The sequence below is a fragment of the Saccopteryx leptura genome, chromosome 2 (assembly GCF_036850995.1).
Source record: "Saccopteryx leptura isolate mSacLep1 chromosome 2, mSacLep1_pri_phased_curated, whole genome shotgun sequence".
NCBI lineage: Eukaryota > Metazoa > Chordata > Mammalia > Chiroptera > Emballonuridae > Saccopteryx > Saccopteryx leptura.
The window spans coordinates 79,291,171-79,435,349 of NC_089504.1; the positions used below are offsets into that span (position 1 = coordinate 79,291,171).

General features: G+C 41.9%; 2 protein-coding genes and 1 pseudogene across 2 annotated transcripts; 2 read left to right on the forward strand and 1 right to left on the reverse strand.

Moving 5' to 3' along the window:
* Positions 1-9,892: 9,892 nt before the first annotated feature.
* Positions 9,893-76,404, reverse strand: SAXO1 (stabilizer of axonemal microtubules 1). Its single transcript, XM_066363056.1, has 4 exons — positions 76,253-76,404; positions 48,010-48,189; positions 31,185-31,387; positions 9,893-10,896 (listed from the first exon to the last, which is right to left on the reverse strand). Exons 1-4 carry the CDS (start codon positions 76,402-76,404, stop codon positions 9,893-9,895), a joined length of 1,539 nt encoding a protein of 512 aa, XP_066219153.1.
* A 15,547-nt stretch (positions 76,405-91,951) lies between these two features.
* Positions 91,952-92,039, forward strand: LOC136396074 (small nucleolar RNA SNORA8; annotated as a pseudogene).
* A 46,723-nt stretch (positions 92,040-138,762) lies between these two features.
* On the forward strand, positions 138,763-140,410 carry RRAGA (Ras related GTP binding A). Its single transcript, XM_066368230.1, has one exon. It carries the CDS (start codon positions 139,033-139,035, stop codon positions 139,972-139,974), a length of 942 nt encoding a protein of 313 aa, XP_066224327.1. The 5' UTR covers positions 138,763-139,032; the 3' UTR covers positions 139,975-140,410.
* Positions 140,411-144,179: the final 3,769 nt, after the last annotated feature.

Consider the following 144,179-nt stretch of genomic DNA (forward strand, 5'->3'; position numbering starts at 1 on the left):
TGCTGAACATAAATAACGTTTGTTTAAACAGAACGCTTTGGAGGGCCTGAGAGAGTGAACGGCCATCATTTAAACCAGAGAGCATGCCTGGGAAACTCCCCCCTCTAAGATGACAGAAACAGCCCTGCTCCAGTTCTCCGCGATGCCAGGGTTGACCTTGCTGCAGATCCCATGAAGAATAGTGGACAAGCTGTGAAAACTTAGTTTCCAGGTAAGCAGCCCTAGGAAATATTTAATGATCAAGGCAAGGAGTGTGGTGATGAAGTGTGTCATGGGCTTGGTTTTCTTGCCCCTAATCCACCATCATTTTTTAAATAACAATTAAAGGGCCAGGAAATGACTTAGCTGAGGTCAGCTGAAGAACGATGAAGTTGTTCAGTCATCCAGGTAGCTCTGTCCCAGAGCTGGAGCCGAGCATGTCCCCGTGCCCGGGCACAGAGCAGATGCCAGGCCCACGGGCCAGTCTCTCCTGAGCTGTCTCTGCCTACACAGGCCCTCCCCACTGGGATGAAGATACTCAAAGTCACCATCTGAGAGCAAGCCCTGAGCAAGCCTGTGACGAATTTGCAAGTTTCTTAACCTCGCTAAGCCTCAGTACCCAACCCAATAACAACACAGAGAGGGTGTGTGTGGGTACAGTGAGACGACATGTGCTGCTGCGATCGAAACTTGAGAGAACACTAGACTATATATTTGTTTCTACTGTCCAGTCAGTGAACTCTCCCGGCTCCCTATGCTCTGCACTCTGGCTGGGCCCTAACCTCCCATTTATCAAGAAGCCAATCTCAACCGTCAGTGACCAGGAGGTCTCAACAGAGTTGACCCTGAGGCACTGCGAGACCCACTAAGGTTTCTAAATCATCAAACAAGGTCCAACCGCATGTTTGCATGCATGTGTATTTTATTGTATTCTAAACTTATTTGAAAAAATGTATGACGAGCACTTGGCAGTATTTCTCCATGTGTGTTCCAATAGGTTTTACACAATAAAAGGGCTCTATTGTCAGAGTTGGAAACTGTCGTTTCTGCCTGCTCAGCACTCATCCCTCCCAACCCTGGAAATTACATTTCAGCTTTCCTTTAGGGACCCACCCCACCCCCAGCCCTTCTACATAGTTCTCATAGTTCTCATGGGATTGACCTCACACACACACACACACACACACACACACACACACACACACACACTGCTCTGGCCAGGGGTGGACGCCCATTCAGGCCTGAACAATGTGTACTTCCTATCTCCTTGGCCATGGGGATCAGTCCAGGGATCAGCATAAGACTCAATCCAGGCAAAAGAGACCCAATTTAGAATTTTTATCAGAACCACAAAAAAAGGAGAAGCCCTTTAGCTAAAAGGATGTTGTAAACTTAGAACTGCTAGATACCACCACCTGGAAAAGGCGTGCCGAAGAAGGCAATACAGCAGAAAAGGAAGCCAAAGATCAAGCCCCTATCACAGCATTCAAGTCCCTGGATCCAGCTGTGCCTAAAACCCACAGACAAAGCTCTCGGCTCTTCGATTGCCTAAACCAACAAATGCCCTTTTTTGCTTAAGCACTTGTAGTTCCAAGAATGCTGACTCATACAATGGGTTATACAAAGGTAAACAAAGCTCCTTGACTACTGGGTTTCACAGAGCCTTCGAAATAGTAACGTGTCATGAATCTCTCAACAGGAGGGTAAAACATGCAGCCTTTCCCAAACTTACCCCTCCATTTGAAGACCATTTCACAGGGCAGGTATAGCACAGAAAGCACCTCGAAAAAGGCTGATACAGGTTCGCTTCCTATTAGTACTCCAAATCCCCATTCTCTTATTATTCTAGGTAGAATAAGTGAGAGTTCATTTACCTAACACTGTTGACGCATTTGTCCAGACTTTAAAAATGTGTAATTCTTTATTCTTTTTACTAAATTGAGGCCATAAGCACAAACCATGGTATATATTTTCCAGTCTTAATAAAAAAAATGTATGTATGTGCATGCACACGCATGTGAGTATGTATACATATTCAGACTTCTCCTTATATTGGGGTCATAATACCTGAGCTGCTGTACTTTTAAGTTCTGCATGTGTTTTAATTGTGGGGGCCTCTAATCCCACTGCCAAGCTATCAGCTGTCACTTCTTTCTGTTCCAAATGTGTCTGCCTCTAGCAGCAGCCCCTCCTACTCTGCTCTGGGCTAGTAAACTAGATAATAGAGGTTCATTGGAACTCTGTGTTTTAAAAAAAAAGTGGGGGAAAGGGGCCAATATGCTGGGAGACAGCGCCAGGGTAGGGGGCGTGCACTGAGTAAAGTACCTAAGTTTCTATACATGAAATGCATGTCAATGACTTTGGCAACTAAAAGGCTGCTTATTTCCAGGTTCTTGCCTCGGTTTTGGACAGTTGAAGTTTCCAAATAACTGACCTTCGAAAATGGGAGGTGTTGCAATACTTAGCCAAGAAAGAGCCACTCCAAGTTGATAGTAAACCCCGAGCTCTGCTTAGAAACTCTAAAATGAAAAGCTCTGTTGTTATTTTGTAAGCCCAGAGAGTCTGCAGTCCAAAAAATTCTATTTCTTAGTTTCTAAGTCATTCACTGGCATAGATGTCAAATTGCAGTCATTTTTCAGGCATTTTGTCTGCCTGTAACCCTCAAGTAGCTGCTTGCCTGTTTAAAGGGTATTCGTAGGTCCCGTTTTACGCTCCTATAACATGGAATGGATGGGGAATTAGGACAATGCTTCCCCCTTGTCATTGAAAGAACAGCTTTGGCCCCAAGTAGATAGCCAGGGTGCATGTAGGCAGGCAGACAGCCTGGCTGACTGGTATGGGCAGTAAAATCCCAAAACAATCAGTATTAGATTCAATCACAGGAGGAAAAAGTTCCTGAATGCTTTTGGTTAGCATCAGGCTGGGTTTGTTACCACACTTAAGAGACTTGAGAAGGAAAAGCCATCAGGACTCCTCATGTTGGCGTTCAAGAATCCAAAGGCAGGGACTGGGACACCTGTGGCCCAGAAGTATGGCTTAAAGAGGATCCCAGCCTAGCTTGTCCTGATGCCTTTTCCAGAATCCAGAGCACATGTTTTGAAAGGGTCACAGACTCCTAGCCTCCCACTGCACCCTCAAAGTGAGGAGAAGCCAAGCACCTGCTAAGCCAGCCATGTGGAAATTCTGAGCCCACCCTGCCAAAAAAAAAAAAAACACCCCTGCCTGCCCTCCACCCCAGTGCTTATGCTCAGAAGGGCCTCTGTCTTCCCTCTTTGAGGCCTGCCGACTAGACATGGGCCCAGGTGATGGCAGGGCAGGCCTGAGCAGCAAGGGGGCCATTTAATCTGCAGTTGGGATACCCCCGCTTGCCCCACCCACTTCCTCTTCACAACTGCATAGCTGAAAAGCACTTTTAGAGGAAATGGATCCCTCAGTCCATCTTCAGGCCCTGAATCACAAGATTCCCAAAAAGGTCGATGCCTTTGGAAAGATTTTGCTGTGCTGATCCCACTGCCTTGAGCAGTTTGCTTTTCCCCTGCGTTAGAGGCAGAAGCATGGGGTAGGGAGGACAGTTATTCTAACCATGTATATTATTGCAAACACATTTAGAACAAAGGGACTACAGTGAAAAGGTATTTGGAGGACACTACATGAAAGCAACACCAGGACACAGAGCAAATGCTTGTGCCCCTAGTCACTCAGCACAGGTCCTGGCCAGGTGGCTGCTCTGATGTCAGAACTGGACTGTGGGCTCTGCTCAGTTGACCCTCAGTTGCCTCTCAGCCCACAGAACAGGGGTCAGGAACCTTTTTGGCTGAGATAGCCATGAACGCCATATATTTTAAAATGTAATTCCATGAGAGCCATACAACGACCCGTGTACGTTACACATTATCCAATAAAAATTTGGTGTTGTCCCGGAGGACAGCTGTGATTGGCTCCAGCCACCCGCAACCATGAACATGAGCAGCAGGAAATGAATGGATTGTAATACATGATAACGTTTTATATTTTTAACCTAATTTTTTTTTATTAAAGGTTTGTCTGCGAGCCAGATGCAGCCATCAAAAGAGCCACATGTGGCTAACAAGCCATAGGTTCCCAACCCCTGCCATAGAACCTCCTTCATGAAATCGCAGGTGATGTCTGAGAGGGATAGGAAGGAGGAGGGGTGGGGCAAGGGTGGAGGTGGGAGAGTTCTAGCTGATGCTTTCTTCACAGCCTTGGGGATGGCCTGGGGTTCAGAGGGGAATGGCCCAAATCAGGGACTTCCTCACCTGCACACACTGGTTGGCCTGGTACTTATTCTGCACTGTCCCGGTTTACCTTGCTGTCCAGTCAAAGGAAAAAGTCACCCTGCAGGTGTGCATTCCAGTTGAGAAGATGCTAAGGAAATCCCATTAGCACTGCATCACCTGCAACTGGCTCTATCCCAGGTCAAGAGGCAGGCTGCTTATTGTGCTTCCCACCTTCTTACCTCCTCACCTATACCATTACACTCTACTAAAGCACTAATTAAATAATAAAATGCCATAGTGTGATAGGAGGGTCATCCACGGCCAAGGGTTTTCAAGAAATTTGAAGACGACACGCGGTAGATGGTAGAATGATGACCGACAGGTGGAGAAGGGGAAGCCACAGTCTAGAATAAAACTACAGTAGGCACGCTGGAGCTGGTTGGGAGCAGGTCTGCACAGCAGAGCCCAGCAGGACTTCGGATTAGAAATACAGGTACCACAGAAACAGAGTGACAACAAATTAAAACCAATAAAAAAAAAAGTAACCTAAGGGGAAATGTAAATTTATCATATCCATTACTGTATATTTAAATGTAATTAGCGTCGGCCTGGCGTGCGGGGGACCCGGGTTTGACTCCCGGCCAGGGCACATAGGAGAAGCGCCCATTTGCTTCTCCACCCCCCCCTCCTTCCTCTCTGTCTCTCTCTTCCCCTCCCGCAGCCAAGGCTCCAATGGAGCAAAGATGGCCCGGGCGCTGGGGATGGCTCCTTGGCCTCTGCCCCAGGCGCTAGAGTGGCTCTGGTCGCCGCAGAGCAACGCCCCGGAGGGGCAGAGCATCGCCCCCTGGTGGGCAGAGCGTCGCCCCTGGTGGGCGTGCCGGGTGGATCCCGGTTGGGCGCATGCGGGAGTCTGTCTGACTGTCTCTCCCCGTTTCCAGCTTCAGAAAAATAAATAAATAAATAAATGTAATTATAAAAAAAGAACCAACAAAGTTTTTTGCTTATTCATTGATTTTCTTAATATGCAGAAATAGAAGAAGAAAGATTTAGGATATCTAGCAACCCTACAACAAATACCATCAAACCTGCTTGAGAACAGTGATTCACAGACTATGTTATTGGTTTGAAAAATAAATTGACTCTGATTTGTCTAGCTCACCACAGCCTTTGACTTGGACAAAGTTTAAAAACAAAGATAGAATTAAACTAAGTGATTTTTTAATAACAAAAATTGTAATTGTTCTAACTAAAAATAAGGTAATCAAAACCTATTACTGCAAAGGTCCATTTGTTGTTGGTTACCATGGAATTAGGATCTTCACACTTATTTTAAAACAGTGCTTTCTCTCCATAGCTAGAAACATTGACATACAAACAGGAGAATGGGCTTTAATGAGAGAAGCTCAATTGTGTCCTGAAATATGTATACCAGCTTTGAAAATCAGTATAAAACATTTATGCAGTTCTGCCTCCAAATTTCCACCCTTAAAAAGGATAGAAAATGTAATCTCTGATTCACCAAAAACAGAAACAAAATAAAGGTGTTTTGACTTAAAAAAAAAAAAAAAAAAAAAGGAAAGAAACAGAGTGACAAATGGTGCTAACAGCGGGGATTGCTACAAGAATTACTTACAGTGGGCCTTGCCTTCCCCACACTCCAGCCATTACCTGGCAGAAGATCTTAGAGCCAAGCCAAAATAAGGGATGCTCATCCTGAAAGACAATGACCCTTGTGAAAATACAAGGAATAGAATGGAGAATCCTTTAAACTGTTCTTGATGCTATTAGTTATACCTTCCCTGGCGGGCAAAATTGAGATGGGTTCCTGATCAACAGAAGGAGAATGATATGCAAGGGTCTTCAACCGTGCAGGTGGCCCCTCTGTAAGGGAACCAAGGAATAAGAACCTGCCCTGACCACCTATTCTGCTGACACAGGGGCTGCCCTAAGCATGTCATAGGCAGAGAGACACCATAGGGGGCGGAATCTCATTCCAGAAGATGCCCCTGCACACTGTATCCTAAGCCGCAAACCATGTCCAAGTAGCGCAGAGCTTCCACACCAACTAATCCCGCTATCTCCATCCGGCCCCTTGGCCTCACTTAGAAACCGCCTTCCTCTTACGGGATAGCTTGCCATTTGGGGGCTTTAACAGCCTTGTCTGTTTTCTTCTCCAGAACTTCAGCCACAGAACACACTAGATTCTGCACTGGATCCAGTTCCCTGCTTGGACACAAACCTTTCCCTTTCTAACCTGACCAGGCAGTGGCGCAGTGGATAGAGCGTGGGACTGGGTTGCTGAGGATCCAGGTTCAAGAACCCAAGGTTGCCAGCTTGAGCGTGGGCTCATCTGGTTTGAGCAAAAGCCCACCAGCTTGAACCCAAGGTCGCTGGCTCCAGCAAAGGGTTACTCAGTCTGCTGAAGGCCCGCAGTCAAGGCACATATGAGAAAGCAATCAATGAACAACTAAGTTGTTGCAACGCGCAATGAAAAACTAATGACTGATGCTTCTCATCTCTCTCTGTTCCTCTCCGTCTATCCCTTTCTCTGACTCACTCTCTCTCTGTAAAAAAGAAAAAAATAAAAAAAAAAACTTTCCCTTTCTATCCTGTTTTGGTCTCAAATTTTCTTTTAGAACATGCTTAAAACCTTTGGAACCCTGGTCGGTGATTAAGCTCCCACTTCATTCTCTCAAATGAAAACTATAAGGCATGTGTGCATATTTTTCAAGAGAAGGCAATTCGAAGTCTTTCATCATCAGAGTTTATGGAACAGGATCGTGTCTGATATGACAGCAGTAAGTACATGCATTTTAATACAGTAGACCTTTTTCCAACAAACTTATATCGCAGGCCTGTACACAGAATTGATTAACAAGCTGCTGCTGATGACAGGGCAGGGGAGGGCACCAAAGCCCCATCCACCCAACTCCTCTTTCATGACCCAGTTACCTCCTGCAATGACATTTCCAGGAAGAGCAGTTAGCACCCCAGCTCAGAACAATGAAAAAGTAAGTGAACTATATGAAATAAAAGGTAAATATGTTACTTTGTAAAATATAATAAAATACAAGCAGTTATCCTTGCCTGCATGCTTGTAAATACCAATAAAATCATGAGTAGATTCAACCAGGCAGAACTCAGCAACTACCTTCATCATCATCACCATCATCCTCTCCTACACTTAATGACAGCTAACCATGAGACAAGGCTAAGTATATCTCTACCATTTAGTCAAACCAACAAAACCATGCAGCCAGTATTGCTAGTGTCCATATGTTGAATAACTTGACCTAGATCTCATAGCTACTAGGTAGCAAGGGCCAAGATGCAATGCCCGGTCTGCCAGATGATCTCCTTGTATGCTCTTAGCCACTGTGTTCCATAGTCCCTATAATAATTACTTGTGTTCTTTTCCATATATTTTCTTAATTTTTTTTAACTTCTGTTAACCACTTTTATAATAATAAAGATATTTGGGACCGAAAAAGGAACAGCTCGTAGAGGGGAGAGCTGTTCCTTAAGTCCAGAAGTGGGCAGGCAGGGATGCCCCAGATAGCAAGCTCGTCTAGCCTGGATCACCATGGAGGTAACGCTGTACGTCACAAAAGAAGGGCTCCGAGGATATTCCTCACCGCAAGAGGGCTCAGCGCTCCTTAATCAGGCAGGTTCTCCATCCTTCTTCATCTTCTTGCCCTCCTACTCATCAGAAATGTTAGAAAAGCTTATTAGTCTTGATATAACCAAGTATTGTCATGTAACCATTCTGAAAAGGGAGAAGGAAGGGAGGAGTGTATGAGAACTAAAATTCCTAATTAACCAAAATAGACCATGACTAAATCGACAAGTCAATGGACAGCATTATTTAGGAATATGAAGGAAAATACTAACAGAAATAGATCAAATTAAGATTATTCTTTGGAGGAGTAATAACGGGTGAGACCAAGAGGCTGGGGCATGAGAGATTGCTGAATTTTTCATAAGCCTTTTAGCACTATTTGGCTTTTTAAATTAAGAGCAAATATTTTTTGATTTATAAAAAATGGTGAAACAAAATAATAAAACCTACCCTCCTTAGTGAACTCCTTTAACTCACTGGACTCCAGGAAAGACTTCAGACAGAAAAAACGTGGTTTGATGTGGCTTGTGGAGCCATGAGATCTGAGACACAGCAGACAGGTGGGGCCTGGTTTGTGGGAAGGGCACTGGATCTTGCGTCAGAAGACTTAGGTTTCGATGTTGGCCTTGGGCAATGTGTGTAGGCTCTCTGAGTCTCTCTACCCCAGAAGGGCAGGTATCTAGGCCCCACATAACAAAGAGGATTAAATTATGTAAATCCCAACCTAATGATACAAACTAACCTCATGGTGAGGCTACAGGTGAAGGGACCTGCCCAGTCTTGGCCAGGTAGGTGAGAGCTGTGGGAAGACTGAGCCCTGGATAGGAGATGCTGGTTTCTCACCCGTGAACCAGGCCCTGAGCCTAAGCTCAAGTCTCTAGACTGGAGCTGAAATTTTCCCTTCCCTCCACCATGTTCCCAAGTTCTTTGAGAACATGGAGTATATTTTAAGTTCTGTGGATTCAAGAGAGAGGTGGCATCCTGGTGGCACCTATGAGATACTCACCCAGATCATGAGTCCATCTGACCCGGCCTGGGCCTCTTGAACAAACTCCTTCCTTGATTCTTCTCAACTTAAAATAATCTCCAAATTACTTAGCCTTATAATCAAACTTGGTGAAACCTTAAGCCCCAAAGAGACACTTCTAGCCCTTTCTCCAAGGGAGGGTCCAGTTCACAACTAAGTCAAATTTTGTGACAGGTCTGGCCACAGTTAACATTTTCAGACAACTGGGTCCAGGCTTCCCAGGAACTGGCCCAGCATGGGATTTTTCCCAGGTCCTGAGCATTTAGAACTCACAGCCCAAGAGCAGGTTTCTGAATGCCTGGTTGCTAGGGTCCCTTTTTTCCCTCCCACCCTCTGGAATCAGAGCCTGCACTGGTTTAGGGGTGGAGGAGGTCTGAAGTCCTGGGGGACTGCTATCTCCTGTGGGACTGCTATCTCATCTAATCAGAAAGCACCATTCTAGCTGGTATGAGGTAGAAAGACACCCTGGGAAGCAGCCCTGGGAAGAAAGAACCCAAAACAAGACTCTAGATTGGGCCAAGGCACTCCCACCAGGACTGAGATGCAATAGGAACTTTAATCTGTTATTTCTCCAAAGGAACACAGCCTGTTCTTTGCATAGACAGCATGTGTGTGTGTGTGTGGGGGGGGGGGGGGTGGCGACACAGACCTGCAGATGTACTACCCCCAAAATAAAGTTCATTCTTTGGCACTTCATACTTGGCAAGGGTTAATCACAATGTTGATTCATATAATGATTAAATTAATAAAATACATCTGGTTCAGAGAAAACCTCATAGAGACCAGCTTTGATCTCCACAAGCACAAGGTAAGGGACCCAAGAGGGGAAGACAGCAGAGGCAGGGTCAGAAGAGTAATTAGCCAGTTACTAAACATTATTTTCCTTGAGTCAAGTGATTCTCATTTTATTCAAGTGTCCTGGAAATGATAAAGATTTTTTTTCATTTTGGGAAATTCTTTTCTCTCCAATGAATAACTTTTGTTTGCTTTTAAAAGTATTGTGCAATTTCTAAATAATTTTTTTAAAAATCAGGCTGACACTGCCAACTCTTGCTGGTTGAGTTTTTCCGAATCACCTACAGAAAGAGGGCTGTTCCTCCGAGAGCCTGTCTGGGAAACTGGTCTGTATATCCTGTGCCCCAAAGGATCTGTTTCTTCAAAGATGTAGCCAGGGGGCTCAGGGTATGAAGCCAGGCACCTACCCATTTCTTTGGGAGTAAAGCTGGTGGTATATGTGGTCTGGGCCTCTACAGGAATATTTCTTCGGGGACCAGACCAGGGGGGCTTACAGCTTGTGGTATTAATGAGTGGGTGGGGTACATAGTGGGCCCTGGTGGTGGTCAAGCAGTCCAAAGGCTCGGTGGGACGGGTCAGCTGGGGAATGGGCTTGACTGGCTCCATGCGCATGCTGGTCCACTGCTTGTAATCATCCTTGGTGGTGGTGGAGCTTTCGAAACGGCCACCCTTCTTGACACAAAGCACTGGTCGGCAGGACTGAGCTGGAGCACCCTTAGGGTACGTGTAATGAGACTGCACTGTTGTCAGAAGGTCCATCTTTTCTTCAGGAGGCATGTAGGGGGCAGGAGGTTTGGAGAACACCTGGGGCGTTGGCCAAGCTTGGTACTTATCTCGAAACTCAGTGATGTTAGAGAAAGGTGTGTCTAGCCCGCAGGACCTGCCTGGAGGTTTCAAGCTCTTGGCTGGCTCCCCCATCAGGCCCCGGTAGGACTGTTTGTGAGTGGTAAGGCTTTCAAAGGGGATTTCACAGGGTTTGAACTTCTCCACCTCATACACAAAGCGCTTCTCCACAGGGTGGGCCACATAGCTCATTTTGTAGTTAGTCAGATCCTCCAGGGGGATGTTACAGGCCTTGGTCATGACTGGGGGCTTACAGCTCATGGTGTTCACTAGGCCCTTCATAGTATAGTCATCCTGGTGCGTGGTTCTATTGTCAAACCTAGTCGATTCTGGCCGGTATTTGGGTTCTGGACGAAGTAGCTCTCGTCTTGCTTGGTTCCAGGGTAAATAATCAGCTGAAAATAAAGCAGAAGTGGTGTTTACTAAGAAATCAATTCACTCAACCTACATGTATTCCATGGGGTCTTAAAGCCATAAGCCAGTCTCCAGTGACATGTTCCTTGAGACAAAGGAAGAATAGAGTAGATATCTGCTATCATTTCAATCAAGGGCTTGCTATTTCAACTTTATGATATCTGAGAGTTCCTATGCAGAAGAGAAAATTTTAGAGGAGTCTTATCACACCCTATAATACTGCACACAGGGATATTAGAGGGTCCACAGCTGTGGGAAGGTCCAGGGAAACTATTCCACAGAGTTGCCTCACCACGACTTATCCTAATCCAAGAACAATTCCATTTTTCTGTGGGGAAGGTACCCTCTCTGAATGAGCAAAGAGTGACAGGGAAGGTGCGTGTGGAACAGTGAGACAGGGGGTTGACAACCCACCACTAATGGACTGTCAGCCAGTCCAAACAGGCTGGCCTGGTGTCCATGTGAAGATTTTTATTGTGTTCCTATAACTCTCATATATAATCTACATAAATCAAATATACTGCTACAAGGGAAGAAGGGCATTGTATTGGCTGGTGAGAGAGTAATAGCTGCTTCCTCTTGTATAGAGCTTATTATATGATAGGCGTATTCTAAATGTTTTCTGTGTTAACTCTTTTAATCTTAAAACAGCCCTAATAAGGTGAGTACCATCAATATGCTCATTTTACAAATGCAGAAACAGAGGCACAGAAAAATTAGAGAATTTACTCAAGGCCACATGGCTAGAAGTAGAAAATGGATGCAAATCCACATCCAGAATCCATGTTCTGACACACTCCACTATGTGGTTCTGATAATTAAGGAATACCGACCATGTGCCAACCAACTGTACTCAGGGTTTTTATACACAATTTTGTTTTATCTTTACAATAACCCTTTGTAATGGGTATGACTGTGTCCACTGTACAGATTCCCAAAAGCAAGGCTCAGAAAGACTGAGATACTTGCCCAAAAGTCACATGGCTAGAGAGTTACAAGTTGGAATTTAAACCACATAGTTGATTCAAAGGCCATGTTCTTCTGACAGCCTAAATCACAGAACTACTGCATTTCTAGATAGAATTAAGGTTAAAGAAAAAAAAAAAACACTTCTAACAAATAATCAGGAAAGATTTTCAGGATGAGGAGAATTTCAAAATGTTTGAAGGATAAAAAGAACTGCCCAGTTATATAAATATATATCCAGGGGATATCTGTTTAAAAGGAACTTCTACTATAAGACTACTGTCATTCTTTTCATAATACTTGGCTGAAATACAAGTCTTAAACTGCCTTCACTAAGCCCATCAATTACTAATGTAACCAAAATGAGATTTCTGATCAAGATAGTGATATAGATAAATGCTATGCTCACCTCCTTCCACAACTAATCAAAATTACAACTAAATTATAGAACAATAATCATTGAGATCCACCTGAAGACCAGCTTAACAGAAGTCCTATAAACTCAGACTATAAAGAAGCCACAAAGAGACTACAAGGAGGGGCAGAGACACGAAATAGGTTCCAAACCCACAGTGTGACACTTATTATGGGAGGAATATCTCGGCTTCACAGGTCCTCCCCTGAGTAGTAAGGGGTCCCAGCCCAGGGTTCCAGTGCTAGGGAGAGGAGTCCCCATAACATCTGACTGTAAAAACCAGCAGGATTGCATCCAAGTAAGATGTGAGGCTGTTGGAGACCCTTGAGAAGCCTGAGCACTGGCTCACAAATTTGTACATTCTGGGCTCCGACACAGAGGCAGCAGCTCAAACTGTGCCAGGAACATATGGGAAGTAACTAAATTGCCTCACTTTGAGGTAAGAACTGAAGGGGTAAGGAACTGGACAGCTCTCTCCAGATGGAAAAGCTTGAAGGCACCACTGTTCCTTTGTTGAGCATTCCTCCCATCCAGACAGAAGGCTCAGGAGGGCACCAAATCTGGCTAACAACATTTTCCCCACCCTGGTGATTCCCTGAGACCCTGCCCAACCCAACTATGTGCCCAACTAAACCTCTTCCAGTGGCTTTTGAACATAAGTGGCCTGGCTCAGTTCTTGCAGCTAACTTTCCTAAAATCTCTCAAAGGACCACATACACACAACCAGCAGCTGGCCTCAGCATGCCCTGTACCACTTACTAAATGGCCCCAAGTCCAGCATAATCAGCACCAGTCTCAACTTGCATTGTAACTTCCATCAGGTGGCACCTAGCCTGGCATAAACTGAGGCTGGTTTTGGCTTAGAACATAGCTTCAACTAAGGAGCCAAAAGTCCCACACAAGTGGCAGCTGGCTTCAGTTCACATCATGGTGCTCACCAAAATGTCCATAGCCCAGCACTAGTGGCAGATGGCCTCAGTTCACAGCATAGCCTCTCACAAGTGCCTCCAAGCCCAACCAAAGCAGCAACCAACCACAGATCATTTTGTAGTTCCCACTAAGTGGCACAAGTAGCAGCTATACTTGGCTTGTCCCAGAGTCCTTCCCAAAAAGCTAAAGACCCAACATACCTGGTGACTAGCCTCAGGCCACACCTAAACATCAACCAATAAACACCATAAATGACACTCGAAGGGCAGACTAGCCTGGCCCCAAAGCCCCACTGAAGTGACTCCCACTCTGTGGGATAAGTTCCTGCACAACTTCTCTTCCATATTCATGGTCAACCCTCACAGCTAATCAGCCTGAGGGTCAATCCTACCTACTAATGTGTCAAAAGCAATCAAGGCTCAGCTACAACAGGAGGGCAAACACAACCCACATAAGAAAAATCACCCCTAGACCATCACACTCAGGTGATCAAGGAGACTGAACGATTGAGCCAGTAGGACATCAACTACATAAGGCCACACTGTCAAGACTGGGAGATGTCACAGATCTACCTAACACATAGAAACACATACAGACAGTCAGCCAAAATGAGGTGACAAATAAACATATCCCAAGTGAAAGAATATTAAACTCCACACACGCAAAAAAAAATGAACTTAATGAAATAGAGATAAATAATGTACCAGATGCAGAGTTGAAAATACTGGTTATAAGGATGTGCAATCAACTCAAGGGAAGAGTAGATTAATTTACTGGGAAATTCAACAAAGAAAGAGAAACCATAAAAAAGGAACCAGTTTAAAATGAAGAATACAAGAACTGAAATGAAGAGTACACTAGAGGGAATCAACATCAGATTAGAAAAAGCAAAAGATCAAATCACTGATCTGGAAGACAAGGTAGCAAAAACATCTAATTAGAATAATATTAAAAAAAAGAATTTTTAAAAAAGAATAGTTTAAAGGACATCTGGGACAATATCAAGTGTGCCAATATTAGCATTATAGCAATAACAGAAGGAGAATAGAGCAAGGAATTGAAAACTTACTTGAAGAAATGATGGAAAACTTCCCTAACCTGGCAAAGAAAATAGACATACAAACCCAGGAATCATAGGGAGTCCCAAACAAGAGGAACCCAAAAGGGCCCTACACAAGATACATTATAATTAAAATGTCAAAGATTAAAGTCAAAGAGAGAATTTAAAAGCAGCAAGAGAAAGTCCATTACCTACAAGAAAGCTCCCATAAGACCGTTAGGTAATTTCTCAATGGAAACTGCACAGACTACAAGAAATTGGCACAAAATATTCAAAGTGATGAAAGGCAAAAACCTACAACCAAGATTACTCTACCCAGTAAGGCTATAACTTAGAATTGAAGAAGAGATAAAGAGTTTCCCAACGCTTAGTAAAAGCACTGGTTCAACAAACTATAAAGCTAGTACAAAGCTTAAAAGGCAAAAGTAAGAAGATCAAGTGTAATTATAACAATAAATTAAGGAGTTCACACAAACACAAAAGTAATGTAGAAAATGACAACAAAAACAAACATAAAGGGAGTAAAAATTGTAATGATTTTAGAATGTGTTCAAACTTAAGCAAACATAAACTCCAAATAGACTGCTATAAATATAGCTTGGTATATAGGAAGCACATAGTAACCACCAACCTCTACAAGAAATATATAAGAGATACACAAGGAATCAAAACACAATACTGCAGAAACTTCACAATACTGCAGAAACTTATCAACAAACAAGAGAGAAGAGCAAGAAAAGTAAGAAACAGATAAGAACTACAAAAGCAATCAGAAAAGAATACAATGGCAATAACTACATAGCTAGGAATAATTACTTTTAATGTAAATGAACTAAATGCTCCAATCAAAAAAACATAAGGTGGCTGATTGGATAAAAACACAAGACCCCTACATATGCTGCCTACAAGAAACTCACTTCAGATCAAAAGAAACACACAGACTAAAAATCAAGGAGTGGAAAAAAATATTTCATGAAAATGGAAATGAAAAAATGTTGGAGTAGTAATATATATAGGAGACAAAATAGACTTTAAAGTCAAGGCTATAATAAGAGATAAATAATATTTTATAATGATAAAAGGATCAATCCAACAAGAGGATATAAGTCTTATATACATCTAAGCACCCTACATAGGTGCACCCAAATATATAAAGCAAATATTTATGGACATAAAGGCTGAGATTGACAGTAAAACAATAATAGTAGGGGACTTTAACACCCCATTGACATCAATGGATACATGATCCAGAGAGAAAATTAACAAAGAAAGTGTGGCCTTAAGTGACACATTAGATCAGATGGATTTAATTGATACTTTTACAACATTTCATCCAAAAGTAGAATATGCATTCTTTTCAAGCGCACATAGAACATTTTCCCGGATAGACCACATATTAGGCCACAAAACAAGCCTCAATAATTTTTTCAAATCTAAATAAATCTAAGAAGATAAAAATTATATCAACCATCTTCTCCAATCACAATGGAACAAAACTAGAAATTAATGACAAGAAAAACAAACTGAAAATCACACAAACAGGTGGAGGTTGAATAACATGCTACTTAACAATGAGTGGGTTAAAAATGAGATCAAGGAATAAAGTGAAAGATAACTTGAAACAAATGAAAATGAAAATACAAAGCAACTCTAAGAGGGAAATTTATAGCAATACTAGCCTATTGCAAGTAACAAGAAAAATTTTAAATAAACAATCCAACCTTAGACCTAAAGGAACTAGAAAAGAAAAAAACAAAGCCCCCCAAAATAGAAGGAAATATTAAAGATCAGAGCTGAATTAAACAAAATAGAGTCTATAAAAACAACAAACAAGATCAATGAAACCAAAAGCTCATTCTCTGAAAAGACTTTAAAAATTGATAAAACTTTAGCCAGATTCAAGGAAAAAAGAGCCCAAATAAATCAGAAATTAAAAAGAAGTGACAACTGACACCATAAAAATGCAAAGGATTATGAGAAAATACGACAAACAATTATATGCCAACAAATTGGACAAATCAGAAGAAATGGATAAATTCCTAGAAACATATACTCTTCCAACACTTAATCAGGAAGAAACAAAACATGAACAGCTTGATGACTACTAACAGAAATATAACAGTAATCAAACAAACTCCCAGCAAACAAAAGCCCTGGACCAGATCATTTCACAGGTGAATTTTACCAAACATTCAAGGAAGAATTAATACCTATCCTTCTCAAAATATTACAAAAAAATAAAATAGAAGGGTAGGCTCCCAGACTCATTTTATGAGGCTAGCATTACCTGACAAACACATTAAAAAAAAAAACTTTTAAGGCCAACATCCCTGATAAACATACATGCAAAAATCCTCACCAAATAGTAAACTAAATTCAACAACATATTAAAAACCTCATATACCATGAACAGGTGGGATTTATTCTTGGGAATCAAGGTTAGTTCAATATCTATAAATCAGTTAACAATATACCACATAAAAAATGAAGGATAAAAACAATATATTAAATTAAAATTAAAATTAAAATAATAAAGTAGCCTGACCAGTGGTATAGTGCAGTGGATAGAGTGTTACCTGGGATGATGAGGTCCCAGGTTCAAAACTCAAGGTTGCAGGCTTGAGTGTGGGATCATGATCCCATGGTTTCTGGCTTGAGCAAGGAATCACTGGCTCAGCTGGATCCTTCTCTCTCTCTCTCTCTCTCTCTCTCTCTCTCTCTTTCTCTATCTCTCTCTGTCTCTCTCTCTCTGTCTCTCTCTGTCTCTGTCCACCTCCTACAGCCATGGCTCGAATGTTTTGAGCAAGTTGGCCCTGGGTGCTGAGGATGGCTCCACGGCCTCACCTGAGGTGCAAAAATAGTTCTGTTGCCAAGCAACAAGCAACAGAGCAGTGGCCCCAGATGGGCAGAGCATCACCCAGTAGGGGACTTGCCAGGTGGATCACAGTCAGGGCGCATGTAGAAGTCTGTCTCTCTGCCTCCCCACCTCTCACTTTAATAGAAAAAAAAAAAAGAAATTTTTCATTTGTGGACAAGTCCTGTGTGGATATATGTCTTCATTTCTTTTAGGTAGATACTGAGAAGTAGAATTGCTAGATTATATGGTAAAACTATGTTTAACTTTTATAGATACTGCAAACTTTTCCAAGGTCGGTATGACATTTTACATTCCCACCAGCAATATATGAAGATTCTCATTTCTCAACATCCTCACCAACACTTATAGGGTTTTTTTTAATACAGACCTTCTAGTGCAGGGGTCCCCAAACTACGGCCCGCAGGCCACATGTGGCCCCCTGAGGCCATTTATCTGGCCCCCGCTGCACTTCCGGAAGGGGCACCTCTTTCATTGGTGGTCAGTGAGAGGAGCACATTGACCATCTCATTAGCCAAAAGCAGGCCCATAGTTCCCATTGAAATACTGGTCAGTTTGTTGATTTAAATTTACTTGTTCTTTATTTTAAATATTGTATTTGTTCCTGTTTTGTTTTTTTACTTTAAAATAAGATATGTGCAGTGTGCATAGGGATTTGTTCATAGTTTTTTTTATAGTCCAGCCCTCCAATGGTCTGACAGTGAACTGGCCCCTGTGTAAAAAGTTTGGGGACCCCTGTTCTAGTGGGTATTTAATGGTATCTCATTGTAGCTTAATTTACATTTTCTTATAACTAATAATGTTGAGTATCTCTGGATGTGTTTATTAACCACTCACATTTCTTTTTTATAACATATTAAAATTATTTGCCCATTTCTTAATTAAGTTGTTTGTCTTATTGAGTTATAATAGTTAATTGCATATTCTGGATACAATTCCTATACCAGGTATGTGCTTTTCTTCCCTCCAGTCTGTCTCTTATCTTCTCATTTTCTTACTGGTGTCTTAGTACACCAAGCTTCCAAATTTTTATGAAGTCCAATGTTTCCCTTTTTAAACAAAAAGGTTTATAGTTTTCGTTCTTAAATTTATTCTTTTTGAGTTAATTTTTAGTATGATGTAAGGTAAAATTCTAACTTCATCATTTTGCAATGTGGATAGCCAATTGTCCCAGCATCATTTGTCAAAAAGATAATTTTTTATCTATTCTCATTCATTTTAATTTAATATATAAAATTTAGGATCACCTTGCCAACTTAGGCAAAAAAAGGCTAATGAGATTTTGATAGGAATAGCAAATCTATAGATGAATTTGGAGAAACACCATCTTAACTATATTGACTCTTTTCAATTCATGAGCATGAAATGTCTCACAGTCTGCTTAGATATTAATTTCTCTCAGCATTCTTCTATAGTTTTCAGTATACAAGTCTTGCACTTGAAAAAATGATCCCAACTACTTTTTTCATTTTGAAGTTATTGTGGAGAGATCTGTTTTCTTAACTTCATTTTCCGATGGTCAATGGTAATATATAGAAATGCAATTTTTTTTACATATTTTTCTTCAATACTGATACTTTACTGAATTCATGTATTATAGCTCTCGTGGTTTGAATGTGTGTGTGTACTCCTTAGTTCTCTCTGCATACAGGATTATGTTGTCTGAAGATAAAGACAGTTTTGCTTCTTCCTTTCTAATCTAGATGCATTTGTTTGTTTCCTTGCTTGTTCTTTTTGCACCATTGTACTGGAAGTTCTAGCCAGTACAATGCTGAATGGAAGTAGTAACAGGGGACATGCTGCTCTTATTCCCAATCTCAGAGAAGAAGGTATTTAGTCTTTCCACATTAAGTATGATATTAGCTACAGGGTTTTTTGTGGGTACCCTTTATCAAGCTAAGTTTCCTCCTACTTCTAGCTTGTTGAGAGCTTTTATACATATCAGACCTTGTCAAATGCTTTCTGTGTCTATCAGTCATGCAGTTTTATCTTTTCCTTTCTTAATGTGGCATATTCTATTAATTGATTTTCTAATGTTAAACCAACTTTACATTCCTGATATAAATCTCAGTTTTATAAATATTGGTTCTTTAATTATCTTGTAAGTTAATTAAGAGAAAAAATATACACGTTCCTACATAATTACCTTTACCAGTATTCTTTATTTCTTTGTGCAGATTTGTGTCACCATTTAATATGATTTTATTTCAGCCTGAAGGATTTCCTTTAGATTTTTTTTTTTTTTCGTTTTTTTGTTTTTGTTTTTTTCAAGGTAAGTTGGCTCGCTAGAATTTCTCCCACTCTTTATCTGGGAATATTTTTCCCCCATCACTTTTGAAGCATAATCTTTTACAAGATCTATAATTCTTGGTGGACAGTTCTTTTCCTCTGAGTACTTTGAATATTATTCCTTCAGTCCTTCATTTTCTCTGATAAGAACTTAGTTATTGTTGTTTCCCTGTATTTGATAAACTTTCTCTTTTGTTTCATTCTAAAACTTTGGTTTTCTACAGTTTGACTATTATGTGACTAGGTTTGGACCTCTTTGTGTTTATTCTATTTCTACTGTGCTTATTGGATATGTAGATTAGTATTATTCATGAAATTTGGATAGTTTTAGTAATTAAATATCTTACTGTCCTTTCTTTCTCCTGGGGTTTTTTAGTACATTGGTACTGGTAATGGTTTCCCACAAGTCTCTAAGTTTGTGTTCATTTTAATGTTTTCCTGTTCTTCAGATTAGATATTTTTTTAATTTTTTAAGTTTTTTTTTTTTTCAGAGAGAAGGAAGAGAGAGAGAAGGAGGAAGAGTGAGAAAGAGGGGGGAGAAGTGGGAAGCATCGATTCATAGTAGTTGCTTTCTGTATGTGCCTTGACCGGGCAAGTCCAGGGATTCAAAATGGCAACCTCAGTGTTCCAGGTCAACGTTTTATCCACTGTGCCCCACAGGTCAGGCCCAGATTGAATAATATTTATTGATCTAGTTCCATTTTCACTGATTCTTTCTTCCACCAACTCAAATCTGGTGTTAAGCCCCTCTAATTAATTTTATTTTGCTTATTGTCCATTTTACCCCAGAGTATTCATTTGATTTTTTTATGATTCCCCTTTTGCAGTATTCTCTGTTTTACAGATAATGTTATCTCTCTTTTATTTCTTTAAACATGGTTTCCTATTGTTCTTTGAACATATTTATAATAGCTACTTGAAATGTTTCCCTGCTAGGTTTAACATCTTGGTCCTTTCAGGGATAGTTTCAATTAACTGCCTTTATTTCCATCCCATTCACAGATTACACTTCCCTGTTTTTTCATGCCTCATAACTTTTTGTTAAAAACTTAATGCTTTTGATAATTAGCTGCAGCAACTCTGGATTCTGATCTCCCACTAGGAGTAGTTTTTGCTCTTTGTTTAGTGATTTGCCTGCACTAATTCTAGAGTTTTATCTCCCCTGCAATACATGGCAACTGATATTTTTGCTGTTTGCTTTTTTTTTTATTGTTTTTATTATTAAGCCTAAATTTCTACAAGTCACCCTGTGTTAGCATAGTTTAGTTTATCACAAGTTATGCTTAAGCACCTTAAACCAGTAAGACATTCACCCTTTGCTAATGGACCTGTGTGTGGGTTGGGGAACATAGTCAAAGATTGGGCAACTTTACAAGTCTGTCCTGGCTTTTATTTTCTACTGGGCTTTCTCATGTCTCCTCTGCACCTGCACTTCGTACTATATTCGGCCAGGGAAGATAACGACACAACTAGGCTCTGTCTCTGATATCTCTTCAGCCTGTACACTGTACCTTGCCCATATGCACAGTCTTCTACCACCAGGAATATGTATGAGTTTATTAAGATCCACTGTGACTTTCTTGTTCTCTGGATCTTCTTGTTAAATTTCTGGCTGGTCTGTTGGTCTGTTGCTTGCCCCAATTAGAACTGCAACCTCAGACAAGCTGCCGAAGTTGTCTTCCCTAATATTTTACCATTGAGATTGCTACTGATTTTATTAAACCACCTTAGTATGCACTCCAAATCCAGTCAGCCTCCACTGGCAGCAGAGTCGCTGGTTTCCACAGCCTGGCCTGCCCAGATGGAACCGGCAGGGGGAGGGGGGTGATGGAAGCCCCCCAATAAAACAGCACAAATTCCCGCTGTCCATAACCATGGTTTAGTAGTGTTTCTTGAATAAAGGCTTCTCAGTTTTACTGTATGCCTTTGATTTCCTGAGCCCTAAAACGGTTGATTTTTACTATTTTGTCCAGTTTTATTGTTGCTTTTGGGACAGAAGATTTGCCAAGCTCCTCACGCCACCACTCTGAAAGTCCTGACATCCCCATCCCCCCAGACACACTCTTGAGTTTATTTTAGGCTAATAATACTACCAACTATTTATTTTAAATTGGCTTCATTTTAATTGAAAATCTAATCTTTCTCCAAGAGCCATTAATGGCTCTATCAGCATCTTGAAAGCATTAAGGGGCCTGAGAGGGAACCATCTTACTGAATATAAACCACATGTTTCCCGTCAGAACTCAGGCCTCCCTGAAATGGGGATGTCTACCTGTAGATGCCTACACTGCCTCGAGGTCCATGGGGGCGGGAGGACAGGGCTTTTCTGGCCTCCTATGATGGATGAAGTGATAAGAAAACAGGTTCCTGAGCTGAACGTTGCCTCATGTGATTTCTGATACTCAACAATACAGTTGAAACCACATTATTATCCAACCTTCTAACTTCCTCCACCCAGCATATATTATTTAAAAAGAAAAAGAAAAGAAAAGGCCTCCACAAGACCCTGAAAACCTCAGAATTCCACACAACAAACTATTCTTAAGAATGAAAACCATCAGTAAAGCCCTTCAGGGCCAGGGTGTCATGTGGGTAATTGGCAAGAACTTCTTTAAAAGGATTCCATTCAATAATGTGTCTTTAAAAAAAAAAAAAAAAAAAAAACTTAGCTAAACCTAAAGCTGAGCATCAAGTAATTACACTCTCAATCTTTCCAATTGCACAGTGTTTTGAAAATGTCAAAATTACAACCAAATGCTGCTGGGAGCATATTTTACTGGTGGTTTTCTGGACCCTAGAAGAGGTGCTGCCATAAGTGTGGAAAGGGAAAAGTTTGCATGTTTTTTTCTGTAGAACCATAGTGTTGGTCAAATAAGTTTTTAAATATAAAATATATGTTTGCTCGCTTTGGGGGACAGGCTGTAAGCAGACAGGGTTGTTATAGCCTAAGGCTTAGTTTTAAGACTAAGCCTTTCCCACCCTAAGTGACTTTGTATCAGAGATTTCCTTTTTTGTATATTGGTTTGGATTTCTACACTATAAAATGGGGCAGACTGGGAGCTTGCTCTCTCTTGGTTCCTGAGATTAGCATTCGAGAGGAGAGCAGAGAAAGGCCACATGGAGGAGAGGAGAAGCAGCCATAATGGTGGAGTGTTGAAGGAGAAGCCAGTTTGTGCAGCGTTTGTGCAGAGAGAAGGAGATGGAGAACAGAGGTGAATAAGGCTGGTGAGGTAGAAACCTTTGATTCTAGGAAACTCGGATAAGTCAGTGGCTTTGTAGCCCTGAATGGAAAGGGAAGTGTTTTCCGACTGTGTGCATTTTTGCCCACAGGGTGCAAGCTAGGATTAAAGCTAATGGGCCACCAGTTCTTGGCTTCATTGTTTCATTACCGTCTGTCCGAATCAAATGCGAACCTGCATGGGCCAGGCGGCTGTGATGGTGGCCGAAGCTACTGGCTTTACACATAGTAAGTGGAGTATTTAGCTATAATATAGATAGCACCCATTGAAATATACATATTTAATGAGCTTGGTCTTGGGTTGTTTCTCCCCCTTTGAAGGAGAAACGATGTATGGCCATAAAACCATAAAGTTGCTCTGGAAAAAACATACTAAAGTAGCAAATTTCCACAAGAAACAAACAAGTCATCAAAAGATGATACTCCCAAGAGATAAGGCAAGGGTGTGGCCCTTCACACATACAAAAGGTTGTGCAGAACTCACATAAGGGTAGAGTAAAGGTTATGTCTTCCCCAAGCTTCACTCCAGCTCTTGGTCAGGCCCCACAGAGTAACAGGCTGGGTGAAGATTTGTGAAAATCCAATGCCAAACTGTGTCAGCTGGAGCCCTTGTAAACAATGGTCCAAAACCACTCATTCATATACTCCCTCATTAACACACCTTTGTGATGTCATCCCCTGTGCTAAATGCTAGGAATACATATACTGGCCATTCAAGGCCCAGTTTTGGAAGCCATTATACATCATAGGGGACTAATGCAACAAAGAAACTATTTAAATTGATAGATTATGGTAAGTATATATTAAAAAACTATTAAGACACATAGGTTACAAACTGGCACCCATGGGCCGAATCTAACTATAAATATATATTTCTTTCGCTATGTACTGATTTGTTTGTTTTTAAATCTGAATTTTAGAGGGAACTATGAAATCCAACCCAATGTGCATGTGACCAGAATAAACCCTCTCCCTTCATCTAAGTATGCCTGTTTCTGAATAGTCCTATTGGTACTTAACTAGTACTTGCTCATTAATTCTGTGTAAGTAGGTAAACAGATGCCAGAATTTTAAGAAAAATGGAGAAGAAAATAGGGTTTTCTCAATTTTAAGTTTGTCAGTAGAGAAAAAGGAGTCATGATTTTATTTTAGCAGTGGAATACTATTCTCTGGTTTGCAGAGGGAAATTTTCAATGTAACTGTTTGGGAAAGAGGAATATTGGAGAGCTGAGGTGGGAGACAATAAAGCATAAGTATTAGATTGTATTTTTCTGTGTGTTTATTTTGAATATTTTGCTGGAAGAAAGAGAGAGGACTGTCTTCAAATGACAATGGGCTACTATATTGTTGGGCAGATAAAATGTATTATGCTCACTTTGTTAAAGATGCCGTCGCCCAGGTGATATTAATGGGTGTTGAGAATCCTTGTAGCCTGGGGCTTGGTTTTGGGATTAAGCCTTTCCTACCCTTTTTGATGTAGGGTGGTACAATCCAATCATGCCTCAGAGGTGACTTTGTATTAGAGACTTCCCTACTTTGTATATTGGATTAGAGGTTGTGAAGCTACAGTATAAAGTGGGGGCAAAACGGGAGTTTGTGCGCTTGGTTCCTGAGGTTAGTTAGCATGAGAGAGCAGAGAGAGTAGAGCCAGCAGCGGAAGGAGGCCACGTGGAGGAGGCCAGGAAAAGCAGCCAAGATGGCAGAGTGCTGAGTGAGATGCCAGTTTGTGCAGAGTTTGTATCTGGGATAAGGAGGGAGATAGGGAACTGAGGAGAATAAGGCTGGTGAGCTAGAAACCTTGATTCTAGGAAACTCGGATAAATCAGTAGCTTTGTGAGCACTGAATGTGACTGGGTTTTGGAGCCCAGTGTGTATTTTTACTTGCCCGCCGGGTGCAAGCTAGAATTAAAGATGACAGCCCATCAGTTTTTGGCTCCGTTGTTTCTTTGCCGACTGTCCGAATCCAATGCGAACCTGCATAGGCCAGAAGGCTGCTGTGATAGTGGCCCTGGCCGTGCCACCTGGCTTTACATATATCCTCATCAACCTCTACAGTAAGCAAAGAGCATTTCTCACTCCAGACCTCTGCTTTCACCTAGAAATAGTGGAGGGAAACTAAGCTGAACATTTAGTTGTTCTAAAGAGCCTCTAACTATGCCAGGATTCATAAATCTAGAAGGGCCATAGAAAGAGTGTGGAGAAAAGGAGAATTTGCAGCTACAGGTACCTGCTCCTTCCCCCATTTGAGGTGAAGGTTCACTCTAGCTTTGTGTCCATTTTTTGCCTTCCAATAAATACTGCATGAAAATAGAGAATGAGCCCTGTGGTGGTAACAGTGTCATGACCATGTACCTGGTACTACTGCCTCCTTTGTAAAGCATCTACTGCAGTTCCTAGTTTTGTTGGGTGTACTTGGCAAAGAGAAAGATATATCTTTGCCCTCTTGGAGCTTACAGTCCAGTGAAGGAGACAAATGTTAAGCAAAAGGAAGGAAGGGAAGGGAAGGGAAGGGAAGGGAAGGGAAGGGAAGGGAAGGGAAGGGAAAGGAAAGGAAAGGAAAGGAAAGGAAAGGAAAGGAAAGGAAAGGAAAGGAAAGGAAAGGAAAGGAAAGGAAAGGAAAGGAAAGGAAAGGAAAGGAAAGGAAAGGAAAGGAAAGGAAAGGAAAGGAAAGGAAAGGAAAGGAAAGGAAAGGAGGAGGGAAGGAGGGAGGGAGGGAGGGAGAGAGGGGAGTGGGAGGAGAAGAGGGGAGGGGGAGGAGGGAGGGAGGGAGGATAAGGGAAGGAAAGGGAAGGGAAGGGAAGGGAAGGGAAGAGAAGAGAAGAGAAGAGAAGAGAAGAGAAGAGAAGAGAAGAGAAGAGAAGAGAAGAGAAGAGAAGAGAAGAAAAAGAAAATTATGTAATGAACTAAGAAATGGAAGTACAAGGCACTCTTAGAGCATCTCACAGGATGTATCTAGTCTGGCACAGGGAGCAGGGTAGGTCAGTGTTGGTCAAATAGGTTTGTAAATATGATATATATGTTTGCTCGCTTATAGTTTGCATTGGGTGTGGGGGACAGGCTGTAAGCAGGCAGGGTTGTTATAGCCTAAGGCTTAGTTTTAAGACTAAGCCTTTCCCACCCTTTTGAGAAATCCCATTATGCCTCAGATAAGTGACTTTGTATCAGAGACTTCTTTGTTTATATACTGGATTAATGGTTTTGATTTCTACACTATAAAATGAGGCAGAAGAGCGCATGCTGGAGGAGAGCAGAGAGAGGAGAGCAGAGAAAGGCCACGTGGAAGAGGAGAAGCAGCCAAGATGGCAGAGTGCTAAAGAAGAAGCCAGTTTGTGCAGAGTTTGTACAGAAAGAAGGAGATGGGGAACAGGAGATGAACAGAAGTGAATAAGGTTGGTGAGCTAGAAACCTTTGATTCTAGGAAACTTGGATAAGTCAGTGGCTTTGGGAGCCCTGAATGGAGAAGGAAGTGTTTTCCCACTGTGTGTATTTCTTACCCGCCGGGTGCAAGCTAGGATTAAAGCTAATGGCCCACCAGTTCTTGGCTCCCTTGTTTCATTACCATCTGTCTGAACCAAGTGTGAACCTGCATGGGCCAAGCAGCTGTGATGGTGGCTGTGGCTACTGGCTTTACAACTGGCGTAGTCTGTGGCAGGATTCGGAGATCGGTATGCAGCTGCCACCGTTGAGGTGCATGGTAGGGGACTGGTTACTGTTATGGTTCCCCATGACTGTCCTTTTGGGGACCATAGGTTGGCTGACTTTTATAGCCATGCGTGAGGAAACTGAGAGCTCTGTGGAAGAGGCTGCCAGGACCTGCAAACCAAGCAGTGGAAGGAGCTGGAGCAAACGTGGGAGAAAGAGATGCCGGGCCTGGAGCTGAAGCAAGCACCGGAGGAAGCCGACCGGGTTCATGAGATTCACTTGGAAATGGAGCAGCCGCTGGAGAAGGAATCACAGGTTCATGAGCTTCAGATTGCCCTGGAGATTACCCAGAGCCAGCTGTGGCAGGAGACCAGGGCTGAGGCCGGGGCCAGGGCAGCAAGGCCCGTGGACGCAAGGCCTATGGAGCAGAAGGCGGTGGCAGCCCAGAGCTGAAGTCCAGCAGCAGGAGCTGGTGTTTCCAGTTCCTCTTTGGAGGATGAGAAGAATCAGGCTGGAGTTGTAATCCATGGTCTCCAGAAGGTGAGGGCCCAGCAGCAAGGGGTAGCTACTACGCCCTTGGTAGGTCTGCGATTTTGGGACAAAGGGGTGAATGCCATCATGCTCTCTGGAGCAGAGATGAAAATGCTGACTGCCATTGCCATGTGCTCCTCTTTTGGACAGTGTAAGACCTGCCAGGACAGAAGGGATGAGGGAGGGAGCTGAGGCCCCATGTACATGGACTGATTTCCTGGACTAGGACCGAAGTAGGCATTGGCTCCTTTGTTGGATGGACTTACAAATTTTGGACAATGTGAAATACCCTGTTGGGGGCGAGAGGCGGCTTTGCTGGAGTCCCTTCCTTTGTCCTGGGAAACTTTCCCCATGAATAGAAAGAAGTGTGAGGACATTTTGTGCTTTTGGCAAAGCACTCAGAGACTGGTGAAGTGTATCTTTGTAATTGTTGAAATTGTATGATTTGTCATATTGTTGTAATTTGTGTAATGTGCCTAATTTCCTTGTGCAGGAATACCTGTGCTTTAGATTGTGAAGCGAGCAAAAGGGGTGGAATACTGGTCAAATAAGTTATATATGTTTGCTCACAGGCCCAGAAGGGGCTGGTGATGAGAAGAAGGTCAAAGCATCAGTGTAGTTCCTAATGAGGCCAAGGACTGTTGTGGTGGGAGTAGGTACGAGAGCAAGCAGAAGGACTGGCTGTGAAGGTACACAAAGGTGGAACCATTTCAGGGTATGACAATGTCCAGAAGGTGGCTCAGCAGAAGGTGGCTATGGAAGAATGGAAGAGGACAACAGCAGTGATAAGAAGGCAAAAGAACAGACCACCAGATTCCTGAAGAGGCCCCGCGTCCCATTCCTAGGAGAAGCAGAGCTCAGCCACATATGAAGTCTTCCAGAATATAGATTTAGAGCTTCTGGGAGGGCTTCAAGGAGATGCTACCCCACCCCACCCCCCACCAAGCTTCCCTACCTCCCCTTGCCTAAGTGTTTGGCTTGACCACATAAAAGCAGCCATTATTACCACAGTCATTTAGAGGTCCACAAACATGTTACCTGAATGGTTAGGCATCTAGTCCTAGGGAAACTCTGTCCATCATAAGCAGAAAAGTGACTGATAAACCTGGCCTCCATTCCCACAGTCTCAGCCTATGGCTTGTGCTCCATAGAGTGACTGCTACATTTCTTGCACCAAACTCATGACTTCATATCCTGTGTCTCCTACTAGACTAAAATGTCACAGAAGGTCACTCTGCTTCCATTACAGTTCTTAATGCCATGCCTGAGATGCATGTAGTAGATGTTCAATGTGGAATAAAACAATCCCATTTATATAAAATTCAAAACTCTTAAAACTAATTTATGGTGTTAAAAGTCAGCATAATGATTCTATCGAGGTGAGGAAGGTGACTAGATGGGCGCTGTTTACATGGATGTATTGAGTCAAAATTCATTGGTCTGTGCACAACAAAGAAAACCACCAAAGAAACAAAAAGACAACCTACTGAATGGAAGAAGATATTTGTAAGTGATACATCTAATAAGAAGTTAACATTCAAAATTTATAAACTCACACAACTCAACATCAAAAACAAACAAACAATCCAATTATCAAATGAGCAGAGAACCTGAATAGCCACCTCTCCAAAGAGGACATACATATGGCCAATAGGCATGTAAAAAGATGGGCAATGTCACTAATCATCAGAGAAAAGCAAATTAAAACCACAATGAGATATCTCCTCACGCCTGTCAGAATGGCTATCATCCATAAATCAACAAACAACAAGTATTGGTGAAGATGTGGAGAAAAGGAATCCTCATGTACTGTTCGTGGGAACACAGATTGGTGCAGCCACTGTGGAAAACAGTATGGAGTTTCCTCAAAAAATTAATAATCGAACTGTGGCCATGGTCAGTTGGCTCAGAGGTAGAGCATCAGCCCAGCGTGTGGAAGTCCCAGGTTCAATTCCTGGTCGGGGCACACAGGAGAAGCGACCATCTGCTTCTCTACCCTTCCCCCTCTCCTTTCCCTCTATCTCTCTCTTCTCCTCCTGCAGCCAAGGCTCCATTGGAGCAAAGTTGGCCCAGGCACTGAGGACGGCTCCATGGCCTCCACCTCAGGCGCTAGAATGGCTCTGGTTGCAGTAGAGTACCGCCCCAGATGGGCCAAGAATCGCCCCCTGGTGGGCATGCTGGGTGGATCCTGGTCAGGTACATGCAGGAGTCTGTCTGCCTGCCTCACCCCTGCTTTTCACTTTGGAAAAATACTCCCCAAAATTAAAATAAAATAAATTAAGTAAAATAAAATAAAAATGAAACTGCCTTCCACTTTAGATATATACCCAGTATTTTCATTTCTGGGTATATATTCAAAGAAACCCAAAACAATATATAGACGCCTATGTTCACTGCAGCATTATTTACAATAGCCAAGATATGGAAGCAGCCCAAGAATCAGTCAAAAGACAAGTGGATAAAAATATTGTGGAATGTATATACAATGTAGTATTATTCATCCATAAAAAAGAACAAAATCTTACTATTTACAACAGAATGGATGGACCTAGAGAGTATCATGCTAAGTGAAAGAAGTCAATCAGAGAAAGACAAATACCACATAATTTCACTTATATGTGGAATCAAAAGAACAAAATAAATGAAAAGACAGAACAGACACAGACACATAGACACAGAGAACAGACTTATGATTGCCAGAGGGGAAAAATGTTGGGAGGTTGGGTGAAAAAGGTGAAGGAATTAAAAAGTACAAATTGGTAGTTACAGAATAGTCACAGGGATATAAAATACAGTGTAGGGAATATAGTCAATAATATTGTAACAACTATGTATGGTGCCAAGTGTGTACTAAAAATAACAGCAGGAGTATTTTGTAAAGTATGAGGTTGTCTCACCAATATGGTGTACACCTGAAACTACCCATATTTCCCCATGTATAAGATACACCCTTTCTTGAAAAATTTGGGATCTAAAAACTGGGTGCATCTTATATAGTAGTTGTAGATTTTTTACTTGCATTTCCCACTTTTTCGCACTTGTTTTTGCGCTCATTCTATGTAGATATATAAAAGACAGTGATTCGTCATCAGACACAGATGGGGACAAGCTAATGGATGGGAGTTGTGACAGTGATGAGGAGTTGTATGAATTTTATGATGAATAAAACTTGGGTTCAATGACTTTATGTAATACATTTTTTTCTCAAATTTCAGGCCCCAAAATTAAGGTGTGTCTTATACATGGGAGCATCTTATACATGAGGAAATATGGTAATACAAAATTTAATGTAAACTATAATTGAAAAATAAAATTTTAAAAATTAATTGTAACTAAGAAAACAAAAAATAAATTTTTGTTATACAGTTTTTAAAAATTCATTGATCTGTATAATTATGATTTGTGCATTTTTCTATCTGTATGTTATGTTTCCATAATTTTTTTAACTGATGAACACATCAGTCACTCATTTGAAATGCTTCCCCAATGTAAGATTTCAACAGCAAGCTAAAGTAGGCACTGGCAAATATTTTCTATAAAAGGAAAGATATTAAAGTCTTAGGCCTTGCAAGCCATATGATCTCTGTCACAACTATTCACCTCTGCTGCAGTAGCACAAGGCAGCTAGATAAACATATTATTTACTTGGAACACATTATTTGTTGAAACACAGTGGCTGTGTGCCAATAAAACATGCTTATGAACACCAAACTTCAAATTTTGTCTAATTTTCACATGTCCTGAAATAGTCTTTTGATTTTTTTTTAATCATTCAAAATGTAAAAACCATTCCTGGTTCTCTAGCTATACAATGGGCTGCAGACCCAATCAGCCCACTGCAAGTAGTCTGCCCAACCCTTGAACTAAGGTGGGGGTGGCATATAAAACACACCTCCTGGGCCCTGGACAGTTGGCTCAGTACTAGAATATCGGCCTAGTGTGTAGATGTCCCAGGTTCAATTCTCAGTCAGGGCACACAGAAGAAGTGATCATCTACTTCTCTACCCCTCCCCACTTCTCTCTCTCTCTTTCCCCATCCTGCAGCCATTGCTCAATTGGGTTGAGCACATTGGCCCCGGGCACTGAGGATGGCTCCATGGAGCCTCTGCCTCAGGTGCTAAAAATAGCTCGGTGGCCCCAGATGTGCAGAGCATCGGCTCCAGACAGGGTTTTTTGGGTGGATCCTGGTTGGGGCGCATGTGGGAGTATGTCTATCTCCTCTACTCTCACTTGGAAAAGAAGAAGAAGAAAAAACCACACATCCTGGCCTAGGTACCAGCTCTGCCTATCCTTCCCCCAAGCTGCCCCCCAACACTCACTCACCTTTATAAGTAGGCAGATACTCCATCTTGTCCCCACATGGATATTTACTCTCCCGAGGTTTGATGGGGTCCACTCGACAGACAGAATAGGGGTTGTAATCTTGTTTATACGTTGTGAGCAGATCCATATTCTCTTCACTTGGGATGAACTGGTCAGGCTGGTGGATTTTCACTGGTAACATTTTGTGAGGCCCAAAATCTCTCCTGTTACAAAAATAAGCCCATGCTATTGAGGCCATTGTCTCAGAGTAAGGCTACAAACATTTGCTAAGAGGTTCTCTTCTACTCTATTCCCTTAACTGCTCTTCCTCCTCTGCTTCCCACCTTCAAGAGAGACACCACCGTGCCCCTCTCACCCCAGTCAGGCACCGGGACACCATCCTGGACTCACCCCCTCCAGCAGCAGAGTCATTCACCAGGTCAGGCCCCTCCACCCCATCAGCCTATCTTCCCTCCATGGTTCAGATCCTGACCGTTTCTCACTTGGATCATGTGACAGCTTACCACCTGGGTTCCTGCTTCTCTCCTGTCACTTCAGCCTCAATCCTTTTACGTGGCCATAATTAGCCCTCTAAAATGAAAATCAGATCATTTCACTCTCCAGCTTAAAACTCTTCCAGATAAAGCCCAACTCTCTGGCATAGTTTATAAGCTTTGCTGGACCTGCCCCTGCCTTACTCCCCAGCCACACCTCCCTTCCCCCCCACCCCTGCCCACATTCCATGACAAACACCTGGAGAGGCCTCTCCTCTGTGCCTGCACTTTCCACCTTCCTGCCCCCACAACCCCTTCACTGTGGAGCTACTTCTATCATACAACTACCACCACTTCCTCCTCTGTGCTCCTCCAGCTTCTCCTACTAATAAGTATCTCCTTCTCTACCTGACCTTACAGAAAACCCAGAAGGGCAGAACAGTACAATAAATGGGGACACTGAGACTTTTGTTTCTCTGCTCTCTGGCATCAGTGCCCCCATTATTTCAGAGAGCATGAAAATACAGGGATAGGAAAGGGCATGGGGGCTTCACTACATAGGAAGCACTCCCTTCCCTAAGCATCCCACAGTTACAGATAGGCCAAGAAGCTGATTGTACCACCACCAGGATTCACCCTGGCAACACCAGGGTGACTTGGGCTTACGGTCTCCGGGTCTCCAAAGGGCCATCCCGGCTTCTCAGTTCTTAAGCAAACATTTCCCCCCAAGGGTGTCTGCTTTACACAGCAGCCTGGTTTTGCATGGAACCCGTTTATTAAACTGGACAAGGGGAAGGTCCATTTTCCCTGATGGTGCTTGCCAAAACAGCCTCACCAAGGGAGTGAGGAGGTTTCCGGACAGGAAAACATCAGGCCCAAACACCAATAAAACCTACTTTCCGGCCAAAATCTGGAACAGCATTACTGGGCCATGCATGACCAGCAAAGGTAACACGCTCCACTGTAACCTGTCTTGCATGAATTATATACATGGTTGTCAATACAGCCAAACCGCGTCCTGAAAATGCTGGGTGGAATGTAGGGTGGGAGCTCAGAAGCAGGAGAATTAGTCTCCCTAAGGCTCTACAGAGGAAATGAGAGATGCTTCAGATGAATTCCTAGTAACACCCTCTGGGTAGCTTTAAAGATACATGTCAGGGTCTTCAGCCCGGGCTCCCTTCCCAGGGGCCTCATGTTGGCCAGCAGCAAGAGGAAGCTGAGTGACTCGCGGCCTCTGGAAGCCGACTGTGTATAAACTGGGGCTATGGAATGAGCAAGCTAAATGAGAACCCAAGGGTCAGTTCCACACATGTACCCTCCTTAGAAGGCCTCACACCAGTGCCTGCTTAATACTAAACTAACTGCAGCAGCAAGCTAGGAGTGAGGGCCCTAGGTGGCAGAGAGAAATAAAAAGTTCCAGAAAAACCTGTCTGAAAATTGATTAACTACAAAGCAGCTTTTGTCAGAAAGTCTGTGTTCTCAGAAGAGTGCTCCCAAGGGCAGGTGAGCTCTCCTCATTCCCAAAAAGGGTGGGAGGGGTTTGGAGGCAGCTGAGACCATATATCCCCACATCAGCCCACATTCACTGGTGGCTACCCAAGGGTTCAGCCCTCTTCTAAAGAGGAGGATCAGGATACTGATAGATATATAAATTTACTGCCCTTTGGTTGTTCCACCTGGCTGCCTGACCTCACCCTTACTTACTGGATAATCACCCCTGAGGCAGAAGAGTTCCAAGAAGCTGGTCAACCGCCCTAAGGAGGAGCGTTCCAGAAAGCCGTAAATCCGCAGGAGGGAACATACCAGAACTTCGGACTCGGTATCCCCTCAGGCTCTCCCAAGCCCTATAAAATTCACCTCTTAGTCTGTACGGGTGCCCTTCTCCCCAGAGAAGTGCCCGGCAGGGTTCCTTTCTTCCTTTCAATAAAGTCTGCTACACTGGTCTTTTCGGACTCCCATGGATTCCAACAGATACCAAGAGCAAGGGATAAGAAACAAGGCCAAACAATCCAATAAAAAAATGGGAAGAAGACATGAATAGACACTTCTCCCAGGAAGAGATACAAATGGCCAACAGATATATGAAAAGATGCTCAGCTTCATTAGTTATTAGGGAAATGCAAATCAAAACTACAATGAGATACCATCTCACCCCTGTTAGATTAGCTATTATCAACAAGACGGGTAATAGCAAATGTTGGAGAGGCTGTGGAGAAAAAGGAACCCTCATTCACTGTTGGTGGGACTGTAAAGTAGTACAACCATTATGGAGGAAAGTATGGTGGTTCCTCAAAAAACTGCAAATAGAACTACCTTATGACCCAGCAATCCCTCTACTGGGTATATACCCCAAAACCTCAGAAACATTGATACGTAAAGACACATGTAGCCCCATGTTCATTGCAGCACTGTTCACAGTGGCCAAGACATGGAAACAACCAAAAAGCCCTTCAATAGAAGACTGGATAAAGAAGATGTGGCACATATACACTATGGAATACTACTCAGCCATAAGAAATGATGACATCAGATCATTTACAGCAAAATGGTGGGATCTTGATAACATTATAAGGAGTGAAATAAGTAAATCAGAAAAAAAACAAGAACTACATGATTCCATACATTGGTGGAACATAAAAATGAGACTGAGACATGGACAAGTGTGTGGTGGTTACCAGGGGTGGGGGGAGGGAGGACAGGGGGAGAGTTAGGGGGAGGGGGAGGGGCACAGAGAACTAGATAGAGGGTGGCGAAGGACAATCTGACTTTGGGCGAGGGGTATGCAACATAATTTAATGACAAGGTAACCTAGACATGTTCTCTTTGAATATATGTACCCTGATTTATTAATGTCATCCCATTACCATTAATAAAAATTTATTTAAAAAAAAAAAAAAAAAAGAAACAAGGCCAAATGCCCAAGCTGTGCCCACCTAAAGTCCCCCCAACCCCAGAGCAGCCAGGAGTACTTTCCAGTCATGAGCCTGCCACCCTCTGAGGCCCTGCACACAGGTCATGACATCCTCCTCTGCTGTCACTGCTCCTGAGGGAGCCAAGCTCTCCTGAGGGACGGCGAGAGCCTTCCTTTGAGGGCTGCCAGGCTCTACAACAATTTCAGTGGGCTTAATGCCTCTACTTCCGCTGTTTCTACAGGAAAAGAGCAAAAGAATGTCCACACCGAACTCTCCAGCTCACAGACTATCCTGGAGCTGGTTACTCAGACAAAAGCTGATGCAGCAAAATCTTTGCTATGTTTAAGGAGAAATATTGCTCACTGATTCTCCTTCTCTAGAACAAAATGTAAGTTCCTTGTGAAAGTACATCTATGATTGAATATACTAATCAGCAGTAACTAAGAAAAACAATCTTGAGGGGGGGAAAATGATCTATTTCTGAAGAGAGGAAAAGTTTTAAACTTAACTTATGTATGCCCCACCCAAAAATATTTACTGTGGCTTAAGAGTGAATTTAATCAGAATTTATGTTTCCTCATTATATTTTTATATTGAGAACATTCACTGAAACCTACCATTAACCACAACGCCAATGCATGTCCCCAATCTCACATAATCTTACAGCCTTTAAGTTCACATAAAAGAAGTCTACTTTATCCTTCCCAGAAATTGCTCAAATTTAGCAGCTTATTTTTTAAGAACACTCCCCTCTCTTCCTGTGTTACATTTCCTAGTCCCTGTGCCCATTGTGACTATGAACCAAGAAAAAAAATTGGTCAAAGATGTTAAATTTCTTTTAGGTGTGGAGCCATAAAATTATATAGTATGGAAGGCCAAGAGCTAAACTCTGAGTTAAGTAAAGGTTAAAGTAGCCCTGCTGGGAAAGTCTAACAACTTGACTCCCAATCATCAGGCAAAGCTAAAGAAAGGTATTTGACAAGAGTATGACAAAAGGCAAGAAGAAATACTGTAACATAGCCAGCTAGCTTCAGAGCTGAGAAGGAGGGAAAGATTTTCACAATGATAAAGAGGCCATGAAATAGATTTCTAAAACAACAATATATTATTAATGTTTATCTATGAAAACTTTAGAACTTGTTAGTGTGACCAGCTAATCAATCATATTAAATATTAAATGGAATCCATTTTAAGAAGAGTTTTCCTCTTGCCCAAAGCTAATCTCTTCATTCCTACCCTCAATCCCTTCCCTCTTTCTCAGAAACCTCATCTGTGGACCATCTCCTGGTCTGTGGTTTAACCTTTTCCTCTTAGTGGCTTCTTTCTGTCAGTATTTAAACATGCTCCGTCTTTCCAAACTTCAAAGGAAAAATTATATATATATTATACACACACACACACACACACACACACACACACACATATAACAAAAGCCTTGCTGGAGCCCACTGCCCTGCACTGCTCTCTCCTCCCCTGCTCTCTTCTAGAAAGGGCTGTCAACAGGAATAGACTTGCCTTCCTTACCTCCACTCATGCCCCACCCATCAACTCGGATTCTATTCCATCCTTGCGCTAGGCAAGGCTCAAAAAAATTCCACCTTGTTTCCAAATCCAGTCACTGCTCTGCAGGCCTTTATCACCCTCCACCTTCTTAATACTATCCATCTTCTCTTTCATTTTTTAAATACTCTTTCTCTTGACTTCTGAGATACTCCTCATAATTTGTCCTTTCTTAATCACCTCTATGGGGCTCTGCTGTTAGTCAATTATTTGATTTTATTACTTCCACACATAATTCTAAAATTCCCCAGGGTTAAAGGGCACCATCTACGAAAACCATTATGCCATTGCAGGCAGGTTGGGAAGCCCAGCCCAGCACCCTGAAAAGGTCCCTAGGCTGATCCAAAGGGCTTGATTCATCTCACTGATCCTGTTCAAAACAGACTGAGCCCTCCTCATCTTCACTATGAAAGACAGGATTTCAAGTACCTGACTCCAAGATTCAGCTTACATAGTACCTGTCTCCTACCCTACTCTCTCATCTCCTTGACCCCTACTAAAGCGAAGGCTACCATCTATCACTGTGTTGGGCAGATAAAATGTATTATGCTCACTTTGTTAAAGATGGCGCTGCCCACATGTAAGCCCATCGCCCAGGTGATGGTATTGGTTGCCCTTCTTGCTTGGAATGGGCGTGATTATATTAATGTGTGTTGTGGGTGGGCTGTAGGCAGGCAGGATCCTTGTAGCCTGGGACTTGGTTTTGGGACTAAGCCTTTCCCAACCTTTTTGATGTGGGGTGGTGCACTCTCATGAGGAATCTCATTATGCCTCAGATAAGTGACTTTGTATCAGAGACTTCCTTGTTTGTATATTGGATTAAAGCTTTTGATTTCTACATTATAAAGTGGGGCAAACTGGGAGCTTGCTCTCTCTCTCTCAGTTCCTGAGATTAGCATTAGAGAAGAGAGCAGAGAAAGGCCACATGGAGGAGGCCAAGAGAAGCAGCCAAGACAGTGGAGTGCTGAGTGAGAAGCCAGTTTGTGCAGTGTTTGTGCAGAGAGGAGATGGGGAACAGAGGTGAATGAGACTGGTGAGGTTAGAAACCTTTGATTCTAGGAAAACTCAGATAAGTCAGTAGCTTTGTGAGCACTGAATGAGTGGGTTTTGGAGCCCAGTGTTTTTACTTGCCTGCTGGGTACAAACTACAATTAAAGCTAATGGCCCACCAGTTTTTGTCTCCGTTGTTTCTTTACCAACTGTCCGAATCCGATGCGAACCTGCATGGGCCAGGCAGCTGTGATGGTGGCCGTGGCAACTGGCCTCACATACTGCTTTATATAAACTCTGGACAAAATATAAAAACAACCACCTTTAAGCACTAAAGAGCAACCAAGATAGGCAGATTCTGGAGTAGAACCAATGGGGAGAAGAAGGGAATGGCACTGGTTGAGCCTCTGTGTAAGTTTCCACTTGGTTTCAAGGCTTCTGGTCTAAAGGCAGGCTCAAGTCTGTGTTCGGTAAGGCAGCTAATGTGAATGGAACACCTTCCATCTTTTCTTTTTCTGTTGTTGTTCTTGGGGGCAGGGACAGACAAGAGAGGAGAGAGATGAGAACCATCAGCTTGTAGTTGCTTCATTTTAGTTGTTTATTGATGGCTTTCTCATATGTGTCTTGCCAGGGGGGCTCCAGCCAAACCAGTGACTAACCCCTTGCTCAAGCCTATGACCTTTGGCTTAAGCCAGTGACCATGGGGTCATGTCTCTGATTCCATGCTCAAGCTGGCAACCTCGAAGTTTTAAGCCTGGGTCCTCAGCATCCCAGGCCAATACTCTATCCATTGTACCACCACCTGGTCAAGTACTTTCCATCTTTCTTGATTGAATAACCAGAGGATCAAATTTCAAGGCAACCACAGGTACCAGAAAGTGAAGAAAGGATCCCAGAAAAGAGAGAACCAGAGACAAAAAGTATCAAAGTCTGTCTGTCTACTAGGCCCAAATTTCTGGTCAACCTCACATCCATATCAACCTTCAAGCAACCACACTAAAGGTAAAGAACTGAACTGAGATTGGAGCTGCCACCCAAGATGTAAAGCCAGTAGCCATGACCACCATCATGGCTGCCTGGCCCATGCAGGTTCGCATTTGATTCAGACAGTCAGTAATGAAACAACAGATCCAATAACTTGTGGGCCATTAGCTTTAAACCTAGCTTGCACCAGGTGGGCAAGTAAAAACACACACTGGGCTCCAAAACCCACTCATTCAATGCTCACAAAGCTACTGACTTTCTGAGTTTCCTAGAATCAAAGGTTTCTAGCTCACCAGACTTACTCACCTCTGTTCCCCATCTCCTTCTCTCTGCACAAACACTGCACAAACTAGCTTCTCCCTCAGCACTCCACCGTCTTGGCTGCTTTTCCTGGCCTCCTCCACGTGGCCTCTGCTCTCCTCTCTGCTCTCTCTTCTAATGTTAATATCAGGAACTGAGAGAGCAAGCTCCTAGTCTGCCCCACTTTATAGTGTAGAAATCAAAAGCTTTAATCCAATATACAAGCAAGGAAGTCTCTGATACAAAGTCACTTATCTGAGGCATAATGGGATTCCTCATGAGCAGGGGTCCCCAAATTACGGCCTGCAGGCCACATGCGGCCCCCTGAAGCCATTCATCTGGCCCCCACCGCACTTCCAGAAGGGGCACCTCTTTCATTGGTGGTCAGTGAGAGGAGCATAGTTCCCATTGAAATACTGGTCAGAGTGTTGATTTAACTTTACTTGTTCTTTATTTTAAATATTGTACTTGTTCCCGTTTTGGTTTTTTTTACGTTAAAATAAGATATGTGCAGTGTGCATAGGGATTTGTTCATAGTTTTTTTTATAGTCCGGCCCTCCAACGGTCTGAGGGACAGTGAACTGGTCCCCTGTGTAAAAAAGGTTTGGGGACCCCTGCTCATGAGAGTGCACCACCCCACATCAAAAAGGGTGGGAAAGGCTTAGTCTTAAAACTAAGCCTTAGGCTATTACCACCCTGCCTGCTTACAGCCTGTCCCTGTCTCTGAGCACTTTGCCAAAAGTGCAAAATGTCCTTGGCCTTCTTTCTAGCCATGGGAAAAGCTTCCTGGGGCAGGGGAGTGCTTCCAGCAGGGCCGCCCCCCCCAACCCCCATCAGGGTATTTCACATTGTTCAAAATCCGTAAGTCCACCCAACAAAGAAGCCAGTGTCCACTCCGGTCATAGTCCAGGAAATCAGTCCATGCACATGAGGCGTCAGCCAACCCCCTCGTTCCTGCTGTCCTGGCAGGTCTTACACATCCAATGCAAACTATAAGCAAGTAAACATATATATCATATTTACAAACTTATTTGACCAACACAAGACACAGTCACAAAGTTTACATCTTTAATCCAGTTGTAAAGCCAGTATACACGGCCACCATCACAGCCGCCCAGCCCATGCAGGTTTGTACTGGACTCGGGCAGATGGTAATGAAACAATGGAGCCACGAAATGGTGAGCCATTAGCTTTAATCCTAGCTTGCACCTGGCAGGCAAGTAAAAACACACACTAGGCTCCAAAACCCACTCATTCAGTGCTCACAAAGCTACTGACTTACCCGAGTTTCCTAGAATCAAAGGTTTCTAGCTCACTAGCCTCATTCTCCTCTGTTCCCCATCTCCTTCTCTCTGCACAAACTCTGTACTAACTGGCTTCTCTTTCAGCACTCCGCCATCTTGGCTGTCTCTCCTCTCCTCCACGTGGCCTTTCTCTGCTATCCTTTCTCTGCTCTCTACTCTAATACTAATCTCAGGAACCGAGAGAGCAAGCTCCCGGTCTGCCCCACTTTATAGAGCAGAAATCAAAACCTTTAATCCAATATACAAAATAGGGAAGTTTCTAATACAAAGTCACTTATCTGAGGCATGATGGGATTGCACCGCCCCACATCTAAAAGGGTGGGAAAGGCTTAGTCCTAAAACCAAGCCCCAGGCTCCAAGGATCCTGCCTGCCCACAGCCTGCCCCCAACACACATTAATATAATTACACCCTTTCCAAGCATAAGGGCAATTAATATCATCACCTGGGAGACGGGCTTCCATGTGGGCAGCGCCATCTTTAACAAAGTGAGCATAATATATTTTATCTGCCCAACAATCCACCCCTATGCTCACTTTACTACCCACAATCTACACCACTGGCATCCCTGTGCAAAGAAATTAGGCACATTACACAAATTACAACAATATGACAAATCATACAATTTCAACAATTACAAAGATACATTTCACCAGTCTCTGAGCACTTTGCCAAAAGTGCAAAATGTCCTTGGCCTTCTTCCTAGCCATGGGAAAAGCTTCCTGGGGCAGGGGAGTGCTTCCAGCAAAGCCACCCCCCACCCCCATCAGGGTATTTCACATTGTCCAAAATCCGTAAGTCCATCCAACAAAGGAGCCAGTGTCCACTCCGGTCATAGTCTAGGAAATCAGTCCATGCACAAGAGGCGTCAGCCAACCCCCTCATTCCTGCCATCCTGGCAGGTCTTACACTGTCCCAAAGAGGAGCACATGGCAATGGCAGTCAGCATTTCCATCTCTGCTCCAGAAAGCATGGCATCCACCTCTATGTCCCAAAATCGCAAACCTACCAAGGGCCATAACAGGTGCTCCTTCCAGCTAGGCTCTCACCTTCTGGAGACTGCGGATCGCAACTCCAGCCTGATTCTCCTCATCCTCCAAAGAGGAACTGAAAACACCAGCTCCCGCTGCCGGGCTCGAGTCCTGGGCTGCTGCCGCCTTCTGCTCTGCAGACCTTGCAACTCCAGCTCCAGCCTCAACCTCAGCCTCAGCCTCAGCCTCAGCCTCCTGCTGCTGCTGGCTGTCCACAATGTCCAGGGCAAGCTGCAACTCACGAACCTGTGATTCCTCCTCCAGCAGCTGCTCCATTTCCAGGCGAATCTCATGAACCTGGTTGGCCTCCTCCTCCAGTGCTTCCTCCAGTTCCAGGGTCGGCATCTCTTTCTCCCACATTTGCTCCAGCTCCTTCCACTGCTCAGTTTGCAGGTCCCAGGCAGCCTCTTCCATATAGCTCTCGGTTTCCTCACACATGGCTGTAAAGTCAGCCACCCTACAGTCCCCCAAAAGGACAGCAATGGGGATCCATAACAGCAGCCAGTCCTCTACTCCACCACTCAAAGGTGGTGGTGGCTCCATACTCATCTGTATTGAATCCTGCCACAGACTAGGCCAAATGTAAAGCCAGCTGCCGGCCACCATCACAGCCTCCCGGCCCATGCAGGTTCACATTGGATTCAGACAAATGGTAATGAAACAGTGGAGCCACGAACTGGTGGGCTATTAGCTTTAATCCTAGCTTGCACCTGGCGGGCAAGTAAAAACACACACTAGGCTCCAAAACCCACTCATTCAGTGCTCACAAAGCTACTGACTTACCCGAGTTTCCTAGAATCAAAGGTTTCTAGCTCACTAGCCTCATTCTCCTCTGTTCCCCATCTCCTTCTCTCTGCACAAACTCTGTACTAACTGGCTTCTCTTTCAGCACTCCGCCATCTTGGCTGTCTCTCCTCTCCTCCATGTGGCCTTTCTCAGCTCTCTCCTCTAATGCTAATCTCAGGAACCGAGAGAGCAAGCTCCCAGTCTGCTCCACTTTATAGTGCAGAAATCAAAACCTTTAATCCAATATACAAAATAGGGAAGTTTCTAATACAAAGTCACTTATCTGAGGCATGATGGGATTGCACCGCTCCACATCTAAAAGGGTGGGAAAGGCTTAGTCCTAAAACCAAGCCCCAGGCTCCAAGGATCCTGCCTGCCCACAGCCTGCCCCCAACACACATTAATATAATTACACCCATTCCAAGCATAAGGGCAACTAATAGCATCACCTGGGAGACAGGCTTCCATGTGGGCAGCGCCATCTTTAACAAAATGAGCATAATATATTTTATCTGCCCAACACCAGTCAAGTTACCACCTATCTCAGACATGGCCAACATATGGCCCATGGGCCAGATCCAGCCCGCGTAACAAGTTTATGCAGCCCTTGATTAAATTTTTAATATTCTCCACTACTTTAAAATCTCAGCTACTCAGAAGCGGAAGTGTCTTTGATTATTGGAAATCGAGATATTTAAGAAGATAGTGATATGCGGAAGAGAATTCCACATGAGACTAATCTAGGGGTAACTTCCAATTGGTAGAATTGATTCACAATACTTCTTTATTTTTAAAAAAATTCTATTATAAAGATTTACAACTTTTGTACTTGTCTGTACTCGATATGAACTGTTTGACGTTTAGCAGCGAATGAAACCCACATTCTTTTAGGCGGAGTTTGCCAGTGCACACCCAAGGTCAAACAATTCGTTATTTTTGTGGTCAAGTGTGCTGAATCAAATGGCACTGTAGCATAGATAATAGCTGTGGTTGATAACTGAAAACGTGTCCAGGCTGTTCATAAAACGAAATAATTGTTTAATATCCGATAGAACCCCTTCAAGTTCATTCTATTAATTAAATATTGTTTTGGTTGATTGAGATATAGTTTGGATATTTATATGGTATGTAATTGTATTTTTATTAAAATATATTTTTTAATATATTTTTATTAAAATGTCATATATTAAAAATATTTTCCACTCACATCTATTCATAAACAAATTACATAATAAAATTTTGTTTACTTAAACGAATCATTTTTGTATTTAACATTTTTTAATTTTAATATTTCGTCTGGCTTGTGAAAAAAGTTTTCTTTCTAATCTGGCCCAGGGGCAAAAACTGTTGGCCACGCCTGACCTATCTGATCTTGGAAAAAAAAAAAAAGTCTTCAAAGGAATGTAGAAAAATCTAGTTTTCACTATATAACATTCACAATGTACATGATCAACCCAAAATTACTCAGCATACATACAATGCGACCCACTCTCAAGAAAGAAAAAGATAATCATGAAGACCAACCCCAAACAGATGTTAGAATTAAAGCAGCTATTTAACTATACTCAATTACAAAAAGCAAAATAAGATCATAATGAATTAAAAGGAAACCACAGAATACAAACAGTAACTAAATAAAAGGAACCAAATGTATATCCAAACACTGAAAAATACAAGATCTGAAATAAAACATTCACTAGACAGGCTTAATATCAGAATGGAGATAGAGGAAAGAGTCCGTGAACTTGAAAGTAGATGAATAGAAACTATCCATTCTGAAGAACAAAGAGAAAAAAGACTGGGGGGAAGAAATGAACAGAAACTGAAAAAATAAATAAATACTAGAAGAAATAGTGGCCAAATTGTCCCCCAATTTAATCAAAGACTCACAGCATCAAAGACTCTGAAATTGCTCAGGCAAGTCTAAAGCTGAGACGAAACCTATTTCTGCACGGCGTCCTTAATTCTCAGGCCCAGTACACAGAAGGGAATAAGTATATCCCCTGGGGTATCGCTCTGAGTAGAAAGCCAAGTTATGTATTTGAACAGAAATTGTGTAAAGAAACAGTGGGTAGGTGGCCCTGGCTGGTTGGCTCAGTGGTAGAGCGTCGGCCTGGCGTGCAGAAGTCCCAGGTTCGATTCCCGACCAGGGAAAACAGGAGAAGCGCCCATCTGCTTCTCCACCCCTCCCCCTCTCCTTCCTCTCTGTCTCTCTCTTCCCCTCCCGCAGCCAAGGCTCCATCAGAGCAAAGATGGCCCGGGCGCTGGGGATGGCTCCTTGGCCTCTGCCCCAGGCGCTAGAGTGGCTCTGCAACAGAGCGTCGCCCCCTGGTGGGCGTGCCAGGTGGATCCCGGTCGGGCGCATGCAGGAGTCTGTCTGACTGTCTCTCCCCGTTTCTAGCTTCAGAAAAATACAAAAAAAGAAAGAAAGAAACAGTGGGTAGGGAAAGACTCAAGCCCACTACTAACCTTTTTGCTTCTTTCCTGGCTTTTGAAGAGGATACTAAATGCCCTTTCTCTTTTAGCTCTTGCCTCCATTACTTTCCTCAGTTTACCCAAAAGTCTTCTCAATAAATGAAGAAATCTGTGCTACCAACTTCCTTCCCTCTGCCCTTCAGCCAAACCCGTCAAGTCTAAACCTGATTCAATCTTCCCACGTACATGCGCATCTCCAATTCACCGGAGCCATGGTCTTACCCCGTGAGAACAAAGGCCTAACACCATTCTGAGTACTCACCTCTTTCCCGTGAGGGTATCCACTTTGTCCATCCTATAGCATCTGGCTTAGCTAACAGAAATAATGTCACAAAATGGGGCCCAAGTATTTCACAGAATGACATGCCTAAGGGGAAATGGGGCTTGAAGTATGAACCTCTTATTCATAAATTGATTGCAGGTCTATTCAAACCAAAGGCAGATTCTATGAGAAGGAATTACCAAAAACTGCAGGAAAACTTCATACTAAGAGAGCTGAAAATCACAAGCATTCTCTTTACGGCACCTGCTGTAAATCCCTGAGATTTATAGTCAGGAAGAGTTGTGCGCAGCTGTAATCACACCTCATGCTGGGATGATAACCTTTCCAGAAACCAGGTGTTTTTTGTGTCTGGTCTTAATCACCAAAGCCAGCCAAGTCCTGGGCCACATGACTTTATCATGCAGCAGGTGGCAGCCCCACAGCCCGTCTCAGAAACCAAGCCAGGTCGGACATTAGATACAGAAGTGGGTGGGACATTCTGGTACTAAGGTTCCTAAGGGCAGGGTGGTGACAATCCATGCAGACACTGGGGTGTACAGACACCAGGCTGACCCATCTCTTCTCCCAGAAGCCTCTGGTGGGGCACCCAGATGACAGCTCTGCATTTCTTGATAAGCAACAGTTTTGTTGTATGTACACATATATGAATCAGCCTCTGCTGATTTCATAAGGTTCAGAAAAAAATGGTTGGTAAAATCCTGATTTGTTCACTTATCTTTCAGAAAAGATGGTTGGCAAAATCCTGATTTCTGTTCATTTATCTCAATAACAACTCACTAGAACTTAAAAAAGCAAAGCCTGACAGGGACACTGTTTTGTTCTTGGTCTGTGAACACGAGTGCCCAGCATGGAAGGCACGGGGCTGACGTACAGGGCAGAGAAAAGATGTCATCTGCTCATTTCTCCCTTAGTTCTCTTTCTGGGGAAGAAAATAAAGGACAGGAGAGAAATATTTCTGCTCTTTTTCCTTCCCATGAGTAACCTTGATCCTCCCCCGTTTTCTTCTTAAAGCCCTTATGATCATTAACTTGTTTTGGAAATTCTGTCAGTTTCTGCATTCCTCCACTCAGGCCACATCTTGACATGAATGATATTATTACTCTGACTCTGGCAAGGGCAGAGAGGCCTTCGGATGATATGTTTATTGTTGTAAGTGACATGAGACACGGATAATTTAGGACAGGTCAGAGGGGAAGTTTTTGTTTTGCAAAGTGCTATGGGGAGGCGGGAGGGCCTGTGAGGCTCCCTGTGAGGGCTCAGAGCCAGGTGACGGAGCAGGGCTCCTGCCCCAGAGAGAAGGCTTATCCTCCTTCTCCTGAGCTTGTGGACAATAAACAGAAAGCATTCAACACACAGCCCTAAAACACCCTTTTCTGTATTTCCAGGACATGAAACAGATCCCTAATACAACATCTGAAGTTGTTCTGTATTTTACATTCACAATTCCTGCAAATTGGGTATAAAGAGACTGAGAAGACCAGCACCTAGCGGCTGAAGGTGGTGTCTGCAAGCCATTCCTCAACACAGCTCTCATCCTTTACTACCAGTCACACGTCTCTTAAGCACGTGCCAGGACTTTTCCAAGGTTTCTTAAAAGGGAAAGCAATGCTCTAGAAGACTTCACATCTCTTGCTGTCGTCTTTAAACTCTTAGAAACTAAGAATGCTTTTTTTTCCCTTGGTAAAATGAAGCCCAGACTTTAAGGTTCATGTTGTTGAATAAGTCATGGGATAAAACACAGGGTATGCAAATTACAGTTTTTTCAAGAAGGACCTGGAAATCTCACGGTTAAACCAAATTATTTACGAGAACTACTTAGCATAAAAGTGACCTGATTGAAGTCAAGCATCAGACAAGGACTTAGCTCCCTCCCATCATCTGACTGCCCCATCCGGAGTTTCCCACCAAGCTCAGGAATCCTTTGACTTCATTTCTCCCCTTGTCTCCCCTTGTGGGTCTTTTCTGTCCCATAACCCAGATGTGGACTTCCTTTGAATTTAAAAGATAGCAACTTTCAGTAGGAACACTATTCCTCCAACCCATCATCTTAACAGAGGAAGTTTCCAGGCCTATCCTGGGGGTACCTGGGGGCAGAACGAATGAGAGCTGTTCTGCTCAGCCTCAGGTCATCTGAGGCCTTTACCACAAAAGCACAAAGTTAGAGGCACAGGGAAAAATCGTATCAGGACTTCAGCACCTATAACGTGCAAGCACTGTGCTGCAGCCCTGCAACAAGGGGAGGTGGCACAGGCAGAGGATGTGTCCATCCTCAATCTCAGCTGGGGAGTGAGCCACGCAGTCTGAAATGCTTCCTGGCTGCATGCAGAGATATTTCTACTCCACTGAGTTACCAGTCGCAAGTTACCACCTGGTGGTAACCAGGCCGTCAATGGCAGATTCTGTTAGAATCATGGCAACATGTAGCACAATCCTGAACTTGATCATTTATCCCACCCTCTCAAGACAGATATCTGCAACCCAAATACATTAAGCCAGTGGTGAGATTCAGCCATTTCGCACCAGTTCGGCAAAACCGATACCTAATTTTTGTTGAGTTCGGCAAACCAGTTGGTAAAATGGCACTTGTAATCAGGGTTCTCTCTAAGGTGGGCGCCTGGGCAGCTAGCTGCCCAATGTAGATCACAAATTTATATTCCTTACTCTTTTTTAACATTCATCTGCACAACAGTGTATTTGAAGCACCCATAGTAATGTTCATTCTGTCCACAGGTGAAAAAAATTTGAAGGAACTATGCTTGTAATATTTATTTATTCATTTCATAAGACTCATTATACCTTTAGTGAAATACTACATTTTAATCCCCTCACCTTTGTTACTTCAGTAAACAAACATATAACGTAAAGAGAAAAAGTGCCAAACAACCAGGGGGAGACAAGCTGTCATTGGAAATATCTTAAATAATAGTTTTATTGTTTTTTGTCAGATATTATTTAATATTTTTTCATTAATATTCTAAAACTCATAATATAATCTAGTTTTGTGTACCTCCTTTGTTGTTCTTATTTAAGTGTTAAATGCATGAAATAATAAACTACCTTTAAGGTATATCAGTTTTTTATACTTAAAACGGTCATTAAGGCAGAGAACCGGTTGTTAAATTATTCGAATCCCACCTCTGCACTGAGCCCTGTGGTTCAGTCTCTGCACAGAACTGGATTTAAAGAATCAGAGTTTATAAGGCAAGAGTTATTTAAAAGGAAATATTCTTCTTTCATATTCTTGAAGAACACTCAAGGGAAACACAATTCAAAACCTATAGCATAATTTCAAAAAAGGCCACTCTTTCTCCATTGCTGAGTTCTCTTCCCACAACCAACACCACTACTACCACCCAAGGTGACCTGGAGCTGAGCTGCCAAAGCCCAAAGCTGCTCTTTCAGCAGTCCCCCTCTTTCTACTCCTTTATTACTTTGCTTAACTTCCATCTCTTTTTATATAGATTGATTTAGTCTTTCCCCTCCCCTCCTTTCCCACCTCCACACAAGAATCCTTTCTCTTTAGGAGGAGATTGGGAAAAACTGAACAGATGAATACATGCAAGATTTTCTTTCAGAAATAGTAAATGACCAATAAGACATTAATAGCATATGTTGACAGCGCACATTAACGCAATATTGAACATTTTTTGTACATTAATTTTGTGCGTTAGTATTGTACATTACCCCATTACTGTTATCTGTTCATTTATTCATACCACTGCCCTTACCTGAATGTAGTCAGGCCTTCCATTGGTATGGACCCTTTCTGGTACTCCATCTTGGGCTTGAAGGACTCTCTGGGCAGGTATGAGTAATAGAGAGGGTAGTTCTCGGTGTATTCGGAGAGAAGACATGGTTTCTCTGTTCTATCGTAAATCTTGGTAGGGAGATGTGGACAATGATGCCGCCTATAAAACCAATGAAGTTAGGCCGGTTACCTTCCTGAGAAGATTATATCGTTTGATGATGTTACCTTCTCAAAATGTGACCCAGACTATAAAGTCATGACTGCTGTCATCGAAAACAGAAATTTCACCCTTCCTTTTCTCTATTGAACTATGTAAAATTTGCACAACTTTTTAAATGATCTATAACTACAATTAATTAATTGTCAAAATTCTTTGGATCATAAAGCTACACATAAGCATGGCTGATGTTCAGCTGTGCCATAGTACTTGTTTAAATACTTCCCTACATAATAGTTAAATGGGTGTTGACCACGAGCCCTCTGAGTAGCAACTCAGCTGCCCCAAGCCCTCCCCTGACACCCCTCTGTCACCTAACAGTTAAGGGCTAAACATCTGGCCTAACCTAGTGCTCCAAGGCTGTGCTTTGGGGTCAGGCTGTCTTTCCTCACTGGTTCCAGGTCAGTTCAGAATATCATCCTTGCATACAAGAAGCATGCTATACACCACTGACCATATCAAACCATTGCTCAGTTGAAATCCTGGTTGTTTTATTCTTTCTGTTCTCACCTCAATTGCTGCCTCCTTAGAAAGACCTCCACTGATCATCTTATACCTAAAATACGCCCCCCTACCCACAGCCCTCTCACAGGTACTCTCACCACCCTGCACCTTTCTAATCACTTACTGTTCTCTGTGATGGGCACATCTGTTGGTGAGTGTATTGTCTGTCTCGTCTATCAAGTTCAGGACCTTCTCTATCTTGCTCACTGCCACACCCCTACTAATTCATATCCTGCCTGGCACACAGTAGGCATTCAGTAAACATTAATTAAATGAATGACTATATAAAAGAATGATTAAATAAACTCTATGCGTCATTATGCAGGTAGTAAATAAATAATTTGCAGTTATACTTTATAGTGAGCTTTTCCTTCTACATGCTAGTAATAAACAAACCTTATTATTCTACTAACTGCTGGACAAAGGGCAGCTATTTGAGCTCTCAACAACTAAGGAGTGTATCAATCATTTGTGTGCCACATAGAATCCTTACAAACCAGTTGGGGTACCTCTAATCATCAGGCACCAGCACATCCACAAAACCCTATTAGTGATTTCCAACTCGGTTATATCAAAGAATGACATGGAATTATCATAGAATTTTTTACACTGAGCTGATTTTAATTACAGAAACTGAAACACACAGCACTCTGGGGTAATGCACAGGGGAGGAGAGAAGGGAAGAAACAGGGCGTCGCTCTGTTGGTGGTCGCAACAGAGCGACGCCCCGGAGGGGCAGAACATCACCCCCTGGTGGGCAAATATACTGAGAATTCATCCCTCTCTACTCTAAAGCTATTTTCCAGACAACAATTAATGAGCTGTTTCTGTTAATAAGTTAGACCCTCCATGTAAATGTTGCTGCCACCAGTACTATTACTGGGCACCTCTCTTCAACTCTCCAAGCCCCAGAAAAAAGGACTGACTACTGTATTGTTCTATGAACACAACTGCATATAAACAACAGCCTTTACAGAGATCTCTTATTTTCTTCTCATTCGGAGATTTCTGTCTTGAATAGCCATAAGATGATATAAACTTGTCATATTTACTTTTTATTTTTGTTATTATAAAGTGTTATTGATTCATGAGGAATATTTTAGGTTTTCCTAATTATTTACAAGGAGATCTTCTGTAAATATTCTGTCCTTATACTATGAATATCTGAATTTCACAATATTACATATGCTCAATAAGGCCCTGGTCAGTTGGTTCAGTGGTAGAGCATCGGCCCAGCATGTGGATGTCCCAGGTTCCATTCCCATCAGGACACACAAGAGAAGCAACCATCTGCTTCTCCATCCCTCCCCCTCCTCCCCTTCTCCCTTCCCTACCTCCTTCAGCCATGGCTTGATTGGTTTAAGCACATCAGCCCCAGGAACTGAGGATGGCTCCTGTGGAGCCTCCACCTCAGGTGCTAAAAACCACTTGGTGTGAGAGCATGGCCTCAGATGGGCAGAGCTTTGGCCCCAGACAAGGGTTGCCCAGTGGATCCCGGTTGGGGCACATGAGGGAGTCTATCTATCTCTCCTCCTCTCACTTGGAAAAAGAAGAAAAATAAATACGCTCAATAAAAGTTTCATTTTCTGCCTGACCTGTGGTGGCGCAGTGGATAAAGCATCAACCTGGAACCCTGAGATTGCCAGTTTGAAACCCTGGGCTTGCCCGGTCAAGGCACATATGGGAGTTGATGCTTTCTGCTCCTCCCCCCCTTCTCTCCCTCTCTCTCTCCCCCCCTCTCTAAAATAAATAAATAAAATTAAAAAAAAGTTTAATTTTCCTTTCTCAAAATGCACATCATTGGCCTTAATACAGAATGATCAACATGTATTTATATCATATATATATGTGATATAAAGTATCTCTTAATGATAGGAACGTAAGTTGGGTGATTCAATCTTCTGTTCATTCAAGATAAATGGTTGTTTTATATTAAAAATTACCATCTCCTACAGTATAAAAACATTAGCTTCTACTACCATTCCGTGTTCATGATCCATCAATTATCTGAGATTTCAATCTGAGCCAATTAGTACCTTAGTATCCTATTTTTTAGAATTCCTACAAACCTCAAATCAAAAGCCAAGAAGTGTGTTGACTACCAAAAATATCACCCACATTCTTTGACAGAAAAGTCAAGATTTTATTAAGGATAACAGATTCAGGCACTGGCAATAAAACAACTCCACAGACATAGCAATATTTTCCCTCTCCAGTGCCCTTGTTTTTTAAAACCAGTAAAACTTTGCTTTTATATGACCCACTTTCTATATTGTTACTTTTTAAAACTGTAACATACTATAAAGGCTTATTCCAAAAGAAAAATAAATTTAATGGCAAAATACTACATCGTGATTGGTATCATGAGAGGGGATTTTAGTATAGAAAACACTTGTATCCAGACGTTGATGTTCCATTAAATGGAATTATATCTAATATATATTTATAGGGCAGATTTTATTTATTTGACTTGTTGCTAGTTAACTAAAACCTTGTCTTACTTTGAAATAGCAAAACTCTTATTTCAAAGTAAGTATTTCATTGCCTGCGTTCGCTCAACAGTTTGCCTCCTTTCCTTACCTGCACCCACACACCCTGAATATCCCTCTCAAGCCACCAAGCACCATGACTTCTTGTTAGTCTTTATCAAGGAGTTCCTCAAGGATAAAGACCAAGTCTGACATCTCTATGTTCTGGAAGCTAGCCCAATGCCTGACATATATATTTAGTTAACAAATGGATGAGCAGCTGTGTATTGTATAGGGAGATGAACTACTGAACAAGAGATATTATAAAGAAAATGAATTGTTCTAACATTAGTAGAGTGAAAAGAAAAAAGACGGATTCTCAATTTTTATGAATCTGGATGGTACCTAAACAAGGTTTATGAAATCAGCATATTTGGGGTATTTAATAATAGTCTTTCTTGACAGTCATGAACCAAAAAAATGAGACCTCTTCAAGCACCCTGTTCTGTGTATCATTTTAGGAGCTGCCTTGGTCACCATGCTCAGGAGGACACTCAAAGAAGCCAAGATGGCACCAATGGACAGCAAAGAGAAAAGGGAGGGAGAAGGTGTTTTAATCTATCAGCACTCTCTAAAGTCTTTCCACTCCAAGCTTTTCTAAAGAACCAGAAGGAAAGGGAAATAATATTGCTGTTTTCTGATATAAAAATGATAAAGGAAGTAGGAGAGACCTTTCAATGGAACCCAGAAAGAATAAAGCATTAGTTGACTCCAAGCTAGAATCATAAAATTTTAAAATTAAGAGGCCAGGAGAATATCAGATCCAATGTCCCCACTCTGTAGATAAAACTCTGAAGCTCAGAGAGCAAGCTACATGCCCTGCTGTAGGCGGAACCTAGCTCTCTAGTGCATCTCAGTGACGAGGTAGGTTTCCTGACACGCACCTAGTTCAAAGCTATCTATAACTCAGGTAACCTTCAAATGGATGACAACTTTAAGGATATAACAGGTACCTCTAGACTAGCACCACCCAATAGAAAGAGAACACAAGCTATAAATGAGAGCCACATATGTCATTTTAAATTTCCTAGTAACCACACTGAAAAAGGTAAAAAGAAGCAGGCAAAATTAATTTTTATATTTTAATTTTAACCTAATATATTAAAATATTAGCATTTCAACATGTAATCAAATATAAAAATATAGAGATTTTATTTTCTTGCTACATCTTCAAATTCCAGTATGTGTTTCACATTAACAGCATATATCAGTCAGGACTACCTCATTTCAAGTGCTCGACAGCCACCAGTGGACAGCTGTCCTATTGGAAAGTGTGGGTTAGGATTTGAAGACACAAACAAAAGGAACACAAGCACTCAAGTGCTGGAAGTTTTCCCTGCAAGTGGAGGAAAGGCAAAGGTGCTTAGAAATATTTTTGTTGACTAATATGGTATTTGTCTTATTCTTGAACTCTCTGACCTGCTTTAGTGTGACATAATCAAAGGCATTAAAAGACATGAAAAATTAACTGGAGTTTTCTGTAATCCCCTCACCCCACAGAGCTGAGCGTCAGTTTTCTGCACCTGTAACACTCCCTAGATTTTCTCTCTTTCCTGCCTCTTTTCCAAAATGCTTCTCTTTCTTCAAGGGAAGTGCTTAAATGGCCTGTCTTGAATGCCACCACCAGCACCACCATCCCATGAAGCTAACTGATGACCCTACTGTTACTGGCTGTGAATCTCCTTTTTCTCCAAGTGTGCATGGTGTTTTGCCCTTTCTCCTTTAGGACACTTTACTTTTTGTACTACCTTACAGTACTCTACTCACAAACTTTCAGGGTTAAGAATTTTCATAGTTGCAAAAAAGCTGGTTATCAAAACAAAAGCATGGCAACTCTTCCTGCCACCAACATGAGCAACATGAATAGCAGTAGCCAGCAGTAGAAACTCTGGACTTTCCCAACAAATGAACTTCCAACAGTCTTTTAGAGCCTAACCTGTTTGTAAAGAGAACGGCATCTGTGGAAATCCATGACTTGTTCTGCCTCTGCCACAGTCTCTTGGGCCACCCTGCTGAGCCTAGCCTGGCGGGGGCAATGAAGAGGGCCCTCCTTCACTCCAGGAAGTAGAGTGCATGGCGGAAAGGGACATGAGGCAGGAAGATCTGGTTTCCAATCCTACCTCGGCCACTGACTGCCTAGGCAATGTTGAGAAAATTAGTTACTTTACTCCCCTGAACTTCAATTTTCTGCCCTATAATAATACTTTGGTTCTTGGTAAAAACTCCTACTTTAGTATTCTTATATGGATTAAATCAGATATCAAAGATTAAAATGCCTAGCCCAGTCAAAGGCAAGCACTCTGTAATTTAACAGGCTATGTTATTGACATATTACTATACACCACATGGGTGAAGATGTTTACATATGACCAATCTAATCCTCACAGCAATGCTATGAAAGACACAACATTATTAGCCCATTTATAAACATGAAAACTGCAGTCTAGGAGAGGTTACCTTGCTCGAGGTCACATAGTCAGAGGATGATGAAATCGGCACTAGGGCCCCAGGTCTTCTGCCCAATTCCAACGCCTGTGCTCTTTAGCATGGCCATCTACTCTGTGACTTGATGGGATGCTGCTCTGTAACATACACCTCTGTTTCCTGGCTGCTTGGATAAACCTAAGGGCAGTCCATTAATTGGCAGTTCTTGGGCCCTCCCCTTCACCATCCCCTTAAGTACACAGAGTCTTCCAAGGTAAGGCACTCTCCCCTTTCCTGCAGACCCTCAAACTATTCTAATATAGACCAACAAATATATACAATTCCAAAAACTTTTTAATATCTGATCTTTCTACAGAACTCTGTTCACTGCCTAAACAAGAGAGTCTCACTAGATAAATTAGTAATAGCAACAACCAGGACACCAAAGACTATGCAATGCTGAATCCAGAAGGACCCTAGAGGTCAGTCAGCCCGACAGCTTCATCATACAGATGTGGACACTGAGGTCCAGAGGTGAGAGGTGCTGCCCAAAGCCACACAGCTGGTCAGCAGCAGCGTTCATCCCAGGTCCCATAACACCTCCCACTTCCATTAACAGTCCAATTGAAAACTCAAAGTTCAGACTCTTAAAGGATTTGCAGCCTGCTTTTCCTGTTTCCTAGTAATTGGAAGCCTGTGACCTGTTGTAGCAGCTGTGTGAGGGAGGAAAATACTTGGAGCAGAAAATGCATTCGTGGTCTAGAAGAGGGAAAGGTGCCAAGGATCACCGAACCTCAAGTCCTAAAGGTCATCATTCCAAGCCAATAGTTTCAAACCCTTTGAGGGTGTCCAGAGCAACACAGATCCTAGAGACAGGGTCTACCCAGAAGAGGACTCATGTCTCTGGAATGTCCTTCTTCCTGAACAGCTTACCAAGTGGATCCAATTAGCCTCTGGGGGTGGGTAAAGCCGATGCTTTTCCTGAAGTGCATGTGTATCCAGCAGAGGTTTATAAAAGTTTTAAATATTTACTAAAATTTGTTCTCGCATATTTATAGTATACCCAGAGGCAAAGAGACAAGTGAAAATGCTTTTATGAACTGCAAATTAAGACCTTTTTTGAACATACACAGATACATTTAATGCCAAGCTTAAGACAAGACAACTCATACTTCCTATCTCTTTTATATAGAGCTTTTAAAAAAATTGGTAAGAGGCCCTAGCCGGTTGGCTCAGCGGTAGAGCATCGGCCTGGCGTGCAGGGGTCCGGGGGTTCGATTCCCGGCCGGGGCACACAGGAGAAGCGCCCATCTGCTTCTTCACCCCTCCCCCTCTCCTTCCTCTCTGTCTCTCTCTTCCCCTCCCGCAGCCGAGACTCCATTGGAGCAAAGATGGCCCGGGTGCTGGGGATGGCTCTGTGGCCTCTGCCTCAGGCACTAGAATGGTTCTGGATGCAACAGAGCGACGCCCCAGATGGGCAGAACATCGCCCCCTGGTGGGCATGCCGGGTGGATCCTGGTCGGGCGCATGCGGGAGTCTGTCTGACTGCCTCCCCGTTTCCAGCTTCGGAAAAATGAAGAAAAAAAAATTGGTAAGAAATCTGAGTAACTCCAGTTTATATTCTGCCCATGGTGCTAGGGAACTGAGCAGGGATTATAAACTAGAACTTTGGTGGTGACTAATCTTTCAGGGGACCAAATTCTGGGTGACAGAAAGCAGGGGCACACCTTTCAATATGTGAGGAGAACAAGCAACCTTACAGACTATCTGGTACTAATGTGGCAAATAGATGCAACTGATGGACCAACCCTCAGTGGCTGCCTGAGGGGGTCACATGGAAAAAACTCATAGGTCCAACCAAGTTTGCTAAGAAAGACCGTCTTGATTGATCAGCATGTCTGTCAAGGGTGCCAGGTTAGAGAAGTAAGGATGGGTGATAAATGTATGAATGAATCAACCAACAAAAGGGAAGCAAAGGAAGGAGGGAATTCTGGGAAATGTCCACACACTATTGAAAATGGTAACTTGTAGGTAACACACATTTGGAAAACATTTAGAATAACACAAAGCCATAAAAAATATGAATACAGTTGCTGAGCAGAGAAAGGAATAAGAACATGGCCAAAACCTGAAAGAACATCATATTTTAGAAGCAAGGCGCCTGGCCCATGGTGGCACAGTGGATAAACCTTCAGCCTGGAATGTCAAGGTTGCTGGTTCGAAACCCTGGGCTTCCCTGGTCAAGGCACATACAGGAAGCAAGCAATGAACAACTCACATGAAGCAACTATGAGTTGTTACTTCCCATTCCATGCTCCCCTTTCTCTCCTGTCTCTATAAAATCAATAAAGTATTTTAAAAAAGAAGAAGCAAGGCAAAGAAGTTTCAGAGGGTGGGAAACTTATAAAAAGAAAAAAATTCAGTGGGAGAGAGGCCAAATGTAGAAAAGAGTTTAAGGGTTCAACAATTAAATGCCACAGAAAAATCCAAGGCAGGAAGACTGAGACAAGGTCTTGTCTGGTGACTCGGAAGCAGCTCCGGTGGCGGCTGGGCTGGCACGAAGGACCGGGCGCTGCTGAAGCAGCCGAGGGTGGGGGAGGCTGCCATGCTGAGAAATCTAACGGCAAAGGCAACAGAAAACTCAAACAGGAGCTCATGAAGTATTACATGAATTGTTAACGATGTGATTATCATTGTGAGGTAGTAGATAAAAGAAGTGACCTGTCACCTTTGTGGGAGAGATCAGTCACCTCTGTGGGGAGAGAAACAGATTAGCAGACAGGGATTCTATGATAAGCAAAAATAACCGATGGAGCCAGAGTCTGTACTACAAAGATGTGACTAAGGAGGGAAGATGGATGGAGTTACAGAGACAAATTGAGAGGCGAGATGGGCATCTGAGCAGCAGCAATCTGAGGGCCGCCACCCAGGGCATAGGGCATCCTGAGAGAGAAAGCAGAATGCTGGGAAGGGCAGCCAGAGGAGACCCAAAGTGCACACTGAGCACTCCGGCGAGCGTGCCAAAGGGGCAATGAGAAGAGTGCAGCTTTCTTCAGGCAGCAGTGACGCTGAGAAGGGCCCACTAGGACCGTCTGGCCCAATGTCAGGCCTCTCCACAATGCTCAGCTCTGAGGAATGATACTCTGTTTCAGCAGAACTAGGGGCTAAGAGGCTGGCAGGGTGGCAGGCAATGGACACTACGAACAGCAACCCTGCTCAGCTCTGAGGAATGATACTCTGTTTCAGCAGAACTAGAGGCCAAGAGGCTGGCAGGGTGGCAGGCAATGCACACTACACACAGCAGCCCTGCTGGGACTGCGCTATCCGGCAGTGGGACAAAGGGAGCTCAGCAGAGCCCATGGTCCTTGGACAAATTGTGGACCTGAAGAGAGCAGCAAAGAATATGTTCAGGGCTTTTGCAGAGCTCCTCATGGGCACCTCCTTGGCAGTCAAAAAAAGAAGTGTTTCCTCAGTGGGGGAAAAAAAAATTTTTTTTTTTAATTAATTGGAGAAACTGCTTCAAGAAGGTGCACTGGCGAAGGAGGTATGGGGTAGGCATTTGGCAATGGCGCGAGCGCGCCTTGAGAGACACTCAGATCGAAATGCACCAGTCACCACGGCACCTTGTCTTTCCAGCCTTTAGAGAACCAATCCTGTGCGGGGAAACAGGTACCACTCTAAGCTGTTCGAATTCTGTGTGTCTCTCCCTCTCTCCCCAAGGCCCCAACAACATGCCCCCCAGAACCTTATTCCTACCCCAGTCTCTGTCACTTCCTGCAAGGAGGCCTTCCTGGACCCCCAGATCAGGTCATGTTCACTCTGCTCTTCCCCTTTCACATGCCACACCTGTAGCCCCCGTCAGTCTGACTTCCTGCAGACAGGTCCTGGATACCATGGCCTCATGCATGGCGTATGATGGGCACTCACTACAGGATAGCTGAATGTGTGCAAGAACAGGGGCCAGAAGCACACATGGGCAAGCTCTGTCCATTGTGCCTATTCCAACAGCACACTTACACACTGTTTTAAAAAGAAAACCCAGCAGCTAGACCCATATTTGTTTACCCTTGCTGTGTAGAGCTTCCTATGTAAATATAGCCTAGAAATTGGTTTTAAAAAACAAATCCTTGGATCTGATATCAAATCACACACATATTGATACATAATTAGAGGAAAACGGGAAGGCAAAGATTTATTAGGTCACAGAAAGTAACCATAAAAGAAGCAGTGAGTAAGTTAAACGTCATAAAAACCCAAATCTCCTACTCAAAGATGCCATTAAGAAAATAAATAAACAGCCCTGGCTGGTTGGCTCAGCAGTAGAGCACCAACCTAGCATGTGGAAGCCCTGGGTTCAATTCCCAGTCAGGGCACACAGGAGAGGTGACCATCTGCTCCTCCTCTTCCCCTCCCCCTTTCTCTCTGTCTCTCTCTGTCTCTGTCTCTCTCTTTCTCTCTCTCTCTCTCTTTTCCCCACCCGCAGCCATGGCTTGATTAGTTCTAGCACATCAACCCCAGGCACTGAGGATGGCTCCAGTGAGCCTTTGCCTCAGGTGCTAAAAATTGCTTAGTTACCAGTGGCCCCAGATGGACAGAGCATCGGGAGTCACAGGGTGGATCCTGGTTGGGGTGCATGTAGGAGTCTGTCTCTGTATCTCCCCTACTCTCACTTAAAAAAATTAAAAATAAATAGAAAGAAAATAAATAAGCAAGACATACACTTAGAAACAAAACTGAAGAACAGATATCTAGCAAAGGACTAGTATCACTATATATAAAGATCATCCGTGACTCAAAAATGAAATGACATAAAGAAAAAAAGAAAAAGATTTCAACAGACACATCACAAAAAGATATTCAAATGGACAACATGCATAAAAGTGCTTGCTTAACATCATGAGTCATCAGGAAAATGCAAGTTTCAGTGTAGAGTTAGATTGTTTGAGATTATTCTTGTTTCCTGAAATAGGCCTATAATGTTATGAATTTCCCTCCTAGGCCTGCTTTCACTATGTCCCCTAGATTTTGAGCTGTTGTGTTCACATTTTCATTTGTTTCAAGGTATCTTTTGCTTTTTTTCCTTGATTTCATTGTTATCCCATTCATTAGCCTCCACATCTTTGTGTGTTTTTCAGTTTTTTTATTATGATTGATTTCTAGTTCCATACTATTATAGTCAAAGAAGGTGTTTTATATCATTTCAATCTTCTTATTGGGACTTGTTTTGCATCCTAACATGTGGTCTATCCTAGAAAATGTTCCATGTGCACTTGAAAAGAAAGTATATTCTGCTGCTTTGGGATGAAATACTTGGAAGATGTCAATTAAATCCAGTTGATCTAATGTGTCATTTAAGGCCGAAGTTTGTTGATTTCTGCTTGGAAGATGGAAATGCACATTTAAACCACAATAAGATACCACTACACACACAACATAATAGCTAAAATTTAAAAGACTGACAAAAAGCTACTGTTGGCAAAGTGGAACAACTAGAATTGTCATTTTACTATTGGTATAAACGTAAAATGTTCCAAAATACTGGGGTGAACAAAAGTAAGTTTATAGTTGTGAGTATGTAAAAACAGTTACTAAAACTATTGTAATAATCATAATCTGCATATCTTTTTCCATACAAACAGTTGTAAATCTACTTTTGCCACCACCACCACCACCCCCACCCCCCACCCCCACCCCGTATATGGCAGTTTCTATAAGCTGGGCTACTTTGTAGTTCAGCAATTCATTCCTAGGAATTTATCCAAGAGAAATAAAAACCATGCAGTCATGAAAAAGAGTTGAACAAGAATGAGCACTGAAGCTTATTCATACAACCCAAAACTAGAAACAGCCTAAGCATCCATCGATCAGGGAATAAACTGTGGTGTGATTCAAAGGAATACTGCTTGGCAATGAACAGGAACTACTTGGAGCCACACCAGATCAGACACACAGCAGCACGGCTAAATCACAAGAACATTCTGCAGAATGAAAGAAAAATCAAAGACCAATAGTCTGATTGGGAAGGGGTGTGCAGGAACCTTCTGGGGTGCTGGAATGGTTCTCTATCTTGACAGGGACTTGGGTTACACAGGCACAGGAATTTGTCAAAACTCAGCAAACATGCCTCAAGATACGTTCATTTCATTGTAAATTTACCTCAAAAGAAGAAAAAGGTATTCAATATCAAACTGTTCTTAGTGATATGAATGCTGTCCTATGTAGGGGAGAAGTTTACTCATCTCAATGATTTACTTTGAAATACATAAGAAAGATGGGTGGATGGGTGGGTGGGTGAGGGGTGACTGGGTGGAGAGATACATCGATGCGATGTTAATGACAGGACCCAGGCAGCAGATCTACAGACACTCACTTTAAAATTCTTTCAACTTCACTGTATGCTTGAAAATTTCCATAATAAAATATTAACGGAGGAAAAAGAGCAAGAAAAAACATTTCTAAAAATCCCAATCATAGCTTTGTAGTTATGTAAGAAAATGTCCATACTTTTCAAGAAGCATAATGAAGTATGCAGGGATGAAATGACAAGACGTCTAGACTTAATGGATGAACCGAATTTGACAAAATCTTGATAACTACTGATGCTGGAAGATGTACGTATATACACTGGGAATTCACCACTCTATTTTCTCCTTTTTGCAAACTTCAATTTTTTTAATTAGAGAAATATTAAAACAAATCCATAAGAGGTAGAACTGACATGAAACAAGTGTGTATCTGCTTAAGCAACAGTTCCCTCGAGGCTAATACAGCTTTCGTCCAACCACCTGGGACAAAACAGAATTTTGATTTAAGCTGATGATATGTGCAGAGCCAACAACCAGAGGAAGCTCCTCTTCTCACAGGCTGAGGTTTGTGTCAGCTGCACTGGGTTTGTTCCCACATGGCCTTTTAGTGTCCTCCAGCCAAAAAGCAGCAAGCTCCCATACTTAACTGGAGTTCCACTCTCTTCTCAAGAAATCTAGTAAGTATCCTGTGAATTTCAGATGAAACCCAACAGCTGTGCTAAACAAATCCTCCCAAGGTTCTCTTCCAAGCATTGCAAAAAAACCAGCCAAAGCCTCTGTAACCTTTATCTTAAAGCATTAACTGTCCTTGACCCACCCACCTCACCCCTACCCAAGATTAGGTTGCTTGCATAGCACTCTGTGATTACTCTTATCACAGCATTTATCCCACAACAATATATTTTGTGGGTTCTGTTTTATCCCACAGTACTTTTTAAAATTCTTATGAGTTTCCCAGACTAGGTTCCTTGGGAGGTAGAGGAGAAACATCTAGTTCACTACTAGAAAACCAGCTACACATGCCTGCAACACCTACATGCTTACCAAAATGTTTTTGGATGGCTAGATAAACAATTTGTACAACACATACAGTTTACAGAGCTTTCCCATATGGTTTCATGTTATTTTTCCTGCAACCTGAAGCACTAACCAAGGCAAGAATGATGAACTTCCCACCAATATCCCAGAAGAGGAATGCCGGGGGCCGGGGGGCCGGGGAAGGGGGGGCAGTTCAAGACTTGGCTCAATCCCACAGAACAATCAGTGGTAAGACCAGGGCGAGCCCACTTTTGCTGATTCTTCAAGATGCTCTTTCCATCCCATCAAGCTCCTTTCTGAGGAAATTTCAGGCTGATTACTCAGAATATAAGACACTTCTCTTTTCACAATCACAGAGCTTGGAATTGGGGTATGTGGCCTCTGATCTACTACATTTAAGGTAAATAGGACCCAATGAGCATGGATTTTACTTGGAGTAAACAGTTGGATAAATGCCACCACCCATAAAACCCCAGATGTCTGGCTTGATGTTTCAACATGTTAAATATCTCAGATAATTAATTAAGGTAAAAAGACAACAATTATGCTATACACCATGTTAATTTCCACTATCCAGCTGACATCAACCACTCAACATGTATTAATTTTTTCAAAATTTTCCCTCCACACATGCCCTGTTCCTCATTTCACATAAATAAAAGTGAAAGACCATGTTTTCACAAGCCTCTTCCGTGGGAATAATCAGAGACTGACTAGGATTACCCTGAGCTGGCATCTATGAGCTCAGATTACCCCAAGCAGTAGTTCATAAAGACAACTCCTCCTCTCTTCGCTCCAAGTTTGGCAAAAGAACTGTAAGTCCTGGGTGAATCTATAAATAAAGCACTGGCCATCAGCTGAGGTATACTCCCTACCCAAACCTGTCAATGTGTACATCCACCCCAGCCCTGGATTCTGCTTTGAGTTGCAGCAGGTGAATGGCAACAATTTGCACAGGGACAAATGTCCAAAGAGCAGGAAGTACTCCAGGTACAGACGAAGTACTTTGTCTTCTTCAGAAAAGTGTCCCAACATCCTGACATCACATCTCTGGGGTATAGTCATGCTTTCTATGTCCAATATGGAGTTACTAAAATGCCTGGGAGCTGTCAAATGTCTTGTGAATTACTATGAATTATCAGGAACTTCACAGTGTTTCTATATGTCGCGTTGCCTTGAGCCCCAAAACGTGGTGCTGAGGTATTTTAGCCTCTGTGTCATATTTTCAACACCAGGGTCTCTCTATGTCAAAATGTCCTGGGGGCCTTTCCTTCTCTAAACATGGACCTGTCTCATTCTGCAGAAAATAGAGAGGAAATGGTTCCCATTAGCATTCCCCTGGCTCCAGTTTGTTCTGCCCCAGCCCTCCTACCCAATGCCATTTCCCACCTGACTAGTGATAGAAGGAAGTATTTTTGTCTTTCACAGCAATAAGTAGCAGCACAAAGTGTACAGACAGAAAGTTGGGTGTAGCCAATGCCCAGTTCAAACAGCAAGACTTTTCTCCACTGCTCACTCATAAGCTACTGGCTTTGCTGTCATAAACTGAGTACTATTCCCCATGGCCGCTGCTGCTTGCTTCAGTTCCCGAAACCTTTGGAATGTCAACCAATACCAAAATTTCAACAACTGTTATCGTCTCCATCAAAAAAGATTTTCTAGTGCTAATCCTCACTTTTTTCTCTGCCTCTAATGAGCTATTCAAAATTTGAGCCAAATCTCCTATAATGTCATTAAAGTAAAAGAAAAATAATTTATACAATGAGTGGAATGATTTTAGAAAAATAGCCTATTGCACCAAATGTATTCCTTCGTGTACCATAAATGTTTTAAACAAGCAGTTGATTCTTAGGGACTGATGTCACTGTTACAGGACACCCCCTTTCTCTCTCTCAAATAAAGGAGGCTGCATTTCAAGTTTAATTATTACCACAACTGAGCAGCTGAAACAAAATTACTTCATTGTGCTATGTGTTCATAATCCAATATATCAAAGTGGTCTCTGATTTCATTAATAACTTTTTCTCTATTTCTCATCAAATGTTTAGCATACAGGGAAAATTTTTTAATTACCTCTTTCCAACTGTATTTTCAATATAGTCTTATCTCTAGAAATTAAAGTTTACTGATAGTAACCTTATGCTCAATGTAAAACCCAATCATTTAATAAAATATAAAGTATTAAAGGCAACACACTCCCTTATCTCTGAACAAATAGCTTGCTTTATATTGACTGCCTAATAACTACCAACAAAAGATCTAGGTTTTGCTTCTTTACTTGACACACACACAAAGATTTCTGGCATGAAGAACCAAGTTACAGAAAGTGTACTTTTTTTTTCTTTCTTTTTTTCTTTTTTCTTTTTTCTTCTTTTTTTTTTTTTTTTTTTGGTTTATATGTTTTAGCTAAAATCAGAACTTGTTAAACCCCCTGGGCTTCTGAAAGAATGCAGAGGATTTAAAGAGCATTTCTTACTAGACCTCCCAGATGCTGGCAAAGTTCTAGGGAACGAGGAAGTGTTAGGAGAGAATGGGCAGATACACACAAATGGGTGTTAACTCTGCTCTTGACTTCTGGAAGAAGAGAAACCTTCCTCACAAAAGAGAGATCCACAAAAATAAAACTCTTGGCCCTCCATCATCTTGGTACAATAACCCTCTTATTTCTTTCTTCTCAAATCACTAAAGGCACAAACACCACGCATTTCTATTAGACTAGCTGAAAACAGTTCTTTGTGGGTCCTTTGCTTTTTGTTCATAAAGGTATAAAATTTGTACACCAATGATTAGTACACTTTCAAAGATAGCTATACGAATAGTTATTGTTATTGAGTACTGATTATATACCAGGCACAATTAACTTTTTATGTGTATTATCTCACCTAACCTCCACAATAACCAGAAGATATACTGGAGACTCAAAGTACTAGTAGACTACCCATCAATTGTCACATAAGAAAAGTGCATGTTGTGTATGTGTCCACATGCATGTGAAGAGAGAAAGAATGTGCCCATAAATTGAGGTAAAATATTAACAACTGGAAACTCTAATCAAGTTGAGATCTGGGTGATAGAGATACAGAGTTTTTATAGTTTTTACAACTTCTTGGTAAGTTTGAGACCATTACTATTTTTGTAAAAAGCACATAAGAAAGAGGACACTGGCCCAAAAATCACACAGACCTGAGTTTGAATTCTAAACTTAGGAGAGTAATGGTGGCATGAGAGATACTCTTGATCTTTCCCCTTTAAATTTCAACAAACTGAACTATAACACAACAAAAGAACCCCAACTGGGCTCATAGGTATGCCTGAAAGATCTGCACACGCAATCAACTAAAGAACAGAGGTGCCCCATGTCTGGTCCCCTGGTCTATTGAGACATGGGGAGGAGTGCCCAGAGGCCTGAGATTGCCATTGCTAAAGCTATAGAGGCACGCCCCATCCACCAACATGATTGCAGCCCTGCCTACATCATTGTGACAGCAACATCTCAGCAGAGGTCAGCCCAAGAATTTTACAGAGCTAAAACTTGTAACATAGCAACACCTACTGGAATAAAATAGTAACCTCTCAAAACTGAAATCTTTTTTCCTTTTTTCTTTTTCTCTTTTGAATCTCATTTTTTAATGTTTATATTTTTATTCTTATATTCTTTGTGGGTTTTTTGTGGGGATTTTTTGGTTCTTGCTGTTTGCTTTTCATGGTTTCTTTTTATTTGTCATTATTTTTAAAACATTTATATTTTTCACTGTATTTTTTAAACTTTTATTTTTCATTTTTTAGTTGATTTTTATAGACTTATTAACAATACCACTCTCAAATGCCATCAAGGAAGAAGAAATCAAATACCATGGATACACAAGACAGAGAAATAGTTTGGATAATAAAAAATATTTGGAAAAAAATCTCAATTACATGGAATCCTTGGAGTTAAATGACAGAGAATTCAAAATTGAAGTATTAAAAATACTCAATGAGAGCCCTGGCCGGTTGGCTCAGTGGTAGAGCGTCGGCCTGGTGTGCAGAAGTCCTGGGTTTGATTCCCGGCCAGGGCACACAGGAGAAGTGCCCATCTGCTTCTCCACCCCTCCCCCTCTCCTTCCTCTCTGTCTCTCTCTTCCCCTCTCGCAGCGAGGCTCCATTGGAACAAAGATGGCCCGGGTGCTGGGGATGGCTCTTTGGCCTCTGCCCCAGGTGCTAGAGTGGTTCTGGTCACAACAGAGCGACGCCCCGGAGAGGCAGAGCATTGCCCCCTGGTGGGCAGAGCATCGCCCCCTGGCGGGCGTGCCAGGTGGATCCCGGTCGGGCGCATGCGGGACTCTGTCTGACTGTCTCTCTCCATTTCCAGCTTCAGAAAAATACAAAAATAAATAAAAATAAAAATAAATAAAAATACTCAATGAGATGCAAGAAAACACTGATAGGCAATTTAATGAGCTCATAAAACAAATTAGTGAACAAAATGAATACTTCACCAATGAGATTGAAATTTTCAAAACAGAGATGAAGAACTCAATACATAAATTAAAAAATGAGGTAGCAAGTTTAGCTAATAAAAAAGCCAGAGAGAGGAGAGAATCAGTGACATTGAAGACAGGTAACTAGAGATGCCACACAGAGAAGAAAAGAGAGACTCCCAAATTTAAAAAAACGAGAGCTCTACAAGAATTGTCTGACTCCATCAGAAAGTGTAATATAAAAAAATGAGTATATCAGAAGAAGAAGAGAGGGAGAAGGGAATAGAGGCCTATTCAAACAAATAATTGATGAAAAGCCTATGGAAAGAGATCCTCAAATCCAAGAAGCAAACAGAATGCCAAGTTACCTCAGCCCAAATAGACCTTCTCCAAGGCACAGTGTAACAAAATTGTCAAAAGTCAATGACAAAGAAAGCATCCTCAAAAAGCTAAGAAAAAGAAGAACATAACATACAAAGGAAGGCTCATTAAGTTATCATTTTAATTATCAGCAGAAACTCTACAAGCCAGAAGAGAGAGGACCCAAACATTTAAAATACTGAAAGAGAGAAATTACCAGTCAAGCATACTACATTCATCAACCTATCCTTCAAATATGAAGGAGAAATAAAAACTACTGCAAACATACAGAAGCTGAGGGTACTTATCACCACAAAACCCCCACTGCAGGAAATACTCAAGGAGGTTACTCGACAAGATACAAAGAACAAGACAAATCAAAACTACAAGAAAAGCTCCAACAAGGTCATAATAAAAACAAGGATAATCTGTGATAATAATAACATAAAAGGAGAGGGGATAAAGATCTGCAGTAGCAAAGAAGGATGAAGTGCAAAAGCACTCATAAGACAAAGGACTCAAATATATGAAAATTTTTCTCTTAATAATCTAATGGTTACCACCCATGAAAAAAGCCACTACTAAAACACATAGCTTAAAAGAAGAAGAAAAAGGGAAAGAAGTATGGAATACCACCAAACAAAAACAACTGACAGAAACACAAAAGAAAAGAACTAAATGAGACACAGAACTACCAGAAAACAAAATATATATAAAATGGCTATAGGAAATCTTCAAGTGTCAATAATTACCCTAAATATAAATAGACTGAATTCACCAATAAAGAGGCACAGAGTAGCAGATGGATGAAAAAGCAAAACCCAACCATATGCTGCCTTCAAGAGACACATCTAAGCTGCAAGAACAAAAGTAAACTCAAAGTTAAAGACTGGAAAATGATTCTCCAAGTAAACAATACCCAAAGAAAAACAAGTAGCCATACTAATAGCTGACAATGCTGACTTCAAGACAACAAAGGTAATAAGAGACAAAGATGGACATTTCATAATGATAAAGGGGACAATGTATCAAGAAGACATAACACTTCTTAATATACATACACCGAATCAGGGAACACCAAAATAATAAGACATCTACAAACTAATCTAAAAATAGAAACAAACAAAAACACAATCATACTTGAAGATTTCAATACACCATTGATGGCTTTAGATAGATCATCCGAACAGAAAATCAATAAAGAAATATCATCCCTACATGACACACTAGACCAAATAGATATAATAAATATTTACAGAACATTTCATCCCAGAACATCAGATTATACATTCTTTTCCAGTATGCATAGAACATTCGCAAAGATAGACCATATGTTGGGCCACAAAACTAACATTAACAAATTCAGGAAGACTGAAATTATACCAAGTATATTTTCTGACCATAAGGCTTTGAAATTAGAATTCAACTGCAAAAAAAGAAGTAAAGAGACCCATAAAAATGTGGAAATTAAACAACATACTTTTAAAAAATGACTGGTTCAGAGAAGAAATAAAAGCAGAAATCAAAAGATATATACAAACAAATGAAAATGACAACATGACATATCAAAATTTCTAAGATTCAGTGAAAGCAGTAATGAGAGGGAAATTTATATCATTACAGTCTTATATCAAGAAACAAGAGGCCCTGGCCGACTGGCTCACTGGTAGAGCATCGGCCTGGCGTGCAGGAGTCCCAGGTACGATTCCTGGCCAGGGCACACAGGAGAAGCGCCCATCTGCTTCTCCAACCCTCCCCCTCTCCTTCCTCTCTATCTCTCTCTTCCCCTCCTGCAGCCAAGGCTCCATTGGAGCAAAGTTGGCCTGGGTGCTGAGGATGGCTCTATGGCCTCTGCCTCAGGTGCTAGAATGGCTCTGGTTGCAACAGAGCAATGCCCCAGATGGGCGGAGCATTACCCCCTGGTGGGCATGCCGGGTGGATCCCAGTCAGGTGCATGTGGGAATCTGTCTGACTGCCTCCCCATTTCCAACTTCAGAAAAATAAATAAATAAATAAATAAATAAATAAATAAATAAATAAATAAAAATAAATAAAAAAACAAGAGAGATCCCAAGTAAACAACCTAACATCACACCTTAACGAACTAGAAAAAGAACAAAGGCAACCCAAAGTCAGCAGAAGAAAGGAAATAGTAAAACTCAGAGCATAACTAAATGAAACAGAGAACAAAAAAAAACTATAGAAAAAAATTAATACAACAAAGAGCTGGTTCTTTGAAAAGATCAATAAAATTGACAAACCACTGGCTAGATTCACTAAGGAAAAGAGAAAGAACTCATATAAACAAAGTCCAAAATGAAAGAGGAGACATTACCACAGACATCATAGATATACAAAGGATCATTGTAGAACACTGTGAGAGATTATATGCCACCAAATACAACAATCTAGAAGAAATGGATAAATTCATAGAACTATACAATCTTCCTAGACAGAGCCATGAAGAAGTGGAAAACCTAAATAGACTCATAGCAGGGAGGAAATAGAAACAACTACCAAAAACCTCCCGAGGCCCTGGCCGGTTGGCTCAGTGGTAGAGCGTCGGCCTGGCGTGCAGAAGTCCCCGGTTCGATTCCTGGCCAGGGCAAACAGGAGAAGTGCCCATCTGCTTCTCCACCTCTCCCCCTCTCCATCCTCTCTGTCTCTCTCTTCCCCTCCTGCAGCCAAGGCTCCATTGGAGCAAAGATGGCCCGGGCGCTGGGGATGGCTCCTTGGCCTCTGCCCCAGGCGCTGAAGTGGCTCTGGTTGCAACAGAGCGACGGCCCAGAGGGGCAGAGCATCGCCCCCTGGTGGGCAGAGTGTCACCCCCTGGTGGGCGTGCCGGGTGGATCCCGGTCGGGCGCATGCAGGAGTCTGTCTGACTGTCTCTCCCCGTTTCCAGCTTCAGAAAAATACAAAAAAAAAAAAAAAAAAACAAAAAAAAACCTCCCGAAAAACAAAAGTCCAGGACCAGATGGCTACACTAGTGAATTCTACCAAACATTCAAAGATTTGGTACTTATGCTTCTTAAAGCCATCCAAAAATTAGAAGATGTATCCTTAACACATTTTATGAGGCCAAGATAACCCTCATACCAAAACCTGGCAAGGACAGCACACACACAAAAAAACAAAAAACTACACACCAATATCTCTAATGAATACTGATGCAAAAATCCTAAACAAAATACTAGCAAATCAAATACAACAACACATTAAAAAAATAATACATCACAATCAAATGGGATTTATTCCAGGAGCACAAGGATGGTTTAACATACACAAATCTATCAATGTAATATACCATATCAAGAAAAAAAAAGAACAAAAATCATATAAGCTTATCAATAGATGCAGAAAAGGCATTCGATAAGATACAACATCCCTTTATGTTTAAAACACTCAATAAAATGGGTATAGAAGAAAAGTGCCTCAACATAATAAAGGTCATATATGACAAACCATCAGCTAATATCATACTAAATGGTGAAAAAATGACAGCTTTTCCTCTAAAATTAGGAACAAAACAAGGCTGTCCACTCTCTCCACTCTTATTCAACATAGTTCTGGAAGTTTTAGCCAGAGTAATCAGACAAGAGAAAGAAATAAAAGGCATTCATATCAGGAAAGAAGAAGTAAAGGTATCACTTTTTGCAGATTACACAATCCTGTAAATAGAAAACCCAAAAATTCCACTGAAAAACTATTTAAAATAATAAACCAATTCAATAAAGTCACAGGATACAAAATCAATATACAAAAGTCCACTGCTTTCTTATATGACAATGATGAAACTTTAGAAAATGAACTTAAAAAAAAATTCCTTTTACAATTGCAAAAACAAAAAAAATAAATTAAATAAAATACCTAGGAATAAACTCAACAAAGGATGTAAAGGATCTATATACTGAAAACTACAAAGCATTAGTGAAAGAAATTTAAAAAGACACAATGAAATGGAAAAATATTTCATGTCCATCATGGACTAAAAAGATTGACATAGTTGAAATGCCATATTACACAAAGCAATATACAAATTTAATGCAATCCCCATTAAAACACCCATGTTATTTATTAAAGAAATAGAACAAAAAAATCACCAGATTTGTATGGAACCATTAAAAACCTCAAATAGCCAAAGCAATTCTGAGAAAATAGAATAGAGGCAACATAGTATATGACTTCAAATTATACTATAGAGCCACGATAATCAAAACAGTATGGTATAGGCAGAAAAATAGACATACAGATCAATGGAACAGAATCGAGAGCCTAGAAATAATACCACATACATATGGACAAATAACCTTCAATGAAGGACCCAAAAACACAAAATGGAGAAAAGAAAGCCTCTTCAATAAATGGTGCTGGGAAAATTAGAAAGACACATGCAAAAGAATGAAACTTGACTACAGTTTGTCCCTCTGCACAAAAAATAATTCAAAATGGATCAAAGACCTAAATATGAGATCTAAAATAATAAATTACATTGAAGAAACCATAGGTACTAAACTCATGGACCTTAGCTGTGGAGAAAAATTTATAAATTTGACCCCAAAGGCCAGGGAAATAAAGGCAAAAATAAGTGAATGGGACTATATCAAACTACTTAAAAGCTTCTGCACAGCAAAAAATACTGACAACAAAACAAATAGGCAGCCAATCAAATGGGACATGATATTTGCAAACAACAGCTCTGATAACGGGTTAATATCCAAAATATATAAAGAACTCACAAAGCTCAGCAACAAACAAGCAAACAATCTAATTAAAAAATGTGGAGAGGACCTGAACAGACACTTCTCCCAAGAAGACATACAAATGGCCAACAGATATATAAAAAGATGTTCATCTTCACTAGCTAGTAGAGAAATGCAGATCAAAAGTACAAAGAGATACAATCTCACACCTGTTAGATTGGCTATTATCAACAAGACAGGTAATAACAAGTGTTGAAGGCGCTACAGAGAAGAAAACACCCTCACTATTTGTGGGAATGCAAACTAGTAGTACAATCACTAAAAAAGTATGGTAGTTTCTCAAAAAATTTAAAACTACCATATGGCCCTGGCTGGTTGGCTCAGTGGTAGAATGTCGGCCTGGCATGCGAGAGTCCCGGGTTCGATTCCTGGCCAGGGCACACAGGAGAAGTGCCCATCTGCTTCTCCAACCCTCCCCCTCTCCTTCCTCTCTGTCTCTCTCTTCCCCTCCTGCAGCCAAGGCTCCATTGGAGCAAAGTTTGCCTGGGCGCTGAGGATGGCTCTGTGGCCTCTGCCTCAGACGCTAGAATGGCTCTGATTGTGGCAGAGCGATGCCCCAGATGGGCAGAGCATCACCCCCTGGTGGGCATGCCAGGTGGATCCCGGTCGGGCACATGCGGGAGTCTGTCTGACTGCCTCCCTGTTTCCAACCTCAGAAAAATACAAAAAAAAACCAACAAAAACAAACAAACAAAACTACCATATGACTACGCAATCCCTCTCCTGGGTATCTATCCCCAAAATTCAAAAACATTGGTATGTAAAGACACATGCACCCCATGTTCATCACAGTATTTTTCACTGTGGCCAAGACATGGAAACAACCAAAGTGTCCTTTGATAGAAGATTGGGTAAAGCAGTTGTGGTACATACTGTATATGCAATGGAATACTACTCAGCCTAAGGAATGATGACATAGTGCCATTTACAACAACATGGATGGACCTTGAGAACATTATACTGAGTAAAATAAGTAAATCAGAAGGAGCTAAGAACTATATTATTTCACACATAGGAGGGATATAAAACTGAGACTCATGGACAGAGATAAAAGGGAAGTGGTTACCAGAGGGAAGGAGATGTAGGAGGGGAGTGGGGTTTGTGGGGGAAGAAGTGAAGGGAGGGAGTAAAGAGGGACAAATATATAATGGAAAATGATTTGACTTTGGGTGATGGGTATACAACATAATCAACAGTTCAAATGCTATAGAAATGCTTACCTGAAACCTATGTACTCTTATTGATCAATGTCATCCCTTTAAATTTAATTTTCTAAATAAAATTTTTCCAAAAAAAATTCTAACTTGGTAAGTTATTTGATCTATGAACCTAAGGAAATAATTTGGGGCTCAGTTGCAACATTTAAAGACATTGACTCCTATTACAACTCACAGAATTGGTCTAAAGATAAACTAGATAACCAAAATAATACTCACCATTTATTCTATATGCTAACATCTTAGAAATACTATTTCTGAACCATTCAACAACCTGGCATACATATTATGTTTCCCAATTTACAACAGCCTGAGATTTAAAGAAATAACATATCGTCTCCATACCCAGACGGGCAGTACCTCCAGTGTGTTTAAGATGTTGAAGAACTCAATCAATATTGACTTTTCTATCAAGTAGTCTAGTAGGAGAGAAGATACATGATTAAATGATTATAATATAATGATGTGTCAATAATATGTATATAAAGAGTACAGTGCAAAAACAGAGAAAGAAGGGCCTGACCAGGTGGTGATGCAGTGGATAAAGTCAATCAACCTGGGACATTAAGGTCCCAGGTTCAAAATTCTGAGGTCACTGGCTTCAGTGTGGGCTCATCCAGTTTGAGCACAGGCTCAACAGCTAGAGTGTGCTATCACCAGCTTGAGCAAGGTTATCATAGACATGACCCCTGGTCACTGGCATGAGCCCTAAGATCACTGGCTTGAGTAAGGGGTGACTTGCTCAGCTGCAGCCCCCTGCCAAAACATGTATGAGAAGCAATCAATGAACAACTAAAGTGCCACAACTACAAGTTGATGCTTCTCATCTCTCTCCTTTCCTGTTTCTTTCTCTCTCTCTCTCTCTCAGAGAGACAAAAAGAAGAAAATGATTTCGAGATCTGGCTAAAGGGAAAAAAGGTAAGAAAGTTCAAAGGCATTAATACTTGAATCAGGTGTAAAGTATGAGGTGGCAACAGAAAAATAGGAGGCCGGGGATTTCAGGCAGAAGTTCAGATGCAAAGTCACGATGGTGTGACAGCAAGGGTGTTTGGGAAACAGGGCATGGAGGAAGAATGCAGGCTGGGAAGTAATAAATGGCAGAAACCAGAAAGGGTCTTGTGCGCCATGCTTAGAAGTTCACACCTTGTCCTCTTGGCTAAGGATGACGTGGTCCATCTGCTCTCACTGCCTCTCCCCACAAGCCAGACATTACAAATCACAGCCCTTTAGTACACTTCCGACACTCAGGCAGCCACGACCAATCACCTGGAACTGGCACTGAAACAACCATTTGCCATCCCAACTCTAGGCAATGGGAGGCTGCAGGTTTTTTAACAGGTAGCTGGTAAGATAGGCTCTGTGCATAACAAACCTCAAGCAGGGTAACAGTGAGGATTGGTCAAGGGACAGACTGCAGGCCCAGTGAGCAATGAGGAGGCCATGACAGCAGTCCTTTGTGTTGTGCAAATGAGAGGTGCATACCCAGATGAAGTCAGAGCGGGTGAAACTCCAAGATTTGGTCTAATCCTTGTCAGGGGCATGTTATGGTAGAGAAAGCATTGAAAGCGCTCTCTAAACAATAAAATCCAACAGCCAGGACAAACTGATAGTGGAGTTCAGATGACAGTAAGACCCAGGAGAAAGGACTGGAGTGGGAGTAAAGCAGCCAACCAAGAGAGAGAGGTGAATGCGTTCACTGACCTTGAAATTCCATGCAAGCACGGGGCAGACTGGCCACAGCAATACTGTAACACCCTAGGTGCTATCAGGCTTTAGTCATTTCCTGCAACATTTGGGTGCTCATTGAAAGATTATTAAAAGGCAATCAGTCACAGTTTCTACATCATGAAAAACGCATATGATATTTAAGTATGTAAGTTAAAAAACACACAGATATACCCAAGTGTGCACACAGACATATGATACAATTAAGAAGCATTCCAACCCAGAACATGGGGCAAGAAACTGGTTTCTTAAGTTTGAGAGGTAGCTGAATACTGGGTACAGGAAGGCGGGAAAGCACCAGACAGAACTGGGTTTCATCTCTTCTGGGCCTCAGTTTCCTGGACTAAAAAATGAGAGGACCGAAAAAAAGAGTATTTTTTTAAGTGAGAGGAGGGAAGGCAGAGAGACAGACTCCCACATGCGCCCCAACTGGGATCCACCCAGCAAGCCCACTAGGGGGCTATGCTCTGCTCGTGTGGGGCCTTCACTCCATTGCAACCAGAGCCATTTTTTAGCACCTGAGGTGTAGGCCATGGAGCCATCCTCAGTGCCCAGGGCCAACTCACTTCAATCGAGCATGGCTGCAGAAGGGGAAGAGAGAGAGAAGTGAGAAGGGGAAGGGCGGAGAAGCAGATGGCGCTTCTCCTATGTGCCCTGACCAGGAATCAAACCCAGGACATCCACACGCTGGGTCAACACTCTACCACTGAGCTAACTGGCCAGGGCCGACAGACTGTTCTAACATTGTAATGCTGACTCCAAACCCTCATCTCAGAAGAAAACAGCAGTAAGGTTTCGGAGCGAGTTCTTGTAATGAGCTCAAGAAAGGCTAAATCCTTCCTTGTGCAGATCCGGTGAGGGTAGCAACATCAGGTCCAGAAACATGGTAATACGATTGAGAAAACCGAAAACACATTGTAAGTGAAGGCCTGGGGAACATACGCATTTGGCTTTCAGACGCTGACTGTTTTTGAAATAAAACTTTAAAACGTGCCATAAAAAGCAACTATTCCTCCGGGGGAAGAGTGGCCTAAAGTGTCTTTGATTGTAACGATGGGAAAGACTTTCATCTGCGCTCTTTATGAGGTTAATTGTAACTCTCCCCCAAGCTCAGAAACCTTTTCTGCATCTTGTGGTTGTAATCTGACACGCTGCATGATAAACCTTCGTTTTTCAACAGGCACATTCCAAAATGTTAAAACGTAAGGCTCAGAAAGCAGTCAAATGAGTGAAAGCTGATAAGAAGCTGTTTTTACTAGCCAATGTGCTCGTACACACATGTGCATGCACACACACACACACACACACACACACATACTCACACACTCACACACAGCCTGCAGACCTCCAACTACATCTGGTGCAAGTCCTTTATCTTTTAAACTTCTGCTCTTCTGAGTGATCAAGCTTCACCAAAAAGGACACCAAAATACGTACAGGGGTGAGCAAAAGTAGGTTTACAGTGGCAAGTACTTGAAACACAGTTTGCTCTTATATTATTAATTATTAATAATTGTAATAATTTGCTCTTATCTTATTAATTATTATATTTATTATTAACCTACTTTTGCCCACCCCTGTGTAAAGGCCATAGGACAATGCCTGGCACATGGTGCTCCTTCACTAGTTTATAACTGTTATCATTTTATCCTCCTTTTTCTTCGTTACTGCTCATGAGTTATAACTCTGTTAGGACTTAGCAGTCATTGAGAGAGATTTATTTCCTCGGCTGAGGTCATCTTCATGGAATATATAACCACTGAAACCACCAATGGAATGCTGTTGGGTTACCTTCTTTAAGAAACAGGCAAGAGACACCAAAAATTTGTTGTCTACACAGATGGAAAACTTCACCACGTTTTTCACAATTCTTTTACATACCAGGCCTCAAATGAAAACTGTGGTTCATACTTTCTTCCCATATGCTAATAGGAATTCATCGCGTGCTATATGTCTGTGGCTACCTCATAGCAGGCTCACTAACTATAATTATGTGTTACCATTTATTGGTCATTTACCACATGCCAGTGGTATCTTTCTGCTCATTCAGTTCTTACATCTTCCTGACAACCCTGTGAGATGCTGCTACCTTCATCTCCATGAAGTGTCTGAGACTTGGCAAGGTCAATTGTCTAAAATCATTCATTCATTCAGGGAGATATGGAGTTGGTAAGGGCTGGGACATAAACCTGAACCATGTCTTTTTTAATCCAATGTATTAATGTTTTCCACTAGATTGCAACTGCTAAATAAAGAGTCCTTAACTTAGGGTCAACTTCAGGGGATCCTGAGCCCCAGGGAACTGTATATAAAATAATGCATGAACACATTTTCCTTTTACCATATTTTGAAAAAGAGTCCAGGACTCCAAAACAAACAAACATACCAGAACGACTCAGGTGAGACATATCTTACCATCTTTGCACACTGTATCACCCCTTCCATCACTGTCCTCAGCACCCAAAAGCAGCACTCAATACATGACAAGTATTCAACCACCAGTTATGCTATTGATCCAATTCTCTTCCCTGGTCCTTTCTTGCTCACCACCCCTGACCCCTAAATGAAGACGCCATGAGAGTGATGAATCTTTTAAAGTCTGTTTTTTAGACATGCACAAGCGAGAGCTCCATCAGCACAGTTCCAGAGCCCAGCTTTTCACGCTGCTGCACTTCACAGCCTCACACTGTGAATAAGCAAACAAGGCCCCATCCTGCCTCCTCATCCAGAACACCGACATCTGCTTGTGCTGGCCCGAAGAGCTCGCCCACTGAGGAGATGCCCAATGTGGCCTGGCCCAGCACACCTGGCCGTTCCTGCTGGAGCTCCAGCTCCATTTTCAGGGTCAGCCATCAAGTAATCCTTTGCTTTATAAACAATCACACATTTTAATAAAAGCCATTGTGCAAGGTGAGCTTTTACAATATGTGATTTCAGTCTGCAGCTGCACCTACAGATGTCCCACTTTCTAACTGAACCGAGTATAATAGCTATGAAAATAATAACCCATTATAGCACTTTTGGCATGCCTACTATGTGCCAGGTACTATTCTAGATGTTTCCATCCATCATCCTGCAATCAGACATGGTCAACATTTTGCAGATGAAGAACATGAAATTCTATTAGAGGTTTAAATTTACTCAAGAATTGAGATCTGACTACATGTTGGGCCAACATCAAAATCCTTATGCCTACCTCTCTCTCCACACTTCCTCTTTCTCATGCAGCCCAAATTACTCTCTCTTAAAGTCTACTTGAGTTGGAAAATAAGAAACTTTTAGACCTCAGCAACTTAAGTAGCTACAAAATAATATCATTTCACAGCATTCCACTAAAATGGGACAGCACACAATGGATGAAAGAAAAATTAGTGTATTTCTTAAATCTATTCTAGATGCTTCATTAAAGGTCATTTTTAAATCCCTCTATTCAATTACATTTATCAAATTTCAAGGCACTGAGCTAGGCAGTAGAGAGACCCAAAAGATTATGATAATTTTGGCCCCCACCTAATGGATCTTCCAATGAATTGAGCAGATTAATATACAAATTGTTTAATATACTACTAAACAAGAGAGGAAGAATTTCATAGCATGCTAATGGATCTCAGAGAAAGAAAATAAGGACATATTTGTTTTCCTGTGGGGAGAGGGTAAAAAAAAATATGATTCAGACTTCACGATGTGATAGCATCAGAGCTGAGAAAGGGCAGGCTTCTGCATGTCAAGGAGGAGTGGACAGAGGTAAGGGGTGTCTGAAGAGAAGGATGCGAGCACAGGCTGAGGAAGGAGAAGGCACAGGGTACATGACTGGATGGTCTATAGCTTTTGGCTAGAGCTCTTGGCCTGGGGATATGCATGTGGCCAGAAATGGCACTGGGAAGGGCTGACTGAGATAACTAACAACAATACGAGCTCAACTAAGGTTTTGGTTTAGGAGAGTGAGCTAATCAGCTTTACTTTCCAAGAAAATTAACCTGACCGTAGGGTACTGGCTACAGGGAAAAGAGTCTAGAAGTGGGAGACCAATTACAGCTGTCTGTTTATGAGATGAGGACCTAAACTGGGGATGGAAAAAAAGCAAATGAGGACTTAACTCAAGAGATTTTCCACCAGCCTGACCAGGTGGTGATGCAGTGGATAGAGTGTCGGCCTGGGACGCAGAGTACCCAGGTTCAAAACTCCAAGGTCACCAGCTTGAGCATGGGCTTATCTGGTTTTTTTGTTTGTTTGTTTTTTTACAGAGACAGAGAGAGACTCAGAGAGAGGGATAGACAAGGACAGACAGACAGGAATGGAGAGATGAGAAGCATCAATCATTAGTTTTTCGTTGCGCATTGTGACACCTTAGTTGTTCATTGATTGCTTTCTCATATGTGCCTTGACCATGGGCCTTCAGCAAACCGAGTAACCCCTTGCTCGAGCCAGTGACCTTGGGTCCAAGCTGGTGAGCTTTCGCTCAAACCGGTTGAGCCCACGCTCAAGCTGGCAGCCTCAGGGTCTCATACCTGGGTCCTCGGAATCCCAGTCCAACACTCTATCCACTGCGCCACTGCCTGGTCAGGCAACTTATCTGGTAAGCATGGGCTTACCAGCTTGAGCATGGGATCATTGACATTCCCATGGTCACTGGCTTGAGCCCAAAGGTCACTGGCTTAAAGCCCAAGGTCGTTGGCTTGAAACCCAAGGTCATTAGTTTAAGCAAGGGGTCACTGGCTGGATGGAGCCCTCCCAGTCAAGGCACATATGAGAAAGCAATCAATGAACAACTAAGGTGTCACAATGAAGAATTGATGCTTCTCAGCCTGACCTGTGGTGGTGCAGTGCATAAAGCATCGACCTGGAACACTGAGGTCGCCAGTTCAAAACCCTGGGCTTGCCTGGTCAAGGCACATATGGGAGCTGATGCTTCCTGCTCCTCCCCCACTTCTCTCTCTCCTCTCTCTAAAAATTAATAAATAAAGAATTGATGCTTCTCATCTCTCTCAGTTCCTGTCTGTCTGTCTCTCTCTCAAAAAAGGAGGGGGGGGAGATATTTCTCCAGGATTTGGTGATAGACTGTATCAGAGTACAAAAAAAAGGAAGTGCTGTTCCAGAGTCATGCTCCCTGAAATAGGGTGGCTGAAAAGGGATTTTGCTTGGGAAAGAAAAATATTTTTCAGTTATTTGAATTTTTGAATTGGCTCATGTGTTTACACTCTTAGGATTAACAAGTTAGAATAATTACAAGTCTAAATTCATGGGGTGGGCCTGAAAACCAGCTCATTCCAGCATCCTTTCCAGGCTTTGAGTTTGCTGAGCTCGTTCATGCAGCTGCGTCCTGGCATGTTCGGACTGAACTCTCTGCATCCACAGTAGGCACTGAGGCGCTGTGCAGGGGCATGTGTTTAAGTGTGCAAGTCACAAGCGTAGCAGAAGGGGGTGCGCAGCTGTGGGAGGTCATATTTGGAATCTGTAGTTTGAAAGGAAGCTTTGGGAAATGAAGAAGTCAAGTTTAAGCAGCGCATTAAACCCACTGAAACTGGTACATGAGTCACCAGCCCCCAAGTGAGCTTGTAAGGAAGGTCTTGTCAAAAGAGGAGACTTGTCTCCCCTCCCCCAGCCCTGAGCAGCGGAGGGAGAACGAGGCCAGAGCACTGTGCTGGAGCTCAAGGGAGCTCTCACCCTGGCTGGGCCAAACTTACTTTAGGGAAATTTTCCAGATACTTGTAAGCAAACTGAGGACAACTAATGTAACAAGCTTTCAAAATCTGTATTTTTTTTTTTCTAATATCAAATAATGGCACTATATTTGATTTGTGGGAGGAAGTGCATTTTTTTTTTATTTCAAAAACAAAACCCAAGATTGAAAAGTTGGAAAATACAGAAGGGTATTAAGAAAATTTAAAAACTCCCCCAGAATTCTCCTACTGCGTCCATCAGAAGTTTGGTCTATTATTTTCTGGTCTTTTCCACCTGCATTTTTTAACATAGTCAAAAGATTTTCACCTTTAAAATGTAATTATCCTGGAGAGCATTATCTAAGAGCTAAGGAATAAATTGACTCATGGACTTGTGAAATTCAAATCGGACCAGCCGCTAGCCCAACGCCTGGCAGCAGAGCAGGTGTAAGGCATTAAAACTACTTCAAAGACTTTCCTAAGAACCTCTGGAAATAGATATAATTACACCTACAAGAAATCACTTTAACAGAAATGGTTGTTTTCTGGGCTTCTAGGTTATTTCTTTGCAATGGTGTTTTTTGTTGTTGTTTGTGGGGTTGGTTTTTTTTTTTTGGTTTTTTGTGGGTTTTTTGCAATGGTGTTAATTAAATAGCTTGCTAATGGAAAGAAGGGAAAGAGAGAGGAGACGACAACCCCACTCACTCCAGTTCTTCGTCATAAAATGTCTGGTGGTATTTTCATAACAATTTCACATCTATATTATTTGAGGAAAGCAAGGCTGGCCCACACCAACCACAAACAAGTCTGGAAATTGAGGCAAATAGAAGCAAGTGACTCACCTAAGGTCATACAGGTGGGTTGGAGCAAAGCCAGGACTAGACTCGGGTGTTCTGCACCCTTGACCCCCCTCCAAAAGGGTGCTGGAGCAAAGGGGCCAGACTGAAGCTCCTCACTCATTCTGGAGTCCTCCCTGAGTCAGCAGGATCTAGTCATTTCAGCCGTTTCACCAGGCCAGCAGGCAAAAAGAAATACCCACTCTCCCTTTCTGTGCCTCCTTGTGTCTCTCAAGTGCTTTGTCAGAACAGATATTCACAAATGAGAGTGCTGACTCCTGAGCTCTTGGTATGTATCAGGAGCTCTACCAAAATGCTATCACACTTAATCCTCATAGCAACCCACAAGGAGCATGGCCCTATTTTATAAGCATAAAAAAAAATAAGAGGAACTTGGCAATTCAGCCAAGGTTGTACAGTAAATGCCAGCATCAGGATTCAAATTCAGCTCTACACAACTCTGAAAATTTTTCCTCAACATTTTGCCACACTTGAAGCCCAGAGGCATTTGCCTCTAAAGGTTGAATTCACTAGAACTTGTCACCAGGGGAGGAGGAAACCCTATGGCAGGACAGACTCCCTGCTTCACAGGGTCTCAGAACTCATGAGACGGGGCAGGTTAGGACAGAGTGGGGGTCATACCCATGACAGCCCCCTTTCCTGCATCACCCTGTTTCCTCACTGTGGCAGGAAGGCAGGGCTGCATTCTGAGGCATGAGGAACCTCATTCCAAGGGCAGCCCACAGGTTGAGGACACAGAGCTCTCTCCACAGCTAGCCCAAACTGCACACAGGCCACAATATGAAGATGCCTAAGCAATGAAAATAGTGTTTCCCCCAAATGTGAGGAAATGTGAAGCCTGTAGTGTAAGATACCAAGACAAGAAAATATCTCACTACAAAATGGAGCCTGATGGATTTGAGATGCCATATGTCTTGGAATTCCACAACAATTTTTAGTGGGTAATAAAAATGCCCCTCCACAGAGAAGGCACCCAAAAAAACCCGAGTCTGGGGCAGTACCTAGGAAAACCAATGCAAAGTACATTGAAACACACCAGATGGAAGTCCCAAGGTTGAAACAGCATCCTGTGGCCCTGGTGGGCTTCCAGCAGAGTCATCATGGCTGTGGGGGTGACCCACAGCAGAGCCTTGCTCTGGTGACTTTGATTTAACACCAGGATAGGAGAGAAAGCAACAAGCACAGAGGTAGACAAAGCAATTGGCTGAATGGCACTGAGGTATCTGAATGCTTTCACCTAAGCCATTCCATTCTCCTAATTTGAGTTGCTGAATTTGAGATGTCTAAAAGAATAGCCTGTGGAGAAAAAGGAACCCTCATACACTGTTGGTGGGAATGTAAAGTAGTACAACCACTATGGAGGAAAGTATGGTGGTTCATCAAAAAACTGCAAATAGAACTACCTTATGACCCAGCAATCCCTCTACTGGGTATATACCCCAAAACCTCAGAATCATTGATACGTAAAGACACATGTAGCCCCATGTTCATAGCAGCATTGTTCACAGTGGCCAAGACATGGAAACAACCAAAAAGCCCTTCAATAGAAGACTGGATAAAGAAGATGTGGCACATATACACTATGGAATACTACTCAGCCATAAGAAATGATGACATTAGATCATTTATAGCAAAATGGTGGGATCTTGATAACATTATACGGAGTGAAATAAGTAAATCAGAAAAAAACAAGAACTACATGATTCCATACATTGGTGGAACATAAAAACGAGACTAAGAGACATGGACAAGAGTGTGGTGGTTACCAGGGGTGGGGGGAGGGAGGACGCAGGAGGGAGGGAGGGAGAGATTTAGGGGGAGGGGGAGGGGCACAGAGAAAACTAGATAGAGGGTGACGGAGGACAATCTGACTCTGGGCGAGGGGTATGCAACATAATTTAATGACAAGATAACCTAGACATGTTTTTCTTTGAATATATGTACCCTGAATTATTAATGTCATCCCATTAACATTAATAAAAATTTATAAAAAAAAAAAAAAGAATAGCCTTTGAGGACTGACTGAGCAGTAACTGGACAATCTTCCTTTAAATCAGTCATTGAACTTTTTTCTTTTATGTGAGAGGAGGGGAAGATGGTAAGATAGACTTCCACATGCACCCTGACCAGGATCCACCTGGCAACCCCTGTCTCGGCTGATGCTCGAAACAGCAGAGTTATTTTTAGTGCCTAAGGCTGACATGCAGGGACCAATTGAGCTAGCCTCAGTGCCCAGGGTCAATGTTTGAACCAATTGAGCCACTCGCTGTGGGAGGGGAAGAGGGAGAGAAGAGGGAGAGAAGGGGGAGAGAAGGAGGAGAGAAACAGATGGTCACTTCTCTTGTGCACCCTGACCAGAAATCAAACCCAGGACATTCACATGCCGGGCCACACTCTATCCACTGAGCCAACAGTTCAAGGGCTCACTGAAGTTCTATATACCAATTTTGTGATACTTTATGATCCAAATTAAAGGCCACAGTCTTTGACTTCAAGAAGCTCAGAGTCCTGTCAAAACCAACAAGTATTTATGCTACTAAGTAACTGCTTTGATGGCTGTGTTTACATAAAGTTCAGTGAGAACCAGAACGCTGAGCACGTAAATCAGTAGAAGAAATTAGGGAGGGCTTCAATGATGAGGTGGCATTCAGGCAGATGGGCCAATAGCAGGGAAGACATCCAAGGAAGAAAGAAAAATAAAAGCAGAGGTACAGAGTTAAGACAGAGCAGGGTATATTTCCAAAGTTACAAGTGGTCCTATATTTCTGGAAGATAAAATGGCAGGTAAGAGGTGTTGGGCGATTAGACTAGACAAGGAGGTGGTGGCCAGACCTTGAAGGACATTCAACAACATGCCAAGGGTTGTCCTTTTATGCTGTAGGTGACAGGGAACCCCAGATGAGCCCCGAGCAGAGAGGAAAAGAAAAGGCCATGCATCTTTAAAAGCTTGCTCTGGCCGCAATGCAAAGGGAGGATTGGAGAGGGCAGGGAGCCCTGTCAGAAGCCACTGCACCAGTTCAGGCAAGCTTCATGGGATCCTGAAGCAGGCAGGAGTGTCAGGAGTGGAGAGCAGGGACTGAGAGGAGATGTTAGCAAGTAGAATTGTCAGGAATTGGAACGTCTGCACACTCTTCAGTTTTCACTGCTGCTAATGAACCCAGGCAGGCCTTTAGCAAGTATTTCCAATGGCAACCTGGACATTGGAAATTTAATTACATACAGTAGGGCAATTGTAACTGGATTGCACAGAGAGATGAGATTCATTTTGTTACTTGGCTTGTCAGCCAAACAGAACAGCAATGGACTTGGGTTATGGGGATTCCCGACTGCACCTCCTGGCACAGCTGCCTGAATAAGGACCGAAACCCTGCAGCTCAAAATGGAACCCAGAGGCCTCCAAGAAGGAGAGGGGGTGAGAGTATTCGCAGTCACCACTCTGTCTCTCTGTCTCTCTTGCCATTTTTGTTCCGGCAGCTACATTCCAAAGACTAATGAGAACAAGGTGCAACTTGGTTTAACAATTTTGATACATTCCTTACCAAAACATAATTTCTTTAAAAACACATAGGCTGCATTACAGTGACTCCATCAGGCAAGACACATGTCAGGGAAAAAGCATGAGAAAATTTGGCAGGTATGTATAATGTGTCAATAAATTAAACTAAGTTTATTTTCACAAAACCAAATGGTCAGACTTGCTGGTGGTTTCCTACCAAGGACTAAGAATTACTCCCTGGAGAGAGTAATCAAAGTGCAATTAGACCAGTCCTGGAATTTTTTTTAAACATAGTATCCTTTCTTCACACATGATTGCTCCTTCATTTTTAGCAAGGGTCCTTAACTCAAAGAAACAGTAATGGGATTTTCTAAGTTTGGGTCCTTCTATGATAACATGCAGTTATAAAACAAGTTGTTGTTTTTTTTTAAAAAAAGTAATTGTTTACAGTTAAGACTGTCCTTCACAATGTATCTATTCATTTGTTCATTTAACAAATAATAATAGCATTGCCTGTTGGTTTGGTCTATTTCAAATACTGGCAAACAGAAAATCTATTTTCCTAATAATGGCAATAATTTTTAGCCTCTGGGCAGGAATTTATCACTCTGAGGATACTCCGTTAAGGTATTATTTGAGTAAAACGTTTTTGAATAAAGGAACTATTGTACCAGGGTGCCTCCATACTTTCAAAATGTAACAAATGGTCAAAGACTAGAGACACCAACAATGGATGAAGGTGTACATAATTTAAAAAATAAATCAGACTAAATATGAATGATACCTGCCTCAGAAAATGGCATGGAAATTTAATCTAAAGAAAAGAAGTGATACTTTTTTTCCTATCTTATTTACAAAGACTGGAAAGATTTTTACCTGGGACTAACTAGCTGAGGAGCTTCAGAAAGAGACAGAAGTGGGAAGCAAGTGGAACGAAGCTGCTCGTAGAATTGAGCAGGTTGTGCACTGCATGGGGGAGGTAAGGGGATACCTAACTGAGAACTGTCATTTGCATATTTATCTTGACAGTATTTCAGGAGACAGTAATGGAGGAAATTGTTCCCAGAAACTCAGCGTGACAATTTTCCCTCAGACGGCAATGAATCCTCAGAGAAAGCCATGCCCATTTCCATGGGCACAAAGGCTTCACACAGACTAGCAGTGCTCTGATACAGAAGTTATGATTATTGTATGAAACTCATTTTAAGTGATTCTTAGGAATAAACTGCTGCTTTGAATCCAATGCCTTGTACACAAGCACTCTACACATGTTTAATAAACAAACAAAAAGCTACCAATGTGATTGTCAGGTGTGGTCAGGTCAGGTCAGGTGATTAACCGGGATATGACTGAAGACAGTGTCATAATTCTATTGCTGTAGAAGCCAATACTCTCAGCACTGAAAGCAGTTGATCATGAGACCACACACCACACCCCTTAATGCAGGGCCAGACACATGTTTTCCTCCACTCCTGCTCATATCTGGAAACCAACATGGCGGAGTTGCATGATGGCAGCAAACTTCTCCTTAGTCACAAAGATGAGCCTCTGACTATGGCTGGTTGATAAATATTTGTTATAACTAATGGGTCCTTCTATGATAACATGCAGTTATAAAACAAGTATTTTTTTTTAAGTAATTGTTTACAGTTAAGACTGTCCTTCACAATGTATCCATTCATTTGTTCATTTAACAAATAATAATAGCATTGCCTGTTGGTTTGGTCTATTTCAAATACTGGCAAACAGAAAATCTATTTTCCTAATAATGATAAGGATTTTTTTGTTACTGCAGCATTGACTACTAGTATTACCTGACTCATACACTAAGGCAAAGACAGGTGACCCCACTTGCCCTATGTACATGCCTTCCTCAGGTTGTCCAGCCTACCACGACCACCTGTATTCATTAGTGCTAGGGGGTGGGGGTGAAGGAAGAGAAGAGACTCATGGAGAGTCTTTCCTCTTGAACCCTCACAGCTAGAATCTTCTGTGAGGAAGACAAACACTGCTCTAAGTTCCCTGAAATAATTTTGATAGCATCTACTTACTACAGGGGAAAACGTCAGGTTCTTAGGATGCATTTGAAAGAGCAGGGAATGAGTCAGAAATAACAGGCTTTAGTTTGGGTTCTGCAACTTCCTAGTGGTAAAGTGACTCTGAAGATGCCATTTACCTTCTATGAGCATCAGTGTTCTTCCTCTTCTTCCAAATGAAGATAATGCTATCTTCTCTTAAAGGTGACAGTGAGGATTATATATAAACATAAAGAAATATAAACCCCCAGAATAGCATCCATTCAAACTTCACTACATTTCTTAGCTCATGAGTCACCCAATCTTTTAAACTCTAAGGAGAGCAAAAATATTGCTAACTAGACATCTAGGAATGTCTTATTGCACATGTATTATGTTAGGCTATATGCACAAGGCTAATAAAATTTAAACTTATATCTGTAGAGCACTCTATAGTTTATTAAGCTCTTTCAGGTATATTAAATCACAGCAGAGCTGTGCATTTTATGTGCTGAATGTACATTCTATAAAGCACTCAGGCTTTTGGATAATCAATGTGTACATTACATGCAGGCACACTGTATGTCAGTGGGAGTGTAATGCTATTGTTATTACATGATGTATATTGCTGCATCTTTACTTCCCTAACATATTAATGGCCATATTTTTTATTTATATGATGCTGATGCTGAGCACTTTGTCAAGAATAAAATTCCTAATTAAAACTAGACTCCTATGGGGAAATACAATTCGCTTAATGATGATTCACTTCACAGTGTCTCCAGATCATATCGCTACTCAACCAGGGTCCTACCTGAACCTAGTTTCTGAAAATAATTATTAATCAGAGGAGGATATGAAGACCTTGGGAAATTTTCTGTCTTGAACTTGCCCCTTTAGAATTTGTTGTTATCTGTTTATTTTTTTTAATATGATCATGTGGCTTTAAGTACACAAAAAAAGCAGTTACAGAAGGAAATTATATTGATTATAATAAGACATGAATAATCTCTCATCCCATCATCTGTCAGTACTTTCATGAAAAATGACAAATATCCTATCTTCTTTTAATGGAATCATCTCTGAATGGCTTTGAGACTAGAAAATTAATAAAACAAATAAAATTATGCCAGAACATATGCCTCTTTCTTTCCCTACCCCAGTGCTCTTTAAGTGAAACTGGAGCAGACTCCTCATCTAATCCCAAACGACTAATTCAATTAAGCTCAAACTAAAGGCCTGTTTTACATGGATATTAATACAGTCTGAATTGATGTTTATAAAGGGCTTAGAGATTTTCAGGTTATTGATGTTATCTGAACCCTAAGTGCTCAAATAGCCATAGTTATTAATGAAGATTTATCTTAGAGAATTTCAAAAATATACATTTAATTTATAGAGATGACCCATTCATAATTAAAGAACGCTAGCCACAGGAAAATCTACTTTTTTAGCCATCATGCACACACAGGCACACACACACACATCTCATGATACCTCATTCTTCAAATGTTTATTTTTTTAAAAAGTCTGAAAGTACCAAACAACTTCTGAGTTGTATAACTCAGAAGTTATACAATTACCAAAAGAACTATACTTAGAATATTGAATTCACTTCAGACCACGCTGAAACAAAGTTTTAAATCTGAACTATGTCACTCAGAGGTTCTCAGCATGTAGCTGGTGGGCAACTCTCTGCAGAGGACGGCCTGAGGAGCCCTGGCTCTTACCCATCTCAAACCAACCTGCGCACCATGTCTGAGTGGCCAACGCTTGAGCTCTTGACTATAACAGTTGAGGAAGAGAGAGAAGGAAAGGAACTTTTTTCTGAGTATATACCACATAAAGTTGTTTCTCTACCTACATTACGTTACTTAAACCTCAAAACAGCCCTGGCCGGTTGGCTCAGCGGTAGAGCGTCGGCCTAGCATGCGGAGGACCGGTTTCGATTCCCAGCCAGGGCACACAGGAGAAGCGCCCATTTGCTTCTCCACCCCTCTGAAGCGCTTTCCTCTCTGTCTCTCTCTTCCCCTCCCGCAGCCAAGGCTCCATTGGAGCAAAGATGGCCCGGACGCTGGGGATGGCTCCTTGGCCTCTGCCTCAGGCGCTAGAGTGGCTCTAGTCGCAACATGGCGATGCCCAGGATGGGCAGATCATCGCCCCCTGGTGGGCAGAGCGTCGCCCCCCTGGTGGGCGTGCCAGGTGGATCCCGGTCGTGCGCATGCAGGAGTCTGTCTGACTGTCTCTCCCTGTTTCCAGCTTCAGAAAAATGAAAAAAAAAAAAAAAACCCCTCAAAACAGGTACCATCCCCTTCGTTTTTCAGAGGAGAAAGCAGAGACTCAGCAAGATTAATTGGCCCAAGGCTGCATGGCTGCAAGTGTCAGAGTGCAGCCCATATCTGATTCCGGATGCCAGCCACCTCCCACACACCAGGAAGGATGCATAGATTTAAATTCATAGATTTTGTTTTCTACTAACTACCAAGTAAACCAGGCCCTACTTCCTATAGCCTATGATGACAGGCTTTTAAAAGAAAGGAAATCAACGGCTACTTAAAGGGTATCATATGTAACAAAGGCTCCTGGTTAAAATGATTACCTACGAGGGGGGAGGCCTCAGCCTGTTAACACATCCTAACCTGTTAGGATAGATGGTTTTGCAGACTGCGTGTTGCTGCATACTCGGTCAGGAAATGAAACTCCTATTAAACTAGATTCCCCTGGGAAAATAGGATTTGCTCTACACTAAGACTTCTAGATCAAATGGCTACTGAAACTAGAACTTGGCTAACAACTTCTAGAGAAATGCAACAAGGGACTGCTAAAACTAATGGTGGTCCAGGGCTGAGGAGGGCCAGGAGTCTTTGCAATAATAGTAAAGGGACACCATTAATACAGACCTTCCCTAAGGGATCTATAATCCCTTGGCTTGTAGATGTAGTTCTCTCCATCCTTACACATCGTCTTCCCTGTGTACATGTCTGCCTCTGTGTCCACATTTTTCCTCTTAATGAGGACATCAGTCATATTGGATTAGGGCCCATCCTAATGACCTCAGCTGGCCTTGGTGACCTCTCTAAAGACCCTATTGCTGCCTGACCAGGTGGTGGCACAATGGATAGAGCATCAGACTGGGACACAGAGGACCCTGGTTCCAAACCCAAGGTCTCCGGCTTGAGCATGGGCTCACCAGCTTGAGCACGGAGTCACTGGCTTGAGCATGGGATCATAGACATGACCTCATGGTCAATAGCTTGAGCCCAAAGGTCATTGGCTTGAAGAAGCCCAAGGTCGCTGGCTTGAGCAAGGGATCACTGGCTCAGCTGTAGCCTCCCAGTCAAGGCACATGTGAGAAAGCAATCAATGAACAACTATGGTGCCACAATGAAGAATTGATGCTTTTTATCTCTCTCCTTCCTGTCTGTCTGTCCCTATCTGTCTCTCTCTCTCTGTCTTTCTTTAAAAATAAAATAAAGACCCTATTGCCAAATAAGGTCACATTCTAGGAACTAGGTACTAGGGGTTAGGACTTCATTGATTTCTGGGGCCACAATTCTACCTGTAACACACAGCTATTAAACACTCAGGCTGGCTCCAATTAACCAGTACTCTATGAACCTGACTTCCTCAGGGAGTCCCAGCCTTCCCAGGGAACAGAGCAGAGGTCTCCACATGAGAGGGCCTGGTGAGACAACCAGGTTGCTGGAAGCAGTGAAGATGCAGGAGACAGCAACCACCTGTGAGCAGCTACTCTTTGGATTTGTTTTAGAGACCACCCCACACATCTGCAGAGGGCTTGCCTGTGAGCACACCTGCTTTGGGTGCATCGTGCCCTAATGTCCGAAAGAAACGCAGGACCCAGCCAGCCGCAGCCTCTGTCCTCAGACAGCCTCCGTGCAGAGGCTCAGCCAGGAGGGAGGCGATGGGAGCACAGGCAGGACTCCTGTAATCACTTTACTGAACGACATCACACCCTAGGCCATATGGAAGGGGCACGAGACAAGTGCTCTATGAAAAGACAGAGCAGTATGACTTTTATTCCAACTCAGTGTGGCTTCAGGAGAGGACATGCTTTGCTGTGGACACCATTTCAACACAGGGGGGTGCAAGACATAAGTACAGAAGGTGAAGAGAAACAACACTCCTGAGCACTCTATACGGAAAGCTGGTGCTGGGGGCTCTTGTGGAAGCTGCCACTCTCAATCCTTAAAATAACCCTGTGCAACAGTATTATTAATCCCAATTTTCAGGTGAAGAAGCTGATACTTGGGATATTCCAGGGAGGGGAACAAAGCCAAAATCCTAACCCCAACTCAGCTGGATGCCAGAGGTCTTAGACAGCACAGAATTCGGGAACCTGGCTCTCAAGAGGTAAAAAAAAAACTACAAAAAGAGCAAAACCAGCGCATCCTTTATTCATTTTTGACACTAAAACACATGCAAAAGTCTAGTCCAACATGCAAAATCTAAGGGATTTCACTCCAAAAATATCAAATCGCTCAAATTTACCGCAGTATAAAATAAAATAGTTTACTGTAGCCAAGTAGAAGAAGAAAAAGTCAGAAAGATATAAAATGGGTGATTTCTAAAGGCAGAAGTTATCACGCAGCCAGCGGGGTGGCTACACACATGTGGGTGTGTTTGTGTGCTTGTGTTTTTATGTGTACATTTTTCCCCTTAAGCCATTAAAATCCTTAGGAAAATTTTATGACAACAATGTGCCATGTACATAAAAGATGGATGGGTTAAAGTTACTGTTTTCTTAGGATCTGTCTGGCATTTGACAGCCACGCACCAGTGCACTATCTGGAAAGATTTAGGACCTCTGCTGTAAAATTATTTATTAGTTGTTATTTATACTACTTGCTCACTGGCGGACCACCCACTGCTGTAACAACAAAAGCAGTCACACTGCATCTCTCCAAAACAAGCAAAAGACCACAGGGGCCGCCTCTGGGTGTCACTACTGAAAGATGTGGCTTCCGGCAGGGAAGTATGTTCTGTGTTTTGAAGGCACTGCCATCCTCACAGAGCGTGGGCTCAGCATGAGAGGGTTTGGGCTCTGGCTAGGCTGTCCCTTTCAGGGCCTCAGTTCTGTCATCTGTAAAAGAAAGGGCTGCACCAATGGCTCTCAGATCCCATTCCCTCTGAATCCTGGATTTTGAGGAGACTGGAATCTGCTCGCAGTTGCACACTAACCCCTGCATGTGATCTGGGACTAATATCGGCGCCTGGGGCCTCAGGATCCGACAGGCTGCCAGCATCTTTCTGACCTCCCGGTTTGGCTTGGGTAAGCCAGCAAGGCCTCTCTGAACCTCTGAAAGGACTCAAAAGAAAAACTCATTGTGCAATGCTTAATTTTATTAAATATGTCAAAGTTGTGGTTCCACTAGACCATCCAAGAAGAGATTGAGTTTTTCTTTTTGAAATGTAGACAGTAACTATAGAATATCATGTTTCTACTACTTATGCTGATTTCAATAAACAAGTATAAAAATAAACTGATAAAGCAAGCTTCTGATCTCACCCCTATAAAAAGCAACCTTTGGGAATTTATAGTTATTTTCCTTGGGCAATTTGTCTAAAAAACTAATCAGCCTAATACAGATATGCAGATGTCTTCTCCTTTGGTACACAGGATTATTCCACATCAATCCCCTCTCACTTCTAGTGATTGCAATCTCTCTCCCAGGCAGAAGCTGGCATCAGCCAAAAACTCATCACAGAATAATCCATTCGTTCAGGGTGCCCACTGATGGTATCATTTAGTCTGCTACTTTTCCAAGGGTGAAGTTACCTGTTCAACCAAGGTCCTCTAGGTCCACTGACTGGACTAAAACATCTCATTTCAAGTCCTGCTGTACCGCCCCCACACCACCACCAACACTAAGCAGGATGTTCCGCAGGCCGGCAGGAAGGAGCACCAAAGGATGTTGCTCGCATGCTTGTTCTGAAGCCTTCCTCATGTTTAGCGATGCCCAAACCTGGCCACAACCCTATCGCCTCTGGGGCAAAATGCTACCCCAGGCCTGATGAATCTGTCTGCAGTTCTACACTTCTTTCAAAGTCCTCAAGTAATTCAGATTCAGAAACTACTGCACAGTTATACTAAACACACAAGAATTCACAAGGTTCAACTTCACCAACTTCTGGAGGTGAGAAGACCATTTTCGGCAAGAGCAAGACTATCACAAACAGAAAAAAACAGCTTCTTGTTGTAACAGATTCTTCCTCTATCTTGGAAAAAAGTAAAAGCAAAATATAATTGGACACTCAAAAAAAATCATAAAATTCCCTAAAACTAAGAGATAATAGTGAAAGTAATTTGAAAAATAGAGTTTATGCTGTGTGTTCAAAGCACAGTGCAATAGAAATTCGGCATCTGGCCTCGTTGGTTTTCTTGGCTTTGTGCATGCTAAACCTAGTATTTTTATTGATACAGTATTTAAAACAAAATAAAAAATAAAAATAAATTTAAAAAGAAAAATAGTTTAAAATCAGAAAGATATTTTAATAAATAATAATCTAGAAAAGAGACTCAAAAAGTCTGAGGAAACTCTAAGAGAGCTCTGTGACAACATGAAGAGAAATAACATCCGCATCATAGAAGAAGTTCCTGAAGAAGAAGAGAAAGAACAAGGGATAGAGACTTTGTTCAAACATATTATAGCAGAAAACTTCCCCCAATTAAGGCAGGAAAACATTTCACATGTTCAGGAAGCACAGAGAACTCCATTAAGGAGAAATCCAAAGAAACCAACACCAAGACACATCATAATTAAAATACCAAAGCTAAATGATAAAGAGAAAATATTAAAAGCTGCTAGAGAAAAAAAGACTATCACCTACAAAGGAGCCCCCATAAGGATGACTTCTGACTTCTCAACAGAAACACTTGAGGCCAGAAGGGAATGGCAAGAAATATTCAAAGTAATGCAGAACAAGAACCTACAACCAAGACTACTTTATCCAGCAAGGCTATCATTTAAAATTGAAGGAGAAATAAAAAGCTTTACAGAAAAAAAAAAAAATCAAGGAATTCACTGCAAGCAAACCAAGGCTGCAAGAAATGCTAAGGGACCTGTTGTAAACAGATCAAAGGAAAAAAAGAATATAGCAAAAGAGGAATATAGTTTTAAAGAAAAATAAATGGCAATAAACAATTACATATCAGTAATAACCTTAAATGTTAATGGATTAAATGATCCGATCAAGAGATATAGGGTAGCTGCGTGGATAAGAAAAAAGGACCCAGCCCTGGCCGGTTGGCTCAGCGGTAGAGCGTCGGCCTAGCGTGCGGAGGACCCGGGTTCGATTCCCAGCCAGGGCACACAGGAGAAGCGCCCATTTGCTTCTCCACCCCTCCGCCGCGCTTTCCTCTCTGTCTCTCTCTTCCCCTCCCGCAGCCAAGGCTCCATTGGAGCAAAGATGGCCTGGGCGCTGGGGATGGCTCCTTGGCCTCTGCCTCAGGCGCTAGAGTGGCTCTGGTCGCAATATGGCGACGCCCAGGATGGGCAGAGCATCGCCCCTGGTGGGCGTGCCGGGTGGATCCCGGTCGGGCGCATGCGGGAGTCTGTCTGACTGTCTCTCCCCGTTTCCAGCTTCAGAAATGAAAAAAAAAAAAAAAAAAAGAAAAAAGGACCCATACATATGCTGTCTACAAGAGACACACCTTAAATTAAAAGATGCAAACAGACTGAAGATAAAAGGATAGAAAAAAATATTTCACGCAAATGGAAATGAAAAAAAAGCTGGGGTAGCAATACTTATATCATAAAAAATGGACTTTAAAACAAAGACCATAGTTAGAGATAAAGAAGGTCACTACATAATGATAAAGGGAGTAATCCAAAAGGAAGATAAAACCATTATAAATATCTACGCAACTAATATAGGAGCACCTAAATATATAAAGCAGACTTTGATGGACTTAAAGGGCGAGATCAACAGCAATGCTATAATAGTAGGGTATTTCAATACCCCATTAACATCATTAGATAGATCCTCAAGAAAGAAAATTGACAAAGAAACAGCAGACTTAAAGGACATATTAGATCAACTCGATTTAATAGATATCTTCAGAACCTTTCACCCTAAAACAGCAGAATATACATTCTTTTCAAGCGCTCATGGTACATTCTCTAAAATAGACCATATGTTAGGGCACAAAAGCGGTCTCAACAAATTTAAGAAGATTGAAATCATATCGAGCACTTTCTCTGATCACAATGGCATTAAACTAGAAATCAACCACAATAGAAAAATTGAAAACATTCAAACACTTGGAAACTAAATGGCACGTTATTAAATAACGAATGGGTTAACACTGAGATCAAAGAAGAAATTAAAAAATTCCTAGAAACAAACGATAATGAGCATACATCAACTCAAAATTAATGGGACACAGCAAAAGCAGTCTTGAGAGGGAAGTTTATAGCATTACAGGCATACCTCAAGAAGCTAGAAAAAGCTCAAATAAACAACTTAACCCTGCATCTAAAAGAACTAGAAAAAGAACAGCAAGTAAAGCCCTGAGCTAGTAGAAGGAAGGAAATAATAAAGACCAAAGCACAAATAAATGACATAGAGGCTAAAGAAACAATACAGAGGATCAATGAAACCAGGAGCTGGTTCTTTGAAAAGGTAAACAAGATCAATGAACCTTTACCAAGACTCACCAAGAAAAAAAGAGAGAGGACTCAAATAAATAAAATTAGAAACGAGAGTGGAGAAATAACAACTGACACAACAGAAATACAAAATATTGTAAGAAAATACTATGAAGAACTGTACGCCAAAAAACTAGACAACCTAGATGAAATGGACAAATTCCTTGAATATATGATCTTCCAAAAATCAATCTGGAAGAATCAGAAAACCTAAACAGACCAGTTACAACAAATGAGATTGAAACAGCTATCAAAAAACTCCCCAAAAAGAAAAGTCCTGGGCCTGATGGTTTCACAAGTGAATTCTACCAAATATTCAAAGAAGAACTAACTCCTATCCTTCTCAAGTGATTTCAAAAATTTCAAGAGGAAGGAAGACTTCCAAACTCCTTTTATGAGGTGAGCATAATTCTGATTCCAAAGCCAGGCAAAGACAACACAAAAAAAGAAAATTATAGGCCAATATCCCTGATGAACTTAGATGCAAAAATCCTCAACAAAATATTAGCAAACCGGATCCAGCAATATATGAAAAAAATCATACACCATGATCAAGTGGGATTTATTCTGGGGAGGCAAGGATGGTACAATATTCGCAAATCAATCAATGTGATTCATCACATAAACAAAAGAAAGGAGAAAAACCACATGATAATTTCAATAGATGCAGAAAAAGCATTTGATAAAGTCCAGCACCCATTCATGATCAAAACTCTCAGCAAAGTGGGAATACAGGGAACATACCTCAACATGATAAAGGCCATCTATGACAAACCCACAGCCAACATCATACTCAATGGGCAAAAATTAAAAGCAATACCCTTAAGATCAGGAACAAGGCAGGGGTGCCCCCTTTCACCACTCTTATTCAACATATTTCTGGAAGTCCTAGCCACAGCAATCAGACAAGAAAAAGAAATAAAAGGCACCTGAATGGGAAAAGAAGAAGTAAAACTATCATTATTTGCAGATGATATATATTGTATATAGAAAACTCTAAAGTCTCAGTCAAAAAACTACTAGACCTGATAAATGAATTCAGCAAGGTGGCAGGATATAAAATCAATACTCAGAAATCAGAGGCATTTTTATACACTAATAATGAACTGTCAGAAAGAGAAATCAAGGAATCAATCCCATTTACCATTGCAACCAAAAAAATAAAGTATCTAGGAATAAATCTAACCAAGGAGACTAAAGACTTTTACTCGGAAAATTATAAAACATTGATAAAAGAAATCAGGGAAGATACGAATAAGTGGAGGCATATACCGTGCTCATGGTTAGGAAGAATAAACATCATTAAAATGTCTATATTATCCAAAGCAATTTATAAATTCAATGCAATACCAATTAAAATACCAATGACTTACTTCAAAGATATAGAACACATATTCCAAAAATTTATATGGAACCAAAAGAGAACACGAATAGCCTCTGCAATCTTGAAAAGAAAGAATAAAGTGAGAGGTATCACACTTCCAGATATCAAGTTATATTATAAGGCCATTGTACTCAAAACAGCCTGGTACTGGCATAAGAACAGGCACATAGATCAATGGAACAGAACAGGGAACCCAGAAATAAACCCACAGCTCTATGGACAACTGATATTTGACAAAGGAGGTAAGAAAATACAATGGAGGAAGGACAGCCTCTTCAACAAATGGTGTTGGGAAAATTGGACAACTACCTGCAAAAAAATGAAACTAGACCACCATCTTACACCACTCACAAAAATAAACTCAAAATGGATAAAAGACTTAAATGTAAGCCGTGAAACCATAAGCATCTTGGAGGAAAACATAGGCAGTAAGCTCTCTGACATCTCTCGCAGCAATATATTTGCTGATTTGTCTCCACAGGCAAGTGAAATAAAAGACAGGATAAACAAATGGGACTTTATCAAACTAAAAAGTTTCTGCACAGCTAAAGACAATAAGAACAGAATAAAAAGACAAACTACACAATGGGAGAATATATTTGACATTGTGTCTGATAAGGGGTTAATAACCAAAATTTATAAAGAACTTGTAAAACTTAATACCAGGAAGACAAACAATCCAATCCAAATATGGGCAAAAGAAATGAATAGACACTTCTCCAAAGAGGACACACTGATGGCCAATAGGCATATGAAAAAATGTTCAACATCACTAATGATTAGAGAAATGCAAATTAAAACCACAATGAGATATCACCTCACACCAGTCAGAATGGCGCTCATCAATAAAACAACACAGAATAAGTGCTGGAGAGGATGTGGAGAAAAGGGAACCCTCCTGCACTGCTGGTGGGAATGCAGACTGGTGCAGCCACTGTGGAAAACAGTATGGAGATTCCTCAAGAAATTAAAAATCGAACAGCCTTTTGACCCAGCTATACCACTGTTAGGAATATACCCCAAGAACACCATAGCACTGTTTGAAAAGAAGAAATGCACCCCCATGTTTATGGCAGCATTGTTCACAATAGCAAAGATCTGGAAACAGCCCAAGTGTCCATCAGAGGACGAGTGGATTAAAAAGCTTTGGTATATATATATATTATGGAATACTACTCAGCCATAAGAAGTGATGACATAGGATCTTTTACAACAACATGGATGGGCCTTGATAACATTATACTGAGCAAAAGAAGTAAATCAGAAAAAAACTAAGAACTATATGATTCCATACATAGATGAGACATAAAGATGAGACTCAGAGACATGGACAACAGTGTTGGGGTTACACGGTGGGGGGAGGAGAGGGGGGGTTGGGGAGGGGAGGGGCACAAAGATCATGGCTTTTCAGCATTTGCCATATTCCCCCCTTAATCTATAGACAGACAGCAAATATTTACTTATGGTGTTTCCACTATAAAGACTGCTGTCTTAGGGACAAAGCTGATGAACTATTTCAGCAGTTCCTCCTTCTTCAAAGACCTATATGTCAACATAGAGCTCCATGTTTCACAGGACATACTCAAGCTCACTCCATGCTCCCTGGAGCTTTAGCACAAGGGAATGCCCTTTTTTTTCTCTCTTTTCTTTTTTTTGGTTGTATTTTTTCTTTTCTTTATATATGTATTGTATTTTTCTGAAGATGGAAATGGGGAGGTAGTCAGACAGACTCCCGCATGCGCCTGACCCGGGATCCACCTGGCATGCCTACGGGGGGGGGGGGGGGGGGGAGGGATGCTCTGCCCATCTGGGGTGTTGCTCTGTTGCAACCAGAGCCATTCTAGCACCTGAGGCAGAGGACATGGGGCCATCCTTAGTGCCCAGGGTGGCTTTGCTCTGGTGGAGCCTTGGCTGCAGGAGGAGAAGAGAGAGACAGAGACGAAGGAGAGGGGGAGGGGTGGAGAAGTAGATGGGCGCTTCTTCTGTGTGCTCTGACTGGGAATTGACCCCAGGAATCCTGCACACCAGGCCAATCCTCTACCACTGGGCCAACCAGCCAGAACCTAGGAATGCCCTTGTTGAGCAAGCTACCCAAAAGAAAATTATATGGAGCAACCATGACAGACCGAGCAAGTCAGTCTCATACTATTCATCACCAGAACGCTGCAGCCCGGTGTAAACAGTTTCAACTTTCTCGGGAAGCAGCACGGCAGATTGGGAAATCCTGTCCAAGGGGTCCCATACTGCCCCTTCATTTGGAGTTAACCCTCAAGGACCCCTACCAGGACAACTTTGGAAGATGGATGTTACTCATATACCTTCATTTGGCAAACAGTCGTATGTCCACATTACAGCGGATACATATTCCGGATCTATAGTAACCTCTGTCAGAATAAGAGAGGCTGCTAAGCATGTTATAGCTCATTGTCTGTATGCATTGTTCTATTATTGGATTTCCTAAACTGGCTAAACTGAAAATGCTCCTGCAAAGGGAGCAAAAGCATTTACTGTATTTTGTCATGCTTACAATCTTTAAAGTTAAGGTATTATTAAAGTGTACTCAGCAAACATTTTAAGGTCAATTTAAAAAAAAAAAATTTAAAAGGGGGTAGTCATATCCTGGAACTCCTACGGGTCTACCATATCATGCTTCTTACTTAAAAAAAAAAAATTACATTTCTTTTGAATGCTGATGAACAGGAGACACCAAATCTTTTTTGCCTGCAAACTACTACCTTCTTTATTAGATCCAGCTAATAACACTGTTTTGTCTTTTTCCAAATAGCTCCAGATATATGGAAAAGATTTATATAGGCGGATGGGGATCCTCAAACCCCTCAGCGAGATCTTCTGAGCATGGCTTTTAAGATACCTAGAGGCAGAAAAAGCCCAATAGAGATCAGGGGAACTACCAGCTTTTAGGATACACCCTTAAAGGCTCCAATGCCCCAAAGGGGTCTCATAGGATGCCATCTGGGTCCTGCTTCAATAGTGGAAAGGAAGGTCATTGAGCTAAAGCCTGCCAGGCTTACATGCCTCTGCTGTGAGGAAACAGGGGCATTGGAAGGTAGGCTTCCCCCTCGCTCCTCTAAGGGAGGGTTCAGTCTCTTCCAGCCCTGCTCTAGCCACCTATGACCTAACCTTGCCCAGAAAGCTGGGCTTTGCCACTGAAGGCTGAAGGTGCCCAGGGCCGTCGGCCCCATCTACGACACTGTGGACGAGCCTAGGGTATTTCTTCCAAGAAGCAGGTAAACTGATCTCATTTGCACAAGGGCCACTTAACTATGTTTTTCCTGAATAGTCAGGTTTTTTATTCTTCCCTCAAAGATCTCTGTTGTGGGTGTTGATAGTCCTATTTTCTGCTGCTTTGCTTAATATATAGTGTTTCCTTTATCCCTCCTACCTCAATGCCCCACGCATATTTCAGGCCGGGACCTACTCCTAATTTAGAGCTCTCTTTCCCCCTTTTGCCAACTTCTATTATGAATCTACCTTTGCCACCCAGCTTAGTGTATCCCAAGGTTCTCTTTACCATGCCACAGTCGCAGAGCTCCAGGGAAAAGCAACCTGGTCTCATCTCTCCAGGCAGAGGAGAACAGAAGCTCCATATCCACGCATGCTGCAAATGGCCTTTCCAATCTACCTGAATCATTACCAGCTAGAAGCAGCAGTCATTGGTACTTGGAGATGAGCTGCAAAGTATAGAATGGTGACAACAATTCCAGTGCCATGAGGACTTTTCCTGTGTGGACTTTTCCTGGACTCCTGCTCCCTGTGACAGCTCCTAACAGACTGAACTGTGGTTGGGTTGCATTTTTCAGGAATTTGGCATGGTGATGGGGCCAACTTGGACTTGGTGAACTTGTTAAGGACACTACTCTTTTATGGATTCTTGCTGTATTGGCCAAGAGTTTGCTTAAAGGCTTTTAATCACTGTAAAAAAAAAATAGAAGACTGGATAAAGAAGATGGGGCACATATACACCATGGTATACTATTCAGCTAGAAGAAATGATGACATCAGATCACTTACAGCAGAATGGTGGAATCTTGATAACATTATGCGGAGTGAAATAAGTGAATCAGAAAAAAACAAGAACTGCAGGATTCCATACATTGGTGGGACATAAAAACGAGACTAAGAGACATGGACAGGCGTGGGGTGGTTACGGGGGGTGGGGGGGAGGGGAGGAGGGAGAGGGGGAGGGGTACAAAGAAAACTGGATAGAGGGTGACGGAGGACGATCTCTCTTTGGGTGATGGGTATGCAACAGAACTAAATGACAAGATAACCTGGAAATGTTTTCTTTGAATATATGTACCCTGATTTATTGGTGTCACCCCATTAAAATAAAAATTTATTTATAAAAAATAAATAAATAATAGTCTAGCAATAATGTTTGAATAAAATGAGAATATTAATAAAAAGTTTTACTTTAATTTTTATAATGTAAACATCCAAATATACTAAAAGCAGAGATAATAGTTCATCTCCAAAGCATCACCCATTCTCCACAATTATCCAAATTTTGCCACACTGCTTCATCAAATCCCTTTTTATCTTTGCTGAAATACTTTAAAGTAAACCTCAGAAAGCACCATTGTATACTTCAATATACATCTTTACAGAAGAAGCATTAAACAAAAGTCAACATCCTTTCTTGATTAAAAAAAACAAAAACACTCAAGCTAGGAATAAAAGGAAACTTCACAGCATAATGAAGACTATATATAAAAACTCACTGCTCATACTAAATAGCAAAAGAATGAAAGCTTTACCCCTAAAAGCAGGCAAAAGACAACAACGTATACTTTCACCACTTCTATTCAACATAATATTGGAAGTCCTAGTCAGAGAAATTATTAAATAAAAAAATTAATAAATAAAAGGTATCCAAATTGGAAATAAACAAAATGATTTCTGTTTCCAAATGACAATCTCATACGTAGAAATCCTCAAAAAAAAAAAATTTTTTTTTATTGTCATAGCTATGCCTGACCAGGTGGTGGCGCAGTGGATAGAACATCCACCTGAGATGTTAAGGACCCAGGTTCAAAACCCTGAGGTTGCCAGCTTAAGCACAGGCTCACCAGCTTGAGAATGGGATTTCTGGCTTGAGCACAGAATCATAGACACAACCCTATGGTCACTGGCTTGAGCTGAGAGGTCACTGGCTTGAAGCACAAGGTCACTGGCTTGAGCAAGGGGTCACTGGCTCAGCTGTAGCCCCTCCCGCCCGTCAAGGCACATATGAGAATGAACAACTGAAGTGCCGCAACTGAGTTGATTCTTCTCATCTTTCTCCTTTCCTGTCTGTCCCTGTTTGTCTGTCTCTCTCACTTAAGAAAAAAAAATTTAACTGTTAGAGCTAATAAATCCAGCACAATTTCAGGGTACCAAATCAACATGCAAAAATTAGTTGAATTTATATATACAGTGGTACCTTGAGATATGAACAGACCAACATACAAATTTTTTAAGATACAAGCTGCAACTCGGTTTGTATTTTTCAAGATCCGAGAGAAATTCCAAGATACAAGATGTGACTTGGGAAGCTGACGCTAGTTGGCGTGTTGGCGCACAGGTCCAGTATGGGCAGTTTGATATACGAGTTGACTGACTTACGAGCTTGGTTACAGAATGAATTAAATTCATATCTCAAGGTACCACTGCACTAACAATGAATGATCCAAAAGAAAATTTTAAAAACTATTCCACTTATCACAACAGCTTCACAAAAATAAATAAAGTACTTAGAAATAAATTTAACAAAGGTGGCAAAAAACTTGTACACTAAAAACTAAAAATTTTCTGAAAAAAATTAAAGAAGATACAAATAAGTGGAAAGGTATTACATGTTTGTGGATTAAAATACTTAATAATGCCTGACTAGGCAGTGGCGCAGTGGATAGAGCATCGAACTAGGATGCAAAAGACCCAGGTTCAAAACCCTGAGGTCGCTGGCTTGAGCGCGAGCTCATCTGGTTTGAGCAAGGCTCATCAGCTTAAGTCCAAGGTTGCTGGCTTGAGCAAGTGGTCACTCAGTCTGCTGCAGCCCTCCAGTCAAGGTACATGTGAGAAAGCAATCAATGAACAACTAAGGTGCCACAGTGAAGAACTGATGCTTCTCATCTCTCTCCCTTCCTGTCTGTCTGTCCCTATCTATCCCTCTCTTTGTCTCTCTCTGTCTCTGTCACAAAAAATAAACAAAAATGACTTAATAAGATCACAATACTACCCAGAGCAATCTACAGATTCAAAGCAATCCCTATCAAAACCCATGGCATGGTTTTCAGAAATAGAAAAACCCATCCTGATATTCATATGGACTCTTAAGGGACTCCAAACAGCAAAAAATAATCTTGAAATAGGTGAACAAAGTTAGCGGCTCCCACATCCTGATTTCAAATTTTACTGTGAAGCTACAGTAATCAAAACAGTGCTACTGGTATAAGAACAGACATTTAGACCAACTGACTAGAATAGAGAGCTCAGAAATAAACCATCACATACAAAGTAAAATGACTTTTTTAAGGGTATCAAGACCACTGGCATAGTCTTTTCAACAAATGGTGCCAGGAAATCTGGACATCCACATGCAAAAGAATGAAGTTGGACCCTTACCTCACACCATATATAAAAACTACTGTATTTTTCACTCCATAAGATGCACCTGACCATAAGACACACCTAGGGTTTTAAGGAGGAAAATAAGAAAAAAAAAATTCTAAACCAAGTGATGTGTTAAATATATAATAAAATACCATATTTTTTGCTCCATAAGACACATGGGCATTTCCCCCTCCACTTTTGGCAGGGAAAAGGTGTGTCTTCTGGAGCGAAAAATACGGTAACTCAGACTAAAATAAAGACCTGAATGTAAGAACAAAAACAATAAAACTCTTAGGAGAAATCATAGGGAGAAAGTTTTATAACACTGGATTTGCCAATGATTCCTTGGTCATGATACCAGACACAGCAACAACAACAACAAAAATAGATAAACTAGACTTCATAAAAATTGAAACTTTTGTGCATCAAACTATACATACAAAGAAGAGAGTAAAGAGACAACCCATAACATGGGGGGAAATATTTGCAAATCAAATGTCTGATAAAGGACTTAAAAGAATTCCATAACAAATATATGGTGACAGAAAATGATTTGACTTTGGGTGATGGGAACACAGCACAATCAACAGTTCAAATGCTATAAAGATGTTCACCTGAAACCTGTATATTCATATGGGCCAACCTCACCCCATTAAATTTAATTTCTAAATTAAAAAAAAAAATTTAGGCCCTGGCCGGTTGGCTCAATGGTAGAGCGTCGGCCTGGCGTGCAGAAGTCCCGGGTTCAATTCCCGGCCAGGGCACACAGGAGAGGCGCCCATCTGCTTCTCCACCCTTCCCCCTCTCCTTCCTCTCTGTCTCTCTCTTCCCCTCCCGCAGCCGAGGCTCCATTGGAGCAAAGATGGCCCGGGCGCTGGGGATGGCTCCTTGGCCTGTGCCCCAGGCGCTAGAGTGGCTCTGGTCACAACGGAGCAATGCCCCAGAGGGGCAGAGCATCGCCCCCTGATGGGCGTGCCGGGTGGATCCCGGTCGGGCGCATGCGGGAGTCTGTCTGACTGTCTCTCCTCGTTTCAAGCTTCAGAAAAATACAAAAAAATAAAAATAAATAAATAAATAAAATAAAAAATAAAAATTTAAGAATTCCTATAACTCTTAGTCTGATGTAGTCCCATTCATTTATCTTTGCCTTTACTTCCCTTGCCTTTGGAGTCAAATTCATAAAATGTTCTCTACAGCCAAGGTCCATGAGTTTAGTACCTAGGTTTCTTCTATGTAATTTATTGTTTCTGATCTTATATTTAGGTCTTTGATCCATTTTAAATTAATTTTTGTGCAAGGAGACAAACTGAGTCAAGTTTCATTCTTTTGCATATGGCTTTCCAGTAAGCCCGTTAAAATTAATTGTCTAAATAAAATTTTTAAAAAAAGAATTCCTATATCTCAACAATAATTTAAAAGAATTTAAAAATGGGCAAAGGAGTATTCAGATGTTCTGCAAAGGAGATATACAAGTATCCAATAAGCACATGAAGAGATGCTCAACATTACTACTGGTAATTAGGGAAATGCAAACCTAAACCACAGTGAGAGAACATTCACATCCATTAGAATGGTTATTATCAAAAACAATTTTTTTTTCAGAGACAGAGAGAGAGTCAGAGAGAGGGATAGACAGGGACAGACAGACAGGGACAGAGAGATGAGAAGCATCATTAGTTTTTCGTTGCTCTTTGCAACACCTTTGTTGTTCATTGATTGCTTTCTCATATGTAGGCGGGCTTTCAGCAGACTGAGTAACCCCTTGCTCAAGCCAGCGACCTTGGGTCCAAGCTGGTGAGCTTTTGCTCAAACCAGATGAGCCCGCGCTCAAGCTGGCGACCTCGGGGTCTCGAACCTGGGTCCTTCCGCATCCCGGTCTGATGCTCTATCCACTGTGCCACTACCTGGTCAGGCTATCAAAAAAAACTTTTTAAATAACAAGTGATGGTGAGGATATGGAAAATTGGAAACTTTGTGCATTGCTATTAGAAATGTAAAATGTTGCAGCCTCTGTGGTTCCTTAAAAAGTTAAATATAGATTGGAGTGGTGAACACACAGTGAAATGTACAGATGATGTATTGCAGAATTGTACACCTGAACCTGTATAATTTTATTAACCAATGTCACTCCAATAAACTCAATTTTAAAAAAAGTTAAACACAGAATTACCATATGCTTTAGCAAGTCTGTTTTCAGGTATATACACCAAAAAAAAATAAAAAAGGGGACTCAGATTCTTGCACACTAGTGTGCATATCAGCATTGTTCACAATATACAAAAGGTGGGAACAACCCAATGTCCATCAACAGATAAAATGTGGTATATTCCTACAATAGAATGTAATTGTCTTAAAAACGAGTGAAATTTTGGTACATGTTCCAACATGGATGAACCTTGAAGACATTATGCTAAGTAAAATAACCCAGATGAAAAAAGGACAAATATTGTATGGTTTCATTTATATGGTACCTAGAATAGGCAACTTCATATTGATGAAAAATATTATAGAGGCTACCAGGGGCTCAAGAGGAAGGGGTAATGAAGAATTAGTACTTAATGGGTACAGAGTTTCTGTTTGGGATGATGGAAAAGTTCTGGAAAAAGATAGTGATAATGGTGGCATATATTGTAAATGTACATAACATCACTAAATTAGTTAAAATAGTAAATAAATTTTGTTATATTTTATCACCTTAAAAAACAAAAACAATACCACTTTAAAAATATACAAGTACTTTCTTGCCCTGACCGGTTGGCTCAGTGGTAGAGCGTCGGCCTGGCGTGCGGAAGTCCCGGGTTCAATTCCCGGCCGGGGCACACAGGAGAGGCGCCCATCTGCTTCTCCACCCCTCCCCCTCTCCTTCTTCTCTGTCTCTCTTTTCCCCTCCCTCAGCCAAGGCTCCATTGGAGCAAAAGATGGCCCAGGCGCTGGGGATGGCTCCTTGGCCTCTGCCCCAGGCGCTATAGTGGCTCTGGTGGAGACAGAGCCATGCCCCGGATGGGCAGAGCATTGCCCCCTGGTGGGCGTGCCAGGTGGATCCCAGTCAGGCGCATGTGGGAGTCTGTCTGACTGCCTCCCCATTTCCAGCTTCAGAAAAATACAAAAATACAAAAATACAAAAAAAAAAAAATATATATATATATATATATATATATATATATATATATATACACACACACACACACACACATATACATATATATACATACAGGTACTTTCTTAATCTAATAACATATATTTAAGCATTTTAGAATATATGGCCTCAAAACTTAGTCAATTCTTCTAAATATTTTTAGGTCCTCCTGCCCTTCTGTCCCATTCCAGAGTCTTATCCTAATTGCCCAACTTCTTTTTTGTTTATTTATTTTTTTAAGTGAGAGTAGGCGAAATATAGAGACAGACTCCCACATGCACCCTGGCCCCATCTGGGGCCACATTCCCAACCAAGCTATTTTTAGCACCTGAGGTAGAGGCTGCATGGAGCCATTCTCAGCTTCCCGAGCCAATGCGCTCAAAATAATCAAGCCATGGCTGCAGGACGGTGGGGTAGGAGGGGAGAGAGATAAGGGAGAGGGAGGAGAAGCAGGTGGTCATTTTTCCTGTGTTCCCTGACTGGGAATTGAACCCAGGACTTCCACACACCAGGTCAATGCTCTACCACTGAGCCAACCAGCCAGAGCCCCAACTTTTATTTAGAACAAAACATTACTTTTTCTTAGAGCTTATCATTTCTAAATTAGGAGTCAGCAAACTATGGCCCTTGAGCCAAATTTGGCTCAAAAATCAAATCGAGGATTTCAGAAAGGAGCAGAAATTTTGAAGCCAACAGTGAATAAGAATTGGGTGGGGGGAAGGGAGGTTGTCATATTTAAAAAGTTGATTGTAGGAGAAAACACTATCTACCTAAACCAATATATATGTCACCCTTCTTCTGTGGTAGCAGAATCTCTCATTTTCAGCTGGGCCAGCCAGAAAGTCTTGTATGATACTTCTGTGAGGTCTGCCTAAAGGGTTTACAAGATGGTGGGGGTGGAGGATAGAGGACAGACTACTCCTTCCTGCTGCCTATGGATGCAACAAGTGGAGGTTAGAACAGCCATCCTGGACCATAAGGCAAAGCACTAGAAAGGGCAAGACTGAGAGAGCTGGGTCCCTGGCATTGTAAGCTGTCCCATCAGACCTGGACTTCTCTTAAGTGAAGAAGAAAAAACTGTTTATCTTGTGTAAGCCACTGTTATTTTAGATTTTCTGATACGTGCAGTCAAACTTGATCCTAAATACTACAGTAGTGTAAAGAAATAAAAGATAAACTTAATCTAAAGCACACAATTATGAAAGAGATTTCTTTTTAAGACATATATGGCCTATCTGGGGATAGTTAAAGGAAAAGAGACAAGTGGTCCATTTGGTCAGGGCCTTACATTAAAAATGGGTAAGAAAATGGGCATATTATGTCTCATATTATTAAAGTCAGCTCTGATATGTAAATATAGGCAATATATTTATAGAAACTCTCAGAAAAGATATATATATATAAGAAATTTAAAACAGTAGTTGGCTTTGGTAAAGAGAACTGGAGAACTATTTGAAATTTTTAACCATGAACTTTTATTTCCATTAAAAATTTTTTTCATGTTGAAATCAACAGAATAAATTAAGGGTTCAAATGCTACAAACAGGAGCCTAAATTTCCTATAATGCTTTGAAATAGTATTAATAAAAGATTTGAGGAAATCATTTGTATTTTAATGTGGGTTAGTTTAGTCAGATTGCTTTCCATCAATAGACTAAAATAATTGTTAGTTTATGCATTCAAATGCTTGACGATGTTACACATTAAATTTATTTTATAAAAATATTTTTTATTTTATTTTATTTATTCATTTTAGAGAGAGAGAAAGGGAGAGAGAGAGACAGAGAGGGAGAAAGAGAGGAGAGAGAAGGTGGGGAGGAACAGGAAGCATCAACTCCCATATGTGCCTTGACCAGGCAAGCCCAGGATTTCGAACCAGCGACCTCAGCATTTCCAGGTCGACGCTTTATCCACTGCGTCACCACAGGTCAGGCAAAAAAATATTTTTTAAGTTTATTGAGATTCTAATATGTGCCACTGTCCTAGTGATTGGGAATACAATAAAATCAATCATCAAACAATTAAAATACAATTTGCAAATAGCAAAAGGGGCTTTTGAATTCAGAAAGCAAGAAGTGATCATGAAGCCTGGAACGCAAGGGGTGGCCAGACTGGGGTCTCAGTGGGGGCCTGGCCAGCCACAGGACACTGCGCTCTGGAGGGGTGGGGAAGTGGAGAGCCAGCAAGTGGAGAGACACAAGGCACGGGCAGAAACCGCCCCGGCCTCACATCTGACCTCTCAGAGGCCACCGCACTGACCTTTCGCCTCTCTTCTAGACTGTCATTCCAACCTGCTCAGCCTGTCTGCAGTGTCACAGAGTGAAGAGGGGAGAAATCAGAAGGGTGAGGGAAGTGTGCCCCAACCACTGCAGGGGACTTTTTCAAGGACAGGCCAGTTCTTGGGGAGCCTTTTTCAGCACACATACAACCTAGTAATTCAGCTAGACAAATGCCAATCACAGCACCCAAAATGTATCAATCATCCAGTTAACAGATGGATCAATTTAGTCAAAATGTCCAAACTCATTCAAACATGCAGCAAACTGTTGTTTTCCAACAGAAATCCATATTTTTCCTTCACATAATCAGAGATGCTTCATTTTCATCAGTGTCACAAAGCACTGGCAGACAGAACTGAATCCATCTTTATTGACTGTGATTTCCCTTCTCTGTGTTCAGAGAATAAAAGACTGACACTGACAAGTTTATTCTAAAGTGATTTTCTAAATCTATGGGGAAAATAAAATAATCTTTACATGTATGCCTGACCTGTGGTGGCGCAGTGGATAAAGCATCGACCTGGAAATGCTGAGGTCGCCGGTTCGAAACCCTGAGCTTGCCTGGTCAAGGCACATATGGGAGTTGATGCTTCCAGCTCCTCCCCCCTTCTCTCTCCTCTCTCTCTCTCAGTCTCTCTCTCTCCTCTCTAAAAATGAATAAATAAAATAAAAAATAAAAAAAAATAAAAAATAAAAAAAATAATCTTTGCATGTGAAAAAAAAATCTGTCAAATTTAAAAATAAAGAAAATAAATCCCAGAAGACATAAAAAAGGTTAAAAGAGAGTTTCAAAATTAAGTCACCCCAAACCATCACAGCAGAAAACTCTCCAAGATGATGTTGGTTTTCAAGCGTGGGGAGCACCGCCACTTCTGAGATTACAGTTTCGGTTGAAACTAAAAACTCAACTAGGAATATCCAGAAATATAGTGATGATGACATAAACAGATCAAAAAGAAGCCCCCAGCTAAGATGTGGCAAAGGGGGGTGGGGGCCTGCGATGTTTTTTTGGCTCTGTGCACCCTCCTGAGACCACAGGTGGAAACTGTGAAGTAATAGAAGCAGTTCGGTATTTAAATCTGTGAGGAGAGGAGTACACAGAATAAAATGGAACAAACATCAGGGAAAATTGAGATTTCTTGTAGTGCTATTCCCTGAGTGGAAGCACTCTGCCTACTAAAACAGCTGTGAGAAACCCTGTCTTTCTTACACTCTTTCATTCCCAAAGCCAGTCAGAGTTTCCTTTACTCACGCAATTTCCATCCCTCTCTAAAGAGACAAAGTCTGTTGAGGTTTTTTTTTTTTTTTTTGGGGGGGGGGTGTTTTGTTTTTTTTTTCACAAATAACATTTTCACTTAAAAAAAAGAAAGGTTATATGAAGTTGAAACCTAGTAAGATCATTTTCACTCATTCTGCACCTTACTCTTCCCAGGAGGGTCTGAAGTATGTAGTAACTGCAGACCTCCTCTGGCAGCCCTGACACTCGGTCACGGTCTCGTTATGAGCGCGGGAACCCGCATTTCCTACCTGCTTATGAAGTAGTCTTTCCATCAGGCTTGCTGCTGATGGAACACAAAGATGAACCAGAGGTTACTCGCCACGTCTTCACACCCTGGTCCTACTAAACAACACTGCATATAGGCAGGTTCCACACTTCTAGACACCCTAGCCTTTTAAACAAGGCCGAGAAGGTGGGAGCAAAAGGATGCTGAGCCCCCAAGACACTGAAGTCGTCCCAGAGCCCTCACTGACTGGTCCTAGCACGTGCCCTCTTCTCTACTCCTTTACACATGCCGTTTGGTTAGCTGACTATCCAGAATAGGAGCAGCTTGTATATAGGAGTATAGGAAAAGCTAAAACAGGTGGGCACACTGATTTTTATAAAGACAGGATCAAAAGGTCCATATTTCTGTTATTGAGGAAAAAAGCTTAGGAAATTTTCTTTTTTTTTTTTTTCTTTTTTTTTTTCTTTAGCTGGAAACGGGGAGAGACAGTCAGACAGACTCCCGCATGCGCCCGACCGGGATCCACCCAGCACGCCCACCAGGGGCGATGCTCTGCCCACCAGGGGGCGATGCTCTGCCCCTCCAGGGCGTTGCTCTGCCGGGACCAGAGCCACTCCAGCACCTGGGGCAGAGGCCAAGGAGCCATCCCCAGCGCCCGGGCCATCCCCGCTCCAATGGAGCCTCGGCTGCGGGAGGGGAAGAGAGAGACAGAGAGGAAGGAGGGGGGGTGGAGAAGCAAATGGGCGCTTCTCCTATGTGCCCTGGCCGGGAATCGAACCCGGGTCCCCCGCGCGCCAGGCCGACGCTCCACCGCTGAGCCAACCGGCCAGGGCCTTAGGAAATTTTCTTTCAAAAAAAATAATGAGCAGTGGGCATGGAACATCCTTTCTTTCTCAATAAAACTATACAAAAAAAAAACTATACAAAGAAAACTTTGATCAGACCCAGTTACAATGATTATCTACCAAACACTAAATATTTAACCACATGCCAGGCTCAACGCTAAGTACCCTACATACAGTATTTCACACAATCTTTACAATATCCTCATCTTAAATATTAAGGAACTAGCCTAACCAGGCGGTGGCACAGTAGATAGAGCGTCGAACTGGAATGCGGAGGACCCAGGTTAGAGACCCTGAGGTCACCAGCTTGAGTGCGAGCTTATATGGTTTGAGCAAAAGCTCACCAGCTTGAGCCCAAGGTCACTGGCTCGAGCAAGGGGTTACTTGGTCTGCTGAAGGCCCTTGGTCAAGGCACATATGAGAAAACAATCGATTAACAACTAAGGTGTTGCAACGCGCAACAAAAAACTAATGATTGATGCTTCTCATCTCTCCATTTCTATCTGTCTGTCCTTGTCTATCCCTCTCTCTGACTCTCTCTCTCTGTCTCTGTAAAAAAAAAAATTAAAAAAAATTAAGGAACTAAAGCTCAAAAAGGTTTTAAAAATGCAAGTCTATCTAACCTCAGAGTACCATCTAATCTAATCACCACACTATGGTATCCTGCATTGCTATCTGTTTTATGTACAGTATCCAATTCCACAGATTTTAAATTTCTTAAAAATAGGAATTAAAGCCTGACTGGTGGTGGCGCAGCGGATGGAGTGTTGACCTGGGACACTGAAGTCCCAGGCTTAAAACCCTGAGGTCACTGGCTTGAGCACAGGGTCACTGGCTTGAACCAAAGGTCTCTGACTTGAACAAGGAGTCACTGGCTTGGCTGGAGCCCCCGGCTCAAGGCCTGTATGAGAAGCAATTCAATGAACAACTAAAGTGCTGCAACTGCAAGTTGATGCTTCTCATCTCTCTTCATTCCTCTGTCTCTCTCTCGCAAAAAGGAAAATCTTCTACTTATCCTAATAGTACTATTAAACCATAGCAAAATCCAGATCACTAAAAAGGCATCTAAATACATGCTGCCTGGACTTCAGTACCAAATGACTCTAACGATCCTATTTCTCCAAATCCTATAAAACTACCTGATGAGGCATTGAGGCCAGTGCCACTCTTTCTGCTGGGACAGGCAGAAATGAGCACATGCACACAGACAGGTCTCACTTCCTCCCTTTGTATTTGGGAACCCCAGGGCCATGAGCGAGTCTAACAACAAAGCATGACTGAAGGGATACACCCAAAGCACGGGAGGCTCCGCCTCAACTAAACTGCACATGAATAAAATCTACCAAAAATTTTCCCTAATAAGCACTCATGTTCCTTGTGCTTTCCCGGAGCTAAATCTTCAATTATAAGACCCACACCTGGGTCAACATCATTTCTGACTGTAGGCAAATTAGTGTAAGCTAAGTTAAAAAATAGGATCTATAAGTTTATATGTGTATATATATATTTAATTCAACTTAATAGAATATGAATAAGTTATTTAACCCAAACTGATTCAGAAAAAAAAAATTTACAAGATTTTTAACAATCAAAGCCAGTTAAAAGACCCAAGGCCCAACTATACCATTTTTAAACATTTCATGTGCTTTTATTTTTTTAATTATTTTTATTTATTCATTTTAGTGAATAAAGACAGACAGAGAGAGAGAGAGAGAGAGAGAGAGAGAGAAAGAAAGAAAGGGGAGAGGAGCAGGAAGCATCAACTCCCATATGTGCTTTGACCAGGCAAGCCCAGGGTTTTGAACTGGCGATCTCAGCATTCCAGGTTGACTCTTGATCCACTGCGCCACCAACTATACCATTTTTGCTCTTTTCTTCTGCTTTTTGTCCATATTTCCACATTCTTATTAAACCACTTCTTCAAATCTTACCAGCATCAAGGATGGACAAAAAAAAAAGAAAGAAAAGAAAAGAATGAGGCAAAGATGAGTTGCTTTGTTTTAACCAAAGACAAGCAAAGAGACGAAAATCAGTAGAGAAGGTAAGATCTGCAACCTTTTTTTCACCTATCGTACACTTGGTCACAATATGGGAGATAAGAGCTAGTTTTATTTTCTTCAACCTTTGAGATCTCTTCAGGCTCTTAGAGGTGCTAAGGGACCTCACCCTTAACCCTCCCAAATCGTTAGGCCTAAAGGATTAAAATCATCTGTAATGGATAAGATGCACACAGTGCCTAAAGTGAAAAATGCTACATGTTCGTATGATGTATTAGCTAGTGACCTGTAAAACGTGGCGTGGATCACGGGGGAGAAGGGTGCACAGACAAAGTCTGAGAGGCAGGTAAGGCCAGGCACCCACAGCACGGCTCCCATGGGAGGCCCGGCAGAGGTACAGCACCCAGCCATCCCTTACTGGTGGGGGGGGGGGGGGGGGGGGGGGGGCCGTCCGTCAGAGCGTCACAGCAGGACCTCCAAATGTGCGCGTCACAGCGTGTTCCCCCCCCCCCCCCCCCCCCCCCCCCCCCCCCGCTCACACTCAGATAAGCAACAACGGGCCATATTTTGGCTTCTACGGTTAATTTTTTTTCTTAACGGCAAGTACTCTCTGGCCAGCAAAAGAGAGTTTCTGGGCCTCCTCCACAGATACGTCTCACTCTAAATTAAAAAATAGGCACTTTGGTTAACAATCTCCGCTGGCCTGGTCAACGTTAAGACGTGCTCAGGGAAATGCTCTGCTCTTGGGGTGCTGGCAGAAAGCAAGGTTCTGTGCCAAGAAGAAACATCAGCATGGGGTGCGCGGCTGTCAGGCTGTCTCTGCGGTCAGGCAGAACATTAAGGAAACAGCACTGCCCATCAGGACTCTGGCAAATTCCCCCACCTCCACCTCCGCTGAAGGTGGCGTCAGAAGCTAACCATAGGCCCGCATGCGTAAGGGTCCCTTACACTGGCATTCAGATGAACTGAATTAAGACCATGGGGGGGTGGGGGGGGGGGGAACCAGGCCAACTGAAAGGAGTCCACGAAAGTGTGAATAATAGTAGCACGCAGCACGCCAGATACCCGTTCAGCCCACAAAACAGGTGGACATCAAAATAACGTTTTCACCTCAACAGCAAGTCAAGCTAGAAGCTTTTGCAATTCCTGTCCCTTTTACTTTCTGAGAGATTCTAATGCCCTCTTGTGGGAAACAGAAAGGTAAAGATTCACGGTATCTCCCTTACCTTCTTCCAAAGGTACTATAGAGAGAGCATGCCCCCTCTCGGGGCAAGAGCTGACTTTGCCATTTGGAAATGTGGGCACAGTACTGTAGCATCTTTTCATTTTTCAAAAGAAACTAGAAGGCCATGCTTTTTAAATCAGATTTTGCATTAATTTTTGCAACCAATTCCATTTTTTAGACAAAATATTTGGCAGGCACCCAGTTAATGAACTGGGTATTGCATAGCAGTCTGTAGAACAGTCTGGTGAGTCTGGAATAGAAGGTGCTAGTGTAGTTAGCATACGGAGAGTAGTTAGTGCACAGGGTGGGCATAGTTTGGGTAGCCTGCAACACAGGGCGCACAATAGGGAACAGCTGGAAAGGTAGGTAGGGACTTCAATAAGTGCGAAGTCCATCCACTGATCAATGGACAACTATCAAAGGCTTTGAATAAAGCCACAGCACCTGAGATTTTTGAACAATTCTGTCAGATATAGTATAGTGACTAGTCCCAGCAAAAGTAAGAATAAAAGCAGAACCAAGTAGCTCATGTAAAAAACTTCAACATGGTAGAAAACTGCAAGATGCTATGTCACTGGATGGAATCTTCTTGCTTAGATCGGAGGTTTTCTGAGAGGAGGGCATAGAAGAAGGCTGCTCAAAGGGCCCATGGCTTTGTCACAAGTATTACCAGCTGTCTCCTCCACCCCATGCACAATTACAGTATGGGACCTCCCAGCATGGAGACTCCTCAGGGGAAGTAAGGCCAGTGATGTTGAGAGATGTTGTCTTCTCCTGAGGGGGTTAGAGAGGCAGTGAACAAGACCACAAAGCAGACCAGCAAGAACTGGAAAGAACTTAAACCTCCTTGCAAGATTTGACTGACGCTTGGGGTGGGGGTAAAAGGTGCTTTTCCAAAAAGGATTGAGAGACAAGTCAGAGCTCAAAACAGAAGACACTTCTTAGTGATGGAGGGCAGCGAGTACCGGCATCACATGTCAAGGCCGGTTCCAAACAGCCCTCGCCAAAAGAGCGCCTCTCAGAACAGACCATGTCTTTCCCTTCCTCCCTCTTAATCAACAGCTGGGCAGATCCAAAAGCCTTAAAATTGCATCTCCTTTTCTTGAAGAGACATATGCCTTTTGTTTTTGAGGTCAATACTCAATGAAGCAGCCACGTGTTTCTTAAACTGTGATCCAGGGGTCCCCAAACTTTTTACACAGGGGGCCAGTTCACTGTCCCTCAGACTGTTGGAGGGCTGGACTATAAAAAAAACTATGAACAAATCCCTATGCACAGTGCACATATCTTATTTTAATGTAAAAAAACAAAATGGGAACAAATACAATATTTAAAATAAAGAACAAGTAAATTTAAATCAACAAACTGACCAGTATTTCAATGGGAACTATGGGCCTGCTTTTGGCTAATGAGATGGTCAATGTACTCTTCTCACTGACCACCAATGAAAGAGGTGCCCCTTCCGGAAGTGCAGCGGGGGCCAGATAAATGGCCTCAAGGGGCCGCATGTGGCCCGCGGGCCGTAGTTTGGGGATCCCTGCTGTGATCCATAGCCCACCTGCATCAGAATCACCCAGGTTAACTGTTAAAACTTGCAGATTCCTGGACCTCAGACCCACACAGTCAAACTATACGGAGACAGGACCCAGGAATTTGCATCTTTCAACTAGCTTTCCAGTAAATTCTTAAGTACACCTATGTTTGAGAACACTGGCATTTCAGACCTTCACATGCAGGGGAAGGGCACCTTGTGGGGGAAACTTTGTCTCTCTCCAAGGACAACAGCATAAGATTCATCCCTGTGATGAAGCCACTGCTGCAAGGCTATTAAATCATAATCCATGACTTGAACAAGCCTCTAGCCCAGTGATTTCCAACCGGCAGCAATTTTGCTCCCCCAGGGGACATTTGGCAATATCTGGAAACATATTTTACTGTCACAACTAAGTAGACACCACCAGCATCAAGTGGCCAAAGGCCAGGAATGCTGCTAAACATCCTACAATGTGCAGGACAGGCCCCACAACAAAAATGCCAGTGTGCGCCAGAGTTGGAAAACCATGCTCCAACCCGAGTTCAGCTTTTTATTTTCATAAAATAATGTAGAAATTTTTTAAAAGTTTTAGCTATTTCTTTTTTAGCTGCCTAACATCTGAAGGCTTTCCCTTGAGAAATTCTCTACCTTATTCATTTAATGAGAGGTAGTACCTACTTTCCCTATAGAAACCAAAAGGTAAGACACCCTTCCCAACGCCCAACTCCACAGGGGAGCATGTGACCACAGCTGGGCCAATCAGAAGCTCCATCTGAAATTTTTAATGTAGAATAACGCAAAGGAAATTAAAGTGGTGACAGTGAAGAATTTATCCCACAGGCAGGGACGAGGGTTGTGTCCAGTGGCAGTAGTTACAGCTGCAGCACACTGAGTCCCACGGGCTACATCAGCAGCATCCTCACCAGATGGTCTCTTAAAAGTGATCTGGGCCATGGCTTTGGCTTCCTGACCTGTTTTTACCTTCCCATCTTCCATCCTTGGCTCTCCAATCCTCCCAGAAATTTTGTCAGCTGCCTTATAGCTCTTCATTTGTTTAAAACGGCTTAAACCAGATAATGTTCATTTCAGTTCTTTCAACCAAGAATTCTGAATAACACAACCATTCTAGGAGCTTTCCTTCATACCAATATTATACAGGAATTAGAACGAGAATTCTTATACAGGAATTAGAAGCTTGAGAAGCTAAGTATGGCAAAACAAAACCCTAAATCCCAAAGGATGATGACTCAGAGCAGGCACACAAGGCAGTGTTGGGATAAAAGACATGGAACTATTTCACCATGTTTTTCTTTCTTATTGTATTGTGCTATCTAAAGTTTTTAAAGATTCTTCTAATTCCTTTTGGGAAGAAAGAACCTTAGCAAAATCCATTTTTAGGTAAAGCACTGGAAGGGAAACAAGAACACTTGATTCACAGACATGTCAGAATTGTGGGAGCCGCCATGGTTGGCAGCAAGGAGCAGGGGGCTTCCAAGCCCAGAGCGCAGTTTAGAAAAGCTCAGAGGTGGTGTGAAGTGGGACGTCATTAGGAAAGAGAGAAACATTCCAGCTTTGCAATGAACGTTTCAAAAATCCATACGCTGGTTGTTAGAAGCCTGAAATATGTTTCCCACAAAAGCTTTGCTTGACATGATGGCTAGAGTCCCAGGCTAGCCCACAAAAGCCTCCTAAACATCAACTGCTACATGGAGACATAATCAGGGAAAGACATGGAAGCAACAGATGCTTTCTGACATACCACCCAAAGGTTATCAAAGGGCTCTCTGCCAGCAAGGACACCAGCTGGAAGGCAGGCTCAGTAGAAATGACGGACAGAGAAAGGAGGCTGCAGTCTCCACATGTGCTTTATGTGTCAAACATAAATGCCTTAAGACCCCTCTTAATTTCCTTGGTTTTTCAGGCACATATGGATCTCAGCTTATCTTCATATCACATATACCCATTGTCCTTTGCTTTTATAGTCGTCTTTCGGATTCAATCATCATATTAAAATAAATGCTCTTTCCTTTTTCCAGCGATCTGGGTTTTCAGTGTTGAAAGGGACCCTAGAGATCATTTTGTCAAACCTCCTGTCCAAGGCAGGAATCCTTTGCACCGCGTCCTGGCAGGCACACACCCAGCTAGACGACCAAAGGCACTCGACTTTAAGTCCCTGTGATTCTTACAGCTACAAAATTCTTCTTTATTTGTATTGACTCAGAATCAGTTTGCATGAAGTGACTTTCAGTGGTCTTCATTCTACCCTCTAGACAAGTACAGGCTCTCCCCTGAAGAATACAGCCTTTCAAACACTAGTTGACTCTCTATCCCCTGATCTCATCAAGTTGTCTCACTTCCAGAATGCATTCCACATAACCTAGCCCTCCTGGTCATTTGCTGGTATCCTTTAAACATAAAGTTTCCAAATGGAAAAACATCCTTCAATCGTCATCTGACCGAACCAAAGCCAATGAAGTAATTTCATCTGCTGACCTGGACACCCTCCTTCCATTCAGCCTGAAACTAAGCTAATGCTTCCTAGCAGCCACATCATATCACCAGATCATATTAAACTGTGGTTAAGTAAAACCCAAAGACCTTTTCACAAACTATGGCCAAGACAAATCTCTCCCAATATGAATATATATAATTGGTTTTTCATCCCCAAAGTAGAAATTCATGTTTACTCCTAAGTTTCAGCTTGGTTTTGGGCCCAGCATTCCAGCTCATCAAGATGACTTCGAATCCTGATACTATCATCTATCATTCTTGCAATATTCTTCCCACTTTTTTTGTTTTCTGTACATGTAATAAAGATGACTTCCGTGTCTTCATCCAAGTTTTGATAAAGATTTTGAACAAGACAGGCTAATGATGGAGTCCTGTGGCATGGTGCTAATGAGATATTGTCAAGAAGGCAGAGCCTGACCAGGCGGTGGCGCAGTGGATAGAGCGTCAGACTGGGATGCAGAGGACCCAGGTTCGAGACTCCGACGTCGCCAGCTTGAGTGCGGGCTCATCTGGTTTGAGCAAAATCCCACCAGCTTGAGCCCAAGGTCGCTGGCTCCAGCAAGGGGTTACTCGGTCTGCTGAAGGCCCATGGTCAAGGCACATATGAGAAAGCAATCAATGAACAACTAAGGTGTTGCAACGCGCAATGAAAAACTAATGATTGATGTTTCTCATCTTTCTCCGTTCCTGTCTGTCTGTCCCTGTCTATCCCTCTCTCTGTCTCACTCTCTGTCTCTGTAAAAAATAAATAAATTTAAAAAAAAAAAAAAAGAAGGCAGAAAGCCATCAAATGGCACTTCATGGGCCCACTTGTTCAATGAGCTACTGCCATCTAATCCAGCTTTCACCAACTTTTTCACCCCTATTACACAAAGAGCCTCTCTCCCGGGAGCCCAGTCTGTACTGTGCAACCCTACAGCCTTCAAACTCAGCTGACTGGACCACAGGGAAGGACCCCAGATGCTTGAGAAACCACATCATAGGCTGTCCCAACCGCCCTCTCCTCCTTGAAATACAGAAAGGGTGCATGTAACTCGACTTAGTCTCTTCGGTGGCCTGAAATGAGAGGCGGTGTTAGGCCAGGGCTGGGCAGCTATGCATGGCCGACGTGCAGGGTAAGGCAGAGTGCTGAGAGGAAACTGAATCAGACCTGCCTCCAAGAATCCAGGGGGCCTAAAACAGACATTCATTCTCCCTACCTGGCTATTCAATTATTTTTGGAAAAGTCAGAAAAATGTCTGTCCATCTTCAGCTCTGTGACACTTCCTCACTTCTCCCTCACTTCTCTAAGGCCACCCGCCGAAGCTCCAGAAGATCACACACACGCCTTCAGAACCCTAAGGTGGAAATTCTCCAGGCCAAGGAAAACACCATCACAGAGGATAGGGGCTACTCCATTGTCTGATAATCACTAATTTTTTATTTTAATTTTATTGCTATAAGAGCACACAGGAGACCTACTCTCTTAAATTTTTCAGAGCAATATTATTGTATTGCAACAATGCAATATTAGTGATTACAGGTACAATGTTGTACAACAGATATCTAGAGCTTACTCATCTTGTACAACTAAAATTTTATGCCTGTTGACTAGTAATTCCCCACTTCCTCCTCGCCCCAACACCTGGCAACCACTATTCCATGTAGAATGATGTAGTGTTTGTCTTTGGGAGATCATCTCATCTTATTTAAGGCTCATCCATGCTGTCACATATGACAGAATTTTCTTCTTTTTAAAAACTGAATAGTATTTCACTGTCTGCATAGCCCACATTTTCTTTATCTATTCATTCATCCATCAATAGACATTTAAGTTTTTCCACATTTTGACTGTTGTGAGTAGTACTGTAATGAACATGGGAATGCTAATATCTCTTTGAGATTCTGATATCAATTCTTCTGTAACAATACCCAGAATTGAGATTGTTTGATCATATGATAGTTCTATTTTTAATTTTTTGAGAAACCACCATACTGTTTTCTACAATGGCTGTACCATTGTGCATTCACACTAGAAGTGTAAAAAGGTAATCTACAGAATGGGAGAAAATATTTGCAAATCATTTATCTGATAAGGGGTTAATATCCAAAATATGTAAGGAACTCCTATGGCTCCATAGCAAAAAGAATAACATGATTTTAAGAATGGGCTAAGGACCTGAACAGACACAGGTATGTGAAAGTGTAATCAATGTCAATAATTATCAGGGAAACAGAAATCAACATCACAATGAGATACCACCTTGTACTAGGAAGGAAGGAAGGAAGGAAGGAAGGAAGGAAGGAAGGAAGGAAGGAAGGAAGGAAGGAAGGAAGGAAGGAAGGAAGGAAGAAGGGAGGGAGGGAGGGAGGGAGGGAGGGAGGGAGGGAGGGAGGGGAGGGGAGGGGAGGGGAGGGGAGGGGAGGGGAGGGGAGGGGAAGGGAAGGGAGGGGATTCTGATTATTGACTTTTAAAAACCCAGAGATGATAAAGAACCTGGACAATTTTACAAAGCTTATAATTAATCAAAACCAGCACTAAATTCAAACACACTAACTCACTGCCCCATGTTCTCTCCCCAACATCATCCATTTGAAGGATAGAACAAGTTATTCAATTAATTCTTTGCTTTTCATTTTGAGCTCATATTCAGATATTATGTGAACATGATATCTTCTTTCTTTATTTGAAGAACAGAGTTGAAATACATGGCACTTGAAAGAGAAAATGAATAGTTAAGGGGGAAAGTTTTGACTTTTAAAAATAATCTTCACATAAAGGATAATGTTTCTAAAATTAAGTAACTGACCGGCACAGGCAGAGATTTAACTTCTTACATTATAAACTCAGTTTGTTAACATTAGAAATGAGGAACTTTGGGGCTATTCTGGATATCCAAAATATATGGGTATGTTTGGCTAAGGGGTTAGCTCAGTAGTGATTTAGAAACTATTCTTCCCTTTTAGAGAAACAATCATAGGTGCTTCCAAGTTACTTTGAATGAGCCATTGAAGACAATGACTGAACGGAGTGGTAGCGTTGCTAGGGAGTGGGGATGCCTTTCATCCCCAGGTCATTGGTTAAGACTTGGAAAGCTCTACACAGAACAGAAACTTAACCTTAATATTTGTTCATGTCAGGCCAAACTTGAGAAGTATAATCATTGCTGGACTCAAGTATAGGCAACACTGAGAGGGTAGAGAACCTCCCAGTTGTGTGAAAAGCAGACTAAGTCATAACCAGCCATCCCTAGCCTCCAAATTTAATCAAGCTCACCACCCTGTTTTAATTCTCTGCAGAGCATTTTTCATCACCTGCCAGTTAATAAACTAACCCTCTTTCCTAGAGTGCAAGCTCTTCATGAGAGCAGAGGTCTTGTTCACTCCTCCTGGGGCCTCACTAACTAGAACAGACTAGCATCATTGTATTTTATTTATTCAGTAACACTTATCTAGCCTTACCCTGCTTGCCAGGCATTTCATTGTTCTATTGGCTTACTTAATAACAACTCAATCATCAAAAAACAAACAAAAAACAACAACTCAATCATCACAACAGCCCTGCAAGCTGAGCTCTGTTACCATCCATGTTACAGATAAGAACACTGGGCACACAGAAGTTGACTCAGCTGTAAAATGGCTCAACATGACACAGATGGAAAGTGGAAAGGCTGGGCCTTGAACCCAGAGGTTCGGCTCCAAAATCCCCGTGCTGACTCCTGTAGTCAGCTGCCTCTCACAGTAAATCATCAGGAAATTATTTGTTGAATAACGTAAGATAGATGGGCAAAAAAAGGACAAAAAATGAAAAAATCATTAGACAGCAACAGTGTGGTGATTGCAGGAGGGGCAGGCGAGTAGCAGAGGAGAGTAAGGAGGGATAAATGGTGATGGATGAAGACTTGACTTGGGGAGGTGAATGCACAATACAGTGTACAGATCATGTGCTATAGAATTGGGCACCTGAAACCAGTATAATTTTGTTAACCAGTGTCACCCCAATGAATTCAATTTAAAATTTTTGTCTAGCCCTGGCCGGTTGGCTCAGCAGTAGTGTCAGCCAGTGTGTAGAAGTCACAGGATCGATTCCCAGTCAGGGCACACAGGAGAAGTGACCATCTGCTTCCCCCCCTTCCCTCTTCTTTCACTCTCTCTCTTTCTCTCTTTCTCTCCCTCTCTCTCTCTCTCTCTCTCTCTCTCTCTCTCTCTCTCTTCCTTTCCTGCAGCCATGGCTCAAATGGTTTGAGCAAATTGGCCCCAGGTGCTGAGGATGGCTCCATAGCCTCACCTCAGGCACTGAAATAATTTAGTTGCCAAGCAATGAAACAGCGGCCCCAGATGGGCAGAGCATCACCCTGTAGGGGGCTTGCCGGCTGGATCCTGGTGGGCACATGCAGGAGTCTGTCTCTCTGCCTCCCGGCCTCCCCACCTCTCACTTAAAAAAAAAGTTTAAATAATTTTTAAAAGAAAGAAAAATGACAAGAATAGAATGAAAATGAGATACCTTTAAGGACATATTAGTGAACTACAAATCTGTTCAGAAGTTCTAACTGACTAACGGACTTAAAGTTGGCCTAATTCAGATATTATGTGTTTATTTTAACAGAAAAAATAAAGAGAAATGACGTTCATTTGAGTATGTACTTCTTTTGCAATGAAGACTTGTATCTTATTCTCCTGCTGGAAGTCAGAGCTTGCCTTCGAAACACTGAAGGACTCCCACGCAGCCTGTCTCCAGGAGCTCCTGGCAGGCCCCGCCTCTTCCGGCCCGAGTGCTCCCGTGGACGTGAGGTCCCGTGTCTCTGAGACCACCGCCCTGCCCTGAGCACAACCTTGTCCTTCAGAGCTCACCACCACATCAGAGTGCGCTCCTCTCCCACCTAATCCTCACACCTGCTCGAAGAATAAGGTATTGTTACTATCCGTTTCACAGGAAGATTAAATGATTTGCACAAGCTCACACAGTTAAAAAGTGGCAGAGCCAAGATCTGAAACGGGGCAGTCCGACCCTAGCACTCACTTTCCTGATCACCCTACACATGCCGTGTCCCCTCCTGCAGTATCCCTGCTGCCCCTCCCACGGTGATCTCTCCCACCTCTGAAATCTGACTGCTATTTTATTGGTTCCCCCCAGAATACATGTCATCTACCCAAGTAAACTATAAATCACCTGAAGGTCCCTCTAAAATATTTTAATATCAATGGAGGGGAACTTCCCAAGCAAGACAGAATAAGAGTAGAGGTACTCTAAACTGACCAATTTAGGATTGAGTAGACCATTTTAACGACTATAATTTGAATTATTACTAAATTGTTTTCTGTAACCTCATAATACCTGAAATTTAATTATATACATTAACACATTCATTTTATAAGATGAAAGGTGTATATGAACAATTAAACATTGAATCTGATATAACAAAAAGCCATAATTTTAAAAAAGTGTCTACTATAACATGAAGAGTGCATAAATTCTACAATAAACATAGTTCAGTGTTAAAGAGAAAGGGATTTCTTTCTTTCCTTTGGCTTCTCCACCTGCAATCTGCTAAAGATAAAAAGTCACCAGCAAGCATCTATTAAAAGCTGTTCTTTTTTTTTTTTCTTAATCAGAATTTATGAAGTCAATTTTATTTAAATTAAAAACAAGAATTCTTCTTGAAACATGTAATATCAAACAAATTCCTCGATTTTTTTTTTCCTTCCTCTTAATTTGTAACAGAGACTAAGAAAATAAAATCTAAGGTTAAGGAAATTTCCATCGAAGTGAAGAAAATATTTTCCAAAATTAAAATAACAAGTTCCTCCCTGGTTAACATAACTGATTTAAGTTGCAGATACACGGCTGCCCCTGAGATCACCTTCCTCCCCAAGCTCTGTGAAGGGCCAAATCCACATCCTTTTCAGCAATTTGCAAGTCCTCTCTGGGACTACCTTTTTTATGAAATGCTGCACATACAACCAATGCTACATAAATATTTCATGATACATTAGCCAGTCCTGGAATTTCCTGCAAGATTGCACAAAGTCTTTAAAACAGTACACTGCAAGCCATAAAATAATCAAATATAAAAGTAAGCTATATCAATTCCTTGATTAACTACTTTTTTTTTTACAAGAATTTATTAAAAAAAAAAGTAGTGTTCCTACATTTTTATCTCAGGAGAGAGATTTGCCATTTATATTACCTTACTAAAGAGCTTTTAGAATTATACTTTCTTTTTACATCAGATATTATTTATCGGTTGGACAGGAACCTTCATATTGTAATCTGTAGTCAAAAATAGCCCAGTGAGACTTGAAACCAGACCACAGGCTATGAATTATAATATCCAGAAGTGTCTGATACAAAGTAGGAGATAAACGAAATTTAATTGAATATATTCCTGAATGTTAATATCAATGCTTTAATTTCCTTATCTGTAAAATAAAAAAGCTAAAGACCACTAACATCCCTCCCAGCTTTAAAAAGCCAATTAACATTTTACTTTTTCTACAGCTTTCCCCCAAAACCCTCTCCCTGTTTCAAATTTAGTAATTTGGGATGTGAACAGCTCAGTAAACAGAAAACATCCCCAGGGTGAAGTGGAGGCTAAGATTAAGGACTCAAATTTCCAAACTGAGCCATGCTTCCCATGTTGAGGGACCCCCCAGTAAGATAATAATATGTGAGAAAGTGCTTTTAAATTTTCCAAGACACTACAGAAATGTAAGGTGGTATAATACTGAAAACTGTAAAGGGCGGCGTTTTTCAATAATAGGAAATGCTGGGGGTATTCAGATATAATTGGAACTATTACTCTGTCATACAAAAAGGTAGGGTCACCTCAAACCCCTAATGTAGCTCTGTCGTCAAAATAATTAAGTGTTAAAGTTTGATTTTCTAAAAACTTCTCACTTTACCATATTTCTACAACTTATTGGCACTGATTGTATTGAAAAGAGAATATTATAACATTTTTGGTAATAATTTCAGTTGCCAAATTTTGATTGTTAAGTGGAGTGTTGTTGTGGGGAGAAAGCCTTAAACTTGATACAGTAAAAAAAAAAAAAAATGTCTGACTTTCTTAAACCAGCAAAGCTCATTAAAAAGTTTTATGAGTGGTTGGAATCTTTAGATTTAGATATTTGAAACACCTTCGCTTTGTAATCTGTCAATCTACTCCTCAAGGTATACCACTTCCTGAGTTCTTCTGGACCCTAAACTCTGACTAATTGATCATTTTAGAAAACTTAATAAAGTAAATCTATTTTAAAAAATTAAGCTAAAGGAAAATCCAGAACTTAAGGTTTTTTGTTTTGGGGTCGTGTTCCCCACCACCTCACCACCACCACCCCCGTTTAGGCAGTTCTGGTTTAAGAAAATTGGTTAGGGAAAGGCTGCCATCTTGTGGCCAAAAGTAAGAACTTGTTCCTGGGGCATTATGAGTTCCCCAACCCGCTGACATCTGCTCCAAAAGAAAGAAGACTTCCTATCCAGCTCTCTGTGCACTAACAGCAAAGTCTTCCACGTTAAAGTTGAAAGGACATTAAAGAATTTTTTGCTCAACTAAAGCTTTAGGGTGAAGATGAAGTGGGAGATAAGAGGAAAAGATATGGGCTTCCTTCCCTCCCTGGCAGCACCAAGAGCCTCCATGAGTTTTCCTCCAAATATTGGAGGCATGGAAGTCCAGAGATAAAGTGACTCACTGTGATATCTCAACCTCCCCTCTCCCACTGCAGCGCACTCCTTCGGATAAGCAGAGTTCTTCACACATGCTTTCTCTCAAGCTAGAAAAGTCAAAAATTGTCAATTTCTAGAACTTAGAAAACACCAGTAAATTCCTCTCATTTCATCCCAACCCACCTCTGAGCAGATTTGATTGGGGTTGAGAACAACAAAGACTTCCAAATAATGAGACTCGACATCAATGTGTCTTTCTACAATGATGGAAATGTCCCTCTCTGTACTGTCCAGTAGAGCAGTCACTGCACACATTGAACACTTGAAATGTGTGGCCACATGACCATGAAACCGGCATTTTAATTTTATTTCATTTTAATTAACTTAGATAAAATTGCCATGTGGGACTAGTGGCTACTGGACAGCACAACTATAGATTTTATCTTCCTAATCCATTCCGGCATATCATCTTTTAAAAAATCTACTTATTCAAAAAGATACTTTTTGCCTAACTGATGGTGGCACAGTGGATAGAGTGTTGACCTGGGACGCTGAGGTCCCAGGGTCAAAACCCCGAGATCGCCAGCTTGAGCGTGGGCTCACCCAGCTTGAGCACAAGGTCACAAGCTTGGGCATAGGATCATTAACATGATCCCATGGTCAGTGGCTTGAAGCCCAAGGTCTCTGGCTTGAGCATGGGGTCACCAGCTCAACTTGAGCCCCTTAGCCAAGGCATATATGAGAAACAATCAATGAACAATTAAAGTGACTCAACTATGAGTTGATGCTTCTCATCTCTCTCTCTTCCTGTTTCTGTCTCTCTCTCACTAAAATAAAATTTAAAAAGATATATTTTAACTACCATATAGAGAATAGTGAGCATTACATAGCACAAAAAAAAAATACAGTCTCTGCTTTCCAGGAGTATACAATCAAATAGGGGCAACAGAGCATGCAGACACATAACTAAAGCCAAGAACACAGGGAGTAGGGTCCCCCTCTGATGAGGAGCTACAGGACCAGGTTAATGGGAGATATGCAATGGAAACAGGGCCTTAAAAGGTCATGCAGCAGAAAGAGGGGACACAGGCATTTTAGAGAAAGGGCAGCAAGGATAAGGAACAGAGATGGGAGGTCATCAGGTTTTCTCAGGAGATCTCAGGGAGCCCAATCCAATTTGAGTAGTTTTATGTCAGAAATAATGGGAGAGAAAATCAGAAATGTACATTAGGACCAGTTTCCAAACATAGAAATGAGAGACTCAGGGAGAGAACAATGGGGGGAGCCAACTGATGAAAGACTGCAAAGGGAGGAGGGGACCAGATTTTGGAAAAGATTAAATGTTGGGGACAGGGGAAGATAAATGATTTGAATCTTTAAACCCAGGGTAAATGGAAGATCTCTGGCACCAATGAAGAGGCAGCTACTGGGGGGGGGGGGGGCAGGTGAATGAATGAAGGTCGTTGACATTGAGGTTAATGAGATAGCCAGATGGATCAACAAGCACTTTGAGAAGTGAAATGAAAGTGAAAAATAAAAGAATAGAGGCTGATAACTGTGAGTAGACTGACACCATAGAGTGGAGGGGTAGAGACAGGAGAAGGAGAAAGGAAAGGGGTGAGACCCAAGGACAGACTCTGCCCCGATGGCAAATATCCCCTCTGTGGGGAGGAAGGAGGAACAGAGAAGGGGAAGGAACATTCAGAGAAGTAGTGCCCCTATTACAGGGAGGGGAGTGAGACGCCTCACTGTACACACTCTGCACTGCTTAAGTGAGCATCTCTGCCTTCCTAACTACATTGTTGTGCCAAAATGGAGACTATGCCGTGTAAACCCATCTCAACGCCTACAACAGTGCAGAGAAAACCAACGCCAATCCTAGCCGAATACCTCAATCCTTCAGGAGGAGGCAGGGGTGACTGTAAAGGCTCCTAGAGAAGAGTGAGTCTTAGAGGTTTTGCCTCCATAGTGCAGAAAATTCACTCTAGACTAAAACACTGCTCTGGTCCCACCTAACAAAACTTAAAAGAAAGATCCATGCTTCTAATGTAACCTAGTCAGTGGTTCCCAATCCTAGGAAGTGGTCAGAATCACCTAAAGAGTGCTGGTGGCCCCACACTCAGAGAAGATTATTTAACAGCCTGTCCAGCAGATAGCGTTGTAAAGCTCCCCAGGACTCTCATGAGCAACCAGGGTTGAGAACCACTCACTGCCACCAGAAATGTGTAAGGTTTCTAACCTAGTTTTTAGAGTGCCCTTTAATTCTCCTCATTGCTGGTACAATTTTCTATGTTTATGTAGCATACTGTAGTTGGCAACCACTTTTTGCATATTTCAAGATGCTAGCATATTTTAAGCACAATCCATTAGCAGTAGTCCCACACACATTTTCTCATTTGATGCTGAGAATCCTGGAGGAGTTCAGTTGCTGGCCAAGATCCCACAATTCATAACAGCCCAGGGGAGCTGATCCCAGAGCCCACTCTCTGAACTGCTGTCCCTGAGCTGCCCCCCTACCCAGCAGCTCCCCAGATGTCCAGGGAAGCAGGTGGGGGGGGGGCACCCCGACACTGTGAGATACAGAGGTAGTCAGCTACAGAACTGTGAGAAAACGGACCACTTGCCCCGGGGACCGCTTGCCTTCGCAGAGCTTCACCCAGGCATGGTCCTCAAGAACAGCTAGCCAGAAGGGACACCTGGCAGGACCAGGACAAGAAAGTGCAAAACTAATTTCCTCTCCTTACTCTTACTCAACTCTACACCAGCATGGAAACAAGTTTCACAAATACCTTACACTTCTCTGAGAAAGGAGCATTGGTTTCTGGTTGAGAAACTGTTCCGGTACAGGACTCCTCTTCCCCATCCCATCCCATTCCAAAAGTGCAACAAAAGCAGCAACACTTGTCCCAAGCTGGCCAGGGGTTTTCTATCCTTGTCTGATACTGTTGGGGCTTCGGGAGAGAACTGTGCCCATTTGCAACTTCTCTGCAGCTCTGAGGTGAAGGAACAATGGGGAAAGCTTAGAGAGCCACTTTCACCAGACTAATTAACCTAGGGGTGTAAAGGATGCTGGCTGACAACATGGCAGCCTAAAAAAGGTTGACTAGTGGACGAACGCACCGTGGCGCTGCCTGATGCAGCAGCACAGGGTTAGAGCTCTGCCTAAGCTAGCTTGTGGAGTTTGAAAATCCAGGTCCTGCGTCCTCGGCCTGGGCGCGGTCACCTTACCCGCAGGAGCACAGGTCGCAGATGCACTTCCTCTTCATCGGGGCCATGCGGAGGTCTGACTGTGGGCGCAGAGCATCCCCAGTTGTCACGGCCCCGAGACCCCACCCTCCTTGCCGGGGGGTGCACCAAGCCTTGAAGGCCTTGGCAAATGTTCTGAATATTTACTCCAAAGAAAACTTAAGTGGCCTTTTTTACAAAGTCCGGTTGTCTGTTCCCTTCCTTGAGCTGGCTTTGTGAGAAAGCACAGAGGGTGCACAGCACGCCAGCCGGCGAGCTACCCCTGCACGTCGCCGCCTGGCCTCTGCAGGCCCAAGTGCGCACCCGGGAGCAGCCGCCGGCCCGGAGCCACGCGGCACGACCCGCAGGGCCTCTGTGACGTTACAGGGGCAGGAGGCTTGTTTTGGGGTGGCCATGACACCACAGGGGCCAATTGTGAGGTCAGAAAGCTCCCAGCGCCTCACCTGGCAGGCCCAGGACTCCCCTTTGGAACTTGGGAAAACCTGCAGAAAGAGGGCGGACATGCCAACTTTGGAAAACTCGTAGGTGGCAAGTAAGCAAATGCCATGCTCACTTGTGCAAAAGGGCTGAAACATTCCACTATTTCCATATGGGGAGGTATTTCTTATCTCTAGAATCCATGGCACCCCTTCTTATCAAAAGACATCCCTTGACTTTCAGAAGACTGACCTTATATACCATTTTCAGATCAGGCCTTTACTGCTCAGGTGGGTGCTCAATCACTTCTACAGGTGCTAGCAATGATATGGCAGTGGGACACTGGTTAAATTTTAGTTGTGCATCAGAATCACCTAGCTTGATAAAAACAAAATGGCGGGGGGGGGGGCTCGCCCCTGGAGCTGCTGATTGGGCGGGTCTGGGGTAGGCGGCAAATTTGCGTCTCTAACAAGTTCTCAACAAGTTCTCAACTCTAACAAGTTCTGATGCTGCTGCATCAAAAACTACACTTTAAGAAATACAGCTTGACCTGGCCCATTAGCTCAGCGGATAGAGCACCTGCCCGCATGCAGAAGTCCCTGGTTCGATTCCGGGTCGGTAAACACATGAGAAGCGACCATCTCCTTCCCGTCTCCTCCCTTCCCTCTCCCCCTTCAGCCAGTGGCTCCTTGGAGTGTCGCCCTGGGCGCTGAGGGTAGCTCAGTTGATCCCAGTGTCTTGGCCCCAGACAAGGGTCTGTCTCTCCATATCCCCTCCTCTCACTTAAAAAAAAAAAAAAAATCTTTAAAAGAAAGTGATGTTAGAGTTGGGGGGAAAAAAGAAAAAGAAGTACAGCTTTAAGTATTCTTTTCCCTTCTCTAAGGAGCCTTTTCCTTGTATAGTATTTCAGCTTCCCTGGCCCTGAGAACCATAACAAATTCAGCCCAGAGCCTTCTGCTTCGAAATCTCTAGTCTGGGACTCTAGTTTCAACAAGAAGCCAGGTGACTGATCATGAAGCAAATGCAGGAGACACTGCTCTGGTGGGTTGTGTGGAATTCAACACTGTGGCTTCCTAGTTATGGGACATGGGAGCTTAAAGTATTGATCATCCTTATGCTTGTTTTTCTCTCCCACACTTCCTAACTCTTCCCACTAGTTTTAGTGAATGAGTGTGTCAGTCAGACAATTATTAGACTTCAGGACAATTAATATTCAGAGTTTATTTGGTTTTCTTTCCTCCGTGTTAGGCTTCAGAACAGAGGTCAGTAAACTATTGCCTGTGGGCCAGATTCAGTTGGCCAACTGTTTTAGGCCATTAAGCTAAGAATGGTTTTTACATTTTTTAATGGTTGAAACAAAGTAAAAGAATATTACATGACACATGAAATGATAAAATTCAAATTTCAGTGTCTATAAAGTTTTGAATTTTGTCAAGAATTTGTGGAAATATTCTTGATTTTGCTTCTTGGCTCAGAAATGCTAAAATATTTACTATATGACTTTTTAGAGAGAAAATTTGCCAACCCCACTTCCAGAAATTCAAAAAGGTAGATCAGATGGGGAGCAAAGCTTACTGATTGGTCTTAAGAACAGTGGAGGGGGCCCTGGCCGGTTGGCTCAGTGGTAGAGCATCGGCCTGGCGTGCAGGAGTCCCGGGTTCAATTCCCGGCCAGGGTACACAGGAGAAGCGCCCATCTGCTTCTCCACCCCTCCCCCTCTCCTTCCTCTCTGCCTCTCTCTTCCCCTCCTGCAGCCAGGGCTCCATTGGAGCAAAGGTGGCCCGGGAGCTGGGAGTGGCTCTATGGCCTCTGCCTCAGGTGCTAGAATGGCTCTGGTTGCAACAGAGCAACGCCCCAGATGGGCAGAGCATCACCCCCTGGTGGGCATGCCGGGTGGATCTCAGTCGGGCGCATATGGGAGTCTGTCTGACTGCCTCCCCGTTTCCAACTTCAGAAAAATACTAAAAAAAAAAAAAGGACAGTGGAGGGTAAGGCTGCTCCTTGCCTTCCTGGGAGGAGGTCAGGGTCCTAAAGGGGAGGGATGGAAACCTGGGGGACAAGATGGCAAGGGAGGAGCTAGTGAAAGGCAAGGCAAAGCCTAAATGCCACTGCTTGCCAATGACAGGCAGCATCAGTCACATAGCCCTTACAGAGGAATTATAGTGCTGAACACCAGCCTTCTCTTGGCAGCTGACTAAACATTCTCCATGAATCTTCCAGAAGAAGGATGTCCCGCTCATGCCCCCAGACATTGATGAAAACCACTGCCCAGTCAAACTGCTCTTGTAGACAGCAGCCTTGTCAACAACCCATGGCACTCCCAACTTCTTCCATCCCTGCCCACAACAGAGGGTGGAGATCTAGAAAGACGAAGATGGTGTGATACAATGGCCTCGACATTGTATTTTGGTAGAGCTGGTGTCATCTTGAGTGAGCTTACCTCCTAGCTTCAGTGTGCTGATTTGTAATATGGGTATGATAGATTTATGTTAATTTTAAGAGAGAGATGAGAGAGCTTATGGGAACATACAAAGTGTTTAATGCATAGCAAGTGACAGTAAATTTTTTGTAGGCAAGGACATTTTGGAACAGAGTAGAGAGGTATTTAAATGAGTTAGAGTTGGCTGGAACTAACAAAATATGGACAGTGAATTCTAAAACCAGACAAAATTGTTCCACAAAAAACTACAGACCAGTATCTCTAGTGAATAGAAATGTAAAAATCCTTTTTAAATATTAGCAAACTGAAACCAGCAACATAAGAAAGATGATATACCATGGCCAAGAGGAGCTTGTCTCAGGAATACAAGGTTGTTTTCACACTGAAAAAATCAATGAATGTAATACACCACACTAAGAAAATAACAGACAACAAATAATTCATCTTCTCAGTAGATGCAGAAAATGCACTTGACATGATCCAATACGCATTCTTGATTTTTAAAAAAATCCTCAAGAGATCAGGAAAAGAAGGAAATTTACTCTACCTGAAATCTACCCAAAAAAGCTACAATTTCCATCATGCTTAGTGGTAAGACTGAATGTTTCTCCCCTGCTGTAGGGAACTAGGCAAGATGTCTGTTCTCACCTCTTCTTTTGTTTTTTTTGTTTGTTTGGTTGGTTGTTATTGTTCTCACCACTTCTATTCAACTCTCTACTGGAGGTTATCACCAATGAAAAAAAAGAGAGAGAGAGAGATTGGAAAGAAAAAAATAAAACTGTATTTGCAGATGACATAATTTAATATGTTGACATAATCCAATATGTAAAAAATCCTAAAAACTCTATTTTTAAAAATATATGGTATATATTTATATATACTAGAAATAAAAACAAGTTAAGCAAGGCTGCAGGAGACAAGATCGATTCCAAAAATTAACTGAATTTCCATCTACTAGCAATAAACAATCCAAAATTAAATTAAAACAATTTGATTCACAATAGCCATCAAAATTAATAAAACACATGGATATAAATTTAACCCTGTAAGTGCAAGAACTTGTATAGTAAAAGCTACAAAGCACTGCTGAGAGAAATTAAGATCTAAATAAACTGAGGGATTTATCATCTGCATAGATCAAAATATGCAGTATTGTTAAGAAAGCAATTCTCCCCAAACTTATTTATAGATTCAATGTCATTGCTATTAAAACCCCAGCAAGTATTGTGTGTGTGTGTGTGTGAGAGAGAGAGAGAGAGAGAGAGGGACAGATAGGGACAGACAGACAGGAAGGGAGAGAGATAAGTGGCATCAATTCTTTGTTTCGGCACCTTAGTTGTTCATTGATTGCTTTCTCATATGTGCCTTGATGGGGGGGGGGGGGTCTACAGCAAAGTGAGTGACCCTTGCTCAAGCCAATGACCTTGGGCTTCAAAGCCAGAGACCTTTGGCCTCAAGCCAGTGACCATGAGGTCATATCTATGATCCCATGCTCAAGCCAGCAAATCCACGCTCAAACTGGTGAGGTTGTGCTCATGCCAGCGACCTCGGGGTTTAAACCTGGGTCTTCTGCATCCCAGTCCAACACTCTATCCACTGCACCACCACCTGGTCAAACAGCAAGTATTTTTTTAATAGAAATTGGTGTGCTGATCTTAAAAAATTATATAGAAAGGCAAAGGACCTAGAATAGCCAAATAATTCTAGAAAAAACACAATAAACAGGACTTAAACTACCCAATTTCTACCCATTATCAAAATTATGGCTAAGGTAATCAAAACAGTTTGATATTGACTAAGGAAAGACATATAGATCAAGGAACAAAATGGAAAGTCCATAATTAAACTATTACAGTAATGGCCAATTGATTTCCAAAGAAGGTAAGAAGGCTATTCAATGAGAAAAGGCTGGTCTTTTCTGAAAAATGAGGATGAGATGATTGGTCATCCATTTGCAGGCAAAAAAGAAAACTTATACCATGAAATCACCTCATACAAAAATTAGCTCAAAATTGCATCATACACTTAAAATAAAACACAAACTATAAAACATGCAGAAGAAAGCAAATAATTAAATCTTTGTGACCTTCAGTTAGACAGGTATCTTAAATATACATCAAAATCATGATCCAGCCTGACCAAGCGGTGGCACAGTGGATAGAGCATCGGACTGGGATGTGGAAGACCCAGGTTCGAAACCCCGAGGTCGCCAGCTTGAGCGCAGGCTCATCTGGTTTGAGCAAAAGCTAACCAGCTTGGACCCAAGGTCGCTGGCTAGAGCAAGGGGTGACTCGGTCTGCTGTAGCCCCACGGTCAAGGCACATATGAGAAAGCAATCAATGAACAACTAAAGTGCCACAACGAAAAACTGATGATTGATGCTTCTCATCTCTCTGCATTTCTGTCTGTCTGTCCCTATCTATCCTTCTTTCTGATGACTCTCGCTCTGTCTCTGTAAAAAAAAAAAAAAATCATGATCCATAAAACTAAAACCAAATTGACATATCAGACTTCATAAATACATAATAGTTTACTCTTCAAAAGACCCTGTTAAGAGAATGAAAAAATAAGTGCAAACTGGGGAAAAAACTTGCAAATCACTTATCTGATAAAGAACTTGAATCTAAAATATACAAAGAACTCTTACTACTCATAATAACACAACCCAATTTAAAAAAAAAAAAAGATCAAGAGACTTTATGGATGAAACTCAAAACCCTTATACTAAGAGAAAGAAGGAAAATACCAAAATAAAGTATATATTGTATGATTCCACTTACATAAAATTTCTAAAGAAGGTAAATCAATAGAAACTGAAAGTGGAACAGTAGCTGCTGGGTTGCAAGGTGAGAGTAGAGACTGATGGCAAACAACGGCAAGGGAACTTTGGGGGGAGACAAATATCCTAAAACTGAGCTCTGGTGATGGTATATACACTTACAATGGGTGGATTTGATAGTATGTAAATTATACCTCAATAGAGATTTTTTTTTTTAGGTAAAAGAATCCCTTGTAAAAGCCTCTTCAGTATCATTATAAAAATATTATTCAGTTTTGAATAATTTAAGTCAAGATTTCTCTCATTTCCAAATAAGGTGGTAGACTGAACACATGGATTTATCTTTCTCTCTTCAAAATTCCACTAAAATGAGAGTAATGTGATGAGTGTAAGAACAAAGAGAGGACATGAGATAACATCATATTTAGGGAAGCAACAGAGCACAAGGAAGAATGGTACTGACTTAGTTGTCACAAGAAAGCTGAATCCTGAACCAGCAGTAGGGAGGTTCAGAAAGAAGCATAATTTTTACCACAGAACTTCCAAAATACTTATAAATTGGCAGTATCAATGAGAATAAAGATTGTTGAAGGACTGCTTCAAACTGATTTTATGAGGTCAGCATCACCCTGATACCAAAACCAGATAGATAAAATAAAATAAAAAAGGAAAAAGAAAGGAAGGAAAGAAAGAAGGAAGGAAGAGAGGGAGGGAAGGAGGGAAGGAGGGAAGGAGGGAAGGAGGGAGGGAGGGAGGGAGGGAGGAAAAGAAAACTACAGGCCAATATCTCTAATGAACATAGATATAAATTTCATAATAAAACACTAGCAAACCAAATTTAACAACATATCAAAAAGATTATACACTATAACCAACTCTGATTTATCCCTGAAATGCAAGGTTGTTTTAATAAATGCAATCAATGTGATAAAGTTCATTAACAGAATGAAAGTTAAAAACCACAGGATCAACTCAATAAATATAAGAAAAGCACTTGACAGAGTTCAACATCCATTCAAGGTACAGCTCTCAACAAAATAGGTACAAAAGGAAATTTCCTCAACACAGTATAGGCCATTTATGAAAAGCCACAGCTAACATCAATGGGGAAAACTGAAAGCTTTTTTTTCTAAGATCCAGTAGAAGCTGAGGATGCCCATTGCCACTAGAGGTACTAGCAAAAGCAAAAAGACTAAAAATAAAAGGCATCCAAAATTAGAAAGAAAAAAGTAAAATTATGTTTGCAAATTACATACTCCTATATGTATAAAACCCTGCCCCCCCCCAAAAAAAACTGTTAGAACTAATAAACAAATACAGTAATATTTCAGAATACAAAAATCAACATACAGGCCCTGGCCGGTTGGCTCAGTGGTAGAGCGTCGGCCTGGCGTGTGGAAGTCCCGGGTTCGATTCCTGGCTAGGGCACACAGGAGAAGCGCCCATCTGCTTCTCCACCCCTCCCCCTCTCCTTCCTCTCTGTCTCTCTCTTCCCCTCCCGCAGCCAAGGCTCCATTGGAGCAAAGATGGCCTGGGCGCTAGGGATGGCTCCTTGGCCTCTGCCCCAGGTGCTAGAGTGGCTCTGGTCGCAACTAGCGACGCCCCAGAGGGGCAGAGCATCGCCCCCTGGTGGGCAGAGCATCGCCCCTGGTGGGCGTGCCGGGTGGATCCCGATGGGGCACATGCGGGAGTCTGTCTGACTGTCTCTCCCTGTTTCCAGCTTCAGAAAAATACCAAAATGAAAAGGCAACCTATGGAATGGGAGAAAATATTTATAATTCACTTATCTGATGAGGGGTTAATATCCAAAATATATAAAGAACTCATACAACTCAGTAGAAAAAAAAAATTTAAAAATGGGCAGAGGCCTAACCAGGCAGTGGCGCAGTGGATAGAATGTCGGACTGGGATGCGGAAAGAACGAGGTTCTAGACCCTGAGGTCACCAGCTTGAGTGCGGGCTCATCTGGCTTGAGAAAAAAGCTCACCAGCTTGGACCCAAGGTCGCTGACTCGAGCAAGGGGTTACTCGGTCTGCTGAAGGCCCACAGTCAAGCTACATATGAGAAAGCAATCAATGAACAACTAAAGTGTCACAACGAAAAACTGATGATTGATGCTTCTCATCTCTCTGCGTTCCTGTTTGTCCCTATCTTTCCCTCTCTCTGACTCTCTGTCCCTGTAAAAAAAATTTTTTTTAAATAGGCAGAGGAACTAAATAGACATTTTTACAATGAAGACATACAAATGACCAACAGGTATGTGAAAAGATACTCAACCTCACTACCAGGGAAAAGGCAAATCAAAACTATAATGAGATACCACCCATTAGAATGCCTGACATCCAAAAGACAATAAATCATGTTGGTAAGAATGTGGATAAAAGGCAATCCTTGTGCATTTTTGGTAGGTATATAAACTAAACTGGTGCATCCACAGTGGCAAACAGTAGGGTGTTTCCTTAAAAATAGAAATATCATATGACCCAACAATCCCATTTCTGGATATATATTCAAAGGAAACAAAATTACTATCTTAAAAAGATATCTGCACACCCATGTTCATTGCAAAATTGTTTACAATACCCAAGACATGGAAATAACCCAAGTGTCTATAGATGGATGAATGGAGGAAAAAAATGTGATAGGTAATTTTTCAGCTATAAAAATGGAGGTAATCCTGGCATTTGCGACAACAGGGATGAACCTGAAAGACAATACGCTAAGGAAATAAGATGGAGAAAGACAAATACTGTGTGATCACAAGTATATGAAGAATCTAAAAGAAAAAGAAAAAAAAACACATCATAGATACAGAAAACAGATTGACTGCCAGAGGCAGAGGTTGGGGAGTAGGAAAAATCAGTGAAGATATCAAAAGGCACAAACTTCCATTTAAAGACAAATAAGTTTTAAGGATATATGGACCACATGTGAACCATAGTTAACAATACAGCATTGTTATATTTAAAATTTGCTGAGAGTAGACCTTAAAAGTTGTCAACATTAAAAAAAATAATTTAAATATGTGAGGTCATGGGTGTTAACTAAACATATTGTGGTAATCATTTGGTTATAAATAAAATTGTTATATTATACACCCAAAACTAATGTAGTGGTATATGTCAATTATGTCTCATTAAAACTTGGGGAAAACATCACTATAAACATCAAAAATAAACAAATGGGACTACATCAACCTAAAAGCTTCTCACAGCAAAGGAAGCCATCAACAAAATGAAAAGGCAACCTATGGAATGGGAGAAAATATTTATAAGTCATTATATAATATATTACTCATTTATAAATACTAGAAGAATTTAAATAAATTGAATGCTAAAAATAAAAAATGTTCAACTTATCTGTGGGACAGCAAGAATTTTGTTATTAATATATTTTAACTAAAATCTACTTCATTATCTACTTGTAAGATATGGTGTTAGAATATCTTGGGGACTTAAATTAAAGGTATGTTGACTTTTAAACAGAAGATTATAAATGTTTACATTAGTAAAGAAATGATGGTTTATATGTGCAAATGGAGTATTATTGACTAAAAGGAGACCCTGCCATTTGCAACAATATGGATGAAACTGGAGGACATGATGCTCAGTGAAATAAACCAGACACAGAAAGAAAAAAAGCTTGCATGATCTCACTTATGCATGGAATCTTAAAAAATAAAATCAAATGCACGGTAGCAGAGAGTAGAATAGTTAACCAGGGTCAGGGAAGTAGGGAAATAGGAAGACACTGGTCAAAGAGTACAAAGTGGCTGTTCTGTAGGATGGGTAAGTCTAGCAATCTGACCTACAGAATGATGACTATAGTTAATACTGTATTGAAAACTGGAAATTTTCTGAGTGGATTTCAGATGTTCTCACCACATAGAAAAAAAAAGGTAACTATGTATGTTCATTAGCTTGACTGTAGTAATCACTTCACTGTGTATTATCAAATCATCATGTTGTACACTGTAAAGATATACTATTCATAGTTTTTAAATTGCTTTTCTTTTTTTTCTTTTCTTTTAATTTATGTATTTTAGTGAGGAGAGAGAGAGAAAGAAAGAAGGAGGGGAGGAGCAGGAAGCATCAACTCCCATCTGTGCCTTGACTGGGCAAGCTGGGAGTTTCGAACTGGCAACCTCAGCATTCCAGGTCCACGCTTTATCCACTGCGTCACCACAGATCAGACTTAAATTGCATTTCATCATTTCATAGATGTGTAACTGGAAAACTTAGATATCTCCTCTAAGCTTTGATTTAGTCACTTGAAAATCGGGTTATTTATTCATAGGGTCATTGTGAGGATTGAACTAATGCCCAGGTTCCATATTATAATTCCCTCGAGCTTTGGAGTGCTGATTATAAATTCTAAAGTATGAGATCACTGGGAAAGCAGGTGTGAGAAAGGACCTTCCTAGTGGAAAAAACACTACCTGGGAGTCAGGAAATTGCCCGCTAGGAATTTACAGCTACATATCAATAGCTTGGTAGCACTGGGCCATCACTTAATTTCTCCAAGTCTCACTTTCCTCATCTGTACAGGTGTCACTTGCCCTGCCCTCATTCTCAGTAACCTCATTCTCAGTAAACCAGGGACTCTGGGGAGGCCTAATTGGGCTGAGAAGTTACTCCTTTCTCTGCTGCACCTGGCCCCGCCCTGGCCTAAAAACACCCGAGCACACCACGCTCTTTAAATTAGTGGTGTTGGGGGAGCTGGCCACGAGGTGGCAGCATTCGCCCAAGTGACCACACACATACAGCTTTGCAACCCTAACCCCAGTTGAAATAGAAGAACAAAACACCAGAATCCTAGGTTTCCCTCCCAATTTCTCGTTCAGGCCGCCCCTTCTGGGTGTCATTAAAAGAAGAGCACTTGATCAGAGCTCGTCAGGCAGTGACTGCCGAGCGTCGGTCTTCTCGCGAGATCGCCGCCGGAAGTGGGTGGCAGCGGGGGACGCTGAGCCTCACCTCACCGGAAAACGAGCGCTTCTCCCGAGCTGTTGCGACCGCTTGCCCCCGAGCGCTCTCATCCGAGACCGAGCGCCCTCCGCCGCTACCTTGCCAGCCCCAGCTCGCGCTTTCGGCTTCCCCGACTGCACAGCTGCGCGGCCCAGCCTGCGGAGCCCCGCAACTCCCGGCAGGCCCCTCCCGCCCTCCGCGCTGCACTTAGGCCGCGCCCTGAGGCCCAGTCCGCGGCGGCTCCGGCGGGTGATGCCAAATACAGCCATGAAGAAAAAGGTGCTGTTGATGGGGAAGAGCGGGTCGGGAAAGACCAGCATGAGGTCAATTATCTTTGCAAATTATATTGCTCGCGACACCCGGCGCCTGGGTGCCACCATTGATGTGGAGCACTCGCACGTCCGATTTCTGGGCAACCTGGTGCTGAACCTGTGGGACTGTGGCGGTCAGGACACCTTCATGGAAAATTACTTCACCAGCCAGCGAGACAACATATTCCGTAATGTGGAGGTGCTGATTTACGTGTTCGACGTGGAGAGCCGTGAACTGGAAAAGGACATGCACTATTACCAGTCGTGTCTGGAAGCCATCCTCCAGAACTCGCCTGATGCCAAAATCTTCTGCCTGGTGCACAAAATGGATCTGGTTCAGGAGGATCAACGTGACCTGATTTTTAAAGAGCGAGAGGAAGACCTGAGGCGTTTGTCTCGCCCGCTGGAGTGCGCTTGTTTTCGAACGTCCATCTGGGATGAAACGCTCTACAAAGCCTGGTCCAGTATTGTCTACCAGCTGATTCCCAATGTCCAGCAGCTGGAGATGAACCTGAGGAATTTTGCCCAAATTATTGAGGCCGACGAAGTTCTTCTCTTCGAGAGAGCCACGTTCCTGGTCATTTCCCATTACCAGTGCAAAGAGCAGCGCGACGTCCACCGCTTTGAGAAGATCAGCAACATCATTAAGCAGTTCAAGCTGAGCTGCAGTAAATTGGCCGCTTCGTTCCAGAGCATGGAGGTTAGGAATTCTAACTTCGCTGCTTTCATCGACATCTTCACATCAAACACGTACGTGATGGTGGTTATGTCGGATCCCTCCATCCCGTCGGCAGCTACTCTGATCAACATTCGCAATGCCAGGAAACACTTTGAGAAGCTGGAGAGAGTGGATGGTCCCAAACACAGCCTCCTGATGCGTTAAATATTGCCAAATGCTATTTTCTGAAAATGCTGAATTAATTGCCTCCTCCCCCACCCCCGTGCATCCTTTTAGTATTCATAATGTGTGCTTAAAAGTGGGCTTTGAAATGTGTGCTGCTTACTACTTCATTTCTTTCTTCCCTACTCCCCATTCTTTAAACCTTGGACGCTATTTACTCGGCATCCAGTAGAGCTTCAAGATGGCCTTTCTGAAAAGTTGGTATGGTGTAACACTAAAGTAGGTGGTGTGTGTGTGTGTGTGCTGATTACCCTGTTAAAATAGATAAACACGTCAAAGCTTTTACATTATCTTCCTGTACTCCTTACAAGATTGCAAAGAGGGAATGTTACTATTTTATCAGCAAGGTATTAAGATGCATTTATAAATTCTTCTTGGCTTCAATCATGAATAAACATTTGCTGTTAGCAATTTGAAACTATGGTCTTATTTGAAATAATTTGAAGGTGGTTGTTATATAAATCTAAAGATTCTGACTGCCCACAAGTATTGCTTAACTGATAAATTTGATTGTGTGATCTTAGCTCCCATCACCTTATGGATGTTTCATAACAGCTGTAAGAGTGGTTAAGAGTATTGGCTCTGGAACTAGACCACCTGCGCTGAGTCAGTATTCTAGTCACTCACACTAGGCAAGGTTCTTAATTTCGCTTTTTTTTTTCTCATTTATAAAATGTGGGTAAGAATAGCACTATAAAATAGGGTTGATAAAAGGATTGTTAAAATATGGAAAGCATTTAGTGATGCCTGGCACATACTCAGTACTATGTGTGGGCTATCAGTACCACCTATTGAGCCATTCTCTTCCCCCCACACACATATCCCAAAATTACTGAACATGGAGCCTAGCTAAGGACTTGAGCCCTTACTAAATGCCAGGTATTCTTAAATACTTTATGTGCATTTTCTTATTCTCACAGCTGAGATAAATTATTTTTGTCTACTTGAATCAACTGGTTTGACCTAATACGGCTGAACCTAGGTAACAGGACTATAGATCCTCCTCTGTTCCTGTTACACCCTACTACTTCACTGACAGAAAAGAATCATAAAAATCCTATCTTTTCAAGTACATTACCTTATATAATTCCTCTAATTTTACAAATGGAAGAAACAAGCCCGGGAAGTAAAGTGACTCCTCTTGCTAGTGTTTCACTAACTTTGGGCAAGATCACTTTCCCGTCTGTATTTGTCTGGAAATTGGATAATACTGAATCACATTCTAGATTAACTACTTTGGGGTAAGGATTCTAAGATTCCTAATTTGGATTGGCAATGTGATATAGTGAAATCAGAAAACAGACCTAAAATGTCCTTTTCCAGCTGCCTTAAAGATTGTTTTAAATGCAGTCTACATATTTTAGATCCAAGAAATCTCTGATCAACTAAATAACCTTATTTTATAAATGAGACATTAGCTCTGTATACAGATTAAATACATATAAGTAACAGGACTTGAGAACTTCCAAGGCTTTATAACATTAACATTTTTAAAACCCTTCATAGCAGCCTTGAAGAGCAAGAAGCTAGCCAGATAGGTTACTAAACTCATCTAATTAGTTTTCGACAATAAATAGTATAAAGCCTCCAGATGAAAAACCTCTGAAGGTATAGATGTCGTTTTTAAAATACTGCATTTAGTGGCTCTAGAAATTAAAGTGGCAGGAATAAAATGCTTTTATATGACTCACTGACTCAAATTTCTATTGATCTGGTTACTGACATACTATATTATGTGATCATTTTATGATTTGCAGGACATGGAAAATTCCAGAGCCAGGCGGTATAATATTGTTTATTCAAGACTAAAGTATGCAGAATATATTTACAAATAGTCCCAAAGAGGACTCAACAGATATTTTAAAATTAGGACGCAGACTTGACATTCACAGTGCATAAGGAGAAAGAACAACAATGCATCTGCAACATAATGCGAAAGAATTTTACTTTAGCAAATGCTTTCCTTGAGAAAAATGTCCTTAAACATTTTATTTAATGTAGGAAAAAGATAGGGTTTTTTATATAGGTTTTAAGAATTCGTTTTTCCTTTAGACAAAATAGATCTAATAGACCATGATTAAGAAACACGTGGTAAAAATGGTTTCAGAATACTTATATCTTTGTTTTCAGTTAAATTACCTCCAAATATTTCTCTTTAACCTCAAATATTCTTTATACCACTTGATAACATTTAAAATAATTAGGACATTTTGGCATCTGAAGTTTCAAGTTGACACTAGCCAGTTTACACTAACAGTGAATAAAACAAAGTACACTCTGGGTAGTCTATGAATGTAATGAGAAAAAGCACCTTTTACAGCAATAAAGTAGCCCTCGTTACCATTAGTTTAATCCATCACAGAAGAGGCAAAGAAAACAATTCCAATACTTTATTATTTGTTTTGGAGTATATGTGTAGACCCACACACACACCTACATAGGTGTATATATAAAATCGGAATGACTGGAGATGTCATGAAAAAATGATGAAAGCAATAAACAAAAAATACCAAGTGAATAAAAGGAAGATTAATCACAGATTTCAGAAAAGTTAGGCCCATGGACATGGAAAGGGGAGATTCAGACTTACTTCCAAAATAGAACTGAGATTCATTCGGAGCTCTACAGGACAACTATCATATAATTGTGATAAGCTGGGTGGCAAAGGTAAACGTATTACCACTTCAGAACTGTGAATTAAGATTTCAAAAGACTCATGCTCACTACAGCATTTCAGGAAGAAAAAAAAAGACAACGGGAAAGGGGCAATAGAGGAATCTACATGGGGAACTTTATTTGAACTCGATTCTAGAATTAGCAATGGAATTTTAAAGAAGTGACATGGTCAGAGCAGACTCTTCAAGTCAAAAGGAAGCTATGCAAGCAATATTGGATAGGGAAGACTAAAAACGGCAAGTTATAATCAAAATGGTTTAGGAGAAAGTGATAAATTTGAGATATTTTTATTTATACTACTGTCATGCAAAGCACAGGAAACAATGCCAAAAACGTTCAGCCCATCACAGGTATGACTCACTTAACAAGGACATTGTTTTTTGTAAACCCATAATGTCCAGAAGCATTTTCATTTTCTGATTCTCAGTAATTAACAGCCTCTTATATTTATTGAACTTGAGCTTCCTTATCAGATAGTTAGTGATCTCTAAATAGTAGATTTGCGCTAGTGTACCTGCTTCTTTAAGGTACAGCAGGGTTAAATGTGAACACTCCCTAGCAGTGGTTCTTAAGTTTTTTTATTGAGTCTGATAATTACCAAGGAAGCATATTTAAAATGCAAATTCCTAATCCCCATTTCAGACCTATAGAATCTATATTTTTTAAGATGTACACTAGGTGATTCCTTGAGTCCATCTTAAACAAGTCACTTAAGCTCCCTAGCTTCAATTCATCTGTAAAATAGGTCTAACAATCGCTATCTTAACAGTTATAAGAAACTATACAAATCAAGTGACAGGAATGGTTCTGGCACTTTGTAGATGCTAATGATGGCCCTAAGTCCTCCCTAACATGTTAATTTTGGATTTACAGATACTGACTTTTCTTAAAACTGACAGAATAGTTTCCCAGTATACCTGCAGAGTCCTTTGTTATTTTAACTAAAAAAAGGAATATAGTACCTTAGGAGCTTTTCTTTCCTTTCTTTTCCACTGCAAATGTGTGTTTTTTCTGCTGTCTTTTCTTACAAGACTGGTCTCCAAACTGTGATTAAACAAATAAATACCATAGAGACGGCCCAAAATGGGTGAAGATAACTATTAAGCCCAACCACTTCCAGAACTTTCCCCTTCCCTTTCCTCCTCTCCTTGCCAGCTTCTTGGCAAATGGACAAGGTTTTGATTTGATAGTTAAGAATTGGGACAAGATAGAGGGGTACAGTTGGTGCCGTCACCTTGCAGTGTGTGTTCATTCACCTGGTTCATAGAAAGCCAGGGCATGTTCTCACCTGGATGCTAGAGACAAGCCCTTTTCTTGACCAGAGGCCATGACTGAGTGAAGAAGGATGCTGTACAAGAGGCCATATATGACTCCTGCTCCTGCAGTCATATCCTATTTTCCTGGCCTTTTGGTTACTTCTAGGGGGTCTTGTGGTTCATTAAGGAAGGAAAATAGGGTAAAATCTTAACTTAAACACTGACTTAGCTGTGTGACGCTGAAAAAATTATATA

Bases quoted from the DNA above. Each gene is read 5' to 3' on its own strand.
- SAXO1 (XM_066363056.1), bottom strand. From the start codon at position 76,404: ATGGAGCTGGAGCTCCAGCAGGAACGGCCAGGTGTGCTGGGCCAGGCC. The intron at 48,190-76,252 runs GTGAGGCTGTGA...TTGGTTTTATAG, and splicing joins CTTGTTTGCTTATTCACAGT to GCGGCATCATTGTCCACATC. The intron at 10,897-31,184 runs GTGAGTGAGTGT...CTTTATTTTCAG, and splicing joins GTATCTGCCTACTTATAAAG to CTGATTATTTACCCTGGAAC.
- RRAGA (XM_066368230.1), top strand. From the start codon at position 139,033: ATGCCAAATACAGCCATGAAGAAAAAGGTGCTGTTGATGGGGAAGAGC.